This window comes from Panthera onca, chromosome C2 (genome assembly GCF_046562875.1).
Source record: "Panthera onca isolate mPanOnc1 chromosome C2, mPanOnc1 haplotype 2, whole genome shotgun sequence".
Lineage (NCBI taxonomy): Eukaryota > Metazoa > Chordata > Mammalia > Carnivora > Felidae > Panthera > Panthera onca.
In genome coordinates, this window is record NC_138347.1 from 125142102 (window position 1) to 125263431 (window position 121330).

Genomic DNA, 121330 nt, shown 5'->3' on the forward strand with positions numbered 1-121330 from the left:
ATTTAAAAGTTTTCAGTTTGATGTGTGTTGTTCGTTTTTTTTTTTCCAAAAATATTTTAATTTCTAATTCGCTCTTAGGCAATTATCTTTGCGTTGACAGGTTCGTCGTAGGAATTAGCCAATCGCACCGGCTCACTTTTTTAGTTTGGCTTAATTTTATCAAACTAAACTACTACTTCTGTGTTAAAAAACAAAACAAAACTATTCTGGTTTTGATTTTTATCATCTGGCAGACTGCTAAAACTGAAAGACCCAAGAAGACAGCTCGAGTCAATTTGAAAGCTGTCTCAAATCCTGGAATTCTTGCCCCGCTCCATCCTCTCTCGCGAGATTTGGAAGCCGGAAGTGGGTTCTATTTCAGGCGTCTCTGCGAGGCGTGTGCTCAGTTAGTGTTGGCGGGAGCTGAGCGATCAGTCTGCTCCTTGCTCGCCGGCCTAGGCTGGGTCTGGTCTAGGGGCTTGCGGGCAGCGCTCCCCGTCTCCGGCCGGCAGGATGCGGGTGGCTGTGGCCGGCTGCTGCCACGGCGAGCTGGACAAGATCTATGAGACGCTGGCGCTGGCGGAGAAGCGCGGCCCCGGGCCGATAGACCTTTTGCTGTGCTGCGGCGACTTCCAGGCGGTGCGCAACGAGGCCGACCTGCGTTGCATGGCCGTGCCGCCCAAGTACCGCCACATGCAGACCTTCTACAGGTGAGCAGCGAGGTCCGGGCCTCAGACCCAGCGGTGCGAGGCGTGACTAGCCGGCAGTGAGTGAGTGGAAGAGAACCCGGACTGGATTCGAATTCCCCCTGCCACTGACTCGCTGTCTCCCTTACTTACCTTCTTTGTTCACGCTGTGTCTAGGAACTGGTGCTTCGTAAATGTCACTTTTCTCTTTTCCTTTCACCTGTCTTATCTGTTTCGGAAGGGATCGAAGCCTGAGGGGAAAAACCTGGAGGAAGAAGCTGACAGGGTAATCTACCTTGCACTTGATAGGACTCTGGGACTAGTCTGTTTACTGATGCAAGAGTTTTTATTGGACGCCTCCTCTGTGCTCGTCCGCGTTCTAGAAGCTAAGGTTAAGAACTGACAAAGTTCATTGAGCGTACACTGGCTTTAAACCCAAGGTGGCAGACCTTCATTCTTAAGAACAAGTATAGGCAATTCACTTAGAAAGAGCTTTTTAATTTTTTATAATGAGCTCAAATATCTCCTTTGGGCCTTATTTTGCTTTTCTGCTATGCCCGATTGCATGGGCATGCCTAATTGCTTTTCTCTATGCTTGATTTCTGCTATGCCAACCGACAACTTTACTCTTGTGTTCTAGGTATTACTCCGGTGAAAAAAAGGCCCCAGTTCTCACAATTTTCATTGGGGGAAACCATGAAGCCTCAAATCATTTGCAAGAGTTACCCTATGGTGGCTGGGTAGCGCCAAACATTTATTATTTAGGTATGTGTTCTGGGTAATTTCTTGCTTTGTTTGTAATGGAAGCGCCTGTTAGGATTTGTATAACAGGCAGCATCTTGAGCTATATGGTGTTTGCGAAATGTCTCTTAATTTAAATAGTTAATCATGAAACTGTAATTAGAATGGTTAATTTAAGTAGGTAATTATGAAAATATGTCCGTGCTTCTAGTATTTTAAGCAATATAGATAGTAAAACATAGTAAAAAATGCAAAGGCCTTATGTACTATTTGCAATCCCTTTATTTTTTCTTACTCTTTCTGTTGATTGAGAAAACTCAAGCTTATTATGATGGAAATTGTTAAACATACAGAAGAATAGAGAATAGTATAATGAATCTCTGTACGTGTTAAACAGTTTCAACAACTATTATCATTCTGCCATCCTTATTTCAACCCCACTCCCCTCTAAACTTTTACTTAAGTAACTGTAATTCCTCATTATTTATTGCTTAGTTCATGTTCAGATTTCTGTGATTATCACAAAGATGTTTTACTTTGTTTGACTTGTTCAAATAGAATCCAAATGAGGCCTGCACATTTCATTTGCTTGTCATGATTCTGAAGTCTCTTAGGCTGTAAGTGTCCCTTTTCTCTCCTACCCATGCTTGTTATTTGTTGAAGAAAATGGGAACTTTTTCTTGTAGAATTTCCTGTGTTCTGGATTTAGCTGATTGGAATTTCTTATATTGTTTAATGTGTTCCTTTTATCGTCTGCATTACCTGTAATCTGTGTTTAGATTTACAACCGGATTAGATTCAGGTTCAATTTTAGTCCTGTTAGACTATTTAGTCCATTCTTTTCTTCGCTTAAATGTTTTCAGCTCTAATGATGACATGATAACTTCAGAAATATAATTTATCTACTTCATTACTGATTGTTCTGTTGACAACTGTAATATTGTGAAAAGATGTTTGAAGATGATCAATCAGAAATAAAATATAGAAACTGCAGGTTATTTATACTTTATACCTGTTGACTTTCAGATGTATAACCTATAAATCCATCATAGGACACTTTTCCTTATTTCCCTGCCAGCCCACTGTAATATTTGACTAAGTACCAAATTACGTCTATTTTTCTCCTAACATACCTAATCTCATTGGCCCTTCCTTTCTGCTTAGTATCTTCCCTGATCTGCTTCTAGGCCTTTCATCCCTAGTCTGCCTCTTATATTGTTGGCATATTGCTATGTGAAAGAGTAACTTCATCTTGATATTTAATTTTCAAATAATTTTAGGACTGCTTGGAGTTCTACGCCTTCAAACTGTTGTTTTAGTTAGTAAAGAGATTGCTTCTGCCTATGGTAATTTTATTTAACTGCGTACTTTTTCAGGTTTGGCTGGTGTAGTAAAATACCGAGGTGTAAGGATTGGTGGAATCTCTGGTATCTTTAAATCTCATGACTATCGAAAAGGTATTGTTCTGAGAATTGTTTTTAAATTTTAGAACTTGCATCTGTCAGACTAACTTAAGCATAATATATAGTTTGACTTTTTCATGGAATTTTTTCTCTGAACTACTTTAAAAAAAATTGTTTTTAATGTATGTTTATTTTTGAGACAGACAGAGTGTGAGTTGGGGAACAGCAGAGAGAGGGGGAGACACAGAATCTGAAGCAGCCTCCAGGCTCTGAGCTGTCAGTACAGAGTCTGACGTGGGGCTTGAACCCATGGACTGCGAGATCATGACCTGTGCTGAATGAAGTCGGATGCTTAACTGACTGAGCCACCAAGTCACCCCTGAACTGACTACTTTATTTTATACATATGAAAAATTTGAGAGTACTAGAACAAATTATCTTTGTATCCACCATCTAGTTTTTTCAAGTCTTAGCGTTTCGCCACTTTTAGTTAGATTTTATTTTGTTTTATTTATTTTTTGAGAGAGGGAGAGAAGGTGTGAGCAGGGGTGGAGCAGAGGGAGAGGGAAGGATAGAATCTCAAGCAGGATCCATGGGGGGCTTGATCTCACAACCATGAGATCATGACCTGAACTAAAATCAAGAGTCTGACGCTTAACAGACTGAGCCACCCAGGCACTCCAGTCAGGATTTTAAAGAAATAGTACAGATTCAGTCAGAGCTCATAGTTTATCTGTTCTCAGTCTTATTCTCCTTTTATCCTTCCCTTTCCTTACCAGGAGTCACTCTTCTGAATTTGGTGTTTGTTATTTGCTTGATTATGTCATTACCAGATACATAACAGCTTTAAACAGTGTACAATGTAGCATGTTGTAAATTTCATATGAATGTATCATTTTGCATGTATATTTCTGCAACTTGTTTCATTGTTTAATGTGTTTTTGAAATCATGTTGATACATTCATTTTAATTTGTGAATAGTATTCTATTATAGAAGCATATTGCAGTGCATTCATTTATTCCATTGTATCTGAAAAAATTGATCTTAAAGGAATAGCTTGAGTTTACATTGATTTCAAAATTTTATGAATTAAGTTGGCAGCTAAAACTTACATCCTCTGTGTAACTGTTAAATCACAGATCTGTTCCCTGCTGCTCTGCTCCCCATGATTCTAAACTGTTGACAGGGGAGTACAAAAATAGGCTGTCTCCTTCACGGCAGGTGTGAGTGCAAACTGTCCTCCACTCTTTGGAGGACAGCTGGTAATCTGTGGAAATGATAAAAGTACTCTGACCCAGGAGTTCTACTTCAGGAATTTAATGTACAGATATATTCCACACATGCAAGATGATGTGTACACATTTATTATTTCAGCCTTGTTTGTAATGGCAAAAGGTACAAAGTAATTAACTCTAACATAACTCTATCATGATAAAACTATACAATGCAATGCTATGAAGCTAATTTTTTAAAAAAGTAGAAGAAAGCAACTCTATGTGTAACTGATACACAAAGAACTCCCAAGTTAAGTGAAAAAAAAAACAAGGCACAGAACATGTTTCAACTATACTGCTATTTGTGTAAAAAAAAAAAAAAAAAAAGAGAGGATAAAGAAGTTTGTGTATTAAATGCATAGATGATGTCCCTGGAATAAAATACAAAAACCTGATTAACTTGAGTTTCCTCTAGGTAGTGTTAGTAGTTAGTAGGAATAGGAGGATCCCTGCCTCCCATTGTTTTATCAGCTTTGTTGAGATAAAACTTACATACTATCGTAAGTATACAGTGTCGTGATTTTGGTAAATTTATGTAGGGTTGTGCAACCATCCAGATTTAAAACATTTCTAGTATTCCCAAAAGTTTTGTAGTTAATCCCTGCTCCCACCCCAGCCCTGGGCATCACTGGTTACTTTTTATTCCTTTCTGATGATATCTCTTAAATTTTAAACTATATGAATAAACAACGTATTCCAAATTATAATTTAATTTAAAAAATCATAAGCCCCTCAATTATTTAGATTTATAGTTAGTGATCACTCATTAGTAGAAAATACCAACTTTTTTTTTTTTTTTTAATACCAGCCTTTTAAGAGCAGTGTTTTCATAGAATTTTTAAGAACCAAAACATTAATGACAGACCTCCGTTTTGGAAAAGTGTGTGTATGTTATTTGTATTTGCCGTATTTAAGGGAGTTGAATATAGCTTATTTCTCTTCTTTAATTCAAGGTCATTTTGAGTGCCCCCCTTATAATCCAGCTACAATAAGGAGTATATACCATGTGAGAAATATTGAAGTCTATAAATTAAAACAGGTATGTAAAAATTACATTGCAGCATACTTGAAAAAATGTTAAAGTCATTCTGTACCAAAATGTATTTTGATCATTTTGGTATACCACTTCCAAGAAATATTTCAGTATAGAATACTTCAGTATTTCTAAAGTTTGGATCTTGAGTTGCTTTTAGGAGGTTCACAGATGAACATTTTTTTTTATTCTAATGTTATGCATTTATTTTAGGAAGTAATAATAAAATAGAACATTTAATCTATGACTGTGTATATTACTACTTAGAATAAGGCTAAAGAATATATGTTGGAATAAAGTGATACTTTAAAGAAAATATTAGAATATTTCATTTTATTTTTTTTTATTTTTTTATTTAAAAAAAATTTTTTTTTTCTTAATGTTTTTATGTATTTTGAGACAGAGAGAGACAGAGCATTAACAGGGGAGGGGCAGAAAGAGAGGGAGACACAGAATCTAAGGCAGGCTCCAGGCTCTGAGCCATCAGCACAGAGCCTGATGCGGGGCTCGAAATCACAGACTGTGAGATCATGACCTGAGCCGAAGTTGGACGCTCAACCGACTGAGCCACCCAGGCGCCCTAGAATATTTCATTTTAAATAATGGTATTAAGTAGGGAATAAATAATGGTAAGGAAGATAGAGAATGTGGTAAAATTGTGAAAGTGGTATTGGAACACTGGCTTAACTAGAGAGTAGCTGACACTAGGTTTTTGTTTGAGAACCCATTAAATGCCTGACACTGGGCTAAGCAGTTATCACACATGACATTTCATGTAATCGCCACACAATTCTGTACAGCAAGTATTACTCTAACTTTGTCACATTAAGGATGAGAGATCAAGGCTCAGATAAGGTAAGTAGCCTTCCGGGGAATTCCCTAGGAGTTAGGTGGTGGAGTCGCCTGAAGCTGTCAGACCCTTCCCACCATGCCCTACAGCCTCTGCAGGAGCTTAAGGATGCTCGTGGGCGTTTCTTTAATGTCCTACTCCTAACAGGTCCCTACCTTGAATCCTTTTTCCCTTTCACCCATCTCAGTCCTACCAGTGTTTGACGACCCAGCTTAGATACCAGTTTTCTAGTTTAAAGCCATCACTCTTCTCTGAATTTTCATCACACTTACTGCCCGAATCAGTTATTCAGCGATTATTCGTATCCTTTATCTTGTATTGTCTTGAACACATAAATTATTTTAATTTAGTTTTCCAAGTTTTGTTGCCGATTACTTGAAGGTGCTGGGGATGTGTAATGTATGGAGTATATTTTGTAGCCTCCCCATGAAGACACCAGCTACCTTGAATACCTCTAGTATAATTTATGTAGCAAGCAGCATTTTTTACATGTATGTTCTATGAGTCCATTAGAAAAAAAAAGGAATTTATCTTTGGGTTTTACTGTATTATTTACATTAGAGATCTCATGAAATCTGTGTCTCTCTGTATCTTAAAACAGTTCCTTTACTAAAAGTGACAAGAATAATGGTTATTGTATATTTCAGAAACCCTATATTAAAGACCATGGCTAGTTGGCAGTTAGATCAAAGTATGTCTCTGTTGACCTGCCTTGCCATAGAATATAAGGATGATTTGTGAGGTAAAGAGAAAGCTTTTTCTCCTTGCTTACATGAGTGAGGAGTTTAGCATTTCTTAGTATTTCTGTGACCTTCTTAAATAAAGTTTGCTTAGAATGAATTACATAGAAATCTAAAGATCTAAGCGGTTAAACAATGGTGTGGTGGTGGAGAGAAAGTGTAGGGGATTGCTTTTGGCTAATCTGTTTTTGGGTTTTCTTTCTTTTTCTGTTAAAGCTGAAGCAACCTATGGACATATTCTTATCTCACGATTGGCCAAGAAGCATATATCATTATGGAGATAAGAAGCAACTTCTTAAGACTAAATCTTTTTTCCGACAAGAAGTGGAAAATAACACATTGGGAAGTCCTGCTGCCTCAGAGCTTCTAGAGCACTTAAAACCTACCTACTGGTTTTCCGCACACCTTCATGTGAAGTTTGCAGCCTTGATGCAGCATCAGGTAGAAATCAGAACATTCTTTGATTTGACAAACACTTAGCAAATATCTGTAGGCTAAGGCACTGTTGGCACAGTTGTAAATTTAGAGAAAGAGCTCAAAGATAACTTTGCTTTTGCGAGTAACTCCATATCCATGGGGCAGGGAAGAGACAAGCAGGCAATAAGTATTATTATTAGTGATTAGTGATAGCAATAAGTTTGTGATGAAAAGTGCCATGATGCTGTGGAAGTGCCTACACCAGACTCTGGTGAATTGGGGATGTAGACACAGAGATGAAGAGATTGAGAAGGTTTTCCAAAGGAATTGGTTGTGCCAGGAAGCAGTAGAATATGAGGGCAGTGTAGGTAGGGAGCCCAGTATGTGCCAAGGCTAGAGGTCTGAATGCGTGGCGCGCTGGGGGCTGCAGCAGTCCCTGCGGCTGAGGCGGAGGGAGAGATGAGGCTGGAAGGACATCCTAACTGCCTGCTGGGCCATGTTCTGGAGTTTAGGTTTTAACCAGAAGGTAATGGGGAAAGTTGGGGAGTAGTGAAACCAGACTTTGATTTTAGAAAGATTAGTTTGGTAGCATTTTTGTGTATGGATCATAGTAATGTAAAATGGGAGGCAGAGAGGCTATTTAAGCATAAGATGAGGTTCTAGCCTGTGGCAGGGAGGGAACACAGAGAACACGATCTCCAGAGAGATTTTGCAGGCAGAATCATCAGGATTTGGTGACAGAGGGGGACTCCCAGAATTTTCCTTGGGTAGCTGCATGGGTGATGGTGCTTGACGAAAGGTAGAGAATAAATAGAAACTTCAACTTAGGCTTTTATGGAGATCGTTGTTTCTTTTCCCCTCCCATTCTGACTGACTTTCCACCTAAAGTATTCCATAGGGAAAACATTTAGAAAACGCTGGGTTAACAAGGTTAGAAATTCCTTCTCGAAGTCTTCTTCTATAGAATTCCTGAGAGTCTTTAATGTGCTGATGGGCGTCGTCTTTCTCCAAGAGTGAGTGGAGTGTGGGGTGCAGTGCTGCTTGAACTTGACCATACTCTTTTCTGTGGTGGAAGTGCACTTTAATGATGTTCTTCAAGTACAGTTTGGAAAATTCTGTTTGGAAACATTCCTGTGGGCCCTTTCTGTTGTGGGCTTATCCTCACTCCCCAGTTTCATTGGGAGAGAGAGGCAAGGTTACTCCTTTTCTCTTCCTTTGGACCACTGCCAAGGTGATTATCCTCTTTAAATGTCCAAGTTATCCATTCAAATCAGTCATCTTTTCTACATCTTTGTTATTCTCTTCCGTCTCCTAGGGTTCATGACATGCCCTAGGGCTCATGACACGCTCAAAATCCTAGGGCCTGGATTTTTACTGAACCATCGGCTTTGGTTCTTTCCCCCCATTCCATCTTGGGTTGTCAGCCTCAGGGAGTTCTATCTCTGAATGAATATGTTCAGTCCCTTTTAATTAGCTCCTCAACCTTGACTGCCTTTGCCAGTGGTCTCTTTCAGCCCCTTTACCAACACCAAAGATCACCTTTTGTCTCAGAACTGCCCCACTGCCAAGATCTGCCTGCACTCTCTGTGCCTTCACCTCTCAGTCCATCACCACCATTGAACTGAAACCTGGCCCACAGCAGGGTGTCCCATAGCTGCTTCCTGTCCTTTTTCCTCCATGGGCCTTACTGTTCTCAGTGAGTCACTTTTGTACTTCATCCAATATGACCTTCATGTTGTAGTCTATCACCCCCTGCCCATGTTTCTTTTCTGCCAATTCAGTTTTTACAAAATAGCTTACTTGAAATATAATTTACATGTCATAAAATTCACCTATTTAAATGTACAATTCAGTGAATTTTAGCATATATCCAGAGTTCCAGAGGTTTCCAGAGCAAACAGCACATAGCCCAGTTTTAGAACATTTCCAACACCCCAAAAGATGTCTTGTGCCTGTTTGCTGTGCTGTTTGCTGTCAGTCCTTGTTCCTGCTCTCAGCCCCAGGCACTAATCTGTTCTGTGTCTCTGTGGATTTGCCCTCTTTGAAATTTATATAAGTGGGATCAAAGTCTATAGTCATTGGCACGTGGTTTCTTTTGTTTGTGTGTTTTTGAGGTTCATTCGTGTAGCAAGTATTAGTATTTCTTTCATTTTTATTGTTGAATATTTCATTCTGTGAATGTATCCCATCAACTTTTGGTGTTGTATCTAAGAAATATTTGCCTAACCCAAGTTTATAAAGATTTTTCCTTATAATTTCTTTTAAAAGTTATATAGTTTTAGCTCTGCCAGATTACTTTTCAGCTCTTCTGTTATCTTAGCCTTTGCGTTATATACTTTGATTTAGCACTGGCATTATCATCAGCATTAGTGTCTGCTTTGACTTTTGTAAGGAAGTTGAAGCCCAGAGAGTTTAAGTGCATCGCCTGTTATTACACAAGTGGTTGCAGAACTAACTTATTTTGGAAAAGTGACAGTTGTTGCTTTGACACATAACTTAGGGGTATGTTAATAAAGATTGTTTCCATCCTATTCTGTGTATGAATTACTGTGATGATTTAACATTCTTTCTGGGACTGCCTGGGTGGCTCAGTCAGTTAAGTGGCCAACTTTGGCTCAGGTCATGATCTCATGGCTCGCGGGTTCGAGCCCTGTGTAGGGTTCTGTGCTGTCAGCTCATAGCCTGGAGCCTGCTTTGGATTATGTGTCTCCCTCTCTCTCTGCTCCTTATCTGCTCATACTCTGTCTCTCTCTCAAAAATAAGTAAACATTAAAAAAAAAATTTTAACATTCTTTTTAAAATTATGGTTCATATTTGTAGGCCAAGGATAAAGAACAGACGGCCAAAGCAACAAAATTTTTAGCCTTGGACAAATGCTTACCACATAGAGACTTTCTTCAGGTAAAAAGAAAATGAAATAACTTTGCAATATAGTTTTGCTCTTCCAATGATTAAAAAAAATTAATTTTCCCTTCAGAATTTATTTGTGCTCTTTATAATTTATGTATTGTGAGAATTTTGGAATATGTTACATTAGTGTTTTTAAGCTACTAAATTAAATTCCTTTTAAATTTTATTATTATACTGAAATTCTTAGCATATTAAAAATAGAAATGTTTTTCTTAAAATTATCAATTTCTTCCTATAGGTAATAGAAATAGAACATGACCCCAGTGCTTCTGAGTACTTGGAGTATGATATTGAGTGGCTCACTGTTCTAAGGGCTACTGATGATCTTATTAATGTGACTGGGCGCCTATGGAATATGCCTGAAAATAATGGCCTGCATACAAGGTAAGTCTGACATTTAGGGTTTGCTCTCTCTGGTGCATGCATGATTTTTTGTCCCCTCCACCTTTTTTTTTTTTTTTTTTCTTAAATCAAGGGAATTATTGTTAAATGAGTGTCAGAATAATTCAAGGGTTACTGACTGGTATGGAAAACTACAAATTTTCCATCTAAGGGATGTAAGAAAATGGGCTATAGAGTACCAACCCAAATTAGCACATAAATTAATAAGCGTGTATAAAACTGTAATGTGGTGATGATTTGGTTCACACATTAAAGTAACTTATGCTTATTTTAGAGTGTGAGTTAAGAACAGCTTTTTCTTTTTTCTTTTTTAAAAATTTTATTTATTTATTTTGAGAGAGAGAGAGACCACGAGTGAGAATGGGGTAGGGGCAGAGAGAAGAGTGAGAGAATCCCAAGCTGTCAGCACAGAGCCCGATGACATGGAACTTGAACTCATGAACCATGAGATTGTGACTGGAGCTAAAACCAAGATTTGGATGCTTAACTAACTAAGCCACCCAGGCACCCCAAGAAGAGCTTTTTCTAAAAATTGTTTTTATTTCAGAATGGTCCTTTGGTAAATTAACTGTAATTTTATTAAACGGAATTTTTATATGTGGTTTAGATTTTATCCTTACACCTGAAGTCCACAGTTAGATCTTACCATTTGTTGTCTGAGGCTGATAAAATGTAAAAAGCTATTGTTTTGGACTTTTGTAGGTGGGATTATAGTGCAACAGAAGAAGCTATGAACAAAGTATTGGAAATACTGAATCATGACCTCAGAGTTCCATGTAACTTCAGCATAACAGCTGCTTGTTATGACCCTAGCAGGCCACAGACACAAATGCAGTTGGTGCATAGGATCAATCCTCAAACTACTGAATTTTGTGCCCAGCTTGGCATCACTGACATAAATGTCAGGCTGCAGAAGGCCAAGGAAGAACATCACTTGTGTGGTGAATATGAAGAACAGGAGGACCTGGAGAGTAATGACTCTGGTGAAGACCGTAGTGAATATAACACAGACACGTCTGCCCTGTCCTCTATTAATCCAGATGAAATAATGCTAGATGAAGAAGAGGAGGATGAGGATAGTATCGTAAGTACACACAGTGACATGAACACACCGTCTGTAGAGCCTTCTTCTGATCAAGCTTCTGACTTCTCCGCAAGCTTCTCTGATGTCAGGATCTTGCCAGGTTCCATGACTGTATCTTCTGATGATACATTGGGTTCCCCAGATGGCAGAGAGGGGAAGCCTGGTGAGGCTTTGGAGTTGGAGGATGGAAAGGACTTAACCGAGTTGCCCCTGAAGAGGCTGAGTGACGAACATGAACCTGAACAAAGAAAGAAAATTAAGAGGAGGAATCAAGCCATCTATGCTGCAGTGGATGATGACGATGCAGCATAAGACAATTTACTTAGTATTATATGTAGATATGTGATTTTTAAGACCATATTTTTAGAGTCGGATTTTTGACACTCAAGACTTAACTTTGTAATAATGAAGTTACATGAGAGAATTTTAGTTAGGTATTGACTTTGTCTTTAGTCCTTTGTATATTTCAGATAAAAATATTAAAATTTTATATATTTACTTGATTGAGTACCTTTTTTTTTTTGAAGACGTATACCATTCACTTTCATTATTTTCAGGAAACACTCACGGGATACCTACTCTGTACCAGGCACTTTTCTGTAAAATGGCACTATAAAGATGAGTAAGACCGGAATTTCTACTTTTGAGGAGTTACTACCACTGTGAATATTTTTGTGTATAAAATATGGCATCTTTATATTTGGTTTTGCAAAGTCATTATTGCATGTACGATTTTGTATGCTTTCATTTTATTTATTATAAATATTTTCCCTGGTCTGCTCTTAATGTCTGTCAAATATAATTGAAATTGAAGATGGTAGGTAAGGTTTCAGGAAATAAATTACTTTAAATACTAAACATTGGCAAACAAAGTTTTACATTTAATTGCTGAGATGAATATAACCTTGTTGATTTTGGCATAGTTTAGCTTTCGCTTTAATTTTAAGGTGACTGTAGTAACTGTACAGGTCATTTTTGACACAGTTCATCTTAGTATTAATTACTATCAGGGATTGAATTGCACAAATGCTGCCCCTTGTGCTGTATCATGTGGCTCATCAGTAGTAGAGTATTTTATTTTTAATGTTTATTTATTCTGAGAGAGAGAGAGAGAGAGAGAGAGCAAGCGAGCACATGCATGCGAGCAGGGGAGAGGCAAAAAGAAAGAGAGAGAATCCCAAGCAGGCTCTGTGCTGTGAGTGCAGAGCCCTAAGTGGAGCTCTGTCTCACGAACTGTTGAGATCATGACCTGAGCTGAAACCACGAGTCGGACACTTAAATGACTGAGCCACCCGGGCACCCTACTACTAAAGTATTTTTAAAGATCCACATGGAAAAACTATCCCTCCCTCCTGTCTCTGGTTAAAAATGTCTGGATCACCTGAGGAGATGGTTACCCTGCACTTTGGATGAGGAGTCATGAATCCAAAAACTATTCTGGGATGTCATCCCACAGCAGTCCAAATCCAGGGGTCATTAACCTAGGAGAATGCTGTAGCAACTGGCTTCCATCTTGTCAGCATCTGACTTGAAGAACGTGGAGCAATTTCTCTTTATTGCCATCCATTTTCTTTCCCTTTTTAAGTTGAATATTTTACTTATTTTAGTTTTCATTTAGTTTCAAAAGGATTTTCCTCATCACTGATTTAATGGAATCCCATAGTTCTGACATTTAGGTTTTCTCCCCCCAGAAATTATTTTTTTAATATAATTTATTGTCAAATTGGTTTCCATACAACACCTGGTGCTCATCCCAACAGGTGCCCTCCTCAATGCCCATCACCCACTTTCTCCTCTCCCCTACTCTCCATCCACCCTCAGTTTGTTCTCAGTATTTAAGTCTCTTATGGTTTGCCTCCTCCCTCTCTGTAACTATTTTCCCCCTTCCCATCCCGTCTTCTGTTAAGTTTCTCAGGATCCACATATGAGTGAAAACATATGGTATCCTTTCTCTGCCTGACTTAATTCACTTAGCATAATACCCCCAGTTCCATCCACATTGCTGCAAATTACCAGATTTCATTCTTTCTCATTGCCAAGTAGAATTCCATTGTATATATAAACCACATCTTCTTTATCCATTCGTCAGTGGATGGACATTTAGGCTCTTTTCATAATTTGGCTATTGTTGAAAGTGCTGCTATAAACATTGGGGTACAAGTGCCCCTATGCATCGGCACTCCTGTATCCCTTGGGTAAATTCTCAGCAGTGCTATTGCTGGGTCATAGGGTAGATCTATTTTTAACTTTTTGAGGGACCTCCACACTGTTTTCCAGAGCAGCTGCACCAGTTTGCATTCCCACCAACAGTGCAAGAGGGTTCCCGTTTCTCCACATCCTCTCCAGCGTCTATAGTCTCCTGATTTGTTCATTTTAGCCACTCTGACTGGCGTGAGGTGGTATCTTAATGTGGTTTTAATTTGTGTTTCCCTGATGAGTGATGTTGAGCATCTTTTCATGTGTCTATTGGCCATCTGGATGTCTTCAATAGAAAAACATCCATTCTTTTCTTCCCATTTCTTCACTGGATTATTTGTTTTTCGGGTGTGGAGTTTGGTGAGTTCATTATAGATTTTGGATACTAGCCCTTTATCCAATGTGCCATTTGCAAATACCGTTTCCCATGCCGTTGGTTGCCTTTTAGTTTTTGTTAATTGTTTGCCGTGCAGAAGCTTTTTATCTTGATGAAGTCCCAATAGTTCATTTTTTTCTTTTAATTCACTTGCCTTTGGAGATGTGTCGAGTAAGAAATTGCTGCGGCTGAAGTCAGAGGTTTTTTTCCTTGCTTTCTCCTCTAGGGTTTTGATGGTTTCCTGTCTCACGTTCAGGTCCTTTATCCATTTTGAGTTTATTTTTTTAAATAGTGTTAGAAAGTGGTCTAGTTTCATTCTTCTGCATGTTGCTGTCCAGTTCTCCCAGCACCATTTGTTAAAGAGACTGTCTTTTTTCCATTGGATATTCTTTCCTGCTTTGTCAAAGATTAGTTGGCCATACATTTGTGGGTCCAATTCTGGGTTCTTTATTCTATTCCATTGGTCTATGTGTCTGTTTTATGCCAATACCATGCTGTCTTGTTGATTACAACTTTGTAGTACAGGCTAAAGCCTGGGATTGTGATGCTTCCCTCTAGTTTTCTTCTTCAATATTACCTTGGCTATTTGGAGTCTTTTGTGGTTCCATACAAATTTTAGGATTGTCTGTTCTAGCTTTGAGAAGAATACTGGTGCAATTTTGATTGGGATTGCATTGAATGTGTAGATTGCTTTGCATAGTATTGACATTTTAACAATATTTATTCTTCCAATCCGTGAGCATGGAATGTTTTTCCATTTCTTTGTGTCTTCTTCAATTTCCTTCATAAGCTTTCTATAGTTTTCAGCATGAAGATCTTTTACATCTTTGGTTGGGTTTATTCCTAGCTATTTTATGGTTCTTGGTGCAATTGTGAATGGGATCCGTTTCTTTATTTCTCTTTCTGTTGCTTCATTATTGGTGTATAAAAATGCAACTGATTTCTGTACATTGATTTTGTACCCTGCGACTGTGCTGAATTCATGTATCAGTTCTAGCAGACTTTGGTGGAGTCTGTCACATTTTCCATGTAGAGTATCATGTCGTCTGCGAAAAGTGAGAGTTTGACTTCATCTTTGCCAATTTTGATGCCTTTGATTTCATTTTGTTGTCTGATTGCTGATGCTAGGACTTCCAACACTATGTTAAACAGTGGTGAGAGTGGACATCCCTGTTGTGCTCCTGATCTCAGGGGGAAAGCTGTCAATGTTTCCCCATTGAGGATGATATTAGCTGTTGGCTTTTCATAAATGGCTTTTATGATGTTTAAGTATGTTCCTTCTATCCCAACTTTCTTGAGGGTTTTTATTAAGAAACGATCCTTTATTTTGTCAAATGATTTTTCTGCATCTATTGACAGGATCATATGGTTCTTTTCTTTTCTTTTATTAATGTGATGTATCACATTGATTACTTTGTGAATATTGAACCAACCCTGCAGCTCAGGAATGAATCCCACTTGATCATGGTGAATTATTCTTTTTATATGCTGTTGAATTTGATCTGCTAGAGATTGTTTAATAAAGATAAAAGCAGAAAGTAATTATGTATAAAATAACAGAGTTCATTAATGATGGTTCTCAAAGTAAATAATAATAAAAAAAGACAGTCCTCTAGCTTGTCTAATCATGATTTGGCACAAATGCCAAAGAAATAAAAGAGATAAGTAACCAGTAAAACAGGGTATTCAAGTAAATATGGGGATACTCTCATAACTGGGTACAGATAAATTTGATAAATGATTACTTTCCTAGGAAAATAGAATTTACTGAAATTCATCCTATTAGAGGTAGAAAGTGAAAAAAAATTCCACAGAAGGAATAGAGAAAGTTCTCAAAGGATCAACTCCCATGAAAAAGCAGTTGGCTCAGATGCTCTCAGGTGGAAAGTACCAAATCTTCTAAAGGCCAGATAATCCCTAATGTTAGGTAAACTTCCAAAATGTAGAAAAATAAAGGGAAGTTTAGTTTTCTTTTTATGAAGCAAGTATGGCAATGATACCTAAATCTGATAATTTGCAAAAAAAACCAAAACCCACATATGGCTATTGCTGCCGAAGTCCTAAACAAAACATTAGCAAACAATTTATAGCGCATTTTAAGCATGACTGATACAAAAATGGTTCAGTATTAGGAAATGTGTTGATATAACCCACACAGTGATAGCTCTAAGAACAAACATCATGATTATCTCCATTGATGATGAAAGGGCCTTTGGCAAAATTCCACACCCATTTCTGATTTTGTAAAAAGTAAAATCTAGCATCTTGTTTCATGGGGAAACACTGTAAGTGTTCTCATCAAGGGAAAGTAAGCAGAAGGTCAAGGAAAAAGACAGGATCCCTACTACCTCCGTTACATTTTAACATTGTGTTGGTGTAAAGAGCAAAACAATTAGACCAAAGGGGCACCTGGGTGGCTCAGTAGGTTAAGTGCCTGACTTGATCTCAGCTCAGGTCATGACTTCCTGGTTCATGAGCACTTTCAGGCTCTTTGCTGACAGCAAGAAGCCGGCTTGGGGTTCTCTCTCTTCCTTTCTCTCTGCCCCTCCCCGGCTTGTGTGCAAGCTCTCTCTGTCAAAATAAATACAAATTTACAAAAAACAAAACAAAAACAAAACAGATGAAAGAAAACAGGGAAATCAAGATTGCAAAGGAAGAGACAGCTATATAGAGATGAACTGAACATTTAGGTGGAAAACAGGAAAATCAAAATTAAAACTAATACAGCAGAGTAATAAGATAAAAATTGACCTACAAAGCAATAGGTTTCACATACACAATTACCATTGACTGGTGCAATACAAACAATATCAAAAAGAAATAATAACAAATGTACAAAACCTGTAATGAGGAAAACCTTAAAATACACACAAAAATGCAAAATTAGACTTGAACTAACGGAAACCTCTCTTATCCTTCGATAGGTAAACCCAACATTTTAAAGATGCCAGTCCTTCCTAAGTTAACACATAAATTTAACATGACCCCAATCAAAAAATCAGCACATGCTTTTATTTTTTGTTTCTTTTCCTAGAGCTAGGCAAGTTACTTTTAAAGTTCATGCGGATAAATAATTCAGAACAGACAGGAATATCCCCCAAAAGAGCAATAGATTATGCTAGCCATATGAGCTGTTAAAACATAATATAAAACCTCTATAATTAAAGCAATGTGTATTGGTTAATGAATGGACAGACCACTGGAACAGAAAGACTGGAAGTAGGCCCAAACATATGAAATGTTAGTATATGATTTCAGTGGCGTCTCTAATCACTGAGGAAAAAGATGATGTTTTAAATAAATAGAGTTGGATCTCTGGATATCCATTTGGAAGCAAAACACCCCTTTTATATATATATATATATATATATATATATATATATATATACACACACACACACACACATAGATACATATATATTATAAATATAAATATATAATATATAAACTATAAATATATATAAACTATATAAAAATATATATTATTTTATATATAATATAAAAATCCCTTGTTATATATATTATATAATAACATATATTATATATAAATGTTTTATAATATTTACATATATTTATGTAATATATGTTATATACTATATATATAAACTCCAAATAGACCAAAGATATAAATGTGCAGAATGAAAACATATAAATACCATATAAAACCTGGGTAAATGTTCTCATAATCTGGAATTGAGGAAAGCCTTTGTAACTGTATCTCAAAATCCAGACACGGTAAAAAGGAAAGACTGATACATTTTGACTCTATACAAAAACAGATAACTTTTGCATGGCAAACAAAACACCAAAAACAATGTTAAAAGACAAATGACAAACTGGAAGAACATATTTGCAACTCATAACACAGACGAGGGGCATATTTTCACAAAATATAAAGAACTGTTTATAGAGACCTAGTTATGCCACTTTTTTTAATTATTGTTTTTTTAATTTTTATTTTTAGAGAGAGAAAGCATAAGCGAGGGAGAGGGGCAGAAGGGAAGAGAGAGTAAGCCGATTCCACACTCAGTGTAGGGCCAAACATAGGGCTTACTCGATCCCATGACCCTGGGATCATGACCTGAGCCAAAATCCAAAGTCAGATGCTTAACTTGCTGAGCCACCCAGGCACCCCTTGATCAAAGAGATAAAAAGATGAAAATCGTTGGTGCTCATTAGTTCCAGCAGTGGCACTCTGACAGAACTGTTGAGTAGTTTCTATTATCTATTTTACACCCTCAGAGTTGCTCTTTTCGAAGCATAGGGTTTCAGGATTCCTTTCATCTTCTAATCCCCATCACCTTATCTCCTTACGGTAAATTTCCCTCTTGTTTAATTCAGCCAGCCAGAGTTTTGGTGCTTGCAACCAAAATACCCTGACTGATACATATGCTCCTGACTGTTAATGAGCTTGTAATTGGAATAGGGGAGGAAAAGGCAAGATAAGAAAATTATGGCCCTTATCTATTATGATTTCTTTTAATTCTTATTTATCAGCTTAGGCCATTCATTTATTCATTCAAGAAATATTTATTGAGATAAATGCATCCCAGGCACTATGCCAGGGAAACAATGGTGAGAAAAATCAGGTATAATTCCAGCTTTCATGGAGTTTATAGTACAATGAGGGAAATTAATATTAATAAAATAATACCTCAATAATTAAGAAGTCCCAACTATTACAGTATGATAAATGAGAGGAATATAGTACTATAGGAGCAAATCAAGGGGACATTTGATTCACAGCTATTGTTTAATATAATACTGGAGGCCTTGGTCAAAGCTATAAAATAAGAAAATAAGAGATATCAAGAGTGGAAAGGAAACATCATTATTTGCAGGCCATCTACATGTAGATCACTCATATAAAAAGGGAAAAAGCAAAATAAAAAGATTCATTGACATAAACAAGGTCAACGAAAGTTTGCCAGAGACAAAGAGAACCTTAAAAATCAGTAGCATTTTTCTAAAATAGCAATAACCAGTAAGAAAAATATAATACAGAACAACAATGCAACAACAAGAATAAAAATGTTTCTGTAAATTAATTTATCAAAAAATGCACAGACTTCAATAAAGGGAAAATTAAAACTGTATTAAGGGAAAGAATTTAATATTTAAATAAATGAGAAAACAGTCCAGCATTCTGGATGTGATAGCTTAACATTGTAAAGGTGGTGATTGTTGCCCATCAGCTAGTACCAGTGACCACAAACCACCGAGGAGAAAACATGAACCCCAATCCTGGTAATTTAATAAATCTGGAAAGTTAAATTTTAATATAAATTATAGTAGTGATATGAGGAAGAAGATTCGAAATCAGTCCCTGAAAGTATATAAAAGTATGGTAACGAGAAAAAGTATTGTGAAATATTGATGTGCTCTCTATCTTTATTTTTAATATCTCAATGCATATCTCAAAGAATTCCAAAACATTTCCCTTGCTTTCCTTTGTCCAACTTTGGACTTGTCTGTGGATCAACTTATTGACTCCGAAGTGTGAAGTTCCTAGTGATTTCACGAATTCCTCATTAATGTATTAAACTTCTGAACTCTCTTCATAAATCTGTGTTCATCAGTCATTGTTGGGGTACACAATTGTTCTTCCTTAAATTTAATTTTTTGGGAATTGGTTACATATTCACATGGTACAGAATTCCAATAACACAAGATACATCCAATTAACGTGAAGATCTCCGTCCTGTCTGTCTGCCATTTAGCCAGTTCCCCTCCCTAGGGTCAACCAACGTTATCAGTTGAATTTCTTTTTCTCCTCTTTTTTGAGAAAGATAGTGGCAATCCACACATTCTCTTATTCACTGTTTTTCCCCCCCATTTAATATATATCTTGGAGATGATTCCATGTCCATATATAAAAATCTTCCTTGTTTTTTATTAATGCATATTGTTTCACTGTATACAAATATATTTTTTTGATTTTTTTTAAATTTTATTTTTTATTTTTTAAAATTTACATCGAAATTAGTTAGCATATAGTGAAACCATGATTTCAGGAGTAGATTCCTTAATGCCCCTTACCCATTTAGCCCATCCCCCCTTCCACAACCCCTCCAGTAACCCTCATTTTGTTCTCCATATTTATGAGTCTCTTCTGTTTTGTCCCCCTCCCTGTTTTTATATTATTTTTGTTTCCCTTCCCTTATGTTCATCTATTTTGTCTCCTGAAGTCCTCATATGAGTGAAGTCAATGATTTTTAGCATAATACTCTCCAGTTCCATCCATGTAGTTGCAAATGGCAAGATTTCATTCTTTTTGATTGCTGAGTAATACTCCATTGTATGTATATACCACATTTTCTTTATCCATTCATCCATCGATGGACATTTGGGCTCTTTCCATACTTCGGCTATTGTTGATGGTGCTGCTATAAACATTGGGGTGCATGTGTCCCTTCGAAACAGCATACCTGTATCCCGTGGATAAATGGCTAGTACTTCAATTGCTGGGTCCTAGGGTAGTTCTATTTTTAGTTTTTTGAGGAAACTCCATACTGTTTTCCAGAATGGCTGCACCAGCTTGCATTCCCAAAAAATATCTTTTAAAAAAATTTTTAATGATTATTTATTCTTTGAGAAAGAGAGAGAGAGCACGAGCAGGGGAGGGGCAGAGAGAGGGAGCCACAAAATCTCAAGCAGGCTCCAGGCTCTGAGCTGTCAGCACAGAGCCCGACGCGGGGCTTGAACTCACAAACTGGGAGATCATGACCTGAACCTAAGTCAGACACTTAACCAACTGAGCCACCCAGGTGCCCTTAAAAATATCTTAATTTGTTAAACCAATCCCTTCTGATGAACATTAGGTTGTTTGTGATCCTTTGATCCAGGATCACCTAGGTGGTTAGAAAGTTGCCATTTACCCTAGAAAGTCCATTTATATGCCCCATTCTGATCTTCACGCTCTCTCTTCCTCCAAAAGTATCCATTATCCTGTCTTTTATAGCAATCACTTTTCTTGTGTTTCATTATAGCTTTTCACTTGTGGGCAATCCTAGACTCTATAGTTTAGTCTTATCCTTTTAAAAAATTACAATGTCTTTAAAGGATCTTTTAATCTTCAGGATGCCCCTCCTGAAGGGCATTTATTTTCTTTTCTTTACACCTTTTTAGATTATGACCTCAGGACTTTTGATATGCAGCTTTCCACAGTTTAGATTTTGCTTTTGGTGGAGTTGAACACATTCCTCTATCCTCTGTATTTCCTGCAAACTGGCAGCTGGAGCCAGATGCTTTATCAGACTTAGATAAAATCCCTCTGAAAAGACTATAGGTGGTGCTATGTTCCTTCATCAGGAGGCACACGATGTCTAGTTTTCTTTCTTTTTGTAATATTAGCAGCTTTTGATGCCCAGGGTCTAGAACGATTAGTTTACTGAGAGTTGCAAAATAATGATACTCTTTTCATTTTAAGTTTTTTATTTATTTTGAGGAGGGGGTGTATGAGCAGGGAGGGGGCAGAGAGAAATGAAGAAAGAGAGAATCCCAAGCAGGCTCCGTTCCATCAGCATACGGAACCCGACGTGGGGCTCAGTCTCATGAACTGTGAGATCATGACCAGAGCTAAAATCAATAGTCAGATGCTCAACTGACTGAGCCAACCCACACACCCCCAAAATAATGATATTCTAATTCAATAACTCATTTTTCATTTATTATTTGAGATACTGTATATACACTTGTAAGATGGAGTATTTTTATAAGAATTCTGTTTTTATAGTCAATAACCAGTAGTGCAATTTTATGTGGGAAATATAGGATAAATATTTGATTCTTTCTCTTGCAAGTTTTCAGATAGTGAATTGAATCCCTATTACAATCCAAAACTGGCTAATCAGTTTTTATTTTTTTTAATAATTAGCAACCTATGGATTTAAACATATTTGAAGAGTTTCAATCAGTCCCACTTTGGCCTTTTAAAGCTAACAGTGTTCTATTTTGTTCAGTAGAAACCCCTTCACGTTGGTTTCTGAATAATTTTCACATGACCCTAGTAGCTTCCTTTATCTGGTGTGAGAATATATTCTTGATTGTACTTTTTTTCTGCCCCAGGCATGGAATGAAGCATTTCCCCCTGAAAGTCCTTGTTTCTCTTAGTGAGACATGATATTTCAAAACCAAAACCTGGGTACAAGGACTGCTAATTGCTGCTGGATTGGTCATTGTTTCTAGACTTCTTCAGTGGACAGAGTTAGGAAAAATATACACACACAGACACGTAAACAACCCCCCCCCCCCAACACACACACCCCAAAATACTTCATGAGTTCATACTGAAATTTCCAATTAAAATGCAGGACTACAGGCTGTTTTACCCAACCTCTTCTATATTACATTGATATCTCCTATCTTTTATACTGGAAATTTTGATTTCAAGGACCTAAGGTACAGTAGAATTATAATCTCCTATAATCACTCATTTACTTTGATCTCTAATACACACACACCTCAGAGTAATACAAGTACTCAGAATAGTCAGTTTTTTGCATATATGTGATTTTCTCCCCATTTTGGTTTTTGACAATTGATGTGGTGAATTTTAAGTCTCTCCTCTTACAATTTTTCTCTATTTCTCCCATCTGTATTTTGTCCCCCTTTTCTTCCTTTTCTGGTTTCTTTTAGATGAATTGAATATTTTTAATGATTTGATTTTAACTCCTCGGCTGGGTTATTAGCCATCAACTTTGTTGTTATTTTAGTGGATGCTTTAGGGTTTCTAGTATACATCTTTGTTGGGGAAGGTCATCGAAAAGACCTGACCGCCAGTTGACCTGTGAGCTGGACCCAGGTGATTGGAAGTGCCTCACCTCCTCCTGTGTCCTTGGAATGTGGGTTTGCTTGCTTTTCCCACACCCAGTGGCTGCTCCAAGGACATAGATTTGAGATAATGATATGGTGTTGAGAATACCTGTACAGTATAAGTGACTATACCCAGGGAAGGCCTCCCTCCATATAAATTTTTAATACGTGGCAGGCAGATTCCGGGATCCCCTGGCCTTGCAGCAGCCCCAAGGTAAGCCTTATACGTAAGTTCCCTTTGCTTATCAAAACTGCCACATAACAACCTGGAATGGCCTCTTCCTTTGCTCTCTCCCTGCCCTCTGCATTTGGGGGCTAATTTCAGGTTACACCTGGAATGCTCCCCAGAGGGTTGTGAACCAACAATTTTTTAAGTTATGACAGCATACCTTCAGGTGGTAGTATACCACTGCACGAATAGTGTAAGAAGCATACAATCATATACTCACATGGCTTCCTCTTCAGCCTTTATGCCATTTCACCATATGTTTTATTTTTGTGTATGTTACAAACTCCACAGTATATTATTTTGATTTTTATTTAAACAGTGACTTATATTTTATTTTATTTTATTTTTAAATTTTTTTTTAACGTTTATTTATTTTTGAGACAGAGAGAGAGCATGAATGGGGGAGGGTCAGAGAGAGGGAGACACAGAATCTGAAACAGGCTCCAGGCTCTGAGCTGTCAGCACAGAGCCCGACGCGGGGCTCGAACTCACGGACCGCGAGATCATGACCTGAGCTGAAGTCGGCCACTTAACCGACTGAGCCACCCAGGCGCCCCAACAGTGACTTATATTTTAAAGGGGTCGAAATAATCAGAAGAGTACTTGTATATTTATTCATGTCATTACCATGTTTAAAATACATTTATGTATTTATTTTTTTTTAATTTTTTTAACGTTTATTTATTTTTGAGACAGAGAGAGACAGAGCATGAATGGGGGAGGGTCAGAGAGAGAGGGAGACACAGAATCCGAAACAGGATCCAGGCTCTGAGCGGTCAGCACAGAGCCCGACGCGGGGCTCGAACTCATGGACCGTGAGATCATGACCTGAGCTGAAGTTGGAGGCCTAATCGACTGAGCCACCCAGGCACCCCTATTTTTTAAAGTTTATTTATTTTTTTAGTAATCTCTGTGCCCAATGTAGGCCTTGAACTCAAGTCTCTGAGATCAAGAGTTACACGCTATTCAGGGTGAGCCAGCCAGGGGCCCCCTGTTGTTACTATTTTTGATATTCTTTCTTCCCTTGTACCAGATTTCCTGGTATAGCTTTCTTCTGCCTCAAGGACCTCATTTAACATTTCTTATAGTGCAGGTCCTAGGAGGTAATTAATTCTTTCAGTTTTTGTATAGCCAAAACACACACACACACACACACACACACACACACACACACACACACACCCCTTTATTTTGCTTTCAATATTGAGAGAGATTTTCACTGGGGATAGAATTCTAGGCTTAAAGGTGTTTGTTTTTGTTTTTATTTTGTGCTTGAGTACTTTATTTTTATTTATTTATTTTTAATTCTTTATTTTCAATTTTTATTTATTTTGAGAGAGAGGCAGACAGGCAGAGAGAGAGAGAGAGAGGGAGAGAGCAAGAGAGAATCCCAAGCAGGCTCTGCACCGGCAGCGTGGATCCCAGCGTGGGGCTTGACCTCATGAACCATGATATCATGACTTGAGCTGAAACCAAGATTCAGATGCTTCACTGACTGAGCTACCCAGGCGCCCCTGTGGTTGAGTACTTTAACACGTTACTTTACTGTTTCTTTTTCCCATTGTTACTGACAAGAAATTGGGATCATTCTTATCTTGGTTCTTCTGTGTAATGAGTTTTTTGGGTTTTGTTTTTTTTTTTCCTCTGACTGCCTTTAGTATTTTCTCCTTCTCCTGGATCTGAGCAATTTGGTTATGATGGGCCTAGGGGTAGTTTTCTTCTTGTTTCTGTTCCTGGGGTTAGCTGAGCTTTTGAATCTGTGGCTTTATAATTTCCATCAAATTTGGAAACATTTTGGCTATTATTATTTTTCCAACTATTTTCTCTGTCTCCATTATCTGTCCTCTCGGGGACTTCAATTACCAATATATTAGGCACTTGAAGTTATTGCATAACTTGCTTGATACTCTGTTCATTTTTAGAGATTCTTTTTTTTCTCTGTGCTTCACTTCGGCTAGTTTCTGTCATTATGTCTTCAACATTTCTATTGGTACGTCAAGGACATTCTTTTCTTGTGCAATGCCAAATCTGTCACTAATCCCATCAATATATTTTTCATCTCTGATATTGTAGTTTCATCTCTAGAAGTTTCACTGGGGTCTTTTTTATCCTTCCACGTCTCTTCTTAACTGTCTTGAACATACATAGTATTTTAAAAGTAACTGTTTTTTTTAATTTTTTTTAACGTTTTATTTATTTTTGAGACAGGGAGAGACAGAGCATGAACAGGGGAGGGTCAGAGAGAGGGAGACACAGAATCTGAAACATGCTCCACGCTCTGAGCTGTCAGCACAGAGCCTGACGCGGGGCTCGAACTCACGGACCGCGAGATCATGACCTGAGCCGAAGTCGGCCGCTTAACCGACTGAGCCACCCAGGCGCCCCAAAAGTAACTGTTTTAATATCTTTGTTTGCTAATTCTAACACATGTCAGTTCTGGGTTGGTTTTAATTGATTGAGTTTTCTTTTCCTTTTCACTATTGGTTATCTTTTTGCTCCTTTGCATGGCTGGTAATTTTCAATCAGACGTGAGACATTGTGAATTTTACTTTATTGGGTGCTGGATATTTTTGTTTCCCTATAAATATTCTTGGACTTTGTTTTGGGACTCAGCTAAGTTACTTGATGCTTTTAGGTCTTGCTTTCAAGATTTGTTAGGCAGTATCAGAGATGTGTTAGTGTAAGGGCTAATTTTTTTCTCCCAATACTGAGACAAGAGCCTTCTGAGTTCTCTACTCAATATCCTATGAATCAGGAGGTTTTTCAGCCTGACTGGTGGGAACAGGCACTATTTCTGGTCCTGTGTGACCCCAGGTATACTTCCTCTAATTCCTGCCAGTGCTTTTTTCTCTAACCTCAGATTATTTTCTCACACATTTGCTCTGATTGTTTCTCTGCTGAATTCTCAAGGATGACTCTGTAGGTCTTCAGAGTTTTTACTCTGTGAAGCTCTCTCCTTTCCAGCACTCTGCTTACCTCAATCTACTAGAATCTCAGCTTGTCTTTTCAGTGCAAGAAGTCTGGGTTCTGCCTGGGCTCCTCGTTTCCTACACTGAGGCCTTGAAATTCTCCTGCGACAGGAAGCTGTGGCAACCAGAGGGCTCACCTTGCCTGTTTCCCATCTTTCAGGGATTACTGTGCATTGCTTGAGGCACAGTATCTTGAAAACCATTGTTTCATATATTTTGTCTATTTTTGTGTATTTTTGTGCATTTTGTGTATTTTTTGGCTATGTTTTCGTTTGTGTATTTTTTGTTTCAGCTAAGAAACAGGTATTCTGGTGCTCTGCCTTTCTTAAAGTGGAATTCTTTACTCGTACAATTTTGTTTCCATTCCTCTTGGTATCTCCTCAGTGTGAGGCTCTGTGTTGGAGTGGAAGTCTGGTTGTTCAATTTCCAGAGCTCACAGAGGCTCAGGCTATTCCAGGCCCTTTGGGTTTTACTATGGATCCCTTGCCCTCACCCACTACTACACTGGATGAAGCCCTCCCAGTCTCAGTGCTGCTGCACATCCCAGCAAATATCTGGTGGATACTTTGAGTTTCTCCCGCTCTCGGACCTGGTTGCTTCTCTCTGCTTTCTCCAGCAAAAAAACTGAGACCGTGGAGTTCTTGGGGCTGTTGGTGGATTGTTGCCATCCACTTATATTTTGAGATTTATGGGGATACCTTCTCACCTAGTTGTGTTGTAAATGTTACATGTGGGATTTTGGTTTAACAATTTAGTTGTTCCTTCTGCTTTTATGTGGGGATTTGAGAGATTCAAAAATTATGCTGCTGTTGCCATTTTTCCAGAGTCCTGCTGAAATTTCTTGAGACATTTATGTTCTTACCACATCATGGATTTCCTTTAGACTATCATTTCCACTAATAGTTTGTCTTTTTTCCTCCTATATAATTTAAATTCTTCTTCAGTTTTTCCCCTGGAAAGCTGTGGCTGTATCTTTCTTTTTCTCCATCTCCTCTTCCTTCTCTTCCTTTTCCTTTAAAAATTTTCCCAAGAATATGTGCCATCCAGCCACAACTTTTGACCTGTTTTTTATCTTTCCATTTCTATCGTACTGTTCTAGGGACAAGCATTTAGTCATCGCTTCTCTGGTCATTCTGTCCTGTCAGTGCAACTGCTCCAAAGGCATGTGGGAAAATCAGAGAAGGGAGTGGGTCCTTCAATACCTACCACAGATTAAGACCTACCTAAAAAGCCAATGGAATTTAAGAAGTACAGATATCCCCGGGGCGCCTGGGTGGCTCACTCGGTTAAGCGGCCGACTTCTGCTCAGGTCATGATCTCGCGGTCTGTGAGTTCGAGCCCCGCGTCGGGCTCTGTGCTGACGGCTCAGAGCCTGGAGCCTGTTTCAGATTCTGTGTCTCCCTCTCTCTGACCCTCCCCCGTTCATGCTCTGTCTCTCTCTGTCTCAAAAATAAATAAACGTTAAAAAAATTAAAAAAAAAAAAAGAAGTACAGATACAGGAACAGAACAATAGACCACTGGAACAAAAGAGAAAACTCAGAGTCAGAAATATGGGGGCATCCATATGGTAACTTGCTATATGATAGTGTTGATATGACAACACCATGACAAAAGCATGAACAGTGTTGCAGATGATGTTGGGGAAACTGGTTCACTACAAGGAGAAAAAGAAAAATCATTCTTCACATCTCACCATGAACAAAGAAATGGATGAATAAACTTAATGTGAGCTATGAAAGTCTAAGGAGAAAGAGAAAAAAGATGTAGGAGAATATCTTTGTGACTAAGGAATGAGGAGAGTCTTCTTCGATAGGATCTCCCAAACACAAATCATTCAACAGAAGAACTGTTGTATTTATTGCGTCAAACCGAGAATATTTGTTAGACAGAAGATACCAAAGACAAAATAATCCAGAGGACATATTGGGAAAAGAAAGTTGCAGTGTTTAAAACCAACATGAGACTAATATCTAGATTCTATAAGGAATTTATGGATTTTACAAGAAAAAGGCAGAGAACCCAACAGTAAAATGAGCAAAGCACATGAAAAAGCAACTTACAGAAGAGGAAAACAAATAGCTAACATATGTGAAGAAATTCTCAACTCATCAGTTATCAGAGAAGTGCAAACTAAAGCAACAGTGAGATACCCCCCAGGAACACTGGTGAACTGCGGACAGTCTAGTGATTGGTCACTAGCCCAATACTGGCATGCTAGGCACATGAATGAAATGACTATGGTGGCAAACATAGAGGTCCTGTATTCGTCCAACGGCATTGACCCCCACTTCCCAAGACTGATCTAGCTACTGCTGTCTCTGTTTGTTCAACTTGTCAGCAACAGAGATCAACACTGAGTTCTTGATATGGCACTATTTCTTGAGGAGACCAACTGGCTGTTTGGTGCCCAGTTGGTTGATTATATCAGGCCCCTTGCATTGGACAAGCCAATGGTTCGTCCCCACAGGAACGACTATTCCAGATAGGAGTTTGCCTTTCTTGCCTGCAAATCTTCAGTTATAGCACTATCTGGGGTTATGGAATGCCTCATCCACAAGCATGGAATCTCACACACCACAGCTTTTGACCAGGGGACTCACTTTACAGTGAAGGAGGTGTCGGAGTTGGTCCATCACCATAGGATCTATTGGTTGTATCACATATTGCACCATCCTGAGGGAGATTTGTGGAAGAGTCTTCCAAAGGCACAGATGAAATGCTAGCCTGGAAAAACATGGAGAGAATGAGGTGCCATCCTTCAAAACACAGTATAATTATATCAGTCAGAAACCAGTATATGGTGCTCTGTTCTGAAGAGGAAGAGTCCATGGATCTATGAATCAAGAGGTGTATATAGGAGTGGCTCCACTGGTCACCATTCCTAATGGCCTGTCAGAGGGTTTTGTGCTGTCATTGCAACTTTGGGCTCTTCAATGTTGGAGGTTCTGATCCCAGATAGGACAGGTTCTTGCCAGATGATACTGCAAGGGTGTCATTGAATTACAGACTGCTGCAAGGCGCTGGGCTTCCTGTGCCCAGGGACCAGCAACTTAAAAGGAACAGTTATGTTGGTGGAGATAATTGACCCTGACAAGCAGGAGGAGGTCAGGCTGCTTTTACACACTAGCAGCAGGAAGGAATATGGTATGTATGGAAAGTAAGAGATCCGCTTTGGGGCCTCCTGGTCCTCTTTTGCCCCGTTGTAACTGTGAACAGACATGTGCTGCAACCTTGAACTGAGAAAGGATATGACTATCAAGGATTCAGGCACTACAGAATCATGAGTTGCCCAACAAGCTAAGCTACCAAGATGTGACAAGATGATGTTTGAGGGTGAAGGGAATTCAGAATGGATGTTGGAGGAAGGAGTGGACACGTTGTAGCCTTGAGGTCAACGACAGTGACAGGGGCTGTAGTTCATCTCTCTAACCTCTTTGTTATTAGTTCCTCCCCACCCCCGGGAAGAGAGGCCTGTGGGAACCATGGAAGCACTGCTCCCCGAAACTATGTGGAGAAGTAGATCTGTGCAGCTCATGGGGTGCACTGTGGCAGCCATGAGGATGTGCCTCACAGACTTCCAACCAGAGGAAGTATAACTGACCAAAGGCCCAGCTCTTGCTCTGTGAAATGCACTGCTGAGTTGTGTCCAGGCCACTTTTGCCATGGGCTTCCAGTGACTGATGTCACAAGAATCCTGAAATAGACTCATTCCTGGGAGACATAGCTCTCCTCTAATGGCTGAGTGCTCTGAGGATTCCCTGATGACACTAGTGAACCTGCCAAAGACAAGGACAGCCGTCAGCCTAGGACACTTCCACCCAAGCTTTTCAGACTCCTACTGGGATTTTTTCAGCTTTCCAGCCTCACACAGTTCCCTTCCTATTTTCTCTCACACAGACACATACACTAATAACTTCTTGTACAATTAATCTTGTCCTGGTATCTGCTCCTTGGAGGACTTACATAGCTTGTACAAGAGAGGGTAAGCAAGGGAAGAGTTAAGAATGACCCCTTGCTTTCCTAACTTGAGTACTGGTCACATGGTGGTACTGTTAGGCACTGAGAAAAGGGAAACCAGGGGGTCTCCATTTAAAGACAGAAGGTATATCAAGAGGACAAACAAGAGGTATGGGGGGGTGCCTGGGTGGCTCAGTTGGTTAAGTGTCTGATTCTTGATTTTGGCTCAGATCATGATCTCATGGTTCCTGGGATCGAGCTCCATGCCAAGCTACTTGGAATTCTCTCTCTCCCTCTCCTGCTGTCCTTCCCCACTCATGCTCTCTTTTTCTCTCTCTCTCTCAAAATAAATAAGTAAATATTAAAAAAAAAAAACAAAAGAGCTGTGTGGAAGGACAAAAGGAAGGGAAAGCAGAAACGTCTCAGGCAAGGAGGACAATTTCACCCATTATGGGTTTCTGTTGCAAATGAAGTTGTCCTTTCCCCATTGGAGGCCTGGTTTCAATTCTTCAAATCTTAAGAGAAGTTCCAACCTCACTTATGGCTCAAAAACAGATTCTCATGAAAATATATGGAAGGGAATCAGAGAGAAGCTTACTCTGAGGTTTCTGTCTCAGGTAAGCTGCTGTAACAAAATACTGTGCACTGGTAACCTAATCAGAAGACGTTTACTGTTCACAGTTCTGGACACTGCGAAATCCAAGATCAAGGTGCAGGTTAGGTTCCTGGTGAGGATCCTCTTTCTGGTTTATATATATCCTGCCTTCTTACCATGTCCTCATATGGTTTTTCCTTGGTGCAAGCTCATGGAGAGAGAGAGATCTCATCTTCCTCTCTTAAAGGATGCCAACTTCTTAACCTCATTTAAACCCAATTCCCTCTGAAAGGCCCCGCCTCCAAGTACCATCACAGGGGGATTAAGACTGTATCATATGAATTTTAGTGGTGGTGGGTGGGGGCACAAACATTCAGTCCAGAACAGTTTCTTTCAGCCATATTGGGAAATGCTGATTCTCATGGCCACTCAGTCTTCATAGAGTTCCCGTGCCATGTGAACACTGGGCATAGATGGCTCCCAAGTCATTACAGGAAGAAGAAACAAAATACTGACTTAGTGTAATATCAAAATGCCTTCAGTCCTCCACTCTCAGACTGGTCCACTGTTTTCTGCAGGCTTCTTGCAGACTCAGATTCTTTAGCTTGAAATTGTTTCACTGAGAACAATTATTTTATCTCCTTTCCCTGCCTTCATCCCTACCCTTTCTTTTAATTGCAAATAAGTTTTAAAAGGGGGGAAATTACATGTGCAAATACAGTCATTTCCTGAAGGAGCCCAGAAACACATTCTTGATGGCCAAGTAAGGTTTTGTAAACAGAAGCATGTTTAGTACGACTGAGTAGAGAACAAAAAGCATTATCTCCAGAAACACAAAGCTAGAACAATTTTCTTAAAAATGCAGAATGGTTTAAAATATCGCGATGAGACAAAGGGAACTTCTCTGGCACGGACTCACCGATTTTTTAATAAAAAAATTTGTTTTCAAGACTTAATATTGATAATATCGCTCCTTAATGTGCTTCGGTTGTTCTCCTATGGGTTCCCAAGAGGTGGGCTATAGATTATTTCTCTCTCTTCTGTGCACTGGCTCTGTCCAGCTATTGCCTCACTATTCATGTAAACCCAACACTCCAGTCTTTGTTCCAGTCTCACAACAGTGGTGAAAGGAATTAGCACTGTTGATAAGATAGGACTGTGTGTATTAGTTTTGTCCTCTTGAGAACTGAATGCTTTAACACATTTATCAGTCTCCCTTGCTTAACAAATAAGTTAAAAACCGGAACTGTGGTCTCCAAAGTTCCAAAGTAAATAGGACAAGTATTGTGGGCTTGAGTATTTCCTTCTTACAGTAAATCAGAGTTGAAAGAAGCTACAGAATTGAGAAGTGTGCTTTTCACGTGTAATTCAATTCAACAAACATTGATTGTTAAAAATTCCTTTAACTTTTCCTTCTCAATACAGTGAGTCCTTTATGGCAGAGGGAGTTTAGGCCCAAACATTGAACTATTTACAGTTGAAGTTATCAGAAGTTATCCATAAGGCTAGAAAGCTGGGGAAAGTTCTGCTACAGTTCTGTGGTTTTTTTTCCTTGTACTACATTTTATTTTATTTTATTTTTTGGTGCTAGTTCCAAACATCCAAAGAACAGCATTGTAAAATGCAAAGAACTCTGGATTCAGAGTCCCCCCACCCCCCATCCTGCTCATTTATTTGGGTCTACACCAATCCACATTTCCTAAGGTCTTATTACTTAGCAGCAAACACCAGGCTTCATAGCCCATGGGACTGACCAAGTCTGGCTTACATTGCAACGGAGAAAATGAAAGCATCTCTCACAAGTGGTAGAAATTCCTAGGAAAGTAGACGCTATTTGGATACACATGTGGCTGTCACCTGTGTGTTCAGACGCATCCACTCTTCAAAGATAAATAGCTCTTTGTACATGTCTACTCAGATATCTATACTGGGGTCCCCAGGGGCTGCTTGGCTGGCTGGAGAAGGCCTGAGATTGTGTGGTGAAGATATTTGGAGGGATTTTGAACTGAGGTAATGTCACAGAGGGTCAAAGAACAGAGACATGTAGGTGACTTGTAGGAGAAGCTATGGATAAATAGCATCCAGGGTAAAGCTACTGATATGAGCTATGGCCCCAGGCTTCAGGCGTTCCTGAAGTCCATCCTTGGAGCCTCTAGGGATCTGTGGAGTCTGGTTGGGAGCTGCAGCTGGGGCACCTGACCACAAACACAGAAGGTTAGTGTGGCACAGGCCAGACACGGCAGAAAGGGGAACAGGAGGAAGGAAAGGCAGTTCTGCTCAAAAAGGAAGAGAGAAGACTGAAGGGAAGGATATGGGGGCTCTGGGAGGTTTCTGGTAGAGTGACTCAGGTGACAGGAGGCCTCCTCAGAAAGGCTTAGAAAGGACCTCAGGCTGTGGCTCTAAAAGGCCCCAGGTCCCAGTGACTGACTGCTGGTTTCTGCACGTGCTTTCTCCCCCTCACACGGGCTGAGGCTTTCCTTCTTAAATGTTTACTGGGAAATAGATTTCATTCATCTGCGACCAACAACTTAGTATTTGTCATCAGGGAGTCCAAATACCATCCACAGTAATAGTGTTCTATTTTTCCCTTCTTTACCATGGTGGAAAGTGCAAGTTGCTTCGTTGCCTTACAGAGAGCCCTTTCATCCTCACCCTGAGCCTGAGGTCATTTATTTTCCACACCGCATGAGAGAGATGAGGCTCCAGGCAGAGCTGGGACTTCCTGGTGCACTAAGCCTGGGGCAGGTAGAGGCATGACTCCAAGCTCAGTGCTCTGTCCATCATAACCTCTACTTGGTTCTTGGTCAGACAGGTCCTACTTTTCATGCTTAGGATTTCAGTGCATCACCAAGGCTCACTTTCATCTTTGTGACAAAGACTACCAGCTACTTCCTGCTCTCTGTCTCAACCAGTTGTTCAGTGATTTTGGTCACTGTGCAAGCAGTCAGAAGGCACTCGGGTATGTGAGTACCTGAGATACAGACACTAGAAATGTATCACTCCCCCCAAATGGAGCCCTCTACTCACTCCAGAGTGGGGAGCAGGAGCTCTGCTCTGGCCTGCCTTTTGTAAGGAAAGAAAACCAATCTATCCAATGCTAGGGAACCCTGGAAACAGGCCAAGCCACCCTGAACCAAGAATTGATGAGGTCTGGAGAATAAACTCAGTTCCAAAGGAAGAAGGTGTGCATGGAGACCTAGAAAGCTGTCCTGGGGAGCTGGGGACACACAGAAAACCAGAAGCCATAGACGAGTGGGACAGCTTTACCTTCCTGGATGTAGGACCTGAGTCAGAATCCAAAGCCTGCTCTGGAGGGGACCTCTCTGTTCACACTAGAGCATCCAGGGGGAACTGAGGATACCTGTTGATGGCTGAGAGAAGGTTCTGAGCTGAGGATATGTGACTCCCTCAGCAGAGGATGGCTCCAAAAAGGATTACTAGGTGCTCATGCCAGGGGCGTTGGGAAGCAGACAGCAGGAGAGGGACGGGATCATGGAAGACGTGGGGACTGCTGCATCCAGGGAGGGTGATAAAGCTGATCTCCTGAGACTGCCAGGAGTTCACATACCACAAGGGGAACCTCAGGGCAAAAGCATCCTTCCTGAACTGACTTAACTGAAACTGGGAATCAATTCCCATTCCAGATCACCAGGTCCTTGGACTACTGGGATTTGTCCATTGCTTATTTGTGGTGATGGCTTTCCTTTTCTTTTAATCAAACCTTGTGTTTGCATGGTTAGAATCAGTTTACAGGGGTGTCTAGTGAAGAAACCTTCCCAAGTCTCTGCCCATGATTTCGATTGAAGCAGACTGCCCAGACACATGCTCTGCCAGTTCCAGGGTTGTGCTGTATGTTTCTTCCAGGTGAAATGGCTGCCTTATAACCCTCCTGATAGATCAATAAGTAGGCAGGATTAGTGTGTGGGTCACCTGATAGATTGCAAAAACCCCTTATGTTCCCTAAGTCTCTGCATTTGGGGGAACTTAGTAAAGGGATGAGCTTCTGGAATTTTTGCGTTTGGTGTTGATCTTCTGCCAATGATTGACTTCCCCATTGTTGAATTGGTTGAGGAGGTGGTGATTTATCAGAAAGCATAGCAGGAAAAATTTGTTGTCATTGCTAAGACCTCAGGTGTTGGCTCATTGCAAGTTCCTGGATTAAAGGTAATAAAATAAAGGAAATTTTCAACTTTTAATGTTTGTAGGTCCTGCTCCTGGGCTCCCAGGGAAGCTATACTTTAACATTTACTAAGGTCAAAATGACTTGGCAAAATCTCAGGGTATGGGCTTCATTTCTGCCCTGAGCACACAATGTACATCTGATTTGTTTAAAAATAATCAAAAAGGAGCATTCCAAACATAAAGATAAGGAAAAGAAAAAAAAACCCTCCCTGGTTCCCATAAGATTAAAGTCATACAGCCCTGCATATGCTAGAAGGTTAGAATATGGTCTGCAACTTTCTGAAATGTCTTTTGTCTAATCATTTGTAACTTTTTAATGTAGAAGATGTACATGATCCTGTCCCAAATGTGCCTGTGCCAGAGCACTATCTTCTTTGTGAAGATTGTATATCCTGGGCAGCTGTCCTAACTTTGGCTCAAATAAAACTCTTTCTCTTCTTTTAGAAATTCTTTTTTTTTTTTAATTTTTTTTAACGTTTATTTATTTTTGAGACAGAGAGAGACAAAGCATGAACGGGGGAGGGTCAGAGAGAGGGAGATACAGAATCTGAAACAGGCTCCAGGCTCTGAGCTGTCAGCACAGAGCCCGACGAGGGGCTCAAACTCATGGACCGCGAGATCATGACCTGAGCAGAAGTCGGCTGCTTAACCGACTGAGCCACCCAGGCGCCCCTCTTCTTTTAGAAATTCTAAAAGGTTTGTCCAATTTGCATCAACATTTTTTGGCGTAGTCAGCAGGATATCAGAGCAACCCTTGTGAGATCACCTGGAGGTCCCCTGGAACTTGGCCCTCTACCAGCACGGGCCCTTTGTGCCTCTCCAAGTTCTCAGCACCTCGCATGTGTATTGGGTGAGTTATGGTATCCGGACCTCCGCAACTGGAGTTAATGGTACTGAATTTTATTTGAGCTGTTTGTTTGAGATGTTGAGCTAATGTTGTCCAGGCAGGAGTAACCTAGAGGGGTCAGAGTCAATGGGTTGGTTATTTTAATTTGGCAGTATGCTACTTGATGTTATTAATATAAGGCTTGAGTAAATTTTTCTGGCTAGAAATATGAGAGACTGAATCACTCAGCTCCAAAGAGAAGGGAACCCTTGCTTTTTCAGGCCAAATGGTGCTTTCAGGTGGTTGCAAGCCTAGCAGAAGTGTCTGATGACCCTTCTATGTACAACATGCATGGAGCCTCTACTGGCAAGTGCTTACTTAAAATATGGAAAATTTTAACTAAGGATAACCTGAGTCTCAGATGGCCCAAATGGGATTCTTTGGACATGTCTGAATTAGTTTTTTTGGGCACACAGTTAGAGAAAGCCGGTTGGAAGACTAAACAACCAGATGCTAGAAAGCCATTTGGTTCAATCAGGGAAGCCCCCAATTTTGTGAGGAATCAATGATCATAGAGGTACTCTGGGCTTCATTAGGTTTAGTTATTGCTGCTGCTTTGGGTATATTTGGACAAAACTGGCTGTGTTCTAATTGGCAAATGGAAAATGACTAATTAATGCCACCTTGTGATTAGATTTGTTTTATAAAAGAGGACTAAGAAACTTAGTTTTCACTGGAGACTGAAGATTTTAAGAATTAAAATTCTGATAAATGTGATTGAGACTTGAAAATGATACAAAAGTAACTCTGAATGTAGGAAAATGAGAAATTTATAAGAAAGGTATAAGGAATGAGGATACATTTTTGTTGAGGGAAAAAAAGTAATTTTGCTCTGAAATGAGGCTGGTTATTTAGAGGGGAAACTTAGGACAAATCAAAATGAAAAAAAGAAAATTATAAAAGGTTTGTGAAGGAGAATCTTCGGAAAAGAATTTTACATGTGGTCAGGACCACATGGAATGAATGAATTTTAAAAGTACACTAGCATAAACAAATAAATACATAAATAAATAAATACATACTAGTACAAGATTGGAATTTGTTTTTTCTCTCTGTTAAAAAGACTAAGTTTTCTTGGATTGGTGGCCTGTTCTTGATAAGAAATTATCAGCAAAGTTTTTCTCTTTATCTGCCCAGAAAAAACAAAGTTCTATGTTCTGTCTTCATTAGTTTTTTTTAATTTTTGACTAAGAAATTTAAAACTTCTCAATATTAAAAGAGCTAAATTTTGATAACAACTGTGTAATCTGTATTTGCTTTTAGAATCTCTTATGGCCACTTATGTTAAACAGATTAATTAAGGTTTAAGTTTTGTAATGATCTCTAATCCTGTTTAAGAAAATGCTTTAGAACCTTCTGAGGTTTTTAACAAACTTTCCCCCAAATACAAATTCTAGATGAAGTCTTTTTGACTAGTTAGGCTTATTTGGTTTGTTAAGTTACATGGGAAGTATTGTCAAACAAATGATGATAAACTGTCTTAGGTTATATCATGTGGGTAAATGCTGTTGCATTATATAAAATTCCTAAAGTTAAAAAAAAATTTGTTTATGTTTTTATTTTATTTTTGAGAGAGAGACAGAGTGTGAGCTGGGGAGGGGCAGAGAGAGAGGGAAATGGAATCTGAAGCAGGCTCCAGGCTCTGAGCTGTCAGTGTAGAGCCGGATGCGGGGCTTGAACTCAGACTGAGATCATGACCTGAGCTGAAGTTGGATGCCCAACTGACTAAGCCACCTAAAATTCCTAAAGTTTTACTATGTCCTGGTATAATGTCATCATTTGATATTTTACTGATTTAAATGTTGTGTGTCACAAAAATAACCACATTTCCTTGTCAACTACATTTTAGGGCACTGTTGTCAGACTTTTAACCATGGCCATTTTTTGAGTCTTTTGTCATTGCAGTTATGCTCTTGCAAATGTGTTTTAGCTTCAAAGAGATTCACAAAAAGGACTTTTGATGAGCACAGGATTCCGATATCTTTAAGATCATAAAACTAAACTGGGTAAGAATTTTCAGAACTAATGGAAAAACTGCATTCAGACAGAACAAGAATTAATAACATGAGACAAAGTGAATTGAAAAAGATGATTATAGTTTTTATGACTCTTGTTTAAAATACTCTCTAATGTTCTCTAATGTTTGCTCTTCCAGATTTAGGAAAACCTTTTCTCTTAAGATCTATGGCTTAATAGAATTTGATAAAATATTCCTTTGTAAGCAAATAGAAACATTTATCTTTTCTCCCTATCTGAACCCTCCAGAATTCAGAAACTCTAAATGAGTATTCTTTCTCACTTGGCAATTATAGTCATTTACATACATCCAATGAGAATCTGTTTTCCTTGTAACAGGACACCACTGAAAACATTGGCTACAGTACCAAGTCTTTAACTAGAATGTCATATTTGAGAGACACCTGCATAGATTCAGATATGACCAGACAGGTTTAAGGAACTAAGATTAACTTTATGAAGCCAGTAAAGTCCCTTGGAAATGTTAGCCTGATACCCTGGTTATAGAGTTCCCAAGAGCCTTACCAGGTAAGTAAAGAATATCACTTCAGGTGCAGGAACCTCAGGATATTTTGGGGACTGCAGGAGAAGAGAAATTCACCCAAATCTACAGGTATTGCAGGTGAGTCTGATGGCAAGTATTTGGCTGGGCTTCTGGCCTTAAGAGGCTATTAAAAGTTAAAAGTGCTGCAGCCGCTCTGGAAAACAGTGTGGAAGTTCCTCAAAAAATTAAAAATAGATCTACCCTGTGACCCAGCAATAGCACTGCTAGGAATTTACCCAAGGGATACAGGAGTGCTGATGCATAGGGGCACTTGCACCCCAATTTTATGGCAGCACTTTCAACAATAGCCAAATTATGGGAAGAGTCTAAATGTCCATCAATTGACGAATGGATAAAGAAGATGTGGTTTACATACACAATGGAATACTACTGGGCAATGAGAAAGAATGAAATCTGGCCCTTTGTAGCAATGTGGATGGAACTGGAGAGTGTTATGCTAAGTGAAATAAGTCATACAGAGAAAGACAGATACCATTTGTCTTCACTCTTATGTGGATCCTGAGAAACTTAACAGAAGACCATGGGGGAGGGGAAGGGGGAAAAAGAAGTTACAGAGAGGGAGGGAGGCAAACCATAAGAGACTTAAATACTGAGAACAAACTGAGGGTGGATAGAGGGTGGGGGAGAGGGGAAAGTGGGTGATGGGCATTGAGGAGGCACCTGTTGGGATGAGCCCTGGGTGTTGTATGGAAACCAATCTGACAGTAAATTATATTTAATATAGAAAAATAAAAGTTCAATGTGAAATTCCTTATAAAAACTTTGAGCAAAGCACATTTTTAAAAACAGATGGTCAATCACTATTCTTGCTATGTTTATGAAAATAAATAGGACAAATTTGTTAAAAAATGGACTTATTTTACAAATGAATTAATTTTAATTTTGCTACCTTCGACAGAAATGAGGGTGCTTTTAGGGACAAAAATTAAGTTTCAACAACACACCTTTCATAGATGTTAGATTCTAGTTCTGAATCTGAATGTTTGTTTGCCTATAAAATCAGGCTGGATCCTGAATTCTTCTGGTTTCCTCAAGTGCCTGGCTATGACTCTCCAAATGAAGGTTTCCAGTTTTCTCCCATTCTCTTGACCTGGAATCACTGAGAACTAAAACTGCCCCTTTTTCTGAAGCCCTGCAGACTGAAACTAGACATCTTGAGGTAAACTTCAGAGAAATTTCTTTCTTTCCTTTTTATTTTATACATTTTTTATTGTTTATTTATATTTGAGAGAGAGAGGGGGGAGCGGGAGCAGTAGAGAGAGACGGAGACAGAATCTGAAGCAGGCTCCAGGCTCCCAGCTGTCAGCACAGAGCCTGATGCAGGGCTTGAACCCATGAGCCGTGAGATCATGACCTGAGTGGAAGTTGGATGCTTAACCAACTGAGCCACCCAGGCGCCCCCAGAGAAATTTCTACAATAGCTCATGTGTAGATGCTCTTCATGCCTGTTGCTCTATGGGCCACTCAAAAGAATGAATTATTATTTTCTTGTTTTTTTTCCCCAATATATGAAATTTATTGTCAAATTGGTTTCCATACAACACCCAGTGCTCATCCCAAAAGGTGTTCTCCTCAAAACCCATCACCCACCCTCCCCTTCCCCCCACCCCCCATCAACCCTCAGTTTGTTCTCAGTTTTTAAGTCTCTTATACTTTGGCTCTCTCCCACTCTAACCTCTTTTTTTTTTTTCCTTCCCCTCCCCCATGGGTTTCTGTTAAGTTTCTCAGTATCCACATAACAGTGAAACCATATGGTATCTGTCTTTCTCTGTATGACTTATTTCACTTAGCATAACACTCTCCAGTTCCATCCACGTTGCTACAAAGGGCCATATTTCATTCTTTCTCATCGCCACGTAGTATTCCATTGTGTATATAAACCATAATTTCTTTATCCATTCATCAGTTGATGGACATTTCGGCTCTTTCCATAATTTGGCTATTGTTGAGAGTGCTGCTATAAACATTGGGGTACAAGTGCCCCTATGCATCAGTACTCCTGTATCCCTTGGATAAATTCCTAGCAGTGCTACTGCTGGGTCATAGGGTAGGTAGATCTATTTTTAATTTTTTGAGGAACCTCCACACTGTTTTCCAGAGTGGCTGCACCAATTTGCATTCCCACCAACAGTGTAAGAGGGTTCCCATTTCTCCACATCCTCTCCAGCATCTATAGTCTCCTGATTTGTTCATTTTGGCCACTCTGACTGGCGTGAGGTGATATCTGAGTGTGGTTTTGATTTGTATTTCCCTGATGAGGAGCGACATTGAGCATCTTATCATGTGCCTGTTGGCCATCTGGATGTCTTCTTTAGAGAAGTGTCTATTCATGTTTTCTTCCCATTTCTTCACTGGATTATTTGTTTTTTGGGTGTGGAGTTTAGTGAGCTCTTTATAGATTTTGGATACTAGCCCTTTGTCTGATATGTCATTTGCAAATATCTTTTCCCATTCCGTTGGTTGCCTTTTAGTTTTGTTGGTTGTTTCCTTTGCTGTGCAGAAGCTTTTTATCTTCATGAGGTCCCAGTAGTTCATTTTTGCTTTTAATTCCCTTGCCTTTGGGGATGTGTCAAGTAAGAAATTGCTACGGCTGAGGTCAGAGAGGTCTTTTCCTGCTTTCTCCTCTAAGGTTTTGATGGTTTCCTGTCCCACATTCAGGTCCTTTATCCATTTTGAGTTTATTTTTGTGAATGGTGTGAGAAAGTGGTCTAGTTTCAACCTTCTGCATGTTGCTGTCCAGTTCTCCCAGCACCATTTGTTAAAGAGACTGTCTTTTTTCCATTGGATATTCTTTCCTGCTTTGTCAAAGATTAGTTGGCCATACTTTTGTGAGTCTAGTTCTGGGGTTTCTATTCTATTCCATTGGTCTATGTGTCTGTTTTTGTGCCAATACCATGCTGTCTTGATGATCACAGCTTTGTAGTGGAGGCTAAAGTCTGGGATTGTGATGCCTCCTGCTTTGGTCTTCTTCTTCAAAATTACTTTGGCTATTTGGGGCCTTTTGTGGTTCCATACAAATTTTAGGATTGCTTGTTCTAGTTTCGAGAAGAATGCTGGTGCAATTTTGATTGGGATTGCATTGAATGTGTAGATAGCTTTGGGTAGTATTGACATTTTGACAATATTTATTCTTCCGATCCATGAGCATGGAATGTTTTTCCATTCCTTATATCTTCTTCAATTTCCTTCATAAGCTTTCTATAGTTTTCAGCATACAGATCTTTTACATCTTTGGTTAGATTTATCCCTAGGTATTTTATGCTTCTTGGTGCAATTGTGAATGGGATCAGTTTCTTTATTTGTCTTTCTGTTGCTTCATTATTAGTGTATAAGAATGCAACTGATTTCTGTACATTGATTTTGTATCCTGCAACTTTGCTAAATTCATGCATCAGTTGTAGCAGACTTTTGGTGGAGTCTATCAGATTTTCCATGTATAATATCATCTGCAAAAGTGTCATCTGCAAAAAGTGAAAGCTTAACTTCATCTTTGCCGATTTTGATGCCTTTGATTTCCTTTTGTTGTCTGATTGTTGATGCTAGCACTTCCAACACTATGTTAAACAACAGCGGTGAGAGTGGACATCCCTGTCGTGTTCCTGATCTCAGGGAAAAAGCTCTCAGTTTTTCCCCATTGAGGATGATGTTAGCTGTGGGCTTTTCATAAATGGCTTTTATGATGTTTAAGTATGTTCCTTCTATCCCGACTTTCTCGAGGGTTTTTATTAAGAAAGGATGCTGAATTTTGTCAAATGCTTTTTCTGCATCGATTGACAGGATCATATGGTTCTTATCTTTTCTTTTATTAATGTGATGTATCACGTTGATGGATTTGTGAATGTTGAGCCAGCCCTGCAGCCCAGGAATGAATCCCACTTGATCATGGTGAATAATTCTTTTTATATGCTGTTGAATTCGATTTGCTAGTATCTTATTGAGAATTTTTGCATCCATATTCATCAGGGATATTGGCCTTTTTTTACTGGGTCTCTGTCTGGTTTAGGAATCAAAGTAATACTGGCTTCATAGAATGAGTCTGGAAGTTTTCCTTCCCTTTCTATTTTTTGGAATAGCTTGAGAAGGATAGGTATTATCTCTGCTTTAAACGTCTGGTAGAACTCCCCTGGGAAGCCATCTGGTCTTGGACTTTTATTTGTTGGGAGATTTTTGATAACTGACTCAATTTCTTCACTGGTTATGGGTCTGTTCAAGCTTCCTATTTCCTCCTGATTGAGTTTTGGATGTGTGTGGGTGTTTAGGAATTTGTCCATTTCTTCCAGGTTGTCCAGTTTGTTGGCATATAATTGTTCATAATATTCCCTGATAATTGCTTGTATCTCTGAGGGATTGGTTGTAATAATTCCATTTTCATTCATGATTTTATCTATTTGGGTCATCTCCCTTTTCTTTTTGAGAAGCATGGCTAGAGGTTTGTCAATTTTGTTTATTTTTTCAAAAAACCAACTCTTGGTTTCATTGATCTGCTCTACATTTTTTTTAGATTCTATATTGTTTATTTCTGCTCTGATCTTTATTATTTCTCTTCTTCTGCTGGGTTTAGGCTGTCTTTGCTGTTCTGCTTCTATTTCCTTTAGGTGTGCTGTTAGATTTTGTATTTGGGATTTTTCTTGTTTCTTGAGATAGGCCTAGATTGCAATGTATTTTCCTCTCAGGACTGCCTTTGCTGCATCCCAAAGCGTTTGGATTGTTGTATTTTCATTTTCGTTTGTTTCCATACATTTTTAAATTTCTTCTCTAATTGCCTGGTTGACCCATTCATTCTTTAGTAGGGTGTTCCTTAACCTCCATGCTTTTGGAGGTTTTCCAGACTTTTTCCTGTGGTTGATTTCAAGCTTCATAGCATTGTGGTCTGAAAGTATGCATGGTATTATCTCAATTTTTGTATACTTATGAAGGGCTGTTTTGTGACCCAGTATGTGATCTATCTTGGAGAATGTTCCATGTGCACTCGAGAAGAAAGTATATTCTGTTGCTTTGGGATGCAGAGTTCTAAATATATCTGTCAAGTCCATCTGATCCAATGTATCATTCAGGGCCCTTGTTTCTTTATTGACCGTGTGTCTAGATGATCTATCCATTTCTGTAAGTGGAGTGTTAAAGTTCCCTGCAATTACCACATTCTTATCAATAAGGTTGCTTATGTTTGTGAGTAATTGTTTTCTATATTTGGGGGCTCCCGTATTCAGTGCATAGACATTTATAATTGTTAGCTCTTCCTGATGGATAGACCCTGTAATTATTATATAATGCCCTTCCTCATCTCTTGTTACAATCTTTAACTTAAAGTCTAGTTTGTCTGATACAAGTATGGCTACTCTAGCTTTCTTTTGACTTCCAGTAGCATGATAAATAGTACTCCATCCCCTCAATTTCAATCTGAAGGTGTCCTCAGGTCTAAAATGAATCTATTGTAGACAGCAAATAGATGGGTCTTGTTTTTTTATCCATTCTGATACTCTATGTCTTTTGGTTGGCACATTTAGTCCATTTACATTCAGTGTTATTATAGAAAGATACGGGTTTAGAGTCACTGTGATGTCCGTAGTTTCATGCTTGTAGCGATGTCTCTGGTACTTTGTCTCACAGGATCCCCCTTAGGATCTCTTGTAGGGCTGGTTTAGTGGTGACGAATTCCTTCAGTTTTTGTTTGTTTGGGAAGACCTTTATCTCTCCTTCTATTCGAAATGACAGACTTGTTGGATAAAGGATTCTCGGCTGCATATTTTGTCTGTTCATCACATTGAAGATTTCCTGCCATTGCTTTCTGGCCTGCCAAGTTTCAGTAGAGAGATTGGTCACGAGTCTTATCGGTCTCCCTTCATATGTTAGAGCACGTTTATCCCTAGCTGCTTGCAGAATTTTCTCTTTATCCTTGTATTTTTCCAGTTTCACTATGATATCTCGTGCAGAAGATCGATTCAAGTCACGTCTGAAGGGAGTTCTCTGTGCCTCTTGGATTTCAGTGCCCTTTTCCTTCCCCAGATCAGGGAAGTTCTCAGCTATTATTTCTTCAAGTATACCTTCAGCACCTTTCCCTCTCTCTTCCTCCTCTGGGATACCAATTATGCGTAGATTATTTCTCTTTAGTGCATCACTTAGTTCTCTAATTTTCCCCTCATACTTCTGGATTTTTTTTATCTCTCTTTTTCTCAGCTTCCTCTTTTTCCATAATTTTATCTTCTAGTTCACCTATTCTCTCCTCTGCGTCTTCAATCCGAGCCGTGGTTGTCTCCATTTTATTTTGCAGTTCATTTATAGCATTTTTTAGCTCCTCCTGACTGTTCCTTAGTTCCTTGATCTCTGTAGCAATAGATTCTCTGCTGTCTTCTATACTGTTTTCAAGCCCAGCGATTAATTCTATGACTATTATTCTAAATTCACTTTCTGTTATATTGTTTAAATCCTTTTTGATCAGTTCGTTAGCTGTCGTTATTTCCTGGAAGTTTTTTTGAGGGGAATTCTTCCGTTTGGTCATTTTGGATAGTCCTTGGAGTGGTGCGGAACTGCAAGGCACTTCCCCTGTGCTGTCTTGAATAACTTGCGTTGGTGGGCGGGGCTGCAGTCAGACCTCATGTCTGCCCCCAGCCTACCGCTGGGGCCACAGTCAGACTGGTGTGTACCTTCTCTTCCCCTCTCCTAGGGACGGGTTTCACTGTGGGGTGGCGTGGCCCGTCTGGGCTACTTGCACACTGCCAGGCTCGTGGTGCTGGGATCTGGCATATTAGCTGGGGTGAATTGGCAAAGTGCACAGGGGCGGGAGGGGCAGGCTCAGCTCACTTTTCCTTCGGTGATCCACTTTGGGAGGGGCCCTGCAGCACTGGGAGGGAGTCAGACCCGCCGCCGGAGGGATGGATCCGCAGAAGCACAGTGTTGGGTGTTTGCGTGGTGCAAGCAAGTTCCTTGGCAGGAACTGGTTCCCTTTGGGATTTTGGCCGGGGGATGGGTGAGGAAGATGGCGCTGGCGAGCACCTTTGTTCCCCGCCAAGCTGAGCTCTGTCGTCTAGGCCTCAACAACTCTCTCTCCCGTTGCCCTCCAGCCTTCCCGCTCTCCGAGCAGAGCTGTTAACTTATAACCTTCCAGATGTTAAGTCCTGCTTGCTGTCAGAACACACTCCGTCCGGCCCCTCTGCTTTTGCCAGCCAGACTCGGGGGCTCTGCTTGGCTGGCGGGCTGCCCCTCCCCCCCACGGCTCCCTCCCGCCGGTCTGTGTAGCGCGCACCGCCTCTCCGTCCTTCCTACCCTCTTCTGTGGACCTCTCGTCTACGCTTGGCTCCAGAGAATCTGTTCTGCTAGTCTTCTGGCGGTTTTCTGGGTTATTTAGGCAGGTGTAGGTGGAATGTAAGTGATCAGCAGGGCGGTGAGCTCAGCGTCCTCCTACGCCGCCATCTTCCCACCTGTATCTACCTTATTTTCCTGTTTCGAATCGTCCTCAAATTCCTCCGATAAACCCTAGTGACTGCATTTTTCTCGTTAATATTATTGTACCTGATTTGATCATATTTCATTGAGGATTTAAACAATCAAAACTTAGAAGTGATATTCATGCATCATTTTCTTATGTGCTCTCTTGATCAGGTTTGGAGAATGTATTTTTGTAATTAGCCGTGTTGATTTAAAGGAGCAGGTGGGAGAGAGGAGTAGACATGCTGAAGGAGCTCCAGTTCTTCCTGTCGGCCGTCCTGCTGCTTGCCTGTGTCTTCTTCTACCAACTCAGCCTGAAGTCCAGCTGTCTCTTCTCTTGCCTTCCTCCTCAAAAGGCCCAGCAAGACCTGGAAGCCCTCCTGGGCCATGGGCATGGCATTGTGTTCATAGAGACCTCAGAGAGAATGGAGCCAATGCCTCTGGTCTCTTGTGCTGTGGAATCTGCTGCCAAGACTTACCCAGAGAAGCCCGTGGTGTTCTTCATGAAGGGTCTCAACACCACCACACGGCTGCCCTCAAACTCCACTTATCCAGCCTTTTCCCTCCTCTCAGCCATAGACAATGTTTTCCTCTTCCCTTTGGATATGAAAAGGCTGTTTGAAGACACACCATTGCGTTCATGGTACACTCATGTAAGTGTTCAGAGAATCTTAGAATGTCAGTGTTGGGAGGTACCACAAAAAATGAGTCCAATCTCCTCATATTTTGAATAGGTAAACTGAGCATAAGGACTCAGTGTCAGAGATGGGACCAGAACCCAGACCCTGGTCTTCTTTGTACAGGGTTGAGTCCTGATTCAAACAAGCAGGAGAGACTTCAGTTAGCTTTATCTCTAGCCTGGTGTCTTTTGCTTCCAGCCTTATTTCTTAGGAACTATGCTTCTCTTGAGACCATTCTTAATGAATGAGTTTTGGTAACTTTTATGGGAGTATAATCACTTATTTTTCACTTATTTAAACCCATCTGTGTTAAACTGTTTTTTTGCATTTGAATGGGAAATGAGGCAATATTTAACTTGAAGATGATGTAAATAGTGAACTCATGAAAAATCAGATGGGGTGCTGCTATATGAGGTTGGGTTATATTGAGATACAACCAAGACATGCCAGGAGCTCTTGGGAATTTTGTAATCTTCATCTTAGCAACATAGTATAATAAGGAAATAACATTCCAATTAAATATTTCTCTCACAGAGGACCCACAATCAGATAATGCTTAAGGAAATTATAGTACAACCACTCAATGATTCCACTATGCAGGCTTTAGCCGTGACATCCTATGAAGACTACAACACAATATGGAATAAATAGACTTGTATTAGAATGTAATTGTAATGATTTACCTATGTACCACCGTTCCCCCCAACCACATGGAAGAAAAAATCCTGAAGAAAATACACAACACACAGTAATAATAGGTGTGTTAGTGTGATTGGATTGGGGGAGTGCATTTAGTGATGAGAATAAGTTAATTTTATAAATACAATTATTATTATTTTTTTTTAATATATGAAATTTACTGTCAAATTGGTTTCCATACAACACCCAATGCTCATCCCAACAGGTGCCCTCCTCAATGCCCATCACCCACCCTCCCCTCCCTCCCACCCCCCATCAGCCCTCAGTTTGTTCTCAGTTTTTAAGAGTCTCTTATGCTTTGGCTCTCTCCCGCTCTAACCTCTCTCTCTCTTTTTTTTTTTTTCCTTCCCCTCCCCCATGGGTTCCTGTTAAGTTTCTCAGGATCCATATAAGAGTGAACACATATGGTATCTGTCTTTCTCTGTATAGCTTTAATTATTTTAAAAACAAAAAAGTAATTTAAAAGTTGGCATCAAAATTATACCATTTGCTTATCCTGTAAAGTCCTTTCTAAGTTCTAATCATAGGCTAGACCAAATGTCAGATGGTAAATACTTTGTAAAGGGGACAGACGGTGAATACTTAAGGCTTTGCAGGCCAAGAGGCAATATTGAGGCCATTATGGCGGTACTTGTGTTAGTTTCCTATGGCTGCTGTATCAAATGACCACAAACTTGGTGACCTAAACCAACAGAGATTTGTTCTTTTTTGGTGATGGAGGCCAAAAGTGCCAAATCCATTTCACCGAATGGAAATCAGGTGCTGGCAGGGCCCCAGTTCCCAAGGAAGCTCTTAGGAAAAACCCTTCCAGTGGAGATCTGCACATGTCCTTTTCCTCTGTGTGTGTGAACTTTCCCTCTACATTTTCTTTCTTTCTTTCTTTCTTTCTTTCTTTCTTTCTTTCTTTCTTTCTTTCTTTCTTTCACCACTTTAGTGACGAATGACTGACATATAAAAGCTGGACATATGTAATGTGCACAACTTGGTGAGTTTAAGATGTGGCTGTTTTTTTGTTTTGTTTTGTTTTCTTAATTTTTTTATTTTTACATCTGTCTTTAAAGGATACTTGTGATACCATTTAGGGCCCAAATCAGGACAACCCAGGATAATCTCCCCATCTCAAGATCCTTTATGTGATCACATCTGCAAAGACCCTTTTCTCAAATGCGTTAACATTTACAGGTTCTGGGATGTAGGACCTGGGGTCTTTGAGTGGCCATTATTCAGTCCACTACAGTATTTATATATAAAAAATGAAAACTCCTGTCATGCCCTGCCTCATTCACCTGGGGACTGAGTGTGTGCTTTCCTGGGTGGAGGACACATTTGAGCCTACTTACTGTCATCTGGAGACATTTACTGGACTAAGCAACAGGCATGTGGGGGAAGTGGCCAGTTTTACTTTTGGCTCCATGTGACTTCCATAACCAGGTGCCCATCTCTTGTCCTGAAGAGCCTGCAAGTCTCAAATTAAGACTCATCAGGAGGCGATGAATCAGCTCATCAGACTGAGATTTTACCGGCAGCTGCCAGCACAGGGGTCCCAACAAATAGTTGGTGACAAGCGCAGGCCCCTCGGAAGAAGCAGGACAGGCCACAGGCTGGGAAGGCAGGCCGTGGCAGCAGAGAGGGTCCCTGGAGGGGACATGCTGGCTAGGTCCCTGTCGCTCTCAGGGCTAGCCTGCTAGAGGGTGTTCCAGGAGATCTAAACAAGAACAGCAGTCTGTTGGCCTACTTTCCCCACAGCTGGGCTAGACTAACATTACCTAAACTGTGTTACGCTCCTTACACAAATAAATTTCTGCTCAAATTGTTTTGGAAGGTGAGATGCTGCATTATACACTGTAAAAAAATTTTTCCCTCACGGACTAATCACGTACATGAAGAGATTAAAGCCTCTGTACTTCTGAACTAAAGAAACAGTAATTTGATTCAACCAGAATCTTCCAAACTTATTTGAGCATGAACACCTCTTTCAGTAGGACATAAATGTTTTCTTAGAGCTGATGTTTCATAGAGCACAGCCTGGGTCTTCTGAGCTGTACCTCAATTTTACAAGGTTGAATTTTAGGAACAAGGTGGGCCCTGGGACACAGAACCCTTAAGTGTCTGCCCCATCTGAGCCCGCAGGGTACTGCACTAAGCCATGCATCTGCAGTGATCACACCATGATAATTTTGGGGTGCTGGTCTGTGGCATGTTCTGCTCCATTGGGGATGACCTAATGTGCATCACTTGCTGGTTTGCTGCACTGATTTGGCAACTGTAGCCTTTAAAGATGTCTGGGGTTGCGTACTGTGGGGTAGGAAGGGGATGAGCAGTCAGAATCCTAATCCCCTTCCTGGAGCTCACCCCTGTGGGAGCTTTTGTGTTTTAGGTAGATTTAGTCCAATGCCCACAAAAAGGCAGGCTTCTTCCTCCTGTGATTTCGTGTGGCTTTTGATATCCTATGTATCTGTTCACTAACACTCACCAATTTACCAAATGATCAATTTTACTTATTTTTACCAAAACCTTATTTTTTTTTTTTGAATGAGTGGATCTCTGGAGCCAGACTGGCTGGGTTCAAATTCAGCCTCTGCCTCTCTCACCTTGGACAAATTACTGAATTTCTTCTTTTATCTCTTAACTTGAAAAATGGGAATAATCATAATATCAGTCTTTGAGCATTTGTGTAGATTATAAAGAGCTTGGAACAGTTTTTGATAAATTTTGGCTGTTATTATTTATGAGGTTTTCAGCAATTGTATACAATTTTGTGATGTTAACAATTTGTGTAAAGATTCCTGCAAAGTATTAATTATCTTGCCTTCATTTGGCTTTATAGCAATGATTTTTTTTAAATAAAAAATTTTTTTTGTTTAATGTTTATTTTTGAGAGAGAGAGAGAGGGAGACAGAGTGTGAGTGGGGAAGGGACAGAGACAGAGAGGGAGACACAGAATCTGAAGCAGGCTCCAGGCTCTGAGCTGTCAGCACAGAGCTGGATGTGGGGCTCAAACTCATGAACTGTGAGATCATGACCTGAGCCAAAGTCAGATGCTTAACCAAATGAGCCACCCATAGCAGAGTTTTTTTTTAAGTGTTTTTTTTTTAAATGTTTATTTATTTTTGAGAGAGAGAGAGAGAGAGATAGAGTATGAGTGGAGTGGGGCAGACACACACACACACACACACACACACACACACACACACAGAATCTGAAGCAGGCTCTAGGCTCTGAGCTGTCAGCACAGAGCCTGACTCGGGGCTCAAACTCACCAACTGTGAGATCATGACCTGAGTCGAAGTTGGATGCTTAACCAATGAGCAATCCAGGTGCCTCCCTTTAGCAGAGTTTTAAAGAATGTTTATTAAAAAATAAATAAGTAGATAAATAAATAAATAATAAATAAATAAATAATGTTTATTTTGTCAGGGCACCTGGGTGACTCAGTTAAGCGTCTGACTCCTGTTTTCGGCTCAGGTCATAATCTCCTAGTTCATGCCCACGTTGGGCTCTGTCCTGACAGTGTAGTGCGAAGCCTGCTTGAGATTCTCTCTCTTTCCCTCTCTCTATGCCCCTTACCCAGGCACACTCTCTCCTTCTCTTTCTAAATAAATAAATAAACTTAAAAAAAATGAATGTTTACCTTGTCAAATGCCAAATGTTTATGTTCAATCTTTCTTTACTTTTAATTCATTTATTGGGGCGCCTGGGTGGCTTAGTCAGTTGAGCGTCTGACTTCAGCTTAGGTCATGATCTGATGGTTCATTGGTTTGAGCCCCACATGGTGCTCACTGCTGTCAGCATGGAGCCCACTTTAGATCCTCTGTCCCCCTCTCTCTCTGCCCTTCCCTTGCTAGTGTTTCTCTTTCTCTCTCAAAATTCATTTAAAAAAATTATTTATTTATTTATTTATTTATTTATTTATTTATTTATTTAAGTAGGCTCCATGCCCTGTGTGGAGCCCAGCGTGGGGCTTGAACTCACAACCCTGAGATGAAGACTTGAGCTGAGATCAAGTGTTAGGGTCATCCAGTTGTCTCTATTTCAATCTTTTAATCAATATCTTTCAATCCAGAAAAATCTATTTTGTTTTCTCTATTCAAACTTTTAGCATTCCATTTGAGAAGGTTGCTGTCTATAGTGATTAGTTTTTATTGCCATTTATAATGATTGTTTTTTATTCTTTTTAGAGTCATTTTCTGCTTTGCTTCCTTTTTTAGCATTTGCAGTCATCCTCGACTCCTCTCTCCCCCTCCACATCCAATCCATCCACACCCTGACCCTCTTCATCTTTACTGTGTGCCTAGGATCTGACCATTTCATCTGCCCTCCTAACCTGCCTCTGTGTTTCTGCCCTTGCTGCCTCCCAAGCCCTGCCCCTGTCTGTTTTCCACAGAGGACCCTTTCAAGACTGAGTCAGGTCACATCACTCCTTTCTTCTAAACCTTCAAGTAATTTCAGTCTTCAGATAACTCCAGTCTACGTGATCCATCCTCCCTCTCCACCCACCCCTCTCTGCTCTCATCTCCTACCCGTCCTTCACTGCCCTGCTTTGGCCACACTACTCTGTTCTCTGTTTCTGCACACAGTGATTGTATTCCTACCTCAGGGCCCTTGAGCTTGCTGAAACCCAAGGTAAGATAGTGTTCCACCCTGCTCCTTTCATATCCTCTTCACCCAGCTGTTTTTCCTTCATAGTCCTTGTGAACACCTAACATATTATATATTGATTTATTTATCGTCTATCTCCTCCAGGTAGGGATTTTTTGTCTGTCTGTTCATTGCTCTCTCCCTAGCAGCTATAACAGAGCTTGGCACATTGAAAGTAGGCCCTCAATGGGGTGCCTGGGTGGCTCAATCGGTTATGATCGGTTCGGCCCAGGTCATGATCTCACACTTCGTGGGCCTGAGCCCCACGTCGGGCTCTGTGCTGACAGCTCAGAGCCTGGAGCCTGCTTCCAATTTTGGCTCTCTCTCTCTCTCTCTCTGCCCCTCCCCCACTTGTGCTCTCTCTCTGGCTCTCAAAAATAACTAAATGTTAAAAAAAATTTTTTTTAGGGGCGCCTGGGTGGCGCAGTCGGTTAAGCGTCCGACTTCAGCCAGGTCACGATCTCGCGGTCCGTGAGTTCGAGCCCCGCGTCAGGCTCTGGGCTGATGGCTCGGAGCCTGGAGCCTGTTTCCGATTCTGTGTCTCCCTCTCTCTCTGCCCCTCCCCCATTCATGCTCTGTCTCTCTCTGTCCCAAAAATAAATTAAAAAAAAAAAAAAAAAAAAAAAAAAAAAATTTTTTTAAAGGAAATAAGGGCCTCAATGAATATCATTAAAGGAAATAATTAGTGAAAGAAGGCATGCATGCATTTTAAGATTCTTTTACCAATTTCTCAAGAAGCATACATATTGATCTATTCTATAGTTTCCTAGTTTACTTTTTCTTTATTAGTTTTTAGCATTTCTAGGACTCAAAAAATTCCTGCTTCACAGTTTCATATTTGTGGTTAAATTACACCCTGCTGAAAATGGCTCATATGGTTTATTGTGAAATCCCTTCAGGGTTTCTTCTTTACCATTCTACTGCTTTAATTAAAAACAAACAAAAACCAAATTCATGAATTCTTTAAAAGCTTGCAAAGTCTTCCCATTGACACTGGTTGCTGTAAACTTTTCACTTATAGGCAAATTTTGGGGTGGAGGTAAGTTTGGTCAATTTGTAAAATTGGGCTTTTGTAAGCAGATTTTCGAGAAGCTGGCTTGCTTCCTTGTCCTCAGCTACCGTGGGCTGGCCTCACGTTGTGACACCCTTCCTTTTTCTCCTGCTGCTGTGGCTGATTTGCACATGTTCCTGCAGATCAATGCCAGTGTGGAGAGCAACTGGCTCCACGTCAGCTCAGATGCGTCCCGCCTGGCCATCATCTGGAAATATGGCGGCATCTACATGGACACCGATGTCATCTCCATCCGGCCCATCCCTGAGGAGAACTTTCTGGCTGCACAGTCTTCTCAGTACTCTAGTAACGGGGTGTTTGGATTCCTCCCCCACCACCCCTTCCTGTGGGAGTGCATGGAAAACTTTGTCGAACACTACAATTCAGACATTTGGGGCAACCAGGGTCCCAGTTTGATGACGAGGATGTTGAGACTGTGGTGCAAACTTAGAGACTTCCAGGAGGTGAGTGATTTCAGGTGTTTGAACCTGTCCTTCCTACACCCTCAGAGATTTTACCCCATCTCCTATCCAGAGTGGAGGCGCTACTATGAAGTCTGGGACAAAGACCCGAGCTTCAATGACTCCTACGCCCTGCATCTGTGGAACTACATGAACAACGAAGGAAGGACTGTGGTTAGAGGGAGCAACACGCTGGTGGAAAATCTCTGCCGTAAGCACTGTCCCAGGACTTACAGGGACCTGATTCAAAGCCCAGAGGGATCAGTGACTGGGGAGGTGGGTCCAGGTAACAAATAGAGCCCACACTGGCTCTATGTTATAGAACTGGTTCCTGGAGTGCCAGCGTGCAGCTCATGTCCACGTTCCCCAGGGGTGGAGGGGTTTACTCACGTATCGCTTAAGCTCAGCTTTCTCTGTCTATAATACAAAAATCCCAAAGACCATTGGTGTATAAAATATAAAAGCTTATTTCTCTCTCATGTAAAAGAAGTCTGAAGGCAGGCAATTCAGAGGCAGGGGTGTGGTCACTGTGGTCACTGGGGACCCAGGTTTCTTGCATCTCTCTTGTTTGTTATCCTTAGCGTCCATAGCCCCTGGTCTATATGGCTGCTTGGTATCCAGCCCATTATGTCTGCATTTCAGGCAGCAGGATGAAGGAAGGAGGAACGTACCCCTCCTTTATTTTATGAAAACTTCCTATAAGTACTGTGTAACACTTGCCTTTACATCTCACTCACTCACTGCAAGAGATGCTGAAAAATTTAAGGAGGAAGAGAAGAAAATGGGTGTTAGGAGAGGCAGCTAACAGTTTTGCTACCTGTTAAATTTACTTCTGTTAGATTAATTTCAGCAGAATGGACCAGGGACAAAGAGTCTTGATTTCTGATCTTGGGCCAAAGAGTCTTGATATCCTGACTTTGATATTCATTAGTGAATTCAGTCAATGAATATTAACCAAGCCCCTTCTGTGTGCCAAGCACTGATTTAGTTGCTGAAAATACTGCTGGATCAAGCAGACATGGTTCTGTCTTAGTCAGTTTGGGCTGCAGTAACAAAGTACCACTGACTGGGTGGTTTATAAACAACAGAAATTTATTTTTCACAGTTCTGGAGGCTGGTAGTCCAAGATTAGGGTGCCAGAACAGTCAGGTTCTAGTAAGGATCTTCTTCTGGTGGCAGAGGGCACTTTAATTGTAGAATTCTCGTATAGGGGAAGAGGTCAAGGGAGCTCTCTGGGGTCCTTTTTATAGAGAAACTAATCCCACTCATGAGGGCTTCACCCTCATGACCTAATTACCTCCCAAAGGCCCCACTTTCTAATATTATCACATTGAGGGTTAGGATTTCAACATATGAATGTTTTTTAACATTTATTCATTTTTGAGAGAGAGAGAGAGAGAGAGACACAGAGAGAGAGACAGAGAAAGAGACAGAGAGAGAATGAGTGGGGGAGGGAGACACATAATCTGAAGCAAGCTCCAGGCTTTGAGCTGTCAGCACAGAGCCCAACATTGGGCTCAAACCCACGAAGCGGAAGATCAGGACCTGAGCTGAAGTCGGATGCTTAACCAACTGAACCATCCAGGCGTCCCAATCTATTTATTTTTGAGAGAGAGAGAGAGAGGTGGGGGAGGAGCAGAGAGAGAGGGAGACACAGAATCTGAAGCAGACTCCAGGCTCTGAGCTGTCAGCACAGAGTCCGACCTGGGGCTCAAACCCACGAACTGTGAGATCATGATCTGAGCCAAAGTTGGACGCTTAACCTACTGAGCCACCCAGGCACCCCTTTCTATTTCTTATTGATTTATAACCACCCTTTGTATATTAAGGACACAAACATTTTATTATTTTAGTGTAATTTTTTTCAGTTTCTCCCAGCTTGCCATGCCTTGGGTTTGTTTCTAGACGCACAGAGGGTCCTGGTTAGACTGATGCTGCATTTTTCATTTTGCAGGAAAGAACAATTTTTTTTTCCTGAGAAAGGAGATCTCTTTTGTAAGTGCATCTATGGCCTTTAAGGTGATTTTTTCAGGGAATGTGCTAGAGTATAGTTTGTGCCCAAGGAAGAGGTTTGAAGCCCGAGCTTCAGCCAGTTCTTGACATGTCAGAGTGCAGGCCACTTGTTGCAAGGTCCTCAGATTTTTCAAGAGAAATCAGCAAACCAGATTTTTATGTAAAATCTCATTTTGACTATATACCTGTCAATCCATCCATCACCACTGTGAAAACCCAACAACATATTTTTGACCTACAATTACCTCAGTTACCATTTGCGGCCAGCATCCGGGCATTGGGAGATCTGTCCCATACACCTCAGATGCCCTTCTGGAAGCTAGAGCTGGCTCTGGAGCTGGCTTATGAGGTGTGATGCCAACAGTTGACAGCAGAGAGCACTCCCATGGTGGGCTGCCTAGGGTCTAAAGTCCACCTTCAGTCAGCAGTCGGTCCCACTGCCTCCTGTCACATCCCTAAGTGTAGGAAGGAGACCAGTTGTGATGGTGTCTGCACTGAGTCAGAGAGCGGGTGTCTGTCACTGGCCTGAGGAAGGGGTGAGAGGCTATGGGGCCAGATGAGAACCGCAGGTATTCAGAACCCACCCTCTTGGTATTCTTCGGAACCTAAAATAGAGCACATAGGAGGCACTCACTAATTCTTGGCTGTATCGAATGTTGAAATGTGGCCCAGTAGGGGAAGGATGTGAAGGTTCCATGCATGGGAAGTCTTGGTCAGCCGAAGACAGTTTTAGCTTTTGGAATTACTGACAAGGTAGATGAGGCTGTATGTCAAGTTCACTTTCTCACAACAACCCTGCAAAGGAGGGTACCCCAGTTACACAAAGGGGAATTGAGGCTGGTGTAAATGACACATACAAACACACACGAGTACTGCCAGAGCTCCTTTCTGCATACTTCAGGGATCCAGTGGGAAGAGAACTGAGAAACAAATTTTCCAAGCCCCCACAGATTTCACATTTGTATGAACTCTAGAGGGCACATCACTGACTGCAAGGCCCTGGGCTAAGCCTAGAGATGGCTTAGCTAATTTGGTTCTCATAATGACCCTGCTAGACAGAGTTTATTTTTCCCATTTTACAGAAGGGTAAAGTGACTTTTCCAGGGTTACATAGTTTGGGAATGTGGAAATGTAAATGCATCATTTAAAATGTTTAATTCCAGTATAGTTAACACACAATGTTATATTAGTTTCAGGTGTACAATATAGTGATCCAAAAATTCCATACATCGCCCAGTGCTTATCACAAGTGCATTCCCTAATCCCCATCACCTATTTCACCCATCCCCCATCCTCTCCTCTCTGGTAACCATCAGTTTGTTCTATATAGTTAACAGCCTGTTTCTGGGTTTGCCTTTCTCTCTCTCTCTCTTTTTTCCTTTGCTTATTTGTTTTGTTTCTCATTTTTTACAGGGTGTCCTATGCTTATCTTTTTTTTTTTTTAAAATTTTTTTTTAACGTTTTATTTATTTTTGAGACAGAGAGAGACAGAGCATGAACGGGGGAGGGGCAGAGAGAGAGGGAGACACAGAATCGGAAGCAGGCTCCAGGCTCTGAGCCATCAGCCCAGAGCCCGACGCGGGGCTCGAACTCATGGACCGCGAGATCGTGACCTGAGCTGAAGTCGGACGCTTAACCGACTGAGCCACCCAGGTGCCCCCCTATGCTTATCTTTTTAATATTTCTTTCTTTTTTTTGAGAAAGAGAGAGAGAGAGAGAGAGAGCATGAGCAGGGGGAAGGGCAGAGAGAGGGGGGGACAGAGGATCCAAAGCAGGCTCCATGCTGATAGCAGCGAGCCTGACATGGGGCTCGAACTCACGAACCGTGAGATCATGACCTGAGATGAAGTTAGAAGTATGACGCTTAACCAAGAGACACCCAGGTGCCCCAGTTTGTTTTGTTTCTTAAATTCCACATATGAGTGAAATCATATGGTATTTTTCTTTTTCTGACTTATTTTGCTTGTCATTATTCTCCCTAGCTCCATCCTTGTTGTTGTAAATGGCAAGATTTCATTCTTTTTTAATGGCTGAGTGATATTCCATTGCGTGTGTGTGTGTGTGTGTGTATTTGTGTGTATTTGTGTGTGTCCGCCACCTCTTCTTTATCCATTCATCTGTTGATGGCATTTGGGCTGCTTCCATAATTTGGCTATTGTAAATAATGCTGCAATAAACACAGAGGTGCATAAATCCCTTTGAATTAGTGTTTGTGTATTTTTTGGGGGTAAATACCCAGTAGTGTGATTACTGGATCATAGGGTATTTCTACTTTTAACTCTTTGAAGAAACTCCATACGGTTTTCCAGAGTGGCTGTACCAGTTTGCATTCCCACCAACAGTGCACAAGGGTTCCTTTTTTCTCCATATCCTCGCCAACACTTGTTTCTTGTGTGTTTGATTTTAGCCATTTGGACAGGTGTGAAATGGTATCTCTTTGTAGTTTTGCTTTGCATTTCCCTGATGGTAAGTGACATTGAGCATCTTTTGATGTGTCTGTTGGCTATCTGTATGTCTTCTTTGGAGAAATGTCTGTTGATATTTTTGCCCATTTTTTAAAAGAATTGTTATGCCACCTGTTGGTTTTTATATTTTTATGATTTTTTAAAAATTTTTAAACGTTTATTTATTTTTGAGAGAGAGAGACAACGCGGGCAAGGGGCAGAGAGAGAGGGAGACAGAGGATCTAAAGTGGGCTGTGCACTGGCAGCGGAGAGCTGGATGCAGGGCTTGAACTCACGAACCGTGAGATCATGACCTGAGCCAAAGTTGGACACTCAACAGACTGAGCCACCCAGTTGTCCCCTGCCCATTTTTTAATTGGATGATTTACTTGTGTGTTGAGTTTTATCAGTTCTTTATATATTGTGGATACTAACTCTTTATTGAATACATCATTTGCAAATATCTTCTATTCGGTAGGTTGCCTTTTAGTTTTGTTGATTGTTTCTCTCACTGTGAAGATTTTTATTTTGACATAGTCCCAATAGTTTATTTTTTCTTTTGTTTCCCTTGCCACAGGAGACATACCTAGAAAATGCTGCTACAGCTGATGTCAGAGAAATTATTGCCTGTGCTTTCTTCTAGGATGTTGTTGTGTCTTTGACCCTAAAGCCTGTGTCTTTGTCTCACCTCTAGTAGGTGGCAGGAACTCCTGGAGTGAAAAGTGTGCCCTGGCCAAGAGGAAGAGGAGGAACAAGATTCCCCATCAGAGTAGATGGCTTACAGACATCCCTACTTGGCCTTGGTCCTGGCCAGCCAGTTCTTTTTTTTCCATTTAAAAAATTGTGGTAAAATATATATATGCCATAAAATCTACCCTTTTAACCATTTTCAAATGTACAATTCAGTGGCATTAAGTACATTCAACCAACCCCACTATCCATCTCTAGAACTTCTCCATCATTCCAAATTGAAACTGTACCCATTAAACAACAACTCCCTATTCCCTACAACCCCCGCCCCAGCCCCTGGTAACCACTATTCTACTTTCTGGAATAGCTCCATGAATTTGACTATTCTAGTTATCTTGTGTAAGTGGAATTATATAACATTTCTCCTTTTGCATCTGGTTTATCTCACCTAGCGTAGTATTTCCAAGGTTTATTCAGAGTGGGGCATGTATCAGTCCTTCATTATGTTTTAAGACTGAATAACAGTTCATCGTATGTATGTACTACATTTTGTTTATCCATTTATATGTTAACGGACCCTTGAGTTGTTTACACCTTTCGGCTGTTGTGAATAATGCTGTTATGAACAGGAACGTACAAGTATCTGTTTTAGTCCCTGTTTTAATTCTTTTGAGTATTTACCCAGAAATGGAATCGTCAGATCATATGCTAATTTTATTTTCAATTCTTTGAGGACTCACCATTCTCTTTTTCACAGCAGCTGTACCATTTTATATTCCCACCAGCAATGAAAGGAGGGGTAGGGGCTCCAATTTCTCACATCCTTGCCAACACTTGTTGCCATACACGTTTGCAGATTGAGACTGGAACGGGAGGAAGACCTTTAAAAAAAAAAACCAGAAATCTGAGTCTCAGTAAAGCAATGACTGGCTAGGGATGGGGGACCATATCAGGGGAGAAAGAGTTCTTGGGTCCTGGGTTTCAGAGGCAGATCCACAGGACAAGCTAGAAGGTTGGGGGTTGTGGGTTGCTCGCCATATGGACTAGCTCTGCAACTGCTCCGGCTTTTCAGCAGAACAGCCTTTGTTGTTGTTGTTGTTGTTGTTGTTCGTGGTGGTGGTGGTGGTGGTGGTGGCGTGGGTTGGTGGCCCGGAGCACGTCCAGCCTCCCTGGGCTCCACGCGGCCGCCCTCTCAGTAAGGCCTGGGAGCCATTCTCTTGGATCCTGGATTTTCGCAACGGATTAAACGTGGCATTCCCTCCTTCCCTTCTCTGTAACAACCTAAAAATAGCTCGTCCCGGGGGGAGGGGGATGGGAGAAGCTCCACCCCCGTCTGGGTGGGGTGGGGAGGCAGTCTCGAGAGCGCGAGGCGTCGGAGACCCGGGGGCCTCCGGCTGCTGGTACAGAAGGCTCTGTCGCCCGCGGGCCCGCAGGTCGGCTGCACGGGGGTGGGCGGCCGGTTCTGTGCCCGCCGGGGAGGGCGTCCGGGCTTCACGACGCTGGGGGAGCATCCCCGGCCGCGCGGCGGCGAGCGTTCCGGGAACGGCCCCCGGGAGGTCGGGGCTGTGGAGCGAGCCGGGAGGCGGGGCCGGGGCTGGGGCCGAGCTGGGGAGCCCGCACCTCCGGACCTCTGCCGGCTCCGGCGGCCCCCAGGAGAGCGGGGCTGCGTGGGAAAACTATGGCAGGAATTCGGCTCGGGAGGGGTGCGGGTGGGGAGCGCCCTCGCCGTCCGAGCTGTGGATGCCGCGGGCTGCCGGAGGTTAAACATTAGCGACGCCCCGCAGGGGACCAGCCGGCGGAGCTGGGGCTCTGGACCGCCGCTTCCTGCGCCCCGCGTGGGCCCCCAAATCCAGCTCTCTCGGCCTGCCCTGGACCGAGGTACCCCGGGAGGGAAGCAGGAGTGACTGCACCCCCAGGACTGGGCTTCCCTGGGTGGACAGACTTGGATGCTTACTTTTTGAAAAAAGTAAAATGGTTTGGGGGGGCTTGATGCTCTGAGTTCTGCAGGTAAAGGGGGATCTTTTGATAATGAGGTGATTTAAAAACAAACATATTGGCATCTTGGTTTGTCTCTCTTGTGCTCTGGGGCTGGAGTTTAGCAGGAGGCAGCACAATGGTATTTTCCTTTTGAAGTCGATGCAGATAAAGTCCAGGGGAGACTTGCTTTGTACAGGACGGAACGAGGATCCAGAAGGGGGTCTGGAGGGCTTGGACAGGGGCTAGCCTTCACCCAGCACCCCTAAGGGCCCGGCCCCTACCTGCCCCTCCATTGTTCATGGAATTTGATTTCTAACAGCACAGCACTTGGAAGAGAAGCCTGGTGAGTGAGGTGCTTTCACTGTGGCCTCTCACACTTTTCATCTGCAGACAGAGTGGGTGGTCTCCCTCCTCTGTCAGGGTCCCTCATCACTTCCTTCTGTCCCCCTGGAGCTGAGGACTGGCCAGTGAGAACAACCCCACTTACAGAAGGCCAGTCCTACAGTCAAGTGGTTGATAAACAGTCTTTTTTTTCCTGTCTCTGTCAGCACCAGGGGTCTAGAGACATCTTCCTCATGTGGAGATACTTTTGGATACTGTCCAACTTGATAAAATGGTCCCACAGAGGTGTATATGCTTCAGGTTGGGAACAGAAGCCTGAATTCCTTTGTGGAATGTAACTGGCTTCTGCCACAGAGCTGGGGTTTGGTCAAAAGGCCTGTGGCTCAGTGGACACTGACAGGAGCAGGGAAGGGGGCAACTTGGTGGGCTGTTCCGAACCCTCTGGCAGGGCCCTTTTGTAAAGGGCCAGTCCTGGTTAGCAGGGTTGACTACCTGCAATGCCAGCTGTACCTAGGCCTTGCGCCTCTAGGGGGGTTTCTGTGGGGGCTCCATGGGAAAGAAAGCGTCAGTATATTCTGAACTGGTATTCTTTTAGATGTGAAAAGCAGTAGTGAGTTTTGACAATTCTGTACCTAGGAAGATAGGTCATGTCGGTTTGTAGTCTTCCTCCCTAAAATACTCCTAAGCAAGGCCAGTCAAAGCCCTTCCCCCAATTTTCATTTTATTAAAATTTTTTTCATGTTTATTTATTTGAGAGAGAGAGAGAGAGCGGGGTAGAGGCAGAGAGAAAGGGAGACACGGAATCCAAAGCAGGCTCCAGGCTCTGAGCTGTCAGCAGAGAGTCTGATGCGGGGCTGGAACTCATGAACCTCGAGATCATGACCTGAGCCTAAGTCTGACAATTAAGTGACTGAGCCACCCAGGCGCCCCTCCCAATTTTTATTTTAAAGAAAATGCTGCTGTGGTAAAAACCTAAGAGAGGTTTTTGACAAAACTATTGGTGCCGTTTTTAAAAAATGCCTCCTTAGAGGGAAATACAGGCTTCCAGTTACGGAGTAAGTCAACAGAATAAAAAGCAGAGCATAAGGGATACAGTCAGTGATACTGTAGTAGCGATGGAATGGGACAGGTAGTAGCTACTATGTTTGTATGTAGCTACTATGTATGCTATGTTTGTGAACATAGCATAATGGATAAACTTGTCAAATCGCTAGTTGTACACCTGAAACTAATGTAACATTGTGTGTCAACTACACTAAAGAATAAAGATAGAAAACTACCTCCTTAAAGTTCCTGGGAATGGAAGCCAGCTGTAAGGGAGAGAGCGGTTCGCTACTTGCTGGTTCTGGGAGTGGGTGCAGACCCCAGGAAGGGCAAGAGGGAGTGGGAAACGTACACCTTTCTTTAGAAAACAACAGAATCAGGGAATAAGGCTAAGATCTGTAATGATAGTGTTCCAGAAGAGCTCTTGAGTCACTCTCATCTCCTTTGGGATCCCCAGGGCTCTCTCGTCTTTGGTGTGAGCATAGCTTGTTTGCAAACTGTGTGAGGGTTTCCTTGGCAGCCATAACAGTGAGCGCTAATGACATGTCTGGGCTTCCCAGGGCGTGTACTGCTGAAGGTGGCTCAGGAGCCAGGGCACCTTGACTCTAACAGCTCCTCTTGGCTGTGTTCTTGAAGGAGCAGAAGAGACAGTAAGGTGGCAGCAGCAGTGGTATAGTCTAGCTGTCAATTTGTATTAGAATCAGCCATTTGATTGATTTTGTGCAAGTTATCTTTGACAGATTATAGGTGGGCAGGTTTCAGAAGAACCGTAAAGTCTTCAGGAGTTGTTCCTCCGTGGGATGGCTGCCTCGTGAAGTGGTGAGCACCTCATCACGGTGGGTGTGCAAGGCAAGAAAGCTTTCTTTCTTGGCTGTGGGATTGCCCCAGGTAGAAACCATCTCTTCAGTAATGAAGCAACCTTGGAATGTTAGCATAAATAGCATTCTTTGGGGTCCACTAATGCATGGCATTGATCTAGGATTGGAAGTTTCCTGGGATCCCATCAAAACATCTAGAGACGGTTAACATGGCTTCAGATTTCGTAATGACAGCAAGTCATTTCTGCCTTGTGTTTCTATTTCCAGATGTGGGGAAAGCTGTCTGCTGATAACTCAGTCTGGAGAAAGCACTGTGTTCCTGCCTGTCGGGGGTGTGTGGTTTCCAGGTAACCCGCAGCACTCTTATTTGGCTTTGTCTCCTGCCATCCCAATCTGGATGCAAGCTGTGGAGTTGAGTCGTGTTCAGCTACTCTCTGTGGAGATACAGAGAAAATTTCGAGCCTCCGGCACTGATCCTCTTGTGATTTCCTGTAAAATCTTTCTGTTCTCGGAGATTGGACAAGAGATCTCAGGTACTGTCATTTCCATGATGGGAAGTAATCTATGTGCCATCATCATCATCGTCATTGGGAGGTAGTTTGGCATAACTCCAAAGCTTTGGAGTCAGAATCTGATTCGAATTTTGGCTTCAAATTTAACAGTTGAGTGAGTTGGGGCAGGTCTCTTAGCTTTTCTGAGCCTCAGTTTCTACATTTGTCAGATGAGGCAGATCAGAGCTACGTACAAGGTTGTATGATGGGTAGAAATAGCAAGGCTGGCACAGTGCCTGGTACACAGAAACTTTGACAGTTCTGTTCAGGTGAATAGCAAGCTGGAGTACAAGTAATATGCTAGGGGTTAGAATACAACAGATATGAATAAGCCCTGGGGGACCTTATAGCTGGGGGAGAAGGGGGGGAGAAGGGAGACAGGAATGTCCTGGTATGGCCTCTCCTTGGTACACCCACTGCACCCTGTCCTAGCTCCTACCCTGGCACTTACCAGTCTGTAGGGTAATTTTTGTGTATTTTTCTGTCATTCTAGAGAACTCTGGAGGCAGACACTGTCATTTTCTAGTTGTATGAGTGTGGGAAAGTCGTTTGCCCTCTTGGGTCACCTCTAAGTTTCTTCATTTGTACCCTGGGTTGTAGTGAGAACTAAGTGGGATAGTGCATGGCGAGCCTTATAACTGTGTGGAGCACACACTTCCAGAACTGCTAACTGGTTTCATTAACAACGGAGGGACTGTTGCCTGGGTCGCCATCAATTCTGAGTGCCAGTCATGGTGCCTGGCACTTAATAGGGGCTCAGGAGTCATTTGTTGATGACAGATTTGCACAGCCACACCAGTACAGACCGGAGCGTGGCCAGGTGCCCAAAGGAGTGTACACCCTGCTCTGGGAGCCCAGGGGAGAGGCAGGGAGTTCTGACTGTGAGCCTGGGAGGGATTTATGGTGGCTGTCAGGTGTGAGGAAAGCCTTGAAGCATGCGTTCATTCACGGGCAGTGGGAGCAGGAGGATGTGGTGCAGGTCCATCTCTACCAATAGGCAGCATGATAGTGGCTAAGAGGTCAGACTCCGTAACCAGGCTGCATAGGTCTGGATCTTGCCTCTTGCGTCTGGGGCAAACTTCTTTACTTCTTTGTGGTTTGGATAATATTAGTACCCCCTTGAGGGCTTGTCCTGAGGATTACAGGGGTTATTCTTTTTTATTTTATTTTATTTTTTTAATGTTTATTTATTTTTGAGACAGAGAGAGACAGAGCATGAATGGGGGAGGGTCAGAGAGAGAGGGAGACACAGAATCTGAAACAGGATCCAGGCTCTGAGGCGTCAGCACAGAGCCCGACGCGGGGCTCGAACTCACGGACCGTGAGATCATGACCTGAGGCGAAGTCGGACGCTTAACCGACTGAGCCACCCAGGCGCCCCTACAGGGGTTATTCTTTTTTAAATGCTTGTTTATTTATTTTGAGAGAGTGAGAGCGCACATATGCAAGCACAGGCGGGGGAGGGGCAGGGAGAGAGGGAGAGAGAATGCCAAGCAGGCTCTGCGTTGTTAGCACAGAGCCTGTCGTGGGGCTCGATCTCACGAACTGTGAAATCATGACCTGAGCCAAAATTAAGAGCCGGATGCTTAACCAGCTGAGCCACCCAGGCACCCCTACATGAGTTATTCTTTATAAAGCGCTTAAAAACAGGGCCTATAAATAAATATGCCAGAGATATGAATGTGTGCACAGTAAGTAATATTGTAAGTGGGAGATGCAGCTAGAAAGCTGGTTTGAAAACAGTTCATAAAGGTCTTTGAATATCTTATTAGGTACTAGAATTTAGAATTAGCCAATGAGGGACACATAAAATCCATTCCCATATGGCTGAAGCCCAGTGATGGCTGCCCCTTTTAAGATTTTATTTTATTATTATTTTTTATTTTAGAGAGAGAGAGAGCACAAGTGGGGATGGGGGGTAGAGAGACAGAGAGAGAGAGAGAGAGAGAGAGAATCTCAAACAGGCTCCATGCTCAGCATAGAGGCTTGATGTGGGGCTCAATCCGATGACCTTGGGATCATGGCCTGAGCTGAAATCAAGAGTTGGTCGCTCACCCCACTGAACCACCAGGCGAGCTGCCCCTTTTAAACAGGGTGTGCACTCCCCATTTTGCCACAATCCCCAACACTTCCTAGTAAAGTTGTTCCGAATCAATAAATCTGGGGGTTTGCATTTCTAACAAGTTCCCAGCTGCTGCTGCTGCTGCTAGTAGGGACCAGTTTGAGAACCACTGCCTAATTGTATCTTGGACACTCGAGTAGGGAATCATTTGTCATATTTCCTGCATTTAATGCTACCTTCCTGGCCCTAGGGGAGTTTGGATTTGCAATTTCTGGTATATCAGTATTAGAAGGCTGGATCTAAAGGTCCCAAGAGAGAGATGGGCCAGCGAGAAAGAGATTTGGGAGTGGCTGAGGCTCAGCCTAAAGCAGGCCTTCGGTAGCTGACGCTGTGGGTATGTGTGAGCTCATCTTCTGGGTGAGTGTGCAAGGAGGGATGGGTTGTGAATGAACAACTGAGTATCACAAGGGCATTGCCCACCCACAACTCTTCCCCACGTTAAAGGAAGGGGAAAAAGATAGCAACTGTTCCAGGAAGAGGCTGGAAGAAACATTCAAAAAGGTGGGAGAAGTGAGAGAGTTGCTGGTGGAGCATTCTTGGCCTTAATCTTAGAGAGAGGACTGTGGGCAAACCTCTGAGGCTAAAGCTTAAATAGTTAAATGGTGAGCTCTAGGTGAGCTCTCAGTCTGGGGAAGGATAGGAAGCAGGTGTCCAGTTACCCCACGGCATGCCTGGCAACCTGCTGTTGCTCTGAGGCATAACTTGTTGTGGCAATTGTCTCTGGGGCTGCAGTGACACAGTGGCAGCTTGGAGCTGAGCATGGTAAGTATCATGTCTCCTGTCTCCTTTTTTTTTTTTTTTTATTTTAAGTAGTGCAACATGTGAAGTAGAAATGAGCTGATCTTCTCATGGCCATGATGGGGGTGCACGTAGCTGGATAGTTTTGGTTTTGGAGTATATTTGGGGGAGGGGTATCTGAGAAAGGGAAGCATGGGAGTTAAAGTGGAAAAGGTGGGTGAGTGGCAGCCTGTGAGCAGTCTTCAAGGCTGGGCTGAGGGGTTTGGACATTGTACTGTGGCAACATGGGGCCATGCTGAGATCCTGTGTGGAGGGCGGATGTGTAGTTAATATACCCCGGTAACCCCAGTGCTGGGCACCAGGCCTGGCACCACTAGGCATGCTGTGAATGAGGGAGGGTGGTGAGTGAATGAATGAAGGAGTTTGAGGCATAAGGGGTCATGATCTGATCAAAGCGAAGTTTTAGGACAAACAGCTTTAAGAATCAGTGTTCAGAGTCCACTTTGGAGCCAGATGCACCTCCAACCGTACTTCAGCTCTGGCCCCCTAACCTGGGACAACACTCGTAACTTCTCCAGACGTCAGTTTCCTGTCTGTAAAATGGGAACAGTGATACCTGTTTGTAAATTTGTATGTAGAGGTTGTGTGTGGCACAGAGGCTGGCACTCGATACTCCGGGGCCGGAACATTACTGAGTGCCTTCGCCTTGCACCTTCTCCAGTTCTCAAGGACCCTATGGGGAGGTAGGGCAGGCCATTACGCCTGTCCCTGTCTTTCTCAGATGAAGGCTCAGGAGGTCAGGGGTCTTTCCTAGAGGCCTTCCCCACCTTGCAAGCCTAGCCCCACCATTCCTTCAAGGCCTTTCTCCTTCATGAGGTCAGTGACCTCTCTTCTGACTTTCTCTTGTGCTGAAAAGTCTCATCTAGAAAGAACTTGATTAAATAGGGTCACCTGTACTTCTTGTTGCCCCTGTCAGATTCAAAGTTCAAGGGCAGAAATTGTATTTTTTTAAGTTTTTTTTTTTAAGGTTTATTTATTTTTGAGGAAGAGAGAGAGAGAGAGACAGAATGTGAGCAGGGGAGGGGCAGAGAGAGAGGGAGACACAGAATCCGAAGCAGGCTCCAGGCTCTGAGCTGTCAGCACAGAGCCCGATGCGGGGCTTGAACTCACAAACGGTGAGATCCTGACCTGAGCCGAAGTCAGACGCCCAACCACCTGAGCCACCCAGGCGACCCAGAAATTGTATTTTCTAAATAAAAATTATAAAAGTAATAGATGATGATAGTAAAGAACTTTGAATAGTATGGAAAGGTGGAAAGTGGAAAATCAGTCTTCAGCTTCCATTCCCACTCCCAGAGGCAACCATTGCTCACAGCTTGTTTATTTTTACAGAAATACCATAGTCTATGCTGACAAAATGTTGGAGATAATGAATCATATATAGGAATCATAAATTAGTATATTTTATTTAATTATTATTATATATGAGTAACAACTTTGAATCATTCATATATGTGTATGTACATGCATATATATTATTTATGTACCATTGCCATTATTGGTCTGTATAAGGCTTCCCTGTCTATCCATTTCCTATTGATGCATTTTCCATCTATTTATTTATTTATCCCTGTTTCACACCCCATTTCCTTCCTCCTTTATAGGCAACCACTCTAATGTGGGATATATCTATACCTGTATATTCTATATATAGAATATATATATAGAATGTACATATTCTATACATAGAATATACAGGTATAGATATATCGAATAGATATAGGTAGATACAGATGTGAGGTATACATATCTTTATTTTTGCATATTATTATTAGATATGATTATATTAATTATCATTCAAGCAGATAGGGATATATCTCTGTGTGTGTATACATACACACACACTCATTCTGTATCAGTGCATGAATAGTAGCCTTATTCTTTTTTTTTTTAAATGTTTATTTATTTATTTTGAGAGAGAGAATGCGCATGCGAGCAGGGGAGGGGCAGAAAGAGAGGGAGACAGAATTCCAAACAGGCTCTGCACTGTCAGTGCAGAACCCAACATGGGCCTTGATTTCACGAGCTGTGAGATCACAATCTGAGCCGACATCAAGAGTCCGATGCTTAACCGACTGAGCCACCCAATAGTTGCCTTATTCTTATCAATACCTGCATAGTATTTCATTGTATAGAGATACCATTTGTATCCCCTCTTGTACTTTGTGCTTCACTTTCTTATATTTTTTCTTGTACTTTGCTGTTACAAACAACACAACAATGATGGTTTTTGCACAGGCACCATTGCACACTTGTATAAGTTTATCTTATACAAGTATAATTCTTAGTAGTGGAATTTTCCTTTTAAAACCCCCTTGCTACTGTCAGTTTACTCCTTAAAGAGAGAGAACAGTTTCTGTGACTACCTAGAGAGTGCAGAGGAGAATCTGAGTCTTTTGACAACAAATTGGGCCTCTTTTCTCAACCAGTAGGTTTGAAAAAAAGACCATGATGGATTGAGCACAATCTGTGTGCAGAGACATGGCTGCCACATCAAGCATCCCCATCATTTTGCTCATATCCCACCAGAGAGCATAGTTGTAAGGGTCACCCTTTGCAGCTGGGGCCACTGGGAGACGTAATGCACTCCTGTTCCGCTACAATCTTGCAGTTACAGGAGGGAGGATGGGATGTGGGGGAAGTTAGGCGGCCCTGTCTCTCACGGCAAGTTATTGAACTTTATCCTGAAATCACTTTGGGTTGTAGAAGGACCACTTAGACATTTGATGGCTCCCTTTGACAAAGACCTCCGGCAGGCACTCTTGCAGTGGACTTGGGTATGGGGCACGGCGGAGGGGGCACTCCATGCCTCATTCCTAACCACAAGCCTGCAAAGTAGGCCCCCTGCTCCCCAGTGGACACAGAAGGCTTCAGGATGTGAACCTGTGATCTGAATCCACATCTGTGTGATTATAAGGCCCACACCCTGGCCTTACACCTCTCTCGCCCGAGCATGCAGGCATACTACAGCTGTTGCACACGTCCCTCACCTCACCCCACTTAGGCTCTTGCTGGCCACGTGTGTAGCACGTGCGGCCACATGCATCTTGCCTAACTTGGACTCTTTTCTCATTTTCCAGGCCCTCTCTCAGCTCCTCTGCCTGCTGCCGTGGCCTTGGTGGCACCCTCCCTCAGTGGTCAGCCCGGGGCTTCCTCAGCCCATGCAGTCCCCTGCTACCACTGCTGAGGGCCTCAGTGGCCCTCCCTTTGGGGCCTACCCACTCCCTACCTTCAAGTTCCAGCCTCGCTCTGAGAGTGTGGACTGGAGGCGCATCAGCGCCCTGGATGTGGACCGCGTGGCACGGGAGCTGGATGTGGCCACCCTGCAGGAGAACATCACGGGTGTCACCTTCTGCAATTTGGACCGGGAGGCGTGCAGCCGCTGCGGGCAGCCCGTGGACCCGGTGCTGCTCAAGGTGCTGCGCTTGGCTCAGCTCACCATCGAGTACCTGCTGCACTGCCAGGATTGCCTGAGCGCCGGCGTTGCCCAGCTCGAGGCCCGGCTGCAGGCCAGCCTGGGGCAGCAGCAGCGAGGCCAGCAGGAGCTGGGTCGCCAGGCCGACGAGCTCAAGGGCGTGCGGGAGGAGAGCCGCCGGCGTCGCAAGATGATCGGCACCTTGCAGCAGCTGCTCCTGCAGACGGGGGCCCATGGCTACCACACGGTGAGGAGTCTTTTCAGGGTGGGAGATAGGAGGTCGCCCGGCCACTTGGGCAGTACCGCCGCCCTGGGCCCCGGGGTTGCTGGGGGCCATGCTTACTGAGGTTAGAAGCAGATGTTAGAGATGTCTCATCAAGTTCTACACAGTGTGTGTGTGTGTGTGTGTGTGTGTGTGTGTGTGTGTGTAGATTGCATATGTGTGGCAGGTGTGTATATGAAGGATGTGTGTGCATATGTGTGCTTGTGGAGAGGGTGCATGTGCAGGATGTGCATGTGTGAATGTATATGTAGGATGTGTGAGTGAATATGTGTGTCTTAACGTGTGAATGTTTGGAGCATACATCTGTGCATGATATGTGTGTGTATGTATATAGAGTATGTGGTGTGTAACGTGCTTGTGTGTGAAAGTGTGTGTATAAAGATGTATTTATGGTGTGTGTGAATGAATGAAAGATGTATATGTGTGCAAAGGTGTATGTATTTATGGAGGGCAGGAGCATATGTTTGAAGGGTTTGTGTGTGCATGTAGCAGTGTGATATGAAAAGGTGTGTGTAAGAGGTGTGTGTGTGTGTGTGTGTGTGTGTGTGTGTGTAGAATTGGTGTGTAGCAAGGGACTGGTATTGCCAGGCCCATTCTGACATGTTCAACCAAGTGACAGTTCATTACTCAGAGTGGCATTTGAACATTTGCAGCTGCATGGAAAGTGTGGGCTGGGGACAGTTGCAGTTTGGTGAATTGTCATGGTGGCCAGGCCCTGTGCCGTGTTCTGAGGGCGCAGGCACAAGTCATGTTGATTCAGGTTTTCAAGAAATTCATAGTTTCAGGGTGGGTGGTGGGACGGAAGGAATATATGGTGCAATATTAATTGATTGAATGGTAATTGATATAACTGATATAATGTCAATTATGATAAAGAGGGTCAGAATCTTTTAGTAGTAAGTGACAAAACAGCAGTCTAAGTTGGCTTAGGTCAATAAGGAATTTATTGGTTAATTTAACTGAAAAATCCAGAGCCATGGTGGGACTCAGGTATGGCTTGTCCTTGGAATCAGACAGTGGCACTAGAATTTAGTTTGTCTGTGGCTCTTGGTGACTCTTCCTCAGTGTGGGTTCCGTTCTTAGAAAGCTGCTGTCTGTGTGGTAGCAAGTTGGGCCACCGCAATGCTAGCATCTGATTTTCCCAGATTCAAGGCTGGCATGATAGAGGGCCTACTTTGGTCCCAGAAACCTGACTAGTATTTCACTGTCTCCTGTATCTGGCTGTGTTTGGGTCTCCTACCCATCTCGGTTGGTGAGCTCAGGGTTGGGAATTCAGGGTTGTAACTGGCTGGTCTAAGTCACGTGTCCCACCATGGAGCTGGGGATTGACCAAAGTCCATGGCTGGAGAGTAAAGGACAGGGTAATTCCCCAGAAGAAAATGGGGGTTCTGTTGTCAGAGGAAGAAGGAGTGGCTAGTGTCCTATCATGACTCTTTGACGACACCTTCTAGAAGTTGCATCTGTCACTTCTGCTTACGTGTCATTGGCCAGAATGTAGTCACATGGCCATACCTGGTTGCAAGGGAGGCTGGAACTTATAGTGTTTATTCTCGTTAACCTCATGACCAGCTAAAAATCAGGGTTTCTAAAACTAAGAAAAAAGGGGCAATAGGTATCAGGGGACAGCTGACAGTTTCCGTCACATTTGTGTAAAGATAGACCCTCTTAGTCTGATTGAGTAGGATTGGCCGCCTGCAAAGTTGTGTTGGAAAAATTTTGAAGTTTTACAGTGAAAAGATGATGTGAAAGATTGGTAGGGTCTGAAATGCTTGAGGAGAGTGAAGCAGAATTAGAGATACTGTTATTTGCTGTCCTATGCTCTGGTGGTTCTCAGCCCTGGGGTGGGACCTGGATATTGTTTTTGTTTTTTCTTAACTTTTTACTGTGAAAAAATGTAAACATGTACAAAAGAGGGAGTATGGTAATGAGCCTTTATTTGTGCACTACCCAGCCCACTCATTATCAACCCTGGCCAATGCTTTTTCGTATGCTCCCCTACCCACTTCCCCCGGCCCTGCATTACATTTGGCTGTATTAGGCATATGGTGTTATCTCTAACTATTTCAGTATGGATCTTTAAAAGGTGAGGACTCCCACTTTTAAACATAGACATAAGACCATCATCACGCCTTTGAAAAACCAACAAAAACTCCTCAGTATCATCAAATACCCAGTCAGCACTCACAGCTCCCCAGGGTACTGGTCGTGTTCAAATCGGATCCTTCATTTCTGAAGCAGCCCACGGGTCCCAAAGAGATGGGAATTTTGATCTCGGGAGAGCCCCAGGCTGAGCTAGGTAATCTGATACCACACTTCCCACTCTTTGCCTTCCATGCAGTGCCACCTGTGTGACAAGACGTTCATGAATGCCACCTTTCTCCGGGGCCATATCCAGCGCAGGCATGCGGGCGTGGCAGAAGGTGGTGAGTCCAGGTGGCCCTCCTGGGACCGTGGAAGGGCCTGGGCTGGTCTTCAGTGGGTGTGGGGCACATACACCACCACAGCTGCCCTCAGGCCTCATCTTCCAGTAGAGGAGGATGTGATCCCATCGTCCACACTGGGGAGATCCATCCAACATGGGCCTGGGAGGGTTTCTGACAATGTGTGTAGAGAAAAAGGGAGTCAGACAGTGGGTTCCAGTGTTAGCTTTATCCCTTTCTACCATGTGACCACGGTCATTGCCCCTCCCTCTGAGTCTCAGTGGCCTTTGCTGTGAATTGGGCAGTCAGATGGGGTGACTTGGAAGGGTCCTTACCTCCCAACCTTCTGTGAATCTGCTCTTCTTTGATGCTAACTATGAATGAGCTTAAAAGGGGTTAATAAGCAGTTAGACTGGTTCTTTAACTCTGTATGTACATGAGCTTATTATGACTTAATCGCTTTAATTTCATCATTTCAAATTCCAAAAGGAGTAGCAAGGCTGTATGTTTCCCCATCGAGAGATTTGCATACTTTATATCCATTTTTAATGGATGTTAATATTTTAATATGTGACATAACAAATAGCTGCTAACAAATAAAATAAATACAGATATGAAAATATAAATCATACAATATAAATCTAAAAATTCCATTAAGTAAAACCTTTTTCTTATTTTTCTTCATTTTAATTTCCTTTCCAAAGAGCAGACTTAGAGTTTTTATTTTTTTTTTTAACATTTATTTATTTTTTGAGAGACAGAGAGTGAGTGGGGGAGGGGCAGAAAGAGAGGGAGACACAGAATCCGAGCAGGCTCCAGGCTCTGAGCTGTCAGCACAGAGCCCGACACGGGGCTTGAACTCACAAACCACGAGATCATGACCTGTGCCGAAGTCAGACGCTTAACCAACTGAGCTGCCCAGGCGCCCCATAGAGTTTTAAAACAGCACCATTTATCTAGTTGTGATGCATTTATTAGATATCTAATTATTTTTGATTCTACTTTGGAGGCTGCTAAAGGAAAACAGATTTTCTACTTCTTAAATGAATTTTTCTGATGAGATCTTTGAAGTTCTTTGAAGAGATATCTGTATACTGAGGTACATGGCAGCATTATTCACAGTAGCTAAGATGTGGAAGCACCTAACTGTCCACAGACAGATGAATAGAGAAGGAAAATGTGGTCTATGCAAGCAAGGGAATATTATCCAGCCTTGAGAGGAAAGGAAATTCTGTAACATGTTACAACAGGAATGAACCTTGAGGATATTATGCTAAGTGAAGTAAGTCAGCCACAAAAGGACAAATACTATATGATTCTACTTATGTGATATCTAGAGTAGTCAAATTTGTACAAACAGACAGTAGAATGGTGGTTGCCAGGGGCTGCGGGGAGGGAGACCATGGGAAGTTATTTAAAGCATACAGAATTTTTGTTTTACAAGAAGAAAAGAGTTATGGAAGTGGATGGTCGTGATGGTTACACAACATTATGAATGTACTAATACCTCTGAGCTGTACCTTTAAAAAGGGTTAAGATGTGGGGCTCCTGGGTGGCTCAGTTGTTGAGTTTCCAACTCTTGATTTCAGCTCGGGATGATCCCAGGGCCGTGTGCTGAGCATGGAGCCTGCTTGAGATTCTATCTCTCTGTCCTTCTGCCTCTCTCCCCTGCTCGTGCATGTTCTCTCTCTCTCTCTAAATAAAATTTTAAAAATGGCTAAGATGCTACATTTTATGTTATGTGTATTTTACCACAATAAAAAAATTGGAAAAAATGCCTTTGACCTGGAAAATTTAAATACAGAAAAGTAGAAAAGAGAAAATAAAAACCATCGACAATATCACCTACTTAATATTTTGGTGTGTTTTCTGTTATTATTTTCCTGTGTACATATGTAATCATACAGCATGTGGTTGTGACTATTGCTTTTAAAAAAAATTTTTTTTTAACGTTTATTTATTTTTGAGAAGAGAGAGACAGAGCATGAGCGGGGGAGGAGAGAGAAAGAGGGAGACACAGAATCTGAAACAGGCTCCAGGCTCTGAGCTGTCAGCACAGAGCCTGACTCGGGGCTCAAACTCACAGACCACAAGATCATGACCTGAGCTAAAGTCAGATGCTTAACCGACTGAGCCACCCAGTCTCCCCTATTGCTTATTTTTAATTAAAAATATATCACATTTTCCAGTGTCATTCAGGCATCTTGGAAAACATGATTTTTAATGGCTGAATAATATCCCATCATGCAGCTATCATAATTTATTTCATGATTAAATTATTACATACTTTATAGGGGTTACTCATAAATTTCCTTCTTATAAATCACTTAATCAACATTCTTATACGTAAGTCTTTGGGCATATTCCTTATTATTTTCTTAAGGTTAAGCGCTGAAGGAGAGGGAAAATATGTTCTTAAGGCAACTTTTGCTAAATTAATATTCATGACCTTTTTATTCTCAGGCAGATATGGCTCTTCAGATATCTCCACTCTCCTATTTCATATCATCCTAAATCATTCTGTTAACCCAAATTAATTTCTACTGTGTCTAAAATTGCTTCTTTCCAAAAAGTACAGTCTGAGAAAAACCATCTCTCTTTTCAAAGAAAGACTTAGAGTTTTAGTAACAGTACCATCTATCTAATAGTCACTAAAGGTACTTTGAAAAGTAACACATGTGGGTGCCTGGGTGCCTCAGTCCCTTAGGCATCTGACTTCAGCTCAGGTCACGATCTCATGGTTGGTGAGCTCGAGCCCACATCCTGTGAACACGAGCCCTGCTTCTCTGTCTCCCTCTCTCTCTCTCTTTCCCCATCCTTGCTCACTTGTGCCCTCTCTCTCTCAAAAAAAAAAAAAAATTATAACAATTGTGCAAGTACAATTGTCTTTTTCATTGGTTTATCTGTATGTGGTTTAGTTAGAATGTTCTTTTATAATTCATTCTTTTTTAAAAAAAATTTTTTAATGTTTATTTATTTCTGAGACAGAGAGAGACAGAGCATAAGTGGGGGAGGGGCAAAGAGAGAGAGGGAACAGAATCCAAAGCAGGCTCCAGGCCCCGACATGGGGCTCGAACTCACAGACCGCGAGATCATGACTTGAGCCGAAGCCGGACGCTCAGCCGACTGAGCCACCCAGGCGCCCCAATAATTCATTCTTTTATTATTTAATCTCAGAAAGTTTGAAGTATACACTTAAAAAACTTTGGCTGAAAGTTTCCTTCATAATGCATACTGGTTTTTTTTTTTCACTTGAAACTTACTACTATACGTATTTCTGAAAAAAAGGGAACTTAAAACTACAATTATTTTCACTACTTTAAACTCCTCTCTGATGGCTGTGAGGATGCATAGATATGTTCTTTGTATTGATAATCACCGTGTACATGCTATTTGGTATTCTGCTTCTGTTACTCTATCTAAATTTTGCTTTTACATTTGCATGTGTTAGTACTGTCAAAATAGTTACTTTAAATGACAATAATAGTTCACATTTATTGAGCGGTCATGCCAAGCACTTTGCACTGTCACATTTCATCCTCATGACAACCCTCTGAGTTAGGTGCTGTTATTATCTCCTCTTTCCAATTTGGGGAAACTGAGAGTCAGGGAGGTTATGTCAATTTGCCTGTGGTCAGTATCCAATGGGAGTGGCAAACTGGTCTCAGACTGAGGTGTGACTGATTGCATAGGCGACGAACTGCACTCCACTAACTTTTTGACTTAACCTGGTCACCCTGTCTTTGCGTGGAGCCCACAGGGAAGCAGAAGCAGCAGGAACAGCCAGTGGAGGAGATACTGGAGGAGCTTCGGGCCAAACTAAAATGGACCCAAGGGGAACTGGAAGCCCAGAGAGAGGCCGAGAGGCACCGGCAGCTCCAGGTGGGCACGGAGAGGAAACACCAGGGAGACTTGCTCGAGTCTCATGCAGGAGACCCATGATGCACGGGTGTCCCACAGGACCAGAAGTCTCGCTGATTTCCTGGAGCTGGGAGTCAGAGCTAGGATGGCATCTTCTTGGTTGTGGCAAATGATCTTAGGTTATCTGCAAAGGAAAATCCATTTGTTTTCCCAGATCTGTATGGCCAAAAGTAGGAGAGAGAATTGCTGTTTTCTGCCCTATTCAGCATCCTCTGAAGGCATTTGAACCTGAATGTTAACTTCTTACACTACAATGCTACTTGGCTTTTTGAAAGCCAAGACTGGATAAACTCCAAAGTCCAGTCTCGAGGACATACTTAGTAGATACTTGTAGAATGAAAATATGTAATCTTGCCTTACTCATTCCTTCATTTCTTTATTCTTCATTCATTTCTTCAGCATCCATTTATTGAGCACCAACTATGCCAGGAACATAAAGAGAGAGAAAAAGATCTCTATTGTCAAGGGACTTTACAGTTCAGAGAAGACTTGTCTCACTCCATGTCCAAACAATAGGAACAGTAGGACGAATCTTCTTTGGTCTCTAGAGTGACTTGCACAGACAAGGGGCCCTAGCAGTTTCTCAGTAAATATTTGCCATGATGTAGAATTAGTGATTCTATTGTTCCTGTTTTTCTTTCCAGGAAGCAGAGATTGCTCGTCAGAAGGAGATAGAAGCTAAGAAAGAATTTGATGAATGGAAAGAAAAAGAGCGGGCCACGCTATATGAGGAAATAGACAAGCTAAAAAAATTATTTTGGGATGAATTTAAAAGTGTTGCCAACCATAACTCAACTCTAGAAGAGGTACCCAACACAAAGTCTTTCAGTGTTCTTTTGCTGAAAATATGTTTATTTGTTCTCAAAATTCATTTCTTCGTTTGTACTCGTTTTATTTCATCTGCCATTGGGAGCTAATATACTGTGAGGCTGGATATCAGAGGCCAGTGCCAGGGATTGAATCCCTGCTCTATCACATATTGGCTGTGTGACCTTAGGCGAGTTACTTAACTTTCCTGTGCCTCAGTTTCTCTTCTGTATGACAGGTTGCTGAAATGGTTAAATTAACACAGCACTTAACATTGTCTGGTATATAGTAGAAACACTATATATAACACTATATATATATATATATATATATATATATATATATAAGACAGCACTTAACATTGTCTGGTATATAGTAGAAACTCCCTAGACATTATCTTTATTTTTGCAAAGGGCTTTCTTTTGTCACTGGATGAGCTATGAGGCAAAGTTTGAATGAATGCATTTTTCTCTTAACGGGTATTTGCTGAGTACTGGCTATATGCTAGGCACCCTGTTGGGGTCTGTGGAGATCAAGCATAATAGTAAGATTTACTGAGTGTATTAACTGGTTTCTAGCCCCTGTACAGTACATTTTATATACATTAACTTTTAATTCTCATAACAACAAAACAACCATAACATTCTCAAAGTAGGCACATTATTAGTTCATAATTTCTTTTCTATTTTCTTTTAATGTTTATTTCTTTTTGAGAGACAGAGACAGAGTGCGAGTGGTGGAGGGGCAGGGAGAGAGGGAGACGCAGAATCCAAAGCAGGCTCCAGGCTCTGAGCTGTCAGCACAGAGCCCGACGTGGGGCTCGAACCCACGAAGCGTGAGATCATGATCTGAGCCGAAGTTGGATGATCAACCGACTGAGCCACCCGGGTGCCCCTGGTTTATAATTTATTTTTAAAAGTTTTTTTTTTTTTTTTTTTTTTTTTTTTTAAAAACAACACTATTATCATTCCTCCTTTACAGGTGAAGACACTGGGGTTCACATAACGTGCTCAAGGTCACACAGCTACTAAGAGGTAGACCTGGGATTTGAACTTAACTTTTTAAACTTGTAAGCCTCTGCTCTTCTAATGGATATGCTGTTAAGTTCATTCAGGAAAACATTATTAAAGATTATCCCTAGACTGTATCTTCCTATATAAACCTGTATGACTAAAACCATATCAGGGAAAAAGTTTTGAGGAGAAATATTTTCAGAATGTACTGAGCTCTTATTGGTCCTTCTAACATCAAGGAGAATCATTTCTTGTTTTTGAAAATGAACTATGCATTTCTCACAGTCATTCCATGTTTTGCTAAAGGAATACCTTGACAACTTTTCCAGAAGGGGCTTGTCATAGGATATGCTTGGAGTCTTGGGTGGTCCATCATCTCAATCTGAGATGGGAAGCCAAGGATAGGGATGGCTGTGGGGTTGAGATGAGAGCTGTGTGTGTGTGTGTCTGTTGTGGCTTAAGCCCTTCCTGCAGTGTGGTCAGGAATGATTTGTGGGAGATAAGATGCTCCCCCACCTTATGGACCTCATGGTCCTACCCCCCCAGCTCCACACCCATCTTCCCTGAGCTGGCATGCGCCCTGCTGACTCTCATCCCCTGACACGGCACTAGCTGACTGGATGTTTGATAGATAGGTATTGATTTGAATTTGGAGTTACTGTTCAGAAACCACCCCATCAAAGGTCAGAGGGTTACTTTTGGCTAGGAAATTCTAAGCTTTGGTGAGTGAGGACATAATTACCATCCATGGTTTCTTTTTAACTTGGATCACATTTCCCTAAACTGGAACATCATTTTTCTGTTTTTTATTTTTTATTTGTCTTTTCTCTGTAGGATTGCATATGCTGTGTTTTTGTGTTTGTGTGTCTCTCCCTGTCCCCTCTCATGTGACATTTCATTATTTTACTTTTATTATGGGAACAAAACTGGAGACCCAAATTCTCAGTGTATTTGGATAATTACTTTGTTATTTTTTTTTCTAATTCTGGGGAGAAAAAGAGAAGATTTCGGTTAGAGTGAGTGTGAATAACACTGTAAGACAGTCTACCTCATAACACAACAAAAGATTTCCCTTGCTGTCCGGAGGGCCAATGAGAGGGAAATACTTAAAAAAAATTTTTTTTTAATCTTTATTTATTTTTGAGAGAGAGACAGAGTGTGAGCAGGGGAGGAGCAGAGAGAGGGAGACACAGAATCCGAAGCAGGCTCCAGGCCCTGAGCTGTCAGCACAGAGCCTGATGTGGGGCTCGAACCCACGAACCGTGAGATAATGACCTGAGCTGAAGTCGGACGCTCAACTGACTGAGCCACCCAGGAGCCCCATTGGGTAGAGGGAAATACTTTTTGAAGATGTTTCTCCTCAAAATTTCCCCCCTGGTACAGAAGTCTGTGAGCTTACTTTGGCTGAGTTACCTGACTGAAGAGAGATAAGATGAAGGGTAAATCCAATGGCCAAAGGAGTACCCATTTGAATGGAAATCACCATGCCGGTTTGTCATATGCCGAGAGAGCCAGCTCTCTGGGCATCATAAATATTGGGGTGAAGGCAGAGATGACACGCGAGAAGCCGAGGGTTGTGCATACACTTGATAAAGCATTTGACTCTATGAAAATACTCAAGGGGCTTAGAAATGGTTAACATTTGGACCAGATATTGCTTTAGCAGTAGAGAAGAGTTAAAGATTATCGAGAATGGTATCAGGTTAAACTCAGGGACTTGCAGTTCTTGAAAGCTTTAATGGGTCTTACGAGTTTTGTATGTAATAATAGAGATGGAGATAATTTAATTTTGTGAATACAGCAGTGATATATTTAAAAATATAGCCATAGGTGGAAAGGCCTCTTCTCTCGGATCCACTTTCCTGTGTCTTTTCCTTCAGATTACATGCAGCTAGCTGAGGAATCATTAGGTATGGGTGATACCACTCCAAGCCACACAAAACCAGGTCTGGTTGGTGACAACCAGGATTTTTTTGTGGGAGGTGGGACAGGAGTCCTCAGGGAATGGTCCAGAGTACCTGAGACCCTCCCAAAGGCCATAGGAGTCTGATTCTCTTCAGCCTGTTTGAGACTGAAGAGGAAAGGGGGCATCTGTCTAGTGAGCTCCGGATTTTGAATGCAGCAGAATGCTAGTGCTATTGAAATTATGTTCTCAAATTCTGTTCTTCCACGGGAACTTGCTTCTCCTGTGTAAGCACTGAGCTCTCAACCCTGGGCAAGGGGAATGCTCACTTGTGGGTGTGTTTGCAGGCATGTAGATATCTGGTGAGGACAGCTTGGACTTTGTGGTTGGGAAAGGTGTGCCTTTTTGACATTGCTCAAGGTGTAAAAGACAACATCAAGACTAGATCTTCATCTAAATAAAACTGTGTCCCGGCCTTTTCAGAAACTGCAGGCATTGCAGTCCCACAATATGATGGAGTCCAACCTCGGGTCACTACGGGACGAGGAGTCTGAGGAGCGACTCAGGCAGACTCAGGAACTCCGGGCCCTGAAGGAGATGATGGAAATGCAGGTGAGCTAACGTCTCATGCTTTTCCTCTGCCGCCAGCCAGGTTGTCTTCCAACAAAGTTTCTTAGTTTTGCCCTATGGTGTTACGGAAGCTGAAAGACATCAAATTCTACATTTTCAGACCTTCTGCCAATACATGGAATCATGGAATAGGATTCTTAGGCTTGGGGCTGGGGCTTAAGGTGGGGCTGGTGATACAGATGAGTACAGTATCAGGTTTGCTTGGGATCTTTTCAAAACACATACAGTTATGTCTCTTATTGGGCACCTTTACTCTCATTTTGATTCCAACCCAGTTGGAAACAAATCTTCTGGATTTGAAGGTATTTGGGATGGATCTAGTGATGTGATGATAAATATTTAACAATGGCTGTCTGCTTTAATAGGTAGCAGTTGCCATTTTCCATGGTGTAGAATTTCCCGTCATCTCTGATTTCGTGCTACCACCGTGAGGTCCCTGGGTATGGCATTGGAGAGGCTGGTGCACAGTCTGCTCTCATGAGCTGGCAGGAGGTGGCTCTGGCCACCCCTGGATGAATCGTGCAAGGATGCAGCGAGATAGGGTCTAAATCACTGATAATCCCACGGCAAGGAAGGGCAATGGGGATCGTTACTAAATCAGGTTGTGCTTCTGTTTCTGCTTCTCTAAGATTGTGAAGAAAGAGCTTAAAGTCTAACTAACAGCAGTAAAATATTTCTACTGCTTGATGTTTCCTTTCACAAGTTTCCCGGTAAGGGAAGCTAATTTTTTTCTATGACCTCTGTTCACATCCTTTTGCCTAATTTTCCTTCCTGGTTTGTGAGTTTGTATAACATATGGAAGTGAACCCAGCCCTCTGTTATTCTTATACTTATTTTTCCCATAACACTGGTCTTTCAATTTTCTTTATTGTGGTTTGGGTCATACAAAATTAATAATGTTTATGTGGTCAAAATGATCAAATCATCAATTTGTTTATGGCCACTCTGACGTTTAAAAAGAAAATATTTTTGTGTTTTCTTGTAGTGCTTTTATGGCCTTATTTATTCATTCATACATACCACTTTACTGAGATATGATTGGCATGTGAAAAATTGTACATGCTTGATGTATACAACTCAGTGAGTTTGGGGATAATAACTCACCCTTGAAACCCTCACCACCATCAGGCCACAGTCATATCCATCACCTCCCAAAGTTTCCTTCCACTCTTTATTTTATTTTCTTTGTGTGTATGGCAGTAACACTTAACATCAGATCTACTTTCTTAGCAAAGTATACAATACAGTATATATATCTTGCATAACAAACTTTGTACCCTTCGACCATAACTTCCCCATTTTCTCCCTGTTTTAACTTCTAGTGATCACCATTCTCTGTTTCTGTAAGTTTGACTATTTCGGATTCCACACGTAACTGAGATCATACAGTATTTGTCTTTCTTGCCTGACTTATTTCACTTAGCATGATACCTTCTAGGTTCATTCATGTTGATGCAGGATTTCCTTCTTTTTTAAGGTTGAATAGTATTCCACTGTATGTATGTTCCACGTTTGCTTTATCCACTCATCTACCAATGGATTATTAGGTTTCCCTATTTTGGCTACTGTTCATAATGCTGCATTGAACATGGGAGTGTATCTCTTTGAGATCCTGATTTCAGTTTTTTTGGATCAATATCAAGAAGTGGGATTGTTGGAATACTACGTGGCAATGAGAAAAAATGAAATATGGCCTTTTGTAGCAACATGGATGGAACTGGAGAGTGTGATGCTAAGTGAAATAAGCCATACAGAGAAAGACAGATACCATATGGTTTCACTCTTATGTGGATCCTGAGAAACATAACAGAAACCCATGGGGGAGGGGAAGGAAAAAAAAAAAAAAAAAGAGGTTAGAGTGGGAGAGAGCCAAAGCATTAGAGACTGTTAAAAACTGAGAACAAACTGAGGGTTGATGGGGGGTGGGAGGGAGGGCAGGGTGGGAGGGAGGGCAGGGTGGGTGATGGGTATTGAGGAGGGCACCTTTTGGGATGAGCACTGGGTGTTGTATGGAAACCAATTTGACAGTAAATTTCATATATTAAAAAATAAAAAAAAAAAAAGAAGTGGGATTGTTGGATTATATGGTAGTCCTATTTTTAATTTTTTTCTTTTAACAACAGGAAAAGCAATCAAGTTTATTAACAAGTATACCTCATGTACACCTGGAGATAACCCGGGGGAAATGAGTAACTCTATTTTTAATTTTTTGAGGCACTTCCAATCTGTTTTTCATAATAACTGTGTCAATATACATTCCCACCAACAGTGTATGAGGGTTCCCTTTTCTTCACATCCTCACCAACGCTTATCTTTTTTTTTTTTTTAATAACAGCCATCTTGACAGGTGTGAGGTGATATCTCATTGTGGTTTTATTTACATTTCTCTGCTGATTAATGATGTTATAGGCCTTTTGGGGGGAAATGTCTATTCGGGTCTTTTGTCCATTTAATTTTTTTCCCTGCTATTGAGTTAAGTTCCTTATATTTTGGATATTAACCCCTTAGCAGATAATATGGTTTGCAGAATATTTTATCCCATTCTATAGGTTGTTCTCCTTTTGGGTAGAATGTTCTTTTTTTTTTTTTTTTTAATTTTTTTTTTTTTTAACGTTTATTTATTTTTGAGACAGAGAGAGACAGAGCATGAACAGGGGAGGGTCACAGAGAGAGGGAGACACAGGATCTGAAGCAGGCTCCAGGCTCTGAGCTGTCAGCACAGATCCCGACGCGGGGCTCGAACCCACGGACCGTGAGATCATGACCTGAGCCGAAGTCGGACGCTTAACCGACCGAGCCACCCAGGCGCCCCTAGAATGTTCTGTATATGTCTGTTTGGTCCATTTGGTCTGGCGTGCAGTTCAAGTCTAGTGTTCCCTTATTGATTTTCTGTCTGGATCTCTCCATTTTTGAAAGTGGGCTATTGAGGCCCAATGCTCTTGCTGTACTGCCATTTTTCCCTTTGGTTGTATTAATATTCACTTTATATATTTAGGTGCTCTGACGTTGAATGCATATATATTTACATTGTTATATTCTGTTGATGAATGGACCCCTTTATCATTATGTGATGATCTTCTTTGTCTCTTGTAATCGTTTTTTACTTAAAGTCTTTTTTGCCTGACAGCAGTGAAGCTACCCCTATTCTCTTGGTTACCGTTTGTGTGAAATATCTTTTTCCATCCATTCAGTTGCAAGTGTGCCCTTAACGTAAGTCTCTTGTAGGCAGCACACAGCTGGATCTTATTTTTTTAGTCCATTCAGTCACTCTTTGTCTTTTGACTGGTGAATTTAATCCATTTAAATTTAAAGTAATTATTCATAAGTAAGGACTAACTATTGCCATTTTATTAATTGTTTTCAGATTTTTGTAGTTACTTTGTTCCTTTCCTCCTCTCTTGTTGCCATTCTTTTTTTTTTTTTTTTGAATTTTTTTTAACATTTATTTTTGAGACAGAGACAGAGCACGAAGAGGCAGAGAGAGAGGGAGACACAGAGAGAGAGCACGAAGAGGCAGAGAGAGAGGGGAAGAGGCAGAGAGAGAGGGAGACACAGAATCTGAAGTAGGCTTCAGGCTCTGAACTGGCAGCACAGAGCTCGACGTGGGGCTCGAACTCACGAACTGCGAGATTGGGACCTGAGCCGAAGTCGGACACTCAACCCACTGAACCACCCAGAGGCCCCAGCTGCCATCCTTTTTGATTTGATGGTTTTATTTTGTAGTGGTATGCTCTGACTGCTTTATCTTTTGCATATCTGCTGTAGGTTTTTTGTGATTAGTATGAAACTTACATAAAACATCTAGGACAGCGGTCTGTTTTAAGCTGATAACAACTTAATATCAATCGCATATAACTACTCTGTACATTTACTTCTCACTTACACCAGCTGGTGTCCAGTTGGATCTGTGGCTGGTTGTTGAGATCTGTGTGCCAGCGCCACAAGCTGAGTCAGCTGTGCTCTTTCCCTCAGTTCTGACAGGGGTGGGACAGAAGCGGGCCTCCCGGGCAGCATCCTGCAAGGCTGGGGCAGTGGGTGCTCACTCTCTGTCCCCTTCCCCTGTGGGAAAAATTGTGGGCTGAGGAGGTCTCCCTTGGCACTGAGCTGTGCCACCTTGAGGGAGAGCTGATGCAGGTAAAGTGAAACTTCTCTGGAATGCATCTATTCTCAGGTGTTTTTGCTCCATTGAGGTGCTGGAAGCTCTCAGCTGGGTTTGTGGGCTCCCATAAAGGAATTCTCATCTGTGGAGGGTTTGAGAGCTGGAACTTCTTATTGTACGGTCTTGCTGATGTAACTTCCATTTTTTAAGTTTAAATCTTTGACCCACCTAAAATTTATTTTGGTTTAAGATATGAAATAAAGATTCAAGTTCATTTTTTTTTTTCTAGGCAGTTTAACTACCTCTTGAACTCCATTTGTCAATAATCTATCTTTCTCCAGACTAAGCTTCCATTTTTCTCCCCCATCTTTGTCTGGGCTTTCTATTCTTTTCACTACTCTGCCTAATATGAGCCAGTACTTTTTAATTCCTGTAGCTTTATACTATATTTTATTTAATTAATTTATTTTTTAAAGTTTATTTATTTGAGAGAGAGTGAGCATGAGCAGGGTAGGGGCAGAGACAGAGGGAGAGAGAGAATCCCAAGCAGGCTCAGCACTGTCAGCATGGAGCCCGATGCAGGGCTCGAACCCACGAACCGTGAGATCGTGACCTGAGCTGAAGTCAGATGCTTAACTAACTGAGCCACCCAGGTGCCCCCCGTACTATATTTTAACATCTAGGGGCCCATTTGACAAACTTTTATCTTTTCCAGAAAACAGAATGGAAGAGAAAAATGAAGGAACTGCAGGGAGAGCACGCAGCTCAGAAGCGAGAGGTAGCCCTCCTTGGGTGGTCTGGGGGAGCTTGGTTTCCTGTGACCTCCTCTCATCCTATGGCACCCCCATTCTTCACCCCTACTCCTCTCGAACTGGTTGGCAGGTATTTTGTTGCTGACACAGTTCCTGGCAGCTGACTCCCCTCCATACAGAGAAGACCTTGGTCCGCTGCCTAGACAGCAGCCTCCCAGGCCAGGAGTAGGGCCCCCTGGCCTTTTCTTCTGAACCCAACACCTGCTTTACACTGTGGTCCTCTCTGCAGGGACCCCTTCAGGCTCTGCGAGGAGGGTTGTGCTGATAACCTCTGATGAATTGCCTGGTCCTTTCATGTTTGGGCCCTTCTTTGAAACCCCACCCAGGAGAGAAGCAGGTGGCTGTGGACCTCAGCTGTAGTTCAGAGGGAGCCTAAATGGAAGGGCTCAGGTACTGAGACCAGGGAACAGAGAGCAGCAGGCCTCAGGCCGAGAAAACAACTTCTATGAAAACACCCCTGAGAAGAAAGCAAATTGAGGAGGAAGCCAATTAACAAGAGCCCTATGTTCTGCTTGTAGAAAGCTCGGAAGTTAAAAGTCTCAGATCAGAGGCTGGCACGTGATAGACACCCCCAATTCCTGTAATTTCCATCTTGGTGGTTTTATTTTATTTAAAATGTTTTAAAATGGGCAATACACTTAAATTTATTTAAAAAGCAAAAGAAATATGTTAAGGTACCCTCAGTAAAGTGTGCTGAGATATATTAAGGTTCACTTCCTCCCCATCTCCGTCTACCTGCCCCCAAAACCCACCCCACAGCTGACTTTTATTGCTTTCTAGTGTAGTTTTCTAAAGTTTCTTTATGCAAACATAAGTAATATCATCTTCTGTCTGCTCTTACAACAGCATGTGACCATATTTCCTTCACCTTTTGTTTTTACCTAAAAACACAATTTGAGGACTTTTGAATGGCCTCAGGTTATCTGACTGTGCTTCAGTGGGCAGTCACACTGGACAGAGAGCCTTTTTGCCCTGATCTTAGGGGCCTGAGTTCAATTCTTATTTTCCCTTGAGTGAAGCGTGGACTGTAGTCAATCTTGTTAGAAAGCCACCTGTCCAGGTCTGGCAGCCCCCTCCCCTGCTTCAGGTGAAACTCAATAATTTAAGTAGTTCACATGTCTCCACGGGGCCAGCAGCAAATGTCTTTCTCCAGGCCTGCTCCTCCCTTTCTCCTTCCACCCAAGTCCTCAGGGGAGGCTTCCCTGTATATCTGAGGTTTCAGTGGTGCACAGAGGTATGTTCTGCACACAGGGAAGCACAGCTGTGGTTTCCTTACCAAGTCTATTGTCGAGTTGTAGCTTTCCTCTCCTGGGGCAATAAAACTTGAGGCTTAGTCTCAGATGTGGAGGACTGTGGGGACCTGTTCTAAGGGGTTAATTAAATGCACCAGTTTAATATTAGTGAAAATAGTGTGCCTGTTATTCCTTGACAGGAATATCTCAGCGTGGCCAAGGTCGCCGCTCATTCAGGTATACACAGATATCTGAAAAGCTTTGAGAAATGTACCATATGATAATTATAGCATTAATTTCAGAGAGCCATCTCACGTTCCTGAGAAGCTATTTGTCTAGCCAGTATTTGCCTACAGGTGCAGGCCCTGCAGATCCTGGGCAGCCATAGGTCCCTGCGGACATGTGACTGACTCTCCTGTGCCCACCAGCTGCAGGAGCAGAATGAGAGGCTCCAGGCCTCCCTGTCTCAGGATCAGAGGAAAGCAGCCGCCCAGGCCCAGCGCCAGATCAGTGCTCTCCGTGCCCAGCTCCAGGAACAAGCCAGGCTCATCACCTCCCAGGAAGAGATGGTAGGTCTGTCCCCCTTCCCAGCCAGGCCTCGGTGCCCCTCGACCTCTGCGAGGATCTCCTTCCCTTCTCTGGGACTCACTACTGGCACTGGTCTCATTAGTCAGGCTCATTAAGGAGAGAGAAAGGTCCTCAGGCTTCAGGGGTACAGAATGGTGAGGATGCTGCCTGTCTTTTTCCAGGCCGAAGATGTGCCTGCTGTCCTTAGGGGCTGTGTTACTGGGTTCACACTAACATCAGAGACCATCTAAGGACAGGCACCTGGTGGATACTTGGCTTAGTACTTCATTTAAACCTCACTCTTCAAGGCAGATATTGCTGCCTCCTCATTGTCACTTGACAGATGATGCAACCGGCTGGAGAAGTCAAGTGCCTGTCTTGCATCCACATCGGACACCCTGTAAGAGCCAGGGGAGGATTCAGCCCTGGCCAGGCAGTGGAATACACAGCCTGTGTTCTTTTCACTGTGTCCACAGACATAATTTCCTACCCAATACCCTTTTCATAAGTGAACACCCTCTGGTGAGGTCGTCAGATAAACTGGTATGATGAGAAGTCACTTACTCACGAATGCCTCTCTCTTAAAACTGGCCCCAAGACTCTGCACCTGTTGCTCAGGCTCAGCTCCCCCTTCTGAGTTCCAGGTCAGCAGAGAAGTGTATCTGTCCTCAGAGGGGCCCCTCTGTGGCCTCAGGTCCTTGCCATGGTTCTGATACCCCCCTCCACACAGATTCTCTAGGCACAGCACTTCCTGTCACTATCTAGTTCAGTGTTCTTGTTCCTGCACGCTGGCTATTTGTGCTCTTCTGTTTTCCCAGCCATATTTCAGCCAGGTGTCTAACCCCGTCCCTTGCTGCTTTTCTTTTTACTGCACAGCCCCTCCTCCCACCTCTGCAAACACTTAGCTTCACTGCTGTGGCCACCTCAGGACCAGTCTGGACATCTCTTCCTTCTGTTATCCAGAACTCTTGTTTGCAAATATTTCACTTAGGAGCTCATTGGTTAAACATGGATTTAGAATAGGTTAATAGGGGGTTATTTTTATTGTAAAAGAGGTGACAGTTGATGGCCTTGGTTTAGCAGCAAAATTATGCCATTGGAAATCCAGGCTGTTTTTCTTTTTACCATCTTCAGTGTGTTGACTTCTGTTCTCATGCTTGACTCTCACAATTGCAAGATGGCTGCCATAGCTCCAACCATCACAACCATATTCAATAGAAGAAGTGGATGAAAAGGCCCCTTTATAAGACTTTTGCTTATGTTTTATCAATCAAAGCTGAATTACATGGGCAACTACAGCTGCAAAGAAGGTTAGAAAGCAAGTAATTAGTTTTACAGTCTCTAGAATAGAGGTAGACAAGGGAGGAAACATTTGGAAATGGACATTGGATGTGTCATTCATTGGTAGATAATAAAAAACAACTCAAGCTTAAGCAGAAGAGGGAATTTGTCATTAGGGTAGACAGGGTGTCTCACAGAGTTCATGGCAGGAGAGCAGCTGAGCCTGGGAATAAACTGGAACCAGATACATGAATGTGGTCAGGGGTTTTCCTTTGCTGTGTACCTCTGTTCTGTATATCTGCTTCAATTTTTTTCTTTTATTCTGAAGATCACCTTTCACTTCATATCTGTCCCATGTGGCGAAACAAACAAGCAAACGAGTAAACAAAACCCAAACCAAAACCAGTTGGCTGCCACTGGCTCTTGACTTCACATGTTATCAGTTCAGAGTTCTCCTCCCAAACCTAGACAGTCAGCTCTGTGGGGGGTGGGGGGGGTCACATACTCATAAGCAGCTGTCCCATGTGCAGCTATGTGGAAGGAGGATGAAGAGGAGGGGGGCCGTGCAGACAGTTTAGTGACCGTCCACATCACTCCTCCTTCCTCCCAGGGGGCACTCAGCTCAGATGCCCCCATCGTGGGAGGGAGCCTACCTTGCCCTGGTCGTCCACCAATTGTACCAAAAGTATTGATTGTGTCCCTGTCCCCCTCAGCTTGCATGGGGCTCCTGCCCTTCAAATCACAGTCCCTCTCTGAAGGAGGGGGCTTTCCCACCAGGGGAAAAGGCAGCACGATGCCATGCTGGTTGCTGCCATCCAGCCTTGGTGCCACCCCCCTCCCCCCACTTATGGAGATGCTGTTGGGCAGTGTACTTTGAGCTCCTCGCTCCCAGGGGGAGGCACGGAAACAGTGGCTGTCCCTTCTTTATGGTGCTAGGCAGAGGCACTGCTCAGAGTAGAGTCCCCTGCTGGCTGTAACCTGCTCTCTTCCACATCTTTGTAGATCCAGACCATGTCTCTGAGGAAGGAGGAGGGTAAGCCTGCATGGGGTATTTTGTCTTGTCCTCTTCTCTCTCCTGTTCCCCACCAGTCAATTTGGAGAATGAGGGTGGTGGTGGTGGTGACAGCAGCTCAGGGGACATGTGCTGTCAGGCTCTTTGGCTGGGTGAGGGAGGGCAGGAAGATATTTTCTTCTGGGACATATAGGGCTCCAGCCTGCAGTGGATTCTTACCTGGCCTGTTCTTCTCTGTAGGGTGGTGGAGATATGGGGAAGGGTGAGGATCCTGGGGGCAGTGATGGATGGAGCAGGGTTTGGGAAAAGGTTCTTTCTAACTCATCACGTCTGCGGTTTGGACCATCAACTTTTACCTTGCTCCCAGGGGGTAGCACGTTGTCCCCAAATCAGTGTGAATGTGGCCGGTTTAGGGAGTATGCTGTCTTCCTCTGCTGTGCTTGTGTGCAGGAGTGCACGTGCTGGCCTCTAAAGGGAGACAGTAACCGGCAGGGCACTGCCCCTGCCTGGACGGCCCTGGTCAGCCCCTTATGAAACCTGGCCCTTCCTGCTCCATCCCACTTCTTCTGTCCTAGCTCTTTAGCCTCCCTTCTGCCTTTTCTTGAAAATCCACACGTCTCTTCCCATCCCTGCCTCTAGGTCAGATGTTTCTTTCCCAGCTTTGCAAGCAGTTCAGAGAAGCACTGTCCCTGCAGCCCCAACCTTCCCAAGGGCTTCGCTGAGCACTTTGGATTCATGGTCTCATTACACTGTCCCCACAATTTAATGTGGGCTGGGAATTATCATCCTCATTTTCTAGATGAGGAGACTGAGGCTTGGTGAGGTTCTGGGACTCCCTGTGTTGTGCACAGCTGGTTGGGCAGGGCTGGACCGTGTGAACTCTGGTCTTTCTGGCTCCCGGTGTCAGTGTTTGTGACCATGGCTCCATCCTGGGTAAAGAAACAACTGGAGGGCTTACCCCTTCTTGCTGACACTCACGTGTCCCATGCTTTCCTCTGGGTCAGGGATGGGGTCCAGGGCATTGAGGCCACACTAACTGTTCCTGCTCTTCTCAGGGATCCACAAGGGCCCAAAGGCTACGGACACAGAGGAGGACTCTTCCGAGGAAGGTGAGGTCTTAGTTTCCTTCCCTGGTGTCTAATGCAGGACACAGATTTGTCCTCTTCATTGTTTAGTTTGTGTCTACTTCACTGTATCTGGCTACTGAAGCTGGGGGGGAGGAGAAGTAGGGACAAGGAAATAAGTATTTCTGAAGCCCCTTGTGTGTGCCGGGCACGTTACACACAGGCACTAACATGCGATCTAAATGGTCCACCGATGGGTCAGCGACTTGCCCAGAGTCACAGAGCCGGCAGGTGTGTGGAGGCAGGATTTGGAATGGCATCTGATGCGTAGCCTGACCCGTGTGCCTGTCTCACCTCCTCTCACCTTGGTCATTGTCTTGCGCTGCAGAGTTAGAGGACTCCGGAGACGGACAGCAGAAGGTACTGGCAGCGCTGAGGCGAAACCCCACCCTGCTGATGCAGTTCAGGCCAATCCTGGAGGACACCTTGGAAGAGAAGCTGGAAAGCATGGGGATAAAGAGAGTAAGCTCCCGGGCTACTGTTGTGAGGGCTGCTGTCTATCATTTAGACACACGATGTTCTTAACCTGACAGATGCTTGATTGCTCTTTACAGTGTAGGCTTATTCGTCTTATTTGTTCCAACTGGGGTGCCTTTCATACCCAGGAACATGAGCCCACACAACTTCCCCTCACCGCACGGCAGCAATGTGGTCTCTCTTCTCTGTTTCCAGTGGTTTCTTGGGGTGTCGCCCTGCATCCTGACCTTTCTGTGCTCTCCGCTCATCTGTGTCTATTTCTGACAGAGGGAATTTAATTGGTTCAGTCTGCCCTCTGAAAGGGTCCTTTGGGTGAAGTGTCCATCATCAGTGGCACACATGGCCACGGCACTCAGCAAGTGGCTGTGGGTGAGGCAGGCAGTGAAAGCTATGTCTGGGACCCTCATGCCCGTGTTTAACCAGAGCATGCATTTTATCATTAAAGGCATCAATGACATATTTTATTAAATAAAAACACTAACCTTTGACTGTTTTCAACTACTGTTCCATCTAACTTTGGCCCTATGATCAGATTTGATTAAAACATTTCTTTCTGGGGTGCCTGGGTGGCTCAGTTGGTTAAGCACCCGACTTCGGCTCAGGTCAGGATCTCACGGTTCATGGGTTCGAGCCCCGCGTTGGACTCTGGCTGACAGCTCAGAGCCTGGAGCCTGTTTCAGATTCTGTGTCTCCTTCTCTTTCTGCCCCTCCCCTGCTTGCACTCTGTCTCCCTCTGTCTCAAAAGTAAACAAACATTTAAAAAAAAATTTAAAAAACCCATTTATTTCTTTTTTTAAACTTTTTTTAAATGTTTATTTTTGAGAGAGAGAGATAGAGAGAGAGAGAGTACAAGCAGGGGAAAGAGAGAGAAAGACATGGAATCCAAAGCAGGCTCTAGGTTCTGAGCTGTCAGCACAGAGCCCAGTGTGGCGCTCGAACTCACAAACTGTGAGATCCTGACCTGAGCCGAAGTCAGATTCTTAACTGACTGAGCCACCCAGGTGCCCCCTAAAACATTTCTTTCTAACCTTGAATGAATCCTTATGGGCTCTGGGTGGGTGTCAAAAGCCCAAGCAACTTCCAGTAGGTCTTGGAAGAAAAATGTTTATTCATTTTTAAGAGAGAGAGAGAGAGAGAGAGAGAGAGAGAGAGAGAGAGAGAGAATGAGTGGGGGAGGGGCAGACAGAGAGGGAGACACAGAATCTGAAGCAGGCTCTGGGCTCTGACCTATCAGCCCAGAGCCTGATGCAGGGCTTGAACCCACGAACCATGAGATCCTGACCTGAGCCGAAGTCAGATGCTTAACCGACTGAGCCACCAGGCGTCCCTGCAGTTCATTTTTCACACATTGTTAGGCACAGAGGACAACCTGTCTGGCATAATGATGGTTATGAGGTACAAATGAGGTACAAAAGGAGCAAGCTCTGGTCTCTGTCCTCAGATGAGTGGGGTGGCAGAAGGGCATGTCCCACCTGAGCCCCAGAAGCTGTGATGACGATGGAGTTGTGCGTAGCCCCATTGCATCATCTTGCCATGCATGTTTTGATGCAGCTCCCAGACCCTAAACCATTACACTTCCTGCAGCGTGTGCAACCGCTGCCCACCCTGCTCTGACGCTCACCCCATCCTCTTCCAGAAAGCACTGGGTGCTGAGCACAGCGACTCCCAGGCCAGCAGCAGGTGCGAGAGGCTTAGGGGAAGGAGTAGGGGAACTTCTGTCTCCAAAGGGGGAACTTCTGTCTCTTCTAGGATGCAAAGGGAATCCCCTTGCAAACTCTCAGACACCTCGAGTCCCTCCTGAGAGCCCACCGGGAGCAGAAGGCACGGAGGTTTTCTGAATTTCTGAGTCTGAGGGAAAAGCTTGTCAAGGAAGCCACCAGCAGAGTGAAGCAGAGACAGAGACACATGGCCCCGGCATCCCAGTTGGACAGCGGGGCTCCAGGTGAGCTGGTCAGAGGGCTTGCTTGGGGGCTGGGGCTGACAGGGTCCAGGCTTGTTTGCACACGAGGAGGGTGTACTTTCTGCCTCCAGCAGGGCATTGCTTGAAAGAGTGAGATGGCCGCGTCTTTGCAGGTGACTGAGTCCAAAAGTCCTCTTTTGGGGGAAACAGGGTCAAGGAGTGGGCCCCAGGGTCACCCAGGGAAGCTGGAGGAGAGCTGGCGTTAGAGCCTGTGGTTAGCCCTGAGCTTGCTGCCCCTACTTTGCGGGTTTACTTGCTTTGACCGCAAGTTGAACTTTGCTCCAACAGAGAAGAACACACACAGTTTCTGGCTCTGAAGCCAGGGATGTCAGTGCTGGGAGAGGGCCCAAGGCCTGAGAGCACTGGGGCTGCAGGCAGGGGCAAAAGGGATCAAATGCAAAGTCTGCATGGGAGCTGTGGGAGGCTGGGTGAGCTCTGCCTGCTGACACACCCTCAGAGCTCAGACTTGGTTCCCTGGGCTGGGTCACAGCCACTGCTTCGCCCCTAGGGGTTGTGACAAGGAAAGGCCAGGACGGGGTGGGGGGGGAGGGGGGAGGTTCTTGGGGAGGATTCAAGTGTGTGAGTGGTGGCCCTCCAGTCTCTGTCCTCGGGGAACTGAGGAAGCAAGGGAACTTGTGTTCCTAGGTTCGAGAGCCCCGTTTCTAGAGGATTTCCAGATCCACCGAGCTGCTGAAATTAGGGGCCCAGGGGAGGGCTTCAGGGGGTCTGAGGCTGTTTGTGCAGTGTGGTGCTGCAGCTCCTTTTCCTCATGAGTATATACCAGGGGGCTATTGATTGTCTTATCGCCTTGTGTCCAGGCAGACCCAGCCTGAACTCGTCATCCTAAGGAATTTCCCAGAGTGTGGACCACATTCTCTGGGGACGTGAGAGATGATTTTAGTTGGTACGTGGACCAATAATTGTAGAATTTACTAAGGCCGATCCGTGCCAAGCACAAATCCTCTGCTGGGAAACCGGCCCAGACTTGGTGATGATGGGGCCAAGCACAGGGGTGGTGGGTGCGCGGCAGAGAGAGGGGACCGGGAGGCACGGCAGAAGAAGGAAAGCATCCTCTGAGGACAGGCTTCCAGAAGAGGAAAGGTATCTTGCTCCTCCAGGCACCCCCTCTCCTCCAGCCCTTGCTCCTGTGGTCAGAAAACCGGAGTGAGAACCACCCCCTTGCCTATCTCCCCTTCCCTGGTCCTGGGGCCCTGCCGTCTCCAGGGTATGTCACAGAGGTGACATACTGTGAGCACTGTGAGCACTGTGTTTCCACAGCATTTTGCAGACCTCTCTTTCCAGCTGGATGCCCACATGCTCGTTTTCTAGGTCCCACGAGTGCTGCATGAATGCTCACCTCTGATCTCCACTTAGATTGTGCCTCTTTGGTTTTGGGGCAGAGCTGTGGGATGTAGCAAGGCTGTGAGTGGCAAGAGCCCTGGATTTGGGGTGGCTGATGACCTGGGTTTGCAGGTACCACTGACTTGCGTGGAGCTGTGGGCCCTGAGTCCCTGGATCTCTTGCAGCCCCTGTAAAGTAGGGAAAACGACACTCTCCTAAGGCATCTGGGGCCAGGTGGGTGCTGTGGGTAAAGTGCTTAGCTTGGTGTCTGTGTGCAGTAACTGTAGCTATTCTTGTTACTTTCCGTCAGCGAGTCTGTCTGCTTTCCCCTTCTCTCCAGTCTGTTCTTAGAAGGTCCACTTCTGTGTAAATGCATTCTCTGAGAGCGGTGTATTTCCAGCGTTTTTGATCTTGAACTGCAGTAAGAAACACAGTTTACCTGTGACAGTCCACACACGTAAGAGTCTTGTGGGAAAGTACTCTGACACTCTGCGATGCCCTTCTCTTTGCTTTCCATAAAAAAAAAAAAAAAAAAAATTGCTGATCCTGGATACCCCGCTGGGGAATTCGGAAAAGGGAGGGGCTGGGTCTGAGTGCTTGCCTTTATTTTTTTTTATTTTTTGTTTATTTTTTTTATATTTTTATTTTTTATTTTTATTTATTTTTATTTATTTTTTCAATATATGAAATTTATTGTCAAATTGGTTTCCATACAACACCCAGTGCTCATCCCAAAAGGTGCCCTCCTCAACACCCATCGCTCACCCTCCCCTCCCTCCCACCCCCCATCAACCCTCAGTTTGTTCTCAGTTTTTAAGAGTCTCTTATGCTTTGGCTCTCTCCCACTCTAACCTCTTTTTTTTTTTTTTTTCCTTCCCTTCCCCCATGGGTTTCTGTTAAGTTTCTTAGGATCTACATAAGAGTGAAACCATATGGTATCTGTCTTTCTCTGTATGGCTTATTTCACTTAGCATCACACTCTCCAGTTCCATCCATGTTGCTACAAAAGGCCATATTTCATTCTTTCTCATTGCCACGTAGTATTCCATTGTGTATATAAACCACAATTTCTTTATCCATTCATCAGTGGATGGACATTTAGGCTCTTTCCATAATTTGGCTATTGTTGAGAGTGCTGCTATAAACATTGGGGTACAAGTGCCCCTATGCATCAGTACTCCTGTATCCCTTGGATAAATTCCTAGCAGTGCTATTGCTGGGTCATAGGGTAGGTCTATTTTTAATTTTCTGAGGAACCTGAGTGCTTGCCTTTAAAGGACTGAGTTCCGGGAGGATTTAGTGGGTCTGGGTGGCCCATGTGGTCCTGTTGCGACCTCTGGTGGCAGCACGGTCTCCCTGCAATGTTGTCTGCACTCCAGCGGCTGCAGCCTGGGTGGGTAGAGAGGATGTGTGCTCTTGGCGAGGTCAGCCCCTAGCACTACACGGGGAGGGTTAAGCAGCTGACAAGCTGGGCCCCTCTTCATTTTTTTGGTTAAGTTTCTTTATTTGTTTTGAGACAGAGAAAGAGAGTGCGAGAGCAGGGGAGGGGCAGAGAGAGAGAGGAGAGAGTGAGAATCCCAAGGAGGCTCTGCGCTGCCAGCACGGAGCCCGATGTGGGGCTTGAACCCACGAACCATTAGATCATGACCTGACTGAAGTTGGATGCTCAACTCACTGAGCCACCCAGGTACCCCACGGGCCCCACTTCAGACCTGCCAACTCCTGTGGGACTCGTGGAATGATGGCATGACCCTGGAAGACCAGCTGCTCTCCCGGTCTGTGCTAGAACTGTTGGTCCCAGCCCTGAGTCTGGCCAGCAGCAGGACTCCTGCGGTGGGGGTGGTGGTCATATTTGCGCTGGTTATCATGGTACGCTGCGACAGACTGATTTGTCCATTTCTAGTGTGCTGGAGCCTGTCTCTACGTCCTCTTCGGGCTTGAAGCCCCAGATGCTCATGCCTTGGAACTTATTCCTATCTGTGTTTCTAGTCAAAAGCCAGCAGAACCCACTGGCCATCAAAGAGGCCCAGCCAAAGTCCAGGACGCTGCATGTGGCATTGCCATCTAAGCCAGCAGAGCCACCCATGACAACTCTTCAGAGCCGCAGCAGCCACGGTCCTGGCCTGGCTCCCGTGCCCACCCCTACTCCGCGCCCCAGAGCACGTGTACCCTCCGGCACCTCTGCTTCCTCAGGGCCCAGGCCGAGGTGAGCCCCGGACTCCGCACTCCCCCTGGGTCTTGGCAATGGCTCCCAGCCTCAGGCAGCCCTGATCTGGGCTTCTCGCAGGCTTCTGCAGACAGGTGAGGGGCAGAGACAGATGTGAACAGGAGAAGCCTCAGTTGGGATCCATCCTGAGACCTCACGAAAAGACTGGGGTCCTTTGCTCCTGGCCAGGACAAACCCACCCCTACCTTCCCCATCTCTTCCTTAAAAGCCCTAGTTGCCACGCCAGAAAGGCTGGGTCCTCATCTTCTAACAGAGTTGCTGGTGTGTCTGCTATGCTCCAGAGTGACTCCTGGCTGTCATCTGGGCCCAAGGAAGGAGCAGGGCTGACTTGGGGCAAATCAGACATGCTTGCAAGTGGTGAGGTTTGGCTTCCAAAGCTTTTCTGGCCCACGTAGCCCTCATTTCTTCTTGTCCATGACAGTACACCCCCATTCAGTTCTGAAGAGGACTCAGAGGGAAATTCCGTGCAGCGGACATCTCTCCAGCCCCCACGAGGTCCTTCCAGGATGGAGCCCCGGCCAGAGGACAACTCGGACTGGTCTGACACAGAGACGTCGGAGGGGAGTGCCCAGCCCCCTGAAAAAGGCTCAGGTGGGCTGGCTTCCTCAGGTGAGTGATCTGGGACCACTGAGGTAGCCCTTCTCCAGCCCAGATTTCTCTAGTCCTGGAAACACTCTTTTTCTTTGGGTTCTCTGATTTGGCAACTCATTGTGACTTGGAGAGAATGACTGTCCCTCCCATCAGGTATTTTCCTGTGGTCACAGAGACAGTAGAAGAAGGATAGAATCTGAGTGAGTTTTATTTTGCCCCTTGTTTTGTCATTGAATTGCCTAACTGTTGGAGGTTGGAGGAGCTCACTCCTTTTGTCCTCCACATCCTTACCGTTAGAGAATGAACATGGTGGCCAGACAAATGGAGATTAAAGTGTTGTTCTATTACTGGAGATAGTGCCTAGTAATGCTAAGGCATAGGCTTCCTCTCAGAGCCTGATTGGCTCCTGAGGCCAATGTGGGGACCCCTCCAGCCTCCCCAACCCAGATTCTCACTGTACTTGTGGCTATATGGGGTGGGGTCAGCAAAACCGTAGAGAGGGCTGAAGTATGCCACTGTGGGGACAGTCCAGCTGGCCTCCAAACGTAGTCACAGGTGCAGGGAGCATATCAGAAAAAGAAAGATGGCCCAGGGGATGTTGCAGTCCCTCTGCTTGGCTACTCCAGTGGATAGGAGAGGTAAGAAAGTGTGGGGGGCGCTGAGAGGGTGTCCATGCTCTGCTTGCCCAACCTGGTAGAGGAGGAACACCTTCATACCACGCATGAGGTGACGTGTGCCACACACATTGTCACTGATGTCCAAACTAAGTCTCTGACACCTTATGTTACTTGTTCAAGGTCCCAGAACTAATAACGTGAAAAACAGATTCTGTATTATGTTTTTGATGTTAATGTGTTGGTGGCATTTTTTTTTTTACTTGAGAAATAAATTTTTCCCAGAAAGAACTGCCTTTAGCCATTTTCCTAATTTTGAGAATATCCACAAAGTCTTTTATGCTTCTTGAGTTCATTAGTACCAGATCAAGGGGTTGTGGTTACCCAGTCAACTATCACTGCAGTAAAAGTAGCCTCCAGGGCAAACCTAGGTTACAATGAACATTTTGAGAGATATAGTTGGTTGTAACACATGCAGTCTCACACAAAAAGTTTTTGTAACAAAAGAGTAATGAAAAGTGTGGTTTTCCAGCTAACCTTGAGATGGAGGGTGACAGCTTTAGAAGGTCACAGTGAACCTTCACAGCAGGCTCATTGCCACCAATGGTCTTAGGGACATAGTGGCATTTTTACAGGAAAGTTCTTTGTCCTTTTCAGCAAAGAGATTTAGCAATTTCACTTGATGAAAAGACATCATAGAAATTTGAGTTAAGTGTTATGATTAACTGGAATGAATATATCCATTAAACTTGTCACTTTAAGATTTTTTTTTTTAAATATTTTTTAATGTTTATTTATTTTGACAGAGAGAGAGAGCGAGACAGAGCATGAGTGGGGGAGGGGCAGAGAGAGGGAGACACAGAATCTGAAGCAGGCTCCAGGCTCCAAGCTGTCAGCACAGAGCCCGATGTGGGGCTCGAACCCATGGACCGCAAGATCATGACCTGAGCCAAAGTCAGACGCTCAACCGACTGAGCTACCCAGGCACCCCGTCACTTTAAGATTTTAAAAAAATATTTATTTATTTTTGAGAGAGAGAGAGAGAGAGAGAGAGAGAGAGAGAGAGAGAGAGAGAGAGAGAATGTGAGCAGGGGAGGGACAGAGAGAGAGGGAGACACAGAATGTGAAGCAGTCTCTAGGCTCTGAGCTGTCAGCACAGAGCCCGCGACATGGGGCTTGAACTCACGAACCGTGAGATCATGACCTGAGCCGAAGTCAATTGCTTTAACTGACTGAGCCACCCAGGCGTCCCTAAACCTGTCACTTTCTATCTAACAGTGTACTACATTAACTAATTGAGCATTTTTCTTCTGAAACAACTAAGTCAACTCCCATTCTTTCAAGATTTTCTTTTATTTTTTTCTTTTTATGTTTTTTAAATTTATTTTTGAGAGAGAGAGAGAGAGAGAGAGAGAGAGAGAGGGACAGAGGATGCTGTCATTGCATTGACAGCAATGAGCCCAATGTGGGGTTTGAACTCATGAATCGTGAGATCATGACCTGATCCAAAGTCGGATGCTCAACTGACTGAGCCACCAGGCACCCCTCTTTTAAGATTTTCTTATAAAACTGTTAATGGAAAGGCCTGCAGCTTCTGGCTTCAGTTGAATTTTCTTTTTCTTAATTTTTTTTTAATGTTTATTCATTTTTGGGAGAGAGAGAGAGAGACAGAGTGTGAGCAGGTGAGGGGCAGAGAGAGGGAGACGCAGAATCCCGGAGCAGGCTCCAGGTTCTGAGCTGTCGGCACAGACCGTGATGTGGGGCTCGAACTTGTGAACCACGAGATCATGACCTGAGCCAAAGTCGGATGTTTAACCGACTGAGCCACCCAGGCACCCCTTCAGGTGCATTTTCTAGCCAAGGCTTAAAGAACATGGAAATGAAGAGTTTTGTCTTTTCAAAGTCATCAAGTGGAAACTTTGGAATATAAACCCATATCTGAACAACCTGTAAATTCCATGCTCTTAATGGATTCTGCAGAACTTTATCTTGTCCATAGCATATTCCAAGCCTGCCAGTCCCTCAGAATCCACCAGAAGTAAATCTTTGGAGAAGTACCGATGGCCACCAGGTGGGGCAATAAGATGGAAAGGTGTTAGAAGTGGGAGTCAGGAGTCCTCTGATAGTTTGGGTGCTGTCACTTGTTACCCGTTTGTGTGAGGGGTTTTGGTTTCTTTTCTATAAGATGAGGTATCAAGACAAGACAATGAGAAGTGAGGAACACAGTGCCTCGTACATAGTGGCCCTTAACAAACATTTCTTGAGGGGCGCCTGGGTGGCTCAGTCTGTTAAGCGTCCAGCTTCAGCTCAGGTCATGATCTCACCACTCGTGGATTCAAGCCCTGCATTGGTCTCTGTCCTGATGACAGCTCAGAACCTGGAGTCTGCTTTGGGTTTTGTGTCTCTCTCTCTCTCTCTGCCCCTCCCCTGCTTTTGTTCCATCTCTTTTTCTCTCTCTCAAACATAAATAAACATAAAAGAATTTAGAAAACAAACATTTCTCCAATGAGTCATTGAACCAAGGGCTGTTGGAGCCCCAGATGGCTGCTCAGAGCCTCAGACGGTTGAATCCTACAAGGCCATGGTTAGCTCCCTGCTTCCTGGCCATTCTTGAGTTCTGGCCATCCGCCATGGTTTACCATGTCACCAGGAGTCTGTTGATAGTCTTTGTGCCTTGCTTAGCCCCCCTTCCTGCATGGAGTTTGCAGAAAGCCTGTCTGGCCCTCAGTCCTTCTGTGATGATTTATATTTATGATATTTCTTCTCATCTCAGTGCAGATGTTGAAGGAGGCTGTGTCTGCATGTTAGTCTTGCTTTTCATGTACCAAGTGAGCAGAGGTTCTGCCTCTGCCTCCCATTTGGAGAGAAGAACAGCTTTCTAAGCCTCTGTCTGCAGCCATGTTGTTAAGTGCAGTTATATTTTTAGGATGGTCAAAGCCTTCTTTTTCTGGCACCCATTGGCCTGGGCCTTCTCTCTATCTTCGCCCCTCTTCTTTGTGGTTACCCTTTCTTCTTCCTCCTGACCCTTCTCTACACTCCCTCTGTCCACTCCAGAGCCTGGTCATGACCTACAAGGATGAGGCATTCATTCTCTGGAGTTTTCCCTCTGGTTGCCTTCCAGGAACCCTGGTGCAGTCGCTGGTCAAAAACCTTGAGAAACAGCTGGAGGCTCCAGTGAAGAAGCCTGCTGGAGGGGTCAATCTGTTCTTAATGCCCAGCGCCAGCCCACAGAAGGCTGCCGTGCCAGGAAGGAAGCCCCAGGTAGGGTGCAGGACTCTTGGAGGTTGCCCTGCCATTTCCCACAGAGCCAGCTCTGAGTTTGGGGGCCTGAGGTGGGGTCTAGTGAGTGTCAGCCTTGGCCCTAGTGGGACATCACAGGTGACCTCACTGTCTCCTCTGTCCCTGCCCAGGTGGAGGGGTGGCCACTTTCAAATGCTTTTTTTTTTTTTTTGTATCTCTGTTGACATTAAAAAGCCTTTTGGTTCATTATACAAGCAACTGCTTGTATAGGTCACTTCTCCTGGTCACTCACGCTCCCATTTCCTGCCTCTGACACAGCCTGGACCTGACTCTGTGCCCAGCTGCTGGTAGTAGCTGCTCTCCTGGCTCTGGTTCACCCCACCACGGGCTTCGCCCCCTTCCTTCACTCAGCCGAGGCCCCCAACACCAGGCTGAGTGCGGAGCAGACTTCTCCTCAAGGGCAGGCATTGGAGTGGGCGACAACATATAATGGGAATATTTAGATATTTCATTCTCAATATTCCAGGCCATTCCTCATCACTAAGAATGCCTTGGTGGCCTTGCCTCTCTGAGGCTCTAGCTGCTATCAGACTTAGAGCTCAGATGCTCAGACTCCCCAACATTACCGTTCAGACGCCCTCCTCACTGCCTCCGGTCAGGGAGTAACTCCCATGTGCCAGTTACTTCCTGGGGCAGAAACATTTAGAGCTCTCACTACTTCACATTCCTGTATCACCTTTTTCAGTCAAAAAGGTGCCTCCTGGTATGACCAGAGCTATTGCCCTAACGGTCTGAAGTAGTGGGCAATCACTTTCTTAGGAGACCATGTTCTTATTACATAATGTGCTTGGTTTATTATGCAGCCCATGTGCATTGGTGAGTATCTAGTCCAGGTGATTAAAATAAATTTGTCCCTTTTCCCCTGGGGAAAGAGGGTCAATATCCAACAGCAGGCTTAGCCTGCTGCCCTGGGCCCGGGGTGGTTCTGATTGCTTGGCTTTATGTTCTGGGAGAAAATGCACAGGATGTTCCTATCAAAACCCAGGTAGCCCTCAGTGCCAGGGGGTGGGGCACTGAGAGCTCTGAGGGGTGACTGTGGCTCAGGGGTACCCCCGGGCTCTTGCATTGGCTGCAGCCCAGACCCTTTCCAGGCTGACAGTTCCTGGTCCCCAAGAGCTATCCTCCTGCTCCTTTGGTCAGGGTATTAACCAGCCCCGCAGAAGCCATCTGAGGGCAGGTGGGGAGGGACTTTAGCCCCTGCTGCATTCAGGAAAGTCAAGGCTCTGGGCGTTCAGCTCCATCTATGTGGGGGATTGAAAAATCTAGACAAAGTTTAGATGATAAGAGCAGCCTGGTTTGCTGTAAGCCTTTCCAAGGAGCTTGCCTTGGTTTGGCCAGTGGAACTTCAGGAGCGTTTGAAATCACTCTGACCCCAGGTCTCTGAAGCAGGTTTTCAGACAGGGAAACATGAAAAAGCAGGAGAAGGAATGTCTCCCAACTGCTTCTTCCAAACCTGCATTTTGTCCCTGTGTCTGTCCAGCATTTTCATCCTCCCTTGTCAGAATGCATTTTCTTCTCCCCCCTTACTTCCCTGCAGCTTTCAGATGATGAGACTGACTTGGAGATCTCTTCCTTGGAAGATCTCCCCCAGGACCTGGGCCAGAGAGAAGAACTGAAGCCCCTGTCTCGCTCAAAGCCGCCGGAGAAGTTTGGCACCAGCCCTTGGAGCCCTGGCCGACCCAGGGTCCCTGGCTGGTGATCCCACCCCAGAACCTGGCTGGGGCCAGCTCAGGGTGCCCTCCACCCTCCCCCCCCCCCCCCCCAACACAAGAGGCTACTAGGCCGCTCTTGTCTTCACCAGTAACTGAGAGGTCTTCTCTGGAAGAGAAGGTCTCTCTGGAGATAAACAGAGCAGAAGGGGGATATAATTTCTCCTCTCTTGCCTGTGAGGAGGGGTCCTGTTTCAGAGCTCCAGGGGCACCTGGCTGGGTGCTCCCAGTCCTATGGTTTGAGAAAGGGTTATAATGAGCCCTTTCCTCCCCCCACCTCCATGTTCACTCCAGACTGAAGGAGCCACTTGATCTTTGTGACGTATTGTCAATCTGTGGGAATGCTGTGGAGAGGAGCCTTACTTGGTGTCCTTCTAGGGACACATATGTCTCAGTCAGTCATTCAGTGATTGATCCAAAGTCATTTACTGAGTGCTTGCTCTGGGCCAGGTCCTCCAGGCTCTCCCTACCTTGCTGGGGTGCTGGCAGAGGTGAGTGGGGCAGAAGTACTGGGTAGTAGTCTAGTGACAGAGATTAGGGTGTCATGGGAGCATAGTGAGGGCCACCCAGTGCAGGCTTGGGAGATCTTGGAGAGACTCCCAGAGCTGAAGTCTGGCTGTGCTTGCTTATGGGTGGGAGAGAGGGAGGGAGGGCGGGTCGCCTGGCTGGGGCCTCATGCCCAAAGGACCACAAATTTAATCTTTGACATTATTTCTAAAATTAGGTTATATATGTAACCACTGTATTTTTTTTTATGTAAAAGGTGTTAATTTATCATATGGAAACATTTAAATATAGTACAATGGTTATAACTTGCTTGCAATCATTATTTTTGGAGCTTCAGCAGGGGCACAGGGGGCGAAGGCACCTGCACCTGTGTTGTGGCAGGTGAGGTCCATTGGGATGTGGTTGCCAACGTGGGGTAAGGAGGGCCAGAGCTTTGCTGGGCTGAAGTGGGAGGAAGCAGGATCGGCAGGGAGAGCCCTCCGAAAGCAATGCAGGTCCCATCACCGTGAGAGCAGAGGGAGCAGGAGGCAGGAGCAGGCGGGGAGTGGGGGGCGCCCAGACTGCCGCTTGGGGCTGACATCTCCACCAGCCCAGTGGGAGCTGCCGAGCAGGGAGTCCCTGTTGGGCAGAAACAGCCAGGCCCTGGAGTCCTCACCCTCTCGGCCTACTTCATTGCTCGTAGTTGAACAGCAGTGTTTTGCCTGAAGGGAGACCCATACCTGTACCTCCAAGAGGACTCCAAGTTCATCTGCCCACCTAGCAGAGATGATGATCAAGACTTCGAGCATGCAGCAAAGGAAGGGTTTAGCGAGCGGCAGCCAAACAGGGAGACGGGAGGACAAGCCAGAAACCGCTCTCTGAAGGAGGAGAGTCAGGGCAATTTAAAGACAGACTATAATGGGGCGCCTGGGTGGCTCAGTCGGTTAAGCGTCCGACTTCGGCTCAGGTCATGATCTTGCGGTTTGTGGGTTCGAGCCCCGTGTTGGGCTCCGTGCTGACAGCTTGGAGCCTGGAACCTGCTTCGAATTCTGTGTCTGCCTCTCCCCTGCTCATGCTCTGTCTCTGTCTCTCAGTAATAAATAAGTGTTAAAAAAATAAATAAAGACAAACTACAAGAGGGCTGGGTAAAAAGTTGCAGCTGTACTTACTAGTCTACAGCTGCGATGGGTCGCCTAGGGTTACAGGTTTCAGGAATAGTGTCCCCAAAGTCCACGTCCCCAACACCCAGCCTCGACCACTATCAGCTCAACTCATGGGCAGTCTTGCTCCATCCATCTCTTCCCCTGCCTTGGGTCCCTTGCCCTTCCCTGCCCTCCATCCAGTCTATGTATAGCCTCTGGGTAGAGGTGCTGCTACCTGGCCAGGCCTGAAGTTCTGGTGGGAGGAACCAGGGGAAACGAAGGAGGAAAGGCTTTGCAGAGGGCAAAGGGCATCTGGGGGTGGGGTGGGCTTGGGGGCTTGTGGTACCAGGCTGCTCAGCGAGGCCAGAGCACAGCTTGTGAAGGGACTTATGTGGGACTCGGGGCCAGTGCAGCCCTGGCCAGCTGGAGGGTGAACTCCCTTTGTGTAACTCACACCTTTGAGCAGCTGAGGACGTGTGCAGTGGATGATCCCAGTGAGTGCGTGAGGGGGAAAGGGGCACTGAGTGGGAAGTGCGGTGGGTTCACCCCCCTCCCAGGATTCTCCCAACAAAGTCATGTTTTCCTAGTCACTGGGTTTGGGCAAGGGACGTGTAAAATTATGGTGCTCCCCACCACCTCCTGGTTTCCCCCCACCACCTCCTGGTCTCCCTCCCCACCAAGTCTTGGTCTCCTGCAGCCCCGTCATATGTCTGATGTCAGCCCCTACATCACACATGCACCTTGGGGGTCTCTGCTTTTTGGCCTCAGGGTGGTCTCTGATGCTGTGGGAGGTCGCATAGTCTTTGCAGGTGCAACCCTGAAGTGCGGGAAAGCTGACACCAGGGCAGCCCACGACCAAGGTGGGAGGGTAGTTGTTGAGTAATCGTTCCAGCCTTCCCATGCAGGGGTGGGACAATTCCAAGGTTTCTTCCATGGTTTCTCAGCCCCGATGGGACTGAATCCCAGTTGCTTGTAGCCGTTACTAATTAGTGCACCTTTTATTGGCCTTTCTCCCTGCCGTCTCATTTTTTTCACTCTCTCACTTCTGTGTCTTCAGAGCACCTCTGAAATAACCTGTTCCCAAGTCCTTGCCTCAGGCTCTGCTTTCAGGGGCAAGTCCCAGTGAAATAGATGTATGTGCATATGTGTTTGCATGTGCACATGCGCACTAGTGATAATTACCAATGGGAATGACTCTGTTCCTGAATGTTCACTATTAAGTTCTCTGTTTCCAAATGTGTTTTTCTATCTACTTTGGAGGTTAACGTATTGGTTTTGTATTTCTATGCTGTTTATTCCTCCCCACTTGCAGATACATTTTAGAATGTTTGGCAAGATTTATAAGAACTTTGGAACATATGTGTATTAACCAGTGTTCTCCAGAGAAACAGAGGCAATAGGGTATGGGTATAGATACAGATATAAAAAGGGGATTTATGATAGTAATTGGCTCCTGTGGTTATGGAGCCCAAGGAGTCCCATGGTCTGCCATCTCAGGCTGGAGAACAACGAAAGCTGCTGGTGTCAGTCCTGGAGTCCGAAGGCCCCCAAACCAGAAGCTCTGATGTTCAAGGGCAGGAGAAGATAGATGTTCCAGCTCAAGAAGAGAGAGCTGACTCATCCTTCCTCTGCCATTTTGTTCTCTTTGAGTCCTTAGTGGTTTGGAAGATGCCCACCCATATTGGTGAGGATGGGTGTTCTTTACCCAGTCTATTGATTTAAATGCTAATCTTTTCCAGAAACATCCTGAGAGACACACCCAGAAAGACTATTTTATCAGCTATTCGAGCATCCTTTAGCTCAGTCAAATTGACTGAGATTAACCATCACGATATGTAACATATTAAATTATTTTAAAATTATGCAAACAATAAGATTGATCTAGAAAAATGGGAAGACACAGATAATCAAAAAAAGAAAAATAAATTTGAATAACCCCCAAATCCAGAGGCAACCACCGTTGACATCTAGATATATATGCACTGATTAAAAAAATACATATGTCTGCTTCCTAGGATTCTACTATATTTATTCTTCTTTAGCTTGATTTCCCTTCTCGAAAATAGATTATGAATGTCCTCACATCAGTACGTACGTATCAACATAATTATAATAATGGTCACATAGTATTATAAGGTAAAGATGGCAAAAATTTATTTAACCAGCCATTTCCACTTTTGGCCTTTGATAAATCATGAAATGATAAGCAAATGTGTATATACATCTTTGTGCACTTAATTAAGATTTCCTTAGGATAAATACTTCGAAGTGAGGTTGCTGGACCAACATAATAATGAAAGCTGTGTTATATGCCAGGCACTGGTCCAAGGTGCTTATGAATATTCACTGGTCGAGCCTCACAGCAGTCAGGTGCAACTATTACAGTCATTGTACAATGAGTACATTGTAGAGCAGGTCTTCACAGAACTTTAAGTCCTGTTGCCAGCAAGGGTACGCTAGGGATCTGACCCAGGCCGGCTAGCCTTGGACCCCGGCTTCTGACCGTGTGCTTTTGGGGATTTTTGTTACCAGTGGTCAAATGCTCTCCAGAAAACCTGAGCCAGTGTAGCTTAATGTTTGCAGGGTTTGCTCATTTGCACATTCCCTTGCCACCAGGGGGAATCGTTCCTCTTTAAATGTTGTGGACAATGGAATGAGTGAGAAATGAAAGCTCACTTCATAGAAATTGACATTTCTTAATGTCCTATTAGGATTCTTTTTCATTTTCACATCAGTTATTTCTATTTCTGTTTTTACAAATGGCCTGATCCTGGGACAACTGGGTGGCTCAGTCTGTTAAACATCCTACTTTGGCTCAGGTCATGATCTCACGGTTCATGGATTCTGTGCTGACAGCTCAGAGTCTGGAGGCTGCTTCAGATTCTGTGTCTCCCTCTCTCTCCCCCTCTTCTACTTGCACTCTGTCTCTCTCTTGCTCAAAAATAAAATAAACTTAAAAAAAAACTCCAACCCCCCCCCCCCCATTTTCTGATCCTATTCTTAGCCCTCCCCCCACTCCGGGTGATGTGATTAACTTGTTGATGTATAACCACAGAAACTAAGAAACTACTTGGACCTTAATTGGGTTATGTTATGAATACTTCTAAGCAGAATGTCTCATTCCTCACAATTCTTCCTGTTCTGGATTCTCATCAGGCTTTTTTTTTTTTTTTTTTTTTTTTTTATAAAGTGGGAGTATAAACCCCTGGTAGTGACCCAAGGTTCCCAACTTATATTTTGCCAAGTAAGAACATGAAAGAAAGTATGCAACAGTTGGCACGCACTAGCACACTATTATTTTATAAAAGACATCTTAAATACTACAAGAGTCAGATTTGAGTTAATCTTAGGGTAAAAGAACTTCCCAAGAACAGATCATTGGCCTCTCACAAGGACACCCCCCCCCCCCCTCATTTTTCTCATTTCACCTTGGACAAACGAAAACCTGGTTGTGGACTGAAACTGGTCCACAGACTGGCACTTGGGAATCCCTGCACTGATTTGTATCTGCGGACTACACCAGCTTGTACATTCTATGATTGCATGATTCAATATGAAAAAATTAAATTTAATTTGTCGTATCTTCTAAAGTAACTTCAAAAATGAGTTTAACTTAGGGGCGCCTGGCTGGCTCAGTTGGAAGAGCATGTGACTTTTGATCTCGAGGTCATGATGTGGTGCCCCATGTTGGGCGTTGAGCTTACTTAAAAAAAAATGAGTCCACTTAAACATATAGGGATGACATTGATTGGAAGTTAGTAATAAGTTTACAGTTACAACATGAAACCAATAAAAATATAAACCCACAGTTTAGGGAGTAGAAGACGCTTTGGTCTCATGGCTGGAACCTGGTAGTAGTATATAGCTGAGATGAAAATTAAGACCATTTTTCAACTTTGGAAAATCTAATATGAAATAACATATCATAAGTTGATCTACAAACTATAATCAAACTCTAAGTTGATAGGGAATTCAAATAAACCAACCTCTAAAGCCAACAGAACCTCCAGTGGGATCCTAGCCTTCCTCCCAACCCCCACCCCGGCCCCGCCCCACTTCTCAGCCAGTTTCTGAGGAGTATTTCAAAGACGCATCAAGTGTGCTCTAGATTTAGGAGGAAGAATGTGGAAGGAATCCTCCTGCACCCACATGGCCTGCTCTCCATCTGTTTTCATGCCTGTGGCTGTTACAAATGGCTACAAGTCTGCCTTCCTGCAGGAGACAATGCTGCAGGCTCTACCTTTAGAAGAACAGGCAGAAAAGGGAGCTGCCAGGCGCTAATATTTGCTAAGTGCTGGAGGGAGGAGGGTGCGTTGTTGACCCTTGTATCACTCGAATGTGCACAGAGCAGACACTTGCCATCCCATACGCTGAACTGGGCCGGTTCCAAGTCAGTTTCTGTGCCAGGAGTGTCTTCATACATTGTTCTACCTAATGACAAGACAGTAGAACTAAGCAAGGAACCAGAAAGAAAAATATTTCCAAGGGGTAGAGGGGACTTAAAATAAAGATGAAAGCGTGGCGAGTGGAAAGACCTGATCCAGAGCGAGATAATGATCTGGACTGTCCTGCCACTTCCAATAGCTGGTCATCGCTAGGCTCTTGTGAAAGCTGAAGGTGCATTTCATTTCATCAGCGGACTGGATAAGATGGGTGATCTGAAGGAGCAGAGAGCCACCGCCCACTGCTCATTGATTTCACGATTCTGATCAGTCACACCTTACAGAGGAGATGGGTGAGAACTTGAGCCCGAGAGCTGGTCACTTAGTTCTTTTGCACCCTAAGACTCAACAGCCTTTTTTCGGCATTGGTTCAGCTCAGCAGCCATACAGAGGAAACTGCTTAGGGTTCCCTGATCAGAAGTGACAAGCTGGGTAAGGCTGCTACTGCTTTGGTTAGATTTTATGCAGGATCAGCCAACCAGCGCCCACCACACGGTGGCGCTGTGGGCCACAAAGCGGATGGCCACACACAGACTAAGGATGTGTGGATTTTGCAAGAGATACCCAGGGTTCTAGCCTGTACCACCTCTCCAGGACAGGTGGGCAGGACTTGGCAAACTGTCTCATTCAGCCAGGCAACTCCCCTGTGATTAAAACACAAAAACCAAAAAGCAAAACCTTTAAAGATAGGGTGTAGAGCAGGGACTTTTCTTGCTTTCCTGCTTACCGTTATGTTGGCAAAGCCTACCCGAGAGACTTGCATGGAAAGAATAGTCAACAGATAATTAATGGGTTTCCACACTGTGTGCTCTCAAGGAGTCTCACTGTTAGGAGGCGTTGCTCGTCCTGGGAACAGCCAATGCGCATGGTGATCCCACACTGCAAAACCCTCATGACCTTGTTGCTTCCTCAGTGGCTGTACTATTTCTCTCATTTTGTTTATGGATACATCGAATTGATTTGTCTATACCTGCTTCATCCTGTTCCTCAGTCCATCAATTTCTTAGGTGCACCCCATTGTGACTGTTTCTCAGCTTTGGCCCACATGCCCTTGGGTTGCCCTTGAACTGTCCCCTACTCCTCAGCACATATACATACTGCCAGCACCATTGGCTCCTCCACCACCATCACCTCCACTCCCATCCACAAGCAACACCACCATGTATTTGTTCATATAATTCTGGGGATTGCTGCCCCTTTGTGAACACACCTACCATACGCTTGAGGGGAAAGAACCTGAAGAAGGGAGTCAGGAGCCCCGATTAGAATCCCGACAGCCACAAACATGTTTGGGGGCCTTGGGAAAGTCATGTCACCTTTTGTTTTCTCACCTGTGAAGTCAGGAGGTTGGCAGAGGCGATCTCCCACACTTACAGTGTTGTAGAATTCCATGAACACCTTAGGCTTTAGAAATTCACTTTTACCTTTAAAAAGGTTAGTCAATTTACTAATTATAACCTGAAAGTCCTTTTGATATTTAAAAAATCCTCTTGCTTTCTCTTTGTTCTTTGAAAATTTAGAGCTGCCTCATTTCATAATGCCTAAAGCCTATATTTATAATCAGCATCTATTTCATGGTTCTGAGCCGTTTTTCACATAATTGTCTTTTTTTTTTTTTTTTTTTTTTTTTTTGCTTTAGAATTAGTTCTCTTGTGGTTAATGTATAGCAGAAACAAAATGACTTTTGAAAAAGCCCTTTAGGAATTATGGGTTCAGGGCTGCATCACTAGGGGCCCACACAGCTCTGGGAAAGAACTGGGTCTCAGGAGGGAAGACAGCCCCGTTCTGGGGAGAAAGAGGCTGCCCAGGTCAGAGGCAGTTCTGCACTGGTGAGACAGTTTCAGGGTAGCTTGGAGGAAGCCAGAAAATGGTAGTCTGGGCTCCGTAGGGAAGGGGATGAGGCTCACCTGTGAGACTGGCAGGGATGGCAGGGCATAGGGAGGGTATGAGCTGAGGGAGGGTACAGGTAGAAGTGCTGTTTTCATGTGGGGCCTTCTGGCCACCCCAGGAAGGAGCATGACCTTACTTAGGACCCACAGGTGAGCAGATCTAGGTTCATTTGCATTTTGCATATAAATTCTGAGAGATCTGAAAAGGTTAGGGAGGGTACTGTGACAAAAGATGGAATTTTTATTAAATTAGAAGTTTTATTTATTTATTTATTTTGAGAAAGAGAGCACAAGCAGGGGAAGAGCAGAGAGAGAGAGGGAGAGAGAGAACCCCAAGCAGGCTCTGCACTGTCAGTGCAGAGCCCGATGTGGGGCTTGAACTCACAAACCGTGAGATCATGACCTGAGCCAAAACAAGAAGTCGGGCACTTAACTGAATGAGCCACCCAGGTGTCCCCAAAGATGGAACTTTCTATTACTCAAAGTTATAGGGGCTTGGAGCCTCAATAGTTGGAATGTGGCTGTATATGAATGATCACATAATTTCTACTCATCAGCCACTACAGCCTAGGTGGCAAATATACTTGGGTTTAATACCCCATTAACTTGTATGTTTTCCTCTTTCTGGAGTGTGGATTCAGGCATTCTCAATACATTCTTAGTCACATAGGTGGTTGCCCGTTTCCATATTGAAGGGGTTTCGTGGTGACAGTCTGACTAGAGGATAAGGCACGTGAAAAACTGTCTTATAGTTGCACACATTTAGGGATGCTGTATGCTTTTACTTGAATTGTGTGCCATTAGACTAAGTGAAAATAGAAAATAAGACGATTTCACTCTCATTTTTTAAAAGATAGACTATTTAGGTATGGAATACTAGGATGATAATTGCTTTCCATCTTTACATTAAGACATGATTCCTCTGTGTTCTGGAAAAGTCTGTCATTACTCCAAATGCTGTTGCTTTGTAGTCAATCTTTACCTTGATTAAGTTTAAGGTATTCTTTTTATCTCTGTAGTTTTACAAAAAACACAGTGTTTGTAGGTATGAATTGATTTTTGTCTATCCTTACTAGGATAGAGTGTGATTTTAAAATGGAGAATTCATATCCTTTTAAAAACACCTTTAAAAAATTGAAGTTCGCTAAATATAAACATAAATGGGATAATTATCTGGATTTTATAGAAGCAGATCTGGGATATTTTTTTTTCTGTATATGGTTGACGTGTTCCCTCTACAAACAAATAATAGTAGTTTACACTGAGCATTTATTGTATGAATAGTATATAACTGAGAGGTACTTATTATACAAATGACATGTCAGTGGGAGTTACTATTATTCCCCCATTTTGGAGAGCAGAGTACTGAGGCTCAGACAGGTTCAAGGTCACATGACTATAAATGATAGAGGTGGGATTTGAATCCAGGGAAATTGGCTTTGGAAGCAACTGTTTGTTTGTTTGTTTATTTACTTATTTTTATTTTTTTAAACTTACATCCAAATTAGTTAGCGTAGAGTGCAACAATGATTTCAAGGGTAGATTCCTTAATGCTCCTTACCCATTTAGCCCATCCCCCCTCCCACAACCCCTCCAGTAACCCTCTGTTTGTTCTCCATACTTAAGAGTTCCTTATGTTTTGTCCCCCTCCCTGTTTTTATATTATTTTTGTTTCCCTTCCCTTGTGTTCATCTGTTCTGTGTCTTAAAGTCGTCCTATGAGTGAAGTCATATGATATTTGTCTTTCTCTGACTGACTAATTTCACTTAGCATAATACCTTCCAGTTCCATCCATGTAGTTGCAAATGGCAAGATTTCATTCTTTTTGATTGCCGAGTAATACTCCATTGTATATACATACCACATCTTTATCCATTCATCCATTGATGGACATTTGGGCTCTTTCCATACTTTGGCTATTGTTGATAGTGCTGCTATAAACATGGGGGTGCATGTGTCCCTTTGAAACAGCACACCTGTATCCTTTGGATAAATGCCTAGTACTGCAATTGCTGGGTCGTAGGGTAGTTCTATTTTTAATTTTTGAGGAACCTCTATACTGTTTTCCAGAGTGCCTATACCATTTTGCATTCCCACCAGCAGTGCAAAAGGGATCTTCTTTCTCCTCATCCTCACCAACATCTGTTGTTGCCTGAGTTGTTAATGTTAGGCATTCTGACAGGTTAATGTTAGGCATTCTGACAGGTATCTCGTGGTGGTTTTGATCTGTATTTCCCTGATGATGAGTGATGTTAAGCATTTTTTCATGTGTTGATTGGCCATCTGGATGTCTTCTTTGGAGAAGTGTCTATTCATGTCTTTTGCCCATTTCTTCACTGGATTATTTGTTTTTTGGGTGTTGAGTTTGATAAGTTCTATATAGCTTTTGGATACTAACCTTTTATCTGAGATGTCATTTGCAAATATCTTCTCCCATTCTGTCGGTTGCCTTTTAGTTTTGCTGACTGTTTCCTTTGCTGTGCAGAAGTTTTTATTTTGATGAGGTCCCAATAGTTCATTTTTGCTTTTGTTTCCCTTGCCTCCAGAGACGTGCTGAGTAAGAAGTTGCTGTGGCCAAGATCAAAGAGGTTATTGCCTGCTTTCTCCTTGAGGATTTTCATGGCTTCCTGTCTTACATTTAGGTCTTTCATCCATTTTGAGTTTGTTTTTGTGTGTGGTGTGAGAAAGTGGTCCAGATGCATTCTTCTGCATGTCACTGTCCAGTTTTCCCAGCACCACTTGCTGAAGAGACTGTCTATTCCATTGGATATTCCTTTCCTGCTTTGTCAAAGATTAGTTGGCCATAGGTTTGTGGGTCCATTTCTGGGTTCTCTATTCTGTGCCATTGGTCTGAGTGTGTGTTCTTGTGCCAGTACCATAAGTCTTGATGATTACAGCTTTGTAGTATAACTTGAAGTCCGGGATTGTGATGCCTCCTGCTTTGGTTTTCTTTTTCAAGATTGCTTTGGCTATTCGGGATCTTTTCTGGTTCCATACAAATTTTAGGATTATTTGTTCTAGCTCTGTGAAGAATGCTGGTGTTATTTTGATAGGGATTGCATTGAATATGTAGATTGCTTTGGGTAGTATCAACATTTTAACAATATTTGTTCTTCCTATCCAGGAGCATGGAATCTTTTTCAATTTTTTTTTGTGTCTTCTTCAATTTCTTTCATAAGCTTTCTATAGTTTTCAGTGTATAGATTTTTCACCTCTTTGGTTAGATTTATTCCTAGGTATTTTATCGTTTTTGTGCAACCCTAAATGGGATCAATTCCTTCATTTCTCTTTCTGCTGCTTTATTGTTGGTGTATAGGAATGCAACCGATTTCTGTGCATTGATTTTATATCCTGCAACTTTGCTGAATTCATGAATCAGTTCTAGCAGTTTTTTGGTGGAATCTTTAGGGTTTTCCATATAGAATATCATGTCATCTGTGAAGAGTGAAAGTTTGACCTCCTCCTGGCCGATTTGGATGCCTTTTATTCCTTTGTGTTGTCTGATTGCAGAGGCTAAGACTTCCAATACTATGTTGAATAACAGTGACGAGAGTGGACATCCCTGTCTTGTTCCTGACCTTAGGGGGAAAGCTCTCAGTTTTTCCCCATTGAGGATGATATTAGCGCTGGGTCATTCATATATGGCTTTTATGATCTCGAGGTATGATTCCTTCTATCCCTACTTTCTTGAGGGTTTTTTTTTTATCAAGAAAGGATACTGTATTTTGTCACATGGTTTCTCTGCATCTATTGAGAGGATCATATGGTTCTTGTCCTTTCTTTTACTGATGTGATGAATCACACTGATTGTTTTGCGGGTATTGAACCATCCCTGCATCCCAGGTATAAATCCCACTTGGTTGTGGTGAATAATTTTTTTAATGTATTGTTGGATCTGGTTGGCTAATATCTTGTTGAGGATTTTTGCATCCATGTTCATCAGGGAAATTGGTCTATAGTTCTCCTTTTTAGTGGGGTCTCTGTCTGGTTTTGGAATCAAGGTAATGTTAACTTCATAGAATGAGTTTGGAAGTTTTCCTCCATTTCTATTTTTTGGAATAGCTTCAAGAGAATAGGTATTAAGTCTTCCTTAAATGTTTGGTTGAATTCCCTTGGAAAGCCATCTGGCCCTGGACTCTCGTTCTTTGGCAGATTTTTGATTACTAATTTGATTTCCTTACTGGTTATGGGTGTGTTCAAAATTTCTGTTTCTTTCTGTTTCAGTTTTGGTAGTGTATGTGTTTCTAGGAATTTGTCCATTTCTTCCAGATTGTCCATTTTCTTGGCATATAATTGCTCATAATATTCTCTTATTATTGTTTGTATTTCTGCTGTGTTGGTTTTGATCTCTCCTCTTTCATTCTTGATTTTATTTATTTGGGTCCTTTTATTTTTCTTCTTGATCAAACTGCCAAATTGGTTTACCAATTTTGTTAATTCTTTCAAAGAACCAGCTTCTGGTTTCATTGATCTGTTCTACTTTTTTTTTTGGTTTTGATAGCAATAATTTCTGAATTTCTGCTCTAATCTTTATTATTTCCTGTCTTCTGCTGGTGTTGGGTTTTATTTGCTGTTCTTTTTCCAGCTCTTTAAGGCATAAGGTTAAGTTGTGTATCTGAGATCTTTCTTTCCTGTTTAAGAAGGCCTGGATTGCTATATACTTTCCTCTTATGACCACCTTTGCTGCGTCCCAGAGGTTTTGGGTTGTGGTGTTATCATTTTCATTGGCTTCCATATACTTTTTAATTTCCTCTTTAACTGCTTGGTTAGCCCATTCATTCTTTAGTAGGATGTTCTTCAGTCTCCAAGTATTTTTTACCTTTCCAAATTTTTTCTTGTGGTTGATCTCGAGTTTCATAGCGTTGTGGTCTGAAAATATGCACGGTAGGATCTCGATCTTTTTGTACTTGCTGAGGGCTGTTTTGTGTCCCAGTATGTGATCTATTCTGGAGAACATTCCATGTGCACTAGAGAATGTATATTCTGCTGCTTTAGAATGAAATGTTTTGAATATATCTGTTAAGTCCATCTGGTCCAGTGTGTCATTCAAAGCCATTGTTTCCTTGTTGAGATTTTGATTAGATGATGTGTCCATTGCTGTGAGTGGGGTGTTGAAGTCTCCTACTAGTATGGTATTACTATCAATGAGTTTCTTTATGTTTGTGATTAATTGATTTATATATTTGGGTGGTACCACTTTGGAGCATAAATGTTTACAATTGTTAGGTCCTCTTGGTGGGTAGACACCTTAATTATGATATAATTCCCTTCTTCATCTCTTGATACAGTCTTTATTTTAAAGTCTAGATTGTCTGACATAAGTATGGCTACTCTGGCTTTCTTTTGTTGACCATTAGCATGATAGATGGTTCTCCATCCCCTTACTTTCAATCTGAAGGTGTTTTTAGGTCTAAAGTGGGTCTCTTGTAAACAACATATAGATGGATCTTGTTTTCTTATCCATTCTGTTACCCTAGGTCATTTGATTGGAGTATTGAGTCCATTGATGTTTAGAGTAAGTACTGAAAGACATGAATTTATTGCCATTATTTTGCTTGTAGAGAGTTGGAGATTCTGATGGTGTTCTCTGGTCCTTTCTAATCTTTGTTGATTTTGGTATTTATTTATTTATTTATTTATTCATCTTTTCTCCCCTGAGAGAGTCCCCCTTAAAATTTCTTGCAGGGCGGGTTTAGTGGTCACAAACTCCTTTAATTTTTGTTTGTCTGGGAAACTTTTTATCTCTTCTTCTATTTTGAATGACAGCCTTGCTGGATAAAGAATTCTTGGTTGCATATTTTTCTGATTCAGCACACTGAATATATCCTGTCACTCTTTTCTGGCCTGTCAAGTGTCTGTGCATAGGTCTGCTGCAAACCTGATCTGTCTTTCCTTGTAGGTTAAGGACTTTTTTTTCCTTGCTACTTTCATGATTTTCTCCTTGCCTGAGTGTTTTGTTAATTTGACTATGATATGCCTTGTTTATGGTTGGTTTTTATTGAATCTAATGGGAGTCCTCTGTGCTTGCTGGATTTTTTTCTTTTTTTTTATTTAATAAAGGTCTTTTTTTCCTTTTTTTTTTAATATGAAATTTATTGTCAGATTGGTTTCCTTACAACACCCAGTGCTCATCCCAACAGGTGCCCTCCTCAATACCCATCACCTCCCCTCCCCTCCCTCCTACCCACCATCAACCCTCAGTTTGTTCTCAGTTTTTAAGAGTCTCTTATGTTTTGGCTCCCTCCTTTTCTAACCTCTTTGTTTTTTTCCCCTCCCCCTCCCTCCCCCATGGGTTTCTGTTAAGTTTCTCAGGATCCACATAGGAGTGAAAACATATGGTATCTGTCTTTCTCTGAAGCCAACAGAAAGACAAATAAAGAAACTGATCCCATTCACAATGTGCTTCCTGGATATTGATGTCTGTGTCTTTTCCCAGGTTAGGAAATTTTTCCGCTATGATTCGCTGACATAACCCTTCTACCCTTATTTCTCTCTCTTCTTCTTCTGGGACCCCTATGATTCTGATGTTCTTTTTTTTTTTTTTTATACATTTTTTTAATGTTTAGTCATTTTTGAGAGAGAGAGACAGAGTGTGAGTGGGACGGAGGTGGAGAGAGATATAGACACAGAACCCGAAGCAGGCTTCAGGCTCTGAGCTGTTAGCACAGAGCCTGACGCAGGGCTCAAACTCAGGAATCATGAGATCATGACGTGAGCTGAAGTCAGAGGCTTAACTGACTGAGCCACCCAGGCACCCCTGATGTTGTTCCTTTTTGATGAGTCACTGATTTCTCTAATTCTTAAATCATGCTCTTTTGCCTTAATCTCCCTCTTTTATTCTGCTTCATTATTCTCCATAAGTTTGTCTTCTATATCACTGATTCTATATCACTGATTCTCTGTTCTGCCTCATCCATCCTTGCCGCCACGGCATCCATCCATGATTGCAGCTCAGTTATAGGATTTTTTATTTAATCCTGACTAGTTTTTACTTCTTTTATCTCCACAGAGATAATCTATTTTCAACTCCAGCTAGTATTCTTATTATCATGATTCTAAGCTTTGGTTCAGACATTTTGCTTGTATCTGTGTTGGTTAAGTCCCTGGCTGTTGTTTCTTCCTGCTCTTTCTTTGGGGTGAATTCCTTCATTTCATCATTTTGAAGGGAGAAAGGAATTAATGAGGTAGAAAAAATTAAAATTAAAAAATATTAAAAATAAAAAATATTAAAATTAAAAACACACACACAAAATCGAATAGATGATGCTAGATCCTAGGTGTGTTTTGGTCTGGGTGTTGAAAGTGGCTTGAGGGGCGCCTGGGTGGCTTGGTCAGTTAAGCGTCTGACTTCAGCTCAGGTCATGATCTCACGGTCCATGAGTTCGAGCCCCGCGTTGGGCTCTGTGCTGACAGCTCAGAGCCTGGAGCCTGTTTCAGATTCTGTGTCTCCCTCTCTCTCTGCCCCTCCCCTGTTCATGCTCTGTCTCTCTCTGTCTCAAAAATAAATAAACGTTAAAAAAAATTAAAAAAAAAAGAAAGTGGCTTGATACATTAGAGAAAAAAAAGGGAAAGAAGAAAAAAAAGGGAAATCATTTGAAAATTTTAAAAAATGAAGTAGACTAAAGTACACTGAAGTAGACTGAAATGAAATGATGGAAGTAAACTAGAATTTGAAAAAATTTACACAAAAGTAAAAAATATGGTAAAAAAATTAAAGAAAAATATTTTAATGGAAATTAAAAATAAAAATGAATTTTTTCTCTTTCTGTATTCAAGAAAAAGAAATGAAAGAGAGAAAAAAAGAAGAAAGAAAGAAAGAAAGAAAGAAAATTGAATAGATGGACCTGCTAACAGACTGAAATATGACTGAAATTACTTCATTTTCCCCTAGAAGTCAGACTATGAAGTGCTTTATAGTCCATAAACTAAACAGGCTGTGAGACTTCTGTTCTTGAAGAGGAAGGTTGGCCCAGTTGGGCAGGGCTTAGTGTAATGGCTCCACTTTCCATTAGATGGCACTGCTAGCCTACTGGTGTGGGTTGTTTGGACGCTCATTGGTGCATATGCGCATGTGCAGGAGTGGTGAAAATGGCGCCACCCAGATACCCAGTCTCTAGTATCGGAACTCTGTTCTCCCCAATCAGCAATCGTGCACCCGTCCTTGTCTTCAGGTTTCATCCACTCCCTGCTTTTGCACTGTCCATGACCAAGCCCCAGGTAGTACCTCTCTCCCGAGTTTTGTCTCAGATGCAGATGTTTTCCCTGGCCCCTTACTTCTGAGGGACTGCGGATTTGACCTGTTCTGCCCCTCTGCGGAGGGTCTACCTGAGCAATGGCCGAATGTTGGCCCTACCCAGGAATGTTCTCGGGATCATGATGTTGCCAAAACCCAGAGACTGTGGTCAGGTGCCAGCCTGTCCCAGAAAAAGTTGAGAGATAGTGTAGCAGCAGCATTTCAGGGATTGTGGAAAATCACAACACACATCTGGCACCAAGCTCCACCCTTAATGACCTTGTTCCAGCACCAGAGAATGTGGCCATTCTCTGGGGTCTGCTGGGCCCAGGCTGCCTCATAGTCTCTACCAAATGTCATTCCAACAGTGGAACTGCTTTTCCTCGTGTAGCCTGAGAACCTCCCGGACCCCACTCTGCTCCTGGGGATTTGCCCTTCCCACCAGAGCACCGCCAGTTATCAAGCTGCGGAGTTGCAGACTGTGCTCCCCTTGTTTACAGTCTTAATGGAATTTAAACCCTCTCCTTTCTCCTTTCTCCCTTTTTAGTTTAGTCCCTGTGGCTGTTTCCAATTTTCTACTTTCTCTCCAGATGCTTTTGGGGAGGGGTGCTTTTCCCATATCCCCTCCCCCTTGTCTCCATCCTTTCCACCCAAAAAACAGCTCCCTGCCCACTGCGGCTTCTTGCTTCTCAAGTTCACCTTTCTGTGCCGTGTGCCTGCTGAATTCTGTGTTTCAGGTTGTGCAGATTGTTTTGTAATCCTCAAATCAGTTTTCTAGGTGTGCAGGATGGTTTAGTGTTGATCTGGGTGTGTTTCATGGATGCGAGACACACAAAAAACTTCCATGCTGTACCACCATCTTGGCTCCCCTGAAAGCTACTGTTCTTAACCACTCTGCTATACTTCCTTTTGACATTAACCTCAAGTGTTCAAACCTTTATTTTTACCCAATTTTCTTTTTTACAATTTATTTTTTTATATTGGGGGAGGCTTTGGGGAGGCTGATAAAGATTATTTGAAAGATACAAAAGCCTCCCCTCATAACCAAGTTCTCCTGTCCTCATATTTTTTCTTAAAATTTTTTTTAAATGTTTTTATTTATTTTTGAGAGAGAGAGAGATACAGAGTGTGAGCGGGGGAGGGGCAGAGAGAGAGGGAGACACAGAATCCCAAATGGGCTCCAGGCTCTGAGCTGTCAGCACAGAGACTGACGTGGGGTTTGAACTCGTGGACCATGAGATCATGAGCTGAAGTTGGACACTTATCAGACTGAGCTACCCAGGTGCCCAGGTTTGAGTGCACTTTCCCAAGCAAGCTTCTGCCCAGCTCTTCACCACAAATCCCATTCCCTTGCCTCAGAAAGACACCCCTGCCCAGGGAAACTCCAGGGTGTGCAGGGCCTTGGGCAAGTATTTTTCATGGGGCTCTCTACATAAACAATTTTATTAAAACAAAGAATTACAAAACTCATGGGCTCATGTGTGATATAGTGATTTATCCAGGGCAACACAGACAAATCGGTGGAGAACAGGGACTTTTGGATTTATTTATTGTCTAGTCAGTGCATGTGAAGACCCTTGGTAGTGTCCTGGCACTATCTCATCCTGTTCAGGTCCAGGAACCATCTCTTCATGTTCTTTATTGTCAAATGCCCCATTCCCCACTAATTTCATCTCCCTCATCATGAGGAAAAGGTAGCAACACTGTTATTACTCCCAAAGCTGTTGGCTGTGTGTATTGAAGCAATATAGATCTACTTGTCTCTGCAATTCCCTGATATCTGTTATTCAATGCTGGTTATGTCGTTGCTTACAATGCCACATTTGCATCTTGCAACCTGTGAATACCTCTTCCAATGACTCTTTCAAATATTTTTGCAGTGCTTTGTTGTTGATGAGCATAAATATAAATCTTGTCCAGAGTATATGGGAAAATGAGGGTGGTAATTTTTTGGTCTTGTTAAATCTAGAATTTAACAAATTATATACTTTATAGATCATATAAATATATATGATATATCAATATATCGTATATATTGTATATATATACATATACAAATTATGTATATTGTATATTATAACAAATTTATAAAATTTAGAATTTTATAACATAAATATAGAGTAACACATCTTCCGTTCATGTCTTCTCTTGAAATTTTTATTAAAAATTTTTTTTTCAACGTTTATTTATTTTTAAGAGACAGAGACAGACAGAGCATGAGCAGGGGAGGGGCAGAGAGAGAGGGAGACACAGAATCTCCAGCAGGCTCCAGGCTCTGAGCTGTCAGCACAGAGTCTGATGCAGGGCTTGAACCCACAGACCGCGAGTCCATGACCTGAGCTGA

At 43.0% G+C, this 121330-nt stretch overlaps 3 protein-coding genes and 1 long non-coding RNA gene across 9 annotated transcripts; 3 read left to right on the forward strand and 1 right to left on the reverse strand.

Annotated features, from left to right (window-relative positions):
- The first annotated feature begins 346 nt into the window (after positions 1-346).
- On the forward strand, positions 347-12371 carry DBR1 (debranching RNA lariats 1). The gene is made up of 8 exons (XM_060638749.3): positions 347-689; positions 1306-1430; positions 2783-2863; positions 5038-5123; positions 6924-7148; positions 9945-10025; positions 10273-10418; positions 11139-12371. The coding sequence occupies exons 1-8, from the start codon at positions 493-495 to the stop codon at positions 11830-11832; spliced, it is 1635 nt and encodes a 544-aa protein (XP_060494732.1). The 5' UTR covers positions 347-492; the 3' UTR covers positions 11833-12371.
- LOC132683136 (uncharacterized) lies at positions 11648-59717 on the reverse strand. Its single transcript, XR_009612064.3, has 3 exons — positions 59440-59717; positions 59145-59285; positions 11648-11758 (listed from the first exon to the last, which is right to left on the reverse strand). It is a non-coding gene; the product is annotated as an uncharacterized LOC132683136 (long non-coding RNA).
- A4GNT (alpha-1,4-N-acetylglucosaminyltransferase) lies at positions 38994-56943 on the forward strand. The gene is made up of 3 exons (XM_060638750.3): positions 38994-39465; positions 45903-46381; positions 52940-56943. Exons 2-3 carry the CDS (start codon positions 45971-45973, stop codon positions 53552-53554), a joined length of 1026 nt encoding a protein of 341 aa, XP_060494733.1. The 5' UTR covers positions 38994-39465; positions 45903-45970; the 3' UTR covers positions 53555-56943.
- Positions 59718-59729: 12 nt separating the features above from the next.
- Positions 59730-103600, forward strand: DZIP1L (DAZ interacting zinc finger protein 1 like). Of its 6 annotated transcripts, none has more exons than XM_078432313.2 (17): positions 59730-59837; positions 62853-63118; positions 69137-69718; positions 72093-72177; positions 75935-76056; positions 76740-76901; positions 80302-80430; positions 85263-85325; positions 87020-87160; positions 89442-89472; positions 90507-90560; positions 90904-91037; positions 92802-92994; positions 96343-96559; positions 97002-97189; positions 100907-101046; positions 102623-103600. In XM_078432313.2, exons 3-17 carry the CDS (start codon positions 69218-69220, stop codon positions 102782-102784), a joined length of 2322 nt encoding a protein of 773 aa, XP_078288439.2. In that variant the 5' UTR covers positions 59730-59837; positions 62853-63118; positions 69137-69217; the 3' UTR covers positions 102785-103600. The 6 variants fall into 6 exon arrangements, with proteins under 6 accessions (XP_078288439.2, XP_078288441.2, XP_060496887.3 ...); XM_078432315.2 differs by having other exon boundaries at positions 62853-62932; XM_078432314.2 differs by lacking the exon at positions 59730-59837 and adding an exon at positions 60161-60282.
- Positions 103601-121330: the final 17730 nt, after the last annotated feature.

Bases quoted from the DNA above. Each gene is read 5' to 3' on its own strand.
- DBR1 (XM_060638749.3), top strand. From the start codon at position 493: ATGCGGGTGGCTGTGGCCGGCTGCTGCCACGGCGAGCTGGACAAGATC. The intron at 5,124-6,923 runs GTATGTAAAAAT...TTTCTGTTAAAG, and splicing joins AAGTCTATAAATTAAAACAG to CTGAAGCAACCTATGGACAT. The intron at 10,419-11,138 runs GTAAGTCTGACA...GGACTTTTGTAG, and splicing joins AATAATGGCCTGCATACAAG to GTGGGATTATAGTGCAACAG.
- DZIP1L (XM_078432312.2), top strand. The intron at 72,178-75,934 runs GTGAGTCCAGGT...TGGAGCCCACAG, and splicing joins TGCGGGCGTGGCAGAAGGTG to GGAAGCAGAAGCAGCAGGAA. The intron at 80,431-85,262 runs GTGAGCTAACGT...TATCTTTTCCAG, and splicing joins AGGAGATGATGGAAATGCAG to AAAACAGAATGGAAGAGAAA.
- A4GNT (XM_060638750.3), top strand. From the start codon at position 45,971: ATGCTGAAGGAGCTCCAGTTCTTCCTGTCGGCCGTCCTGCTGCTTGCC. The intron at 46,382-52,939 runs GTAAGTGTTCAG...ATGTTCCTGCAG, and splicing joins TGCGTTCATGGTACACTCAT to ATCAATGCCAGTGTGGAGAG.